General features: G+C 35.7%; 7 protein-coding genes, 1 long non-coding RNA gene and 3 pseudogenes across 12 annotated transcripts; 3 read left to right on the forward strand and 8 right to left on the reverse strand.

Moving 5' to 3' along the window:
* Window positions 1-10,399: 10,399 nt before the first annotated feature.
* Window positions 10,400-32,481, reverse strand: LOC115952607 (L-galactono-1,4-lactone dehydrogenase, mitochondrial). Of its 4 annotated transcripts, none has more exons than XM_031069786.1 (7): window positions 31,717-32,481; window positions 26,499-26,749; window positions 25,799-25,984; window positions 24,568-24,982; window positions 22,356-22,496; window positions 21,594-21,768; window positions 10,400-10,650 (listed from the first exon to the last, which is right to left on the reverse strand). In XM_031069786.1, exons 1-6 carry the CDS (start codon window positions 32,374-32,376, stop codon window positions 21,610-21,612), a joined length of 1,812 nt encoding a protein of 603 aa, XP_030925646.1. In that variant the 5' UTR covers window positions 32,377-32,481; the 3' UTR covers window positions 10,400-10,650; window positions 21,594-21,609. The 4 variants fall into 4 exon arrangements, with proteins under 4 accessions (XP_030925646.1, XP_030925645.1, XP_030925643.1 ...); XM_031069785.1 differs by having other exon boundaries at window positions 10,400-10,658; XM_031069783.1 differs by lacking the exon at window positions 10,400-10,650 and adding an exon at window positions 13,969-14,332.
* Window positions 15,038-16,648, forward strand: LOC115952608. The gene is made up of 3 exons (XR_004083482.1): window positions 15,038-15,418; window positions 15,532-15,619; window positions 16,200-16,648. It is a non-coding gene; the product is annotated as an uncharacterized LOC115952608 (long non-coding RNA).
* Window positions 32,482-34,444: 1,963 nt separating the features above from the next.
* Window positions 34,445-37,524, reverse strand: LOC115952375. Of its 2 annotated transcripts, none has more exons than XM_031069534.1 (2): window positions 37,293-37,524; window positions 34,445-34,816 (listed from the first exon to the last, which is right to left on the reverse strand). In XM_031069534.1, exons 1-2 carry the CDS (start codon window positions 37,483-37,485, stop codon window positions 34,575-34,577), a joined length of 435 nt encoding a protein of 144 aa, XP_030925394.1. In that variant the 5' UTR covers window positions 37,486-37,524; the 3' UTR covers window positions 34,445-34,574. The 2 variants fall into 2 exon arrangements, with proteins under 2 accessions (XP_030925394.1, XP_030925393.1); XM_031069533.1 differs by lacking the exon at window positions 34,445-34,816 and adding an exon at window positions 36,723-37,153.
* Window positions 37,525-38,600: 1,076 nt separating this feature from the next.
* On the reverse strand, window positions 38,601-42,466 carry LOC115954175 (ganglioside-induced differentiation-associated protein 2). Its single transcript, XM_031072080.1, has 3 exons — window positions 42,080-42,466; window positions 40,018-40,282; window positions 38,601-39,077 (listed from the first exon to the last, which is right to left on the reverse strand). Exons 1-3 carry the CDS (start codon window positions 42,333-42,335, stop codon window positions 38,843-38,845), a joined length of 756 nt encoding a protein of 251 aa, XP_030927940.1. The 5' UTR covers window positions 42,336-42,466; the 3' UTR covers window positions 38,601-38,842.
* A 5,331-nt stretch (window positions 42,467-47,797) lies between these two features.
* Window positions 47,798-50,132, forward strand: LOC115953311 (lycopene beta cyclase, chloroplastic/chromoplastic). The gene has a single exon (XM_031070914.1). The coding sequence runs from the start codon at window positions 48,344-48,346 to the stop codon at window positions 49,853-49,855; it is 1,512 nt and encodes a 503-aa protein (XP_030926774.1). The 5' UTR covers window positions 47,798-48,343; the 3' UTR covers window positions 49,856-50,132.
* Window positions 50,133-51,418: 1,286 nt separating this feature from the next.
* On the reverse strand, window positions 51,419-65,274 carry LOC115951471. The gene is made up of 3 exons (XM_031068672.1): window positions 65,040-65,274; window positions 52,100-52,455; window positions 51,419-52,021 (listed from the first exon to the last, which is right to left on the reverse strand). Exons 1-3 carry the CDS (start codon window positions 65,272-65,274, stop codon window positions 51,419-51,421), a joined length of 1,194 nt encoding a protein of 397 aa, XP_030924532.1.
* Window positions 65,275-79,218: 13,944 nt separating this feature from the next.
* On the reverse strand, window positions 79,219-80,085 carry LOC115951472. The gene has a single exon (XM_031068673.1). The coding sequence runs from the start codon at window positions 80,083-80,085 to the stop codon at window positions 79,219-79,221; it is 867 nt and encodes a 288-aa protein (XP_030924533.1).
* Window positions 80,086-82,534: 2,449 nt separating this feature from the next.
* LOC115951473 lies at window positions 82,535-84,131 on the reverse strand (annotated as a pseudogene).
* Window positions 84,132-115,027: 30,896 nt separating this feature from the next.
* On the reverse strand, window positions 115,028-116,761 carry LOC115951474 (UPF0481 protein At3g47200-like). Its single transcript, XM_031068674.1, has 2 exons — window positions 115,269-116,761; window positions 115,028-115,166 (listed from the first exon to the last, which is right to left on the reverse strand). Exon 1 carries the CDS (start codon window positions 116,759-116,761, stop codon window positions 115,313-115,315), a length of 1,449 nt encoding a protein of 482 aa, XP_030924534.1. The 3' UTR covers window positions 115,028-115,166; window positions 115,269-115,312.
* Window positions 116,762-121,146: 4,385 nt separating this feature from the next.
* On the forward strand, window positions 121,147-121,738 carry LOC115951475 (annotated as a pseudogene).
* Window positions 121,739-131,374: 9,636 nt separating this feature from the next.
* Window positions 131,375-132,961, reverse strand: LOC115951476 (annotated as a pseudogene).
* Between the last annotated feature and the right edge of the window lie 11,218 nt (window positions 132,962-144,179).

The following is a 144,179-nucleotide window of genomic DNA, read 5'->3' on the forward strand; positions in this document are numbered from 1 at the left end:
TGTGGATTTGGCACAAAGTGACAAGATGTAAACCCAAATGAAAACTACCCTCTTGCACTTTCGTCCATCTTCACCCACCATCTTTCTGGACTCATTCAGTATTATGAAAGAAAGTGAAAAGAATTAAGGGGAAAGGAAATGAAATGGAGGTTTAGTTCTTAAGATAATCATTATCTTAAGGGGCACAACAGCACAATGAAATCCTAAAATAAATATAGATTGTAAAGTCTATGTGTGAATGTTTATGAGCTTATTATAAGCATTTACAATGAATGCTTCTTGTGATTATTTTTTCACATATCGTGTGAATGTTATTGAGCTTATTATAAGCAATTACAATGAATGCTTCTTGTGATTATTTTTTTCACATGCCATGCAGATATGATGTATGCCCTAGGATATGATCATGTCTTGAAGCGAAAGAGATCAAATCATCAAATCCCTTCACTTAAATGAAACTGAACCTCAAATTTTTGTTTGAAAATTCAATTCCTTCACTCCAAATAAAAATATACTTCGAATTCTTGACAATTTTTGAAACTTGTTTGGAATTATTTTACACTCGCATAACCAAAAATTTTGCCTTTCACTTTTCTACTGATGTGCAACATTAACTAACAAAAACAAAGGATTAAAGAAAATATATAAACTTTCCAATTTCCATAGAATCAATATAGATTGTGTTACCGTAGTCTTAAGCAAATCAACTTGATCTTAGGAATATAGACTCATTGTCATATTTGACTTCAATTGGATCTTCCACAATATTCTCAAGAATATCCTTTTTATTATTTTCACACATTCTCCTAAATGAACTCAATCTTCTTCTCTTTGATCTCATCATCAATTTCTTGAAAAGTATAATTTTCAAGCTTTAATACATCAACTTGTTGAAAGAATTGATCTTTTCTAACCACTTCATGATTTTCGTTCAAATTGGACTCTATATTATGATCCCCAATGTTATAAATTCTCTTGATGCTTGAATATAGAATTCATCAAGATAATTTCTAGGGTATAAACTTTTTTACCAATAATTTTGATATGACAATATTACACCATATTGCATAATCCAAGGCAAAAAAATTCAATTACAAGCATTTTTGTTTTACATCCTTGACCATAAACAAATTTTGTCTTAACCTTATATACATAACTATGCAACTATTTTTGTCTCCACCAATCTATGGCATACCAACTGAGCTTATACAAAGTAAATTTAACCTTTCTCTCCTCAAAAATATCCATATAATTAAAAAAGAAATCCTTTTTATCTAGAAACTAATTAAGAAAAACTTCCTAATTATAAAAACAACAATTAAATTTTGCAATTCTTTTATAAAATATAATCCTCATGAATAACATGAAAGGAATCATTCTTATCAATAGGTTGATTGTGAACAAGATCTTTGCAACAGTTATCCCTCTAACTTGATAAGCATGTCCCGAATCTCGTAGAATTCACTAGTTATTTTCTCATCATTAGTTTGAATCACTGTTCTAAGGGCTAGCCTAGCTATGATCATCTTTAGCAAAGTGATTACTTTCATCATTGCCTTCTACCATATATATCAAGATGATAATGGGCTCTAATACCAATTAATGCAAAACAGGAAACAAGAAAAGGCTAGACACAAATCCTTAAATCCGTAATTAAATTCCTTAAAACCACAATGAAAGAACTCTGGTATCATATTGTAAGTGAATTGTTATTTTCATTTTATGAAGGTGCGCCTATTTAAAGGCGAAAAAAAAAAAAACCCTTTATTTCACAACTAAAACATTCCTGAATTTCTATCTTTTCTCTCAAATAAAAAAAAAAAAAAAAATCCTGAATAGATCTTAATTAATAAAGTATCATAATAGAATTCTAAATTAACTAAGAAAGTTTTTAAAATACCTAAAATTACTAAAATTATATCATATATAAAAATTAACCCTATATTTTATCCAATATCAATATGCTTGGTTCATCATTTAGGCATTATTTATTTCAGTAATAATTTCATACAATCAAAAATGTATGGGGCTTCAACCTCCGATTCTTAGGCACAAATTATTATTATTATTATTTTGGTTCTATTTTTCTTTGAAGCTTTAAAATGGAGAATAGTTTTATATATATATATATATATATATAAATAAAATAAAAAAACCAATACCCAGAAAAAGACATGCTGCAAGAATCTCTTATGGTCTGCCAGATGTACGTACACGAAAGAGAGGGGCAGAGATTTGGACGTTTCACATTCTTAAAAACTCATAATTTTGAATTTTAATTTTGTCTGCAACTCAGAACACATGGATTGTCACATTTTGCTTCTAAGCACACCTCTTTATCCACCTTCTCTATCTCTCTGTCCCTGAAACTGCAGACACTTCTTATTTAAGATTCATTTTTATTAAATTTTATATGAATAGAGTACGAGTTAAGGTTTAGCTTAACAATTAGCACAACTTTGAAAACTAAGTTCATTAAATTTTTTAACTAGTTCTAATTGTTGTCACTAGCTTAATTCATTGAGTCTTTCCCTTAATGTCAATGACAAATGATTAGACATTATAACTAGAACATCGGATTTCTACCAAAATTTGACTTTAGCCTTCCTTATTACTTTCTTAATTTTTATAGTTGATGCTTACAATAAGGTAAGGGAATTTAAATCCTAAAAATCTTCTTTAAAATTACTAGAAACTATCGGTTGAATTATAAAACTTTTTACTATAGTTTATTACTTATGGTTCATGTAATTTATTAACTAAGCATTCTTTTATAATTTATTTGTCATGCATAAACCCTATATAAATATATTTGTTTAAATTAAATCCTTTTTTTAGAAAGAAAATTAAATCCTGAATATATTCTTCTATTTAAACTCAATAGGTAATACATACTTATATTTGTATATACAAACATTTATGTACCTTTTTTTTAAGCTTGCCTATAGGTGTGGCAAAATCTAACACGACTTGTGAACCCAACACAACTAAGTCGTTTATAAATAGATTATGAGTTGAGGTTAAACAGGTTCAGGTTATATTCAAGTTGACATGGCTAACTCATTTAATAAACGGGTCGTGTTCATGTTCAACATGTGAACACGTCTGATTTGTTTAGCTTATAAATGTTTTAGCTTTTGCTATTATTATTTTTTATTATTGTTGCATGTTTATTACTATATTTATGGTTGTAATTGTATTTTAATTTTAAATATATGGGAATTGATAATAGATTATTTAGGTTAGGTATGACCTATTAATCAAACAAGTTATTAAACGGGTCATTTGTATTGACCTTTATATAACTTATTAATTAAACAGGTTAAACGAGTAGTGTCAGACTGACCTGTTTAATAAGCATGTTAGGTTAGGGTTGAGAATTCTTGATACGTTTACTAAATAAGTTAGGCTCAGGTCAATCCATATAGCCGAATACTCATGTATCGACACGACACAAACCCGACCCGCAAACACGAATTGCCAACCCTACTTGTCTGTGAAGAATTGATCAATTTACCGTTTCAAACTTGTTTTGTTCAAAAGTTAAGCTTCATAGTTTCAATTTATTAGAGAATTTGTATTAGTTCATACAAAAATTTTCTATATATTTTAACATAAGAACCTTTTTTTTTTTTAATTGCATAACCACTTAATGACAACACATCTATCAATGGTTTTCAATTAGCTTAACTAGTAAAATCTCTTATTATAAATCAACACAATCTCTAAAATAAAACAAAAAAAACACATATATTAGATATTTATTTTACACTATATTTCATTCAAATCTTTTTTTTTTAATCAATTTTTATTACACACACTGTGTGTGTGTGTGTGTGTGTGTGTGTGTGTGTGTGAGAGAGAGAGAGAGAGAGAGAGAGAGAGAGAGAGAGAGAGAGAGAGAGAGAGAGAGAGAGAGAGAGAGAGAGAGAGAGAGAGAGAGAGATTAAATAAGGAGAGAGAGATTAAATAAGTATTAAAACTAGATTTACATGATTACTGTAGCTCACATTTTATTTTACACAAATTTTCATATACTGATGTGGGTGAATTTTGGGATTAAATGTACAAAATTTAACTCTTATGCTATCATGAATTCAGCTCAACCTCAAAATGAAGAGGTTGCTTCAATCCTTCCATACAATGAATAATGTAAGTTGAAAAAAAAAATACAAAGAAAGAAACACCATATGAGTGGGCGCATGGTGAAGGGGGAAAATGCCACAATCAGTAACGATATTAACTAAAAATGAGTAGGCCTACTTTTTTTTTTTTTTTAGATAATATATAGACAGAAAACACAAGGAATGAGGAAAAAGGGAGTGAGTATGCCAGCTTTAATTTTACTAGATAACTGTAAATAAATCAAACAGTTCATAAATAACTTGAGAACAATTTGGAAAAAGATTGTTTATATTTGTTTATTTAGCAAATAAACCTATTTCAAGCTCAAACATAATAGTGTAATATTCACAAACAAGCTCTAAGTATGAGATTCTAATTGAGTATACATGTAAAAAAATTATATGTTTATATGATACAGTGATACGTGTACAAAATATATCTATAGACTTGAAATAAGATTGTGTTGAGTTTAAAGTTAAGTTCGTAGGATATCAAACTTATTAGTTATAATTTATTGGTAATATTTTTTTGAGAATAATTTTATTGACAATATAATTAGTCAATTTCGTAGTAAAACTTATATAATATTTAACAATACAAGATTAACCAATCTAATTTTTATAATTTAATAGACAGAAACAATATTACCTAAATAATTCAAATAATATAATATTAATTATAATTTTTTTCTCAAAAAAATATTATAATTTTTATTAATTATAAGTTAATATAATTATGTGAAAGAGCAAAACTTTAGTGGTACAGTAGTGTTTACTATATATGAAAAAAAAAATACACACATAAGTTAATAAATTAGCTCATAAGCAAGTTTGAATTTATTTAAAAACTTTTTTTTAGAAAAAAAATAATAAACTAAACTTTAACATATATAATATAGTTTAATGATTCATGTTCAAATAAAATTAAATATTGTTAAATATATTACCAACGTGATGTGTTATATTATGTTGTATATTCTAGAGTGGATACGAAAGGAGAAGAATAGAATAGGAATATCTAGAATATGAAGGTTACATAGTTTAGCCTTATCAGCCTATATCCACAGAGAAAACCCTTAGGAGCTACATCTTTATTATGTAAGAATGTAATACAATAAACTGTATTAAAATAAACCATAACATGTGTATATATAGGCGACTAAACCCTTGACTACTAATACATAGTAAGTATGGGCTTGGACCTATTACATAGGGCTAATATATTTAATATATCTCTAACAAATAAATAAAAATTTTGATAAATCTTTTAATACTCGACTCAAGTCTCTTGTAGCTAGATTACAACTCTGCTGCTCCCTAAAAAAATTTATTAAAAAAAAAAAAAAAAACAGTATAATTTTTAAATCTTAGATGGCGTTCATACATGAGTATTCGAGTTTATTTTCTTACTTACTCGGCCGTTGAGCTTAGTTGAATTGTTGACTTTAAAAATATTGTTTGGCAAATTGATATTATTAAAATTATATTTGGATAAAAAAAAATTATTTTTATGGATATGGATTAGATAGAATCTGATAATTAATACTTATAATCAAATAGCATTAAAAAATAAGAAGGATACTAAGGTGATAGTCCACCCGTTCACAACATGATTTTAGAATAGAGTTTCCCTTCCTCCCTCGTGACATGTGATACATTCTTATAAATTTTAATAAGAACCGTAAAACACACTATATGTAAGGATAAAAAATATTGGATTAAAATCCTCTAGAATTTGTAAAGAAATTTTAGGATGAAAATTTTTAAATCTTATCTATCTATTTTGAAAATACTAAATTAAATTTTACAACCTAATCAACAATTTATATAAGACTTACGGTATATTATAAAATTTGTAATATCCTTAATAGAATTCAATTAACAACTTTGAACGTTATCTCTAAATTATTTTTCCAAATACAGATTTGTTGGTCATATGACAATTTATTGACTTGAAACTTTTATAAGGTATCAAATTTGTGATCCATTTGTCAAGAGACTTAAAACTTAATTGGTTAGCATCTTTTAATTTTTACTATAAAGACATTCAATTTAAGGTTAAATCTCTCATCCCTCCATTATCAATTAAAAAAATGGTTCAATTAACAAGTGCACAGTGGCAGAGCTAGGAATTTATTTTTGGGGGGCCATATATAAATTTTTTTGTGTGTGTGTGTGAAATGTAACATATTAATATACAATACTTCATAACTCAAATTTTTTTCCCTTTTATTTGTTGAGATAATTGTTAAAATACTTATGTATTCCTTTTAAAGATGACGAATGTTTAATTATTGTAATTTGTTGACATATGTATTTATGGATTGTATTTTATTTAAATGAAAATTAAGTTTATTTTTAAACTTTCTTAAATATATATGTATATTATTAGGTATGAGGAGTCAAAATGATAAGGTTATTTAAAAATTTACAAAATTTTTAGGATATTTTCAAAAAAAAAAATTATTTTTTTCAAAAATTTTGGGGGGCCCAAGCCTCCGTTGGTCATCAAGTGGCTCCGCCACTGCAAGTGCACTTAGAATATTTGTTACTACCACTTTTTTTTTTCCAAGTTTTTAAAAATATTTTATAGACCAATGTCTCAATGATTAAAATGCTGTTCTTTTTTTATCCAGTAGCACACCTTAAGTGATAACAACAACAACAACAACAACAACAATAATAATAATAATAATTTTTTGCAGTCCTACCGTCGGTAGCATTTTCCTAGTCAGAATGAAGTATTTGCATGAATTAATTATGGAATCTTTGTGGAATTTATCGTAATTAAAAATAGCAAAGTTAAAAACATCATGATTGAGAATAAGATCTTTGGAAAATATACATAGATTCCTTGCCTTAATTAATCTTGTCCATAAAGTAATGTCATAATACCAGACTATGAAAGGTCAAACACTTTTACACAATGTACTTCTAATGGCTGTCAAAAACATTTACTCCTTGAATTTATTCCAATGTCACACCATAAGGTCCTTACAATAATGATATCAAAAACGAAAATTTCACTATGTTAATTGATCCGTGCCACTGCAATCTGTCACCATAAAACTAAGAAGCATCTATTGGGAGAGAAAGTGATTGTAAGAAGACAATTTTGAAGTCCACCATTAGTGTTAAAAGAACATAATTAATCATGTGTAAGTTAAAATTTAGATTGCGACACATTGAGACAATGAAAAGGCCACAATGCAAGTTATAATTATTTTGACTAATTAATGTTTCATACTTTTGATTGTGAAATATCCTACACAATATTCACATTTTATACATAACATGAAAGAATGTAGGAATTATTGGATATGAAACAATCAAAGACCAATTATTTTGTGTACCCCAGTCCCATTATATGGCGCGGGTGTCTCATAACACCAGTTGCATTCTACAGATGTACAAGATACCTCCTCCCGTACAAATCTAATCAAATTTAAGATAAAAACAAAAGGATTAGAAAAAATGGACTAAGTTGAGTCTTCCTTGACTCACAACCTTATCAATTTAAGCAAGACTTTTAGCTAGCTTCATGAAAATACTAATATTTAAGTTATTTACTCTTTTGTTGATATTTTCTCAATACGATACATTTATTATATGAATTTTAAATTAACTAAATGATAACATATTAGAATTGTCTTGACTTGATGGTTGATTAAAAAAACTCCATGAAACAAACGTAGTGGATTAAAATTCTTTGGTTTGGAGGTGATGACATGGTCAGATGTAGGCTACAGATTATGGTCACAAACGTTTTGAAAAGTCTAACACCAATTGGTTTCTCAGACAAGGCTTAAGTTTTCTCTTACTCGATGACAAAAAAAATTACCAATTAAGTAAATTAAAATTCACGGCATTCAGTGTAATTGATAATCCTAATCAACCTGAAATTTATTTACTTTTTTTTTTTTTTAAAGTCCCACAAAAAGGTTGTAAGATGTCTTACATTTCCGTGATACACGATTTTGCATCCCATTGATAGTCTCTCCCTAGTACCATCGCATCACGTTGATTGGATTATCAACCCTAACCATTGATGCTCAACTCTCCATCCAAGGTTCGTGTGGATTGCTCCAATGCCTACATCGCATTGCTAGATGCTACGCTACACTCTGTAGTCTTTTGCTCCTGAATTCAGTGTCATTTCATCGCCACACCCAAGATGAGAAACAACCTCGACCTCGAGATGAGCTTGTCTTGCCCAAACATCTTACAATTCAAGACTAGATTCCCTAGTCATTGCATTAACTGTCAGACCTTTCGGGTTTGGTAAAACCATCCTCTAGGTTAATCATAGCACGATAAATTTGGTAATTTTGGTTTGATTTCTCTTTGAAATTTGGAAATTTGGCTTTATTTTCTTTTTTAAAATTGGGTTTTTGGGGTTTATGTTGTGAATGAAAATTTTTTTTTATATAATTTGGAATCACATCAAAAATTTTGTGATAGTAGCCGAACAAGGCAACACAAGTCATTTTCCTTAAATAATTTTATGTTGAAATAAATGTAAACTCAGAAAAAAGTTTACTTAATTAAAATCACAATCCCATTTTTAATGAACTATCAATCAACTGCTTAAATCAGTTTACCATTGTTATAATTATTATAACCACGTAATAAAGATTTTCAAAGTAAAGTGAAAGCCAAGACTTCTTGAATACATTTTTTTTAAAATGCTATTGTTAAATTTAAAAAAAAAAAAAAAAAAATGAGGTCGCAACTAGTACATAAAATTTTTATGTAAAGTCTGTTATTGTCAAGTTATTAAAAAAAAAAAAATCATTTCAAAATTTTGTTGAATTTGGATTTTTTTTTTTTAATTTTTATTGGGGTGTTAATAGTAGATGATTATTTTTACCCAAGAAAGAGAAATTTTAAGATGTAGTTTATCTTAGCGGGGCCCAAGAGGACCAAGACAAGCCTGAATTTTCAAAGGCCCAAAATATGGGCCCACAAGGCATATCAAGAGGGGACCAGGCCTAGTGGTACGACCTATCTCAAACGGGTTGTAGCAATAATTTACTTACCAAAAAATTAAGCTTGGAAAAAGAAGAGGTTATTTAGAATGGAAGTTGGGAGGGAGGTAAGGATAGAAATATAAAATGGGATTCCGAGGGATATATGATAAAAAGATAAAATATGTTATATTAAGAGAGAGAGAGAGAGAGAGAGAGAGAGCAATTAAAAATATATGAAATAAAAGGATCATGCTAATGAATGTCCTAAAGATGAAAAATTTAATTCAATCAAGCTACATTTTATTGACAATCAGTCACTTTCAATTAAAAAACTCAAATTTTAATTAACTTTTGCTCATTTTGCTATTTCCCAATACATGTGAGTGAGACAAAATGGATGCTTAAAAGAGAAAATGTGTCAAATAATAAAAGAGAGGGGAAAAAAATACGTATATAAATTGGAAGGATGCTTCTCTCCTCAAATTTTACAAAGTAAAATAAAATGGATAAAAAAAAAGGAAAATAAAGGGTCTGATTAATTAACAAATGCCCTAAAAATAGGGACCCCAATTCAATCAAGATACATATTACAAATCATTCACCAATTAACAAAAATCATTCATATGAATCTGTTTATCAAATGCTCCAAGGATGGGAAAACCAATGCAATCAAGTTACTTTTTATAGACAATTGACAAAAGTTCAAATTTTAATTAACTTTTGCATCTTTCAATTAAAAAGCCCAAATTTTAACTAACTTTTGCTTCTTTTACTGCTTCTAATTCCTAATGTATATGAGACCCAATCGATGCTACCTTATCAAATGCTTAAAAGCACCTGTTAACAAAAAGAGATTGGGAAAGCTTCTTCTTTTTTTGGGTACTTAAGTTTTTTGGTTTTATTTTATTTTATTTTTTTGTTTTTGTTTTTGTTTTGTAAGTGGGTATGCAAGTTGAAACTGATAAAGTAGTACTGGAAGTGTCAGTTAGGCAAGTATGCCCATCTCATTGACCCCATTTGCCTTACTTTCTGAAGTAATTGGAGTTCCAAAGTCAAGTGATAAAATAGCTAGTGTATGCCAATGGAGAGACAGGCCGGCAAAGTTCTTTTACATTCTGCAAATAAACGGGCATAGCACAGAGCTATTAGGCATTAGTCTCATCATCTTCAGCTCTTGGAAGGCGTTAAAAAATTGTGAGTTGAGGGTCCTTTTTTCTGTTCTGTCCCTCTCGGATTTGTTGTAAAACTAGTACTTCACTTCTTAATTTACTCCCTACTCATACGGTCTGGACTCTGAGACCACGTATGATAAAAGTAACATTTCCCACACAGAGTCATTAAATTTGTGTTAGCAATTATATCATGAAAAGAAATAACACGCCCTTGTATATAAGCATGCAATTATTGAAGAATGATTTGCTTTAACAATGACACGAATCTTTTACAGGCAGCACCAGGCTCCAAAAGTTGTGCCACCCCATGAGTCCATGACTTGACCCCACGAAGTGCACTTCAGTGTATTGTACCAGACCTCAGATTCACTAGCTGTGCTGATTCTGCAAAACTATAGGAAACAAGTTAGGGTGCAATTCGAGAGGCTTTTGTGCATAAAGATATTATGCACAGAGCTCAGCAACTAGAATATAAAAAGGTCTTCAAGATGCCTAGTAAATTAGGATACAAGCTAGTTTAACACATTATTAAGAGACTTTTGTTCAAAGTTCCTTCATGTGTCAATGCACATAGCTAGATTTGTGTGCTCAAGACAGAACTAGATTTCAAATCTTTTCTTGAATTTGGAAAATAACTAGGAGTTCCCATTATTAAAGATAGAGGGACAAGATCCTATACTAGTTTCCAGCAATTAGGTATAGGCTTTTTAGGCTGGAAAACTAGAACGCTCTTATAGCAGGCAGAATCGTTCTCATAAATTTCGTCACAACAGCAATATCCATGCATTGCGTCCTCCCAAGTACAGCCCGAAAAAAAGATTGATAAACTCAAAAGGAACTTCCTTTCTTTAGGGAGACGCACCAGAGAGTAAAAAAAAAATAAAAACTACACTGAATTGGATGAGATAGTTACCAAACTAAAGGTTCAAAGGGGTCTATAGGAATCAAAGGTCCAATTGGCGTAACAAGGCCCTCCTTTCCCAAAGAGCTTGGGCCTTGTGGCAAGAATTGGAGGAGATCTGGGCCTCAACACTAGAAGAAATTTCACCATAAATAGGGGTGTGTATAGATAAGGTTGTAAGGTTTTTTCAACCAAACTCAAACTTGTCATGTTGATAAATTTCTAACTCAACCAAACTCATCGCATGTGTAAAAACCAACCCAACCCAAGTAGGTTGGGATGGGTTGGTAGGTTGTACTTGTATATTTCATGTCTTGTAAAAATTTGGATTTTCATTAACTATTTAATTTTTTTAATAAATTATTAAAATTCATATAATATTCCTAAATTATATTGCAAATTCCCAAATTCATCAAAAATAAATAAATTAAAAGGCCAAAATAAATCAAACTATACAAATTAAAATAAGGTAATAAAACAAATCTATATATATGATACATCGGGCTGGATCAGATTGGTTGAAAAAACTATCAATTCGAATCTAACTCGACCTAAGACTTAAAATAAACTTCCAACTCAAGTCAACCCACTAACTCACAAAAACCAACCCGAGGCATTGGGTTGGATCGGTTTTGTTAGGTTGGCAAATTGTATGCACTCATGCATAAGTAATGCAAAGAAAAAAATATTTGCACTAAGTGCTCTAAGAGCATCCACATTGATAGAGCCATAAATTTAGCAATATAGTTTCATAAAAAACTACTTTATCTATTTTACCTTCTCACTTTACAAGATACTTAACATTAGTGGTTTTATTTTAGCTTTCAACACAATAAAATAATATACTCACTATAATAAATAATCTAACCTACGTAGTTAATAAAAGTAGCTAGCAGTGTGAACACGCGAACACTAGCAAAAGAAAAAGAGAACACGTGAAAAAAAAGAAAAATATATATATATATATATATATTACCTATGAGCTAGCCAAAATAGTTGTACACTGTAATTGTGGAGCCAAATTATTTGGCTATGGCTCCACCAATGTAGCCATATTTGTATTTGATGGTACTAAAAATAGCAATATAACTTTTTAGCACTACCAATACTAATGCTCTTATCCTTAGGTGATAAAAAATGATATGTCCTTTAGCTTTTGGAATGGCAATTGGACTAGCATTGGACCCCTACAAGGGACCATTAAGGGCCTATTCAACAAGGAGGATAAACTCAGACTCATATATGTCTAGGATGCCTAAGGAAACCGAAGTCTTGAAAAAATTTCTCTTTGTTTAAATTTTCAACTCATAAAAATCATTAGCGTTGTTCAAAACCTCTAATCTCAAACCAATAGGAATGTTTAACTTGGGCCCCATCCAATGACAAAGCTAGAATTTTAAGTTAAGGGGGCAAAGTATAATAAAAAACAATTATGGGCTGATTATTGATTGTCATTTTTACCTTTTCTTTTAATAATCTTTGTAATAAGTTTTTGTTAAATTTTTGGGTTGATCTCAATTATTGTTGTTTGGCTAATTTGTGATATTATTTGGGTTTAATTGTGAAGTTGTTTGGGCTAATCTATGAAGGTAGGGCCAAGTTTTATTTTCATTGGACACAATTTGAATTAGGTCCTAAAAAAATATCCCGAGATAGCATCGACCTACCAAATCACCCTTCCTCGACCTAATCAAACTAATCATAAATTGCTAGTTTGTCATGAAAGTCTCTCAGACTAATGGCTTCTTAAAACAGAGAAGAGTATACATGTTTGCCCTCTGTGTAAGAATGCTCCTAAGATTTTGCTCCATATACTTCAAGACTCCCCTTCCTGTGCTAGAAAGGATTGGGTGCCTTGTGGGTGGGTCTATCGAACTTCTTCCTCCAATTCGTGGACAAAATGGAATAAACAACTCTCCAACTCTGATTCATCAACCTTCATCAATTATCAGGGGGTCCATAGTCTTGTGGCAAATCTAAACAACCTGATACAATAATTTTTTTTTTAAAGATAGATGTCCTTGAAAACCATGTTTTTGAGCCCATGACAGTTTCAAAAGAATCAAAGCACTAACCATAGATTTCTCTACTGCTCTCTAACTCCCAAAGGAAACAAACACAAAAGCCTTAGACTTGTCGACTGGGTACCATGGCTATATGTTAGGAAATCCAAGACTTATTAGGATAGCTTGGTTCAGTGACTTCTCTAGAAACATAGGTCACACAAACACACTAATGGCAAAATTTTGGGCTCTCACTAAAATTCAACTTGATCATTCTCAAAATCATTATAGAAGTCGATGCCAAATTTATAGTGGACATCCTAACTTCTTGTAGTAACATGCGTTTAATTGCCACTTGTACAATACCAGAATATCTTATTGCAGATTTCTACTTCAATATTTTTAAGGAGGGCTCGACTCCAACATGCTCACCATAAAAATGAACAATTATGTAGATTTGCAAGCTAAGGCAGGAATTAATAGTTGGGATGCTTTTGTGTTGTACTCTAATCCCTTAAATTTTGTTGTAAGTCAACTTTTGGCGAGTGCTTGGAACATTACATTCCTAGATTATTTTGTATTTAATTTTGCCTTAATCCCCGCCTACACTAAAAACTGATTGGTGTCTTAGTCTAATGATAAAGAACTATCATCAGGAGTGACGCCATAGGTTGAAACTCTCTCTCAAAAAAAAAAATTTTGCCTTAATCCGTACTTCATTTTTTGACTGAAAAGAAAATTTTGCTATAGGACCAAACTAGAGTATGGAATGTGAAACCTGGGAATCTTCTTGCTGCTCCTTTGACATTGCTGTAATAAGTAGAGCTTTGGATTGTAGAGTTTAGTAGTATAGTTTTTACAATATAAAACTTTTAACTGAAAAGATCTTTAGCATTTCAAGTATTTGACAAACTATAGTGGATAATGCTTTAAAATTATAGATTTATAAAGCATGAACAATGAATTGTAAAATTTTTCCTAAAACTTCAAAATTCAGTTTTAAGGAACCCTCTTAAAGCCATTTAGCGAAGTTGTCAAAACACTTTTATGGTAATGCGTTATTAACTGGGAATGAAGCAACGTAAAGCCACTCCAGTAGAGGGGCCAATTTAGCTAGATAATGCCATGCTCCTTTTGTGATCTAATGAATACTCTTTTCCACCTATCAAAAAAGAAAATGAAAAATGAATACTCTTTTTACAATATGTTATAGATAAGGATAATCTCAGATGAGTCAATCCATTTTTCCAAAACATTATAGTTTTGAAAATCAGAACCAAGAATATTTGCAAGCAAACACATCCTCAGAATAATTGCTTTTCGAATATGACATCCTCCACAAACAAAAAGTGAAGATTTTTATATTCTTAACAGATTGATACGCTTCCAAGGTGGCGTTCATATGCAGCATAATATGCAGAATTCTAATCCTGCTTTCTAACATTCATGTAATAGTTGACAAAAGTATCACCAATAGTGCGTTCATTAAGTGTGTTTGTTTGACAACGTTGGAATCAAAGCACACATTCTTTGGACAAAGAAGCAAACTTAATGGCAGAATATTCTCATTAACTTTCATGCTTTCAAAGCTACATATTCCCTCTTCACTAAGTAAAGAACCCAAATAAAAAAGCAGTGTCTACGTCTGCCGGATTTATACACTTTTTTTGATCCCAAACCTTTAAATTAGGCTTTCCTTTTACTTTATAATTTATGACGTGGAGAACTCATGCTTGCGTGCAATGCAATAAGCTTTATCATTCATAAATAGAATCCAGTTCTAAAAAATAAAAAAAGTACTAAGATTGAAAAAAGCTAAGGGGGTGCAAGTGTCAACATAAGCTATTTCAACTCAACAAGTTTAAAGCAAAAGGAATAAAGGCTAAATCGTGTTCACAATGAACAACAAACTGAACAGGCTTGTACTAGCTAAGTGAACCACGCTAATGCAATACATGTAACAAAACCTGAAAGGCCAACCGTGAAACCATTAGCTAACTCCCCTAGAAAAATCCAACTTATAAGACATTATTTAAGTGCCAACTGGCTAAAGTACAAATCTACCTTCATATTCAATTGCCCCTTCCAAAATTAGATACGAGCTAGTGTGTATATATACAATGACTCTGATTACCATTTAAGCACTACATAAAGGTTGATACCAGTGAATAAGACTCATCACTAGCTAGCAGCTGTTTCTCTTCCCAAATGCCAAAGTCAGAGACACAACAAGAGACTCCACCTGCAGGTTCCTCCTAATACATCTCTCTCTCTCTCTCTCTCTCTCTCTCTCTCTCACATTGATTCTTATTCATCAAGGGATACAATTAGAGAACTTACTTTTATCTTGGTTGTTGAAAGGATACCCAAATGGGAATCCCCCCAAAGGAAATAAATGCTGCACTCGGGGTAGCAAGAAGAAAGGAGACAGAGGCTTCATAGAGGGATGGTAAGTAACATCTTTTTTTTTTAAGTAATGAGATGGAAGCAGTCACATACACAACCCCCCAAAAAAATTAAAATCAGAGGACAAAGTTGGCTTTTCTAACTAGATAATTTTTATAGATGATCATTGGAACTAATGACCTCCACTTCATGAGGCGTAGTCAGCCAATTATGCTACCACCTTGGAGTAAGAGGAAGAGAGTATAGTGTCAAGAGTCTTGTAGCTTGACATTTCCTGGTGTTTCCAATGGAGATATCCAAAGTTCAAATCCTCCCTCCCTATTATAACTATTGAATTATGAGGAAAAAAAAAAAGGAGGGGGGGGGGGGGGGAGATTATAGTAAACAAAAATGTTTTTAACTTGTATCATTAACTACAATGAAAAGTCCTGGATATTCTTCCCATTAATAGTTTTGGCTTACACAGCAATTGAGTACCAGAAAGCATCAGGTTTGGAAGCCATTCTTCCAATGGTGACTTGAAAAGCTGCAGCCCTACCAATTTTTTTTTTTCTTTTAGTCCACTTTTTTTTCTCAATCTCCACGTAAACTAATCTTGTTTCATTTAATTCTTATTGGTGCAGCCTTTTCGCTCTCTGCTGCTGTTGGCTCTGTGAAGAATGCTTCTAATTGACGCTTCTTGTTGTAAAAGAGGATTTCAATCAAGCAAAGCTATTATGTCAGCTTACCAGTGTTGATCTGTCTTTTGTTTTTCGTTGGTTTTCTGACTATTTTTCTCTATGATTATATATTATAATAACTTTTTTTTTATAGGTAATTATATATTATAATAACATGTGAGTTGAGACCTACTTATGATCCTACATCAGCTACTTGATGTTGATTGCAGAAACATATTTCTCTACTCTCATCACTCCCTTTTCTTCCTTCATTCTTTCATATTAGTAAGTTTCCCGTGCATAATGTTGTAACGTTTTATGTAAGATGGGTGCATAATGTTGTAATGTTTTATGTAAGATGGTATAGTGTTGTAATGTTTTATGTAAGATGGTTTTGAAGAATGTTTTACATATATTATAGCATAATTGTTATACAACTTTGTTAGTAATGAGCTCTTCATAAGAAGCAACAATTATAAATTGCATATACATATCCATTATAATTATGTAGTTCAAATAATGAGCAATAAAAAAACAACTTTAGAGGAATATTGTAGAATAAAAATTAATATAACATGTAACTTTCTCTTTCTTCTTTCTTCTAAAACAAATACACTTATGGCTTTCCCACATCAAAATCCAAAACATCCACAATCAATCACAGCCTTTAAAAAACCCACTAGTCCACAATGTTCGACCTCAACATCAAACAAATTGTAATTGCCGCTGTCACTTAATATAAAATGCAAGCCTCCTTCCCTAGTTGTAACCAACTCTATATGGGTTAAATATTAGATGGGACAACAATGTTGGAGCTAGGTAGGTGATGTCGAGAGATTAAAGGTAAATGACATTGTTTTTTGTCTGTGTATTTGACAAGAAAAGATATGAAGGGTTATGGGTAGGTGTATATAAAAGAGTAGAAGTGCAAGAGGTGAAAATAATGAATTGAAATGCAAAGAGTTTTGTTTTTACATATGAGGAAGGAAAAGTCTTGAAACAATAAACCAAAGAAAACAATGAATATTTATTTTTTTAATTTGAAAAGTCTTAAAACATTGAATCAAATGAAACAAGAAATCAATATTTAATTTGCAAAGAATGCGTCACATGGCCGAACCTTATGCTCCCTCACATGAGGTCTCTCTTTTTATATATATTGATGACTGATTTTGCTAAATTTATTTATGATGTCAAATTATCCTAAACCAAGAAATTAAATAAGAAGGCATATTATTTCCATTGTAGAGCACAAAATCAATTCTATTTGGGCAGAATTCTAATCTGACTTAATGTAATAAGCATATGATTTCCATTGTAGAGTACAAAACCAATCCCACTTGGACAGATTCGTGTAAAATCTGACTTAACAGGGCACACTAGGTAAAACCAAGCAAAAATTTGAACCATCATGCGACAAGTAGAACTAGATTCTTTGTAGTAACCACAAGCTTGTGTTTTCGATATAACATCCTTTCCTTCCCCACTGGCTAGAGTTCTAGAAAGGCCATTGGCGAAGCTTGTGCCACCACTAAAAATAACTCGGGTGTTTGTTTTTTGCCAATTTCCATCCAGATGTCGAATTTAACACTGTTTGGTTGCACCTAGGGAAAGGGAAGAGAAAGAGAAACAAAAGGAAAGGAAAGGAAAAAGGAAAAATCTTCCTCTATGTGTGTTTGGATGTAGGAACAAAAGGAACGGAAACAAATTCTTTACCTTGTTTGGTTATCAAAAAAATGGAGAGTAAAATAAGTATTTTACTTTTATACCTTGAATATATAACTAGTAAGAAGAATACAAGGCATATTGTAATTTTATAATAAAAGTTAAAATAACCCCAAAATCCCTCTCCTTTCCCCTTTCTTTCCACCCAATTTGGGCTGATAGCAAAAGGGTTGCCCCCACAGAAATTATATCACTCCAAATCAACCCACTCTTTTCTCTTCTCCCATCTAATCAAACTAAGGAAACTAAATCCCTTCTCTTCTCTTCCCTCTATTTCTTCCAATCCAAACACAGTGTAAGTGTAAGAATTTAGACTACAACAAAAGGGAAGAACTTTCCTCTGTCCTTGATATTGCTCCCACTGATAATTTAAAGAAATACTTGATTACCCCTATTATTCACGGGAAGGCATACGTGCAAATTGGAAAACATAACTGCTCTTCCTTGCTGGGTGAATTACTCTAATGTCCTTGGTGATAAATTATGTAAGGTAATATGCAGCATTCCTGAAAATAAACTTGTGATGATCTATAGGATCTGGGTTCACTGAAAGCCTCTTAAGAGGGATGGGTTATATATAATAGCGATGAAAATCTTTGACTAATCCTGGCCCGTTGATATAGTGATCAGTTAGGTTCACAAGGGATCAGTAAGAAGGGCAGAAAGTTGGGCACTCAGATTAGGAGGCTCTCCAATTGAGATCCAACTTCCAAACGGAGATGTCTATAATGACAAAGGCAGCTATCCAATGGCAATGATGACATTTAAAACCGGTTCAATCGTGATACTCAAATGAACTGGCCCATTTGTCTCACATGCTAAAAAGATTGATATCCCACTTATATTCACTTAATCATTCCAAGTTGTGACCCTTTCATAAGGAATGAATTCCTGTTGCTTCAAAAATAGACTTTTAAAACTTTTCTTGACCCTGTTTTTCTACTCATCTCTTCAAGATCAAAATCCCACTTCAGCAAGATTTATTATGAGTGAGAAAAGACTGATAAATAGCATATTGATTCTTCTTGTCTTGCTTAGGAGAATAGTATGAAAAGGATTAGTTGGATATCCGAGAGATCAAGGTAAGAATGGTTTCATCTCAAAAACGTGTTCTTCTCCAACACAGAAATCTGATGTAGGAAAATTTAAGCCCAAAAAAGGCGGCCATAAATCCACTGTCTTTTATTTTATATGTCATGATTTAGTCATTATTATGTCTTGAGTAATTTAAAAGGTTATGTGACCAGCATGTGACTTTTAATGAAGTTGGACAATTAGGATCTAATTGTTAAATGTAAGTGAAGGGCTAGGATTCTAGGGTTAATAACAGATACTATGAATACTCTTTTGAGCCTTTCATAAAATTTCAGATTTAAATATTTCTTGAGCTCTTTAAGCCTAGAAACTAGAAATTGATATTTGATAGTTCCAACTTCAATCCTATTAAACCCTTCTTCTAGACTAGACCAAAGTTCTTGTCACCACCTCACATTCACTTGAAAAAGTACTGGTGTCATGTATTTAATGGGATTGTGTCACCTAACTTTTATACATTAATAAATAGGAATACTCAATAAAAACTGTTAAATAATTTTCTAAAGGGATAATTACACTTTGCCCACCTGTGGTTTGCCTCTAATTCTATGTGCCCACCCGTGGTTTAAATTTTGATACTTTGTCCACCTGTGATTCTCACCATTACCCAGCCGTAACCTACCTCTCCAATTTCCGTTACTCTAACACAGAAAAGGTAAAAACAAAACCCCACACGGATCAAAACTCACTCTCTCCCAAAACTCACTCAGTCCCATCCAACCCAACGAAGATCCACAACAAAATCCACATAGATCGGAGATGCAAGCACATGGGACGTAAGTACTGACAAATCAAGATCCTCATAAGCAAGGTACCCATTGAGATATACATTGAAGTACAGCAAGTTAAGTGCACGACTAACAATATCACAGAAATGCAATCGAACCAAGTATTGAGCACAACCTGAACCCACTGGAAAATTCCAAGTGATGTTAAACCCTAAATCCAAATTTGTGTTTTCCCTATTCATTTCTTGGGTAGTCATATACACAGCATCAAGCCCTATCTCTTGACTTGCACCTCCAGGTTTTTGTTTTGAAATTTAAATTTCAAACCCTCTAATTTTGATGAGAAAAATCACTTCAAATGCGTCAAAATTGTGTATGAAGGTTAATAATTTGAATTTAACCTTCTTCAAATTAAAACTGACACCGTACATTCTCATCTTCTTCTTCTTCTTCTCCTTCTCTGTTCTTCAAATCCTGGCCGTCAGTAATTTGTTGACTTTTGGTGGGGTTCTAATCAGATAGAAGGAGGTTGCAATTGAAGACCGGGAAAACCGGACCGATCTGACCGTCCAACACGACCACGTCGTCCTCGGCTTTACAAACAGACACGAACTTGAACTCCTCGTTTTCCTCGAACACTTCCTCATCATCTTCCACAAACGGACACTGACCGTCTATCCATATACATTACATTTCTTTCATTTATTTTATTTCTGGGTCAGTTTCTTACTTATTGGTTATTTTTGGCTTAAATTAAAAACCACTTCAAATGGTTTGTAAATTGTGCAGGAGGATTAATAACCTAAAGTTTCTTTTTTTTTTTTTTTTTTGTGGGTATTTGCTTAAATTAGAAAATCAATTTGAAATTCAGAAATTTGGATGTTTTTTCATTTCTGGGTCTGATTCTCACTTGCTGGTTATTGGGTTTTTTTTTTCCTTTCTTGGATTTAATTTGGTTTTGTTGCTTCAGATTTACAAAGTTGTTTGAAGAAGCACTTGACACGTACTAGCATTGCATTGCATTGTGTAGGATCTTCGTTGGGTTAGATGGGAGTGAGTGAGTTTTGGGAGAGTGTGAGTTTTGATCCATGTGGAGTTTTGTTTTTTACCTTTTCTGTGTTAGAGTAACGGAAATTGGAGAGGTGGGTTACGGCTGGGTAACGGTGAGAATCACAGGTGGGCAAAGTGCCAAAATTTAAACCATGGGTGGGCATATAGAATTAGAGGCAAACCACAGGTGGGCAAAGTGTAATTATCCATTTTCTAAAAATCTCACCCTTAATCAGCAACTAAATACTTGCTGAATTTTTTAACTTCACTTGATCGATGAATATGAATTTAATTCACCAATTTATGGTGACTTGGGTAGTGCCTTATCTAAAACAATATGCAAAATAAATATACATTTTGCATCTCTAGAGTAAAAATCTCTATATGGTGCCACATCAGAACTCAACCAAAGTTGCATTTAATTTTATTTATTTTTTATTTAGAAAAATTAACAGGTGGCAAATTATAGCAAAAAAACAAAAAACCAGCACAACTAGTACTAGTTGGTAACTGCATTTTTATACAGAATTTAGAAAGAATATATTGTCAATAAAGCAGGAAAGCAAAGACCAAATGCTTGCTTCTTTGTTATCATAGACAAACCTAACAGAAAACATCCTTATATCTCAAAATTCCCCTTAATTTAATGTACAATCAATACAGGATTGCTAAAGATCCTCGAAGCAATGAGCAGACACAAGGAAAAACAAAAATAAGATATATTTGAATAAATAACAAAAAATACAGATGAATAACTAACCATCATAGCATGCTTCTCAAACGGTGTCTGATGATGGAAACAGCTTCTCCAGCTTGTTATTAGAAAGGATCTTGTTGGGGTCCAATTCCCTTCGTGCTTTATTGTATGCATCCACTGGAAAACGCTTCCTTAGCCTTGCTTGGAGAGCTGCAAGCTCTTCTTTGTCCTTTGGAACCTGTATTGTGTGTGGATATTTGAATTAAGAAGCAAATCCTTGTAGGGAGAGGAATGCTAGGATTTTTGTAGGAACCAAAAGATCAATTCAAGATTTAAAGATGTATTTCTTCCAGACTTTGTTTGGGTGGACAAATGCATCGAGTGTTTCTATTTTACTTATTTGACTGATCTGCTTGATAGATGTAGTTTTTATACTTTTTAGTTATGTTTGTTCTCTCACTTACCTTAGTCCATGTCCTGTGTGCCTTGGCTTTTTGTATTGATTTTTTCTATCAATGAAGCTTATTTACTTATCAAAAAAGAAGAAAAATCCTTGTAATTTAACACCCTCTTGTTTCGACAGTTGGTTCACCAAGATTAAATCAGTGCAATCCTTTGAAGAATCAAACTTGATGAGCTACTCAAAGGCATCATGTTTTATACATTTTAAGTTGGTTCACACTACTAGACTTGGTGGAATATCAAAAAGTTTGAAATAAATTTAAGCCAGACAAAAAGCTCATTTCCTTCCTAGTTACCATGTGGGTGACTCTTCATTATTTTAAATAAGTCAAAAGTGCAGTTTTTCCATGATCTATTTAGTACCTCAATCTTAGCCCAATGTTCATAAGCAGAATACCGATCCCACAATCGTGACTGGGTCAGATGCCAGTAGTGGAAGAACTCTTCTGTTATTTCCTTTCTCTGGCGGGCATCCATTGTAGGCAGGTACATGATAATTCCAACCTGATGCACAATCAAAAGTACATTGACTATTTTTGTTTATAAAAAGTAAAGTTTCATGCCACTATATTAAACAGGATGAAACATCACTTAAACACCACTTTTTTTTTCGGTCAGTTTAACCCCACAAATTTAGCAACAATTAAGTATATTATAACAAAGAATGTTAAGACTTAAGATTTCTGTATGATTGGATGGCTGCTTTAGAAAATATTACTTACTGTTCTTTCTTTTTTTGAAAAGTTACTTGTTCTTCTTTCTTAGAATTACTATATAATTTGAATTTGACAGTGTAACCTTCTTTGTATCTTTGTGTGTGCTCTATCCAAGACTTTTTTCTTTAAGTCGAAATAAGGAGGCCTCGGTGGCTGAGTTGATGAAGTTCCCAAATGGTGTTCTTTTTTGGGATCTAACTTTTAGAAGATACAGCGAAGATTGGGATTTGGAATCTTTCTACAGTTTAATGTCTAGAATTTATGGAGCTTCTTTGAAAGGAGTTGGGGACGATAAGATGTGTTGGAAACCTGCTATGAGAAAAGGTTTTGCCATTCGTTCTTATTACCAGGTGCTGACAAAAATTTTCGACCAGTCTTTCCCTTGGAAGACTATTTGGAAGTCTAAGGTCCCCACTAGAGTTGCTTTTTTTGTGTGGACTGCAGCTTTGGGGAATATTTTGACTATTGATAATCTTAGGAAATGGAAGATTTTGATTTTGGATTGGTGTTGTATGTGTAAAAGAAATGGGGAATCAGTTGACCACCTCCTCATCCATTGCTCTATTGCTTTTGATGTATGGTCAATGGTGTTTACTATGTTTGGCATTCATTGGGTTATGCCGAAAACAGTGGTGGAACTGTTGGCTTGTTGGCAAGGAAAGTTTGGGAGGCATTGGAATTCTGCTATTTGGATGGTTGTGCCCCATTGTTTAATGTGGTGCATTTGGAGGGAGAGGAATAACCGGCGTTTTGAGGATTTAGAGTGATTAGTTTCTGATCTTAAACTCTTCTTCCTTAAGACTCTTCTGGATTAGGTTACAGTGTTTGGCTTTCGTTCTTTTTCTTTAGTCCATGGTTTCATGCACTTTTGTACTTTATGCACTTGATTTGTTTTTGCCCTTGATGTTTACTTCTTGTATACTCGGGTGACACCCCTCTTATTTTAATATATTTTTATTGCTTATCAAAAAAAAAAAAAAAAAAAACCTATTTCTTCGTTAAATTTGGAGACCTGAAAGTTCAATAATTTTTTAGGTTTATTTCATAAATACTAAATTTCAGAAAGAGAGAAGGAACTGGAAGTGTAATTTGTCCATTTGATTGATTCCAGAAATATTTACAATCTATTGTAATTTTGAACAAGGCCAGTTTACGGTTTACCACAAGTGAACTTCATGTCTAAGCAATGTCATAATATTTTGACAAATAATCCTCACCCAGATAAGATCAAGAAGACTCTTGGATTCAACTTACTGTTCAAACTCTTAAAATTTTCTATTGCAGAAGGGTCAAAATCTCAGCTTGTCAAGAAATTGGAGTCATTCTAGACAGAGCAGACTGTCAAAATATTTTAACAATGTAAAATTTAGCTTTCAGTTCCCAGTCACTCACCAGTAAGACATCTAAGAGGTATGAAAATATAGTAATATATGCAACAGACTACAACTACATGACATTACATCACCAATTTATGCATCATCATATAAATTGAAACGCTGCCCAAAACCTCAAAAAAATCTCAAATTGTGCTGTGGGTATGTTCAAGAAGAGTCAAAATTTCAAAATATTACAAAATCAAACTGGAACATTTAGGCACGGAAGAGAGCAACGGCCACCCCAAAGCCCTCCTTTTGTATGATTTTTCAGGAAAAAAATTCTACAATTCAAACATTAACCAGACCATACCAAGCACATACATTTACTTCACAAAATTTTAAATGAACCCCCCCACACCCCCCCCTCCCCCCCCCCCCCCCACAAAAAAAAAAAACAGTTCCATATTAACATAAAACCAACATTCAAAATTAAGAAAGATAGAAACAAATGGGGTTAAAGCAAAGATGCAATTGAAATTTTACCCATGTGAATATATCATCCTCTCCAGAGCTTGAAGCAGGACTCATGGAACTCTTGCTGCGAGCTGTCCAACGCTGCTCTATTGGTGCAGGTGCAGGTATATCTTGCTTCTCTATGAGCTGCTTCAGATCTTCTATGAATTCAAGGTCTTTCATGCTTGGCTTGGCTAGCGTTCCTGCAGGGAAACATGTTTCAGAAACCCACTGCTGGCCACCACAATCAAAGCCCAATATTTCATCACTCCATCCCACTCTGTATCCCTCTGACTTCCTCCAGAACTCAGCCTCGGCTTGATTGATCTTTATAACATAGTCCTTGTTGAGAGGATCCATGGCAAGTAGTTTATCTCTCAACTCTGTAAATGATAGCTCATTTATGTCTGGTTCATTGCTGTCTGGAGATTCAGTTGTAATTTTTCTGCAAGTAACTAACGTAAGCAATTAATTGACAGAATCCAAGTAGCACACAATAGCAATGCTAACATGTAAATAAAACTGACAAAAGATGACAATATAAACATATAGAACAGCTTAGCTCAAGCTTTTTTTAAACAGACAAACCAATAAAGCTGCAAACTGATCTATGCTCTTCTAGTTCAGATTGTGATTGGCTTGTCTAGCTGCTCGCTTCTATATTAATCAAGCTGAACTTGAACAGAAATCCTTTCTAATTATTTTTTCAAGCCAAGCTTTCAAATATTAGATAGCAATATATCTATATATCTCTGGAGTGTTTTCTTCAAATTGTCATGAATTCTTAGAGACTTAGTTGCCAACCTTACCAGGATAGTTAAATGAGAAGTTACTAAAAAAAATTGATAAGTGAAAAAAAAAAAAAAGAGAAGTTATAAAATTGATTGCTATTTAGTTTACCCTCTTAACCCAAATCATAGTAGGTAGTGATTCAAGGTTAGCAAACTTAACCAATGTGATCAAGAAAAATTTTAACGCAAACTCACAAAGGAAGAGGAAACAAGCAATCATCCATATAAGAAATTCTAAAAATTCCTATTTTCTCTGACTAAGCCAAATAACTTCAGCACTCTTCCCACATATATGATCAACTACTCTCTCTAAGCCATTCACTAAGGACTATATTAAATCTCAGCAAGTAGAAAAGATCACATCAATATAAAAGGAGAGAAGCAGTAAAATCATCACTTATGATTCAGACTCAACAAGCTAGAATAAGTTTTCTTTATTACACATTAACAAAAGCAGACACCAGCTTTACCTGTATTTCTGGAGGGATTCCTTATAGAGATCACAAACATGCTGTATGGCTTCATCACTACTATATTTGGGTGTGAACTTTGGGGGACCTCGCCACTTTGAAACAGGATTGCACGTCACAACCACAACAGTGTCAGTATATGGAATATGTAGGTACTTCACATGCTTATTGTCAGATAGCAATTTCCTGCAAAAGGAAAGAAGCGGGAATATTAGTTGGAGAGTAACAAATTTAATTAATTGATTATAAATTATGCTACACACACACACACACACACACACAAAAAGCAGAGAGAGAGAGAATATTCCATAAAGAAAGATGAAATAAGAGAGCATAATGCCTCTGAACCTTATCACAGAAATAGAGGTTGTTTAGCACCAGCCCACAGCCATCATAATAATTCAATTTTGTGATGCACAACTAAACCCTAGGTGCACTTCAAAATTCTCATTTCACAAGTCATCACAATAATATAATCTTGTACTAATTGAACAAAGCATTTCTCCAGCACTTGCTCCAGATTATTTCACCTTTCAATACATCATGGTAAAGTCATATGCTCAAAAGTACTAGATTAATTATTCAAAGTACTGCTAGGTCTCAATCATTTAGTTGCTAGTTGCAAGCTATATCCACAAACCATAATGTTCTTACAATGAATGAAAGAAAGAATTTGCACATTAAACAGGATGGTGATTACTTGTGGTTTTTCTTGATTTCTTTCACATTTGAGACAGTTGTGTGCTCCACAAGCTCCTGTCTCTCAACACATTGGATTGTGACTTCAGCTACCACACCAAGAGCGCCTAGACCACAACGAGCTAAATAAAACAGCTCCGGATCTTTCTCTTTTGAAACCTCTATTGTCCCCTTGGCAGGAGTTACCAGTTTCATGCTGATGACCTGCTCATCAATGGGAGGCAGTCTTGCACCAGTACCATGTGCCCCAACCTAATGACATGTAAATTTTTAAAAAGCTTAGAACCAAACTACTAAAAAAAAAAAAAAAAAAAGACATACCTTACTGCAATATGCTTTTATAGACTAACTACTTGTCAACTAAATTCTGTCTTCACCCCCTTTTTTATTTTTATATTTTTTTTCTTTTCTTCCTTGTTTTATCACCAGAAATTGCAAGTATGATGTTGACAATCTCAAACTCTATTCTGCATAGCAGTGCCACAAAATTATAACTGCTCATTAGTTTCAAACTCTGATGTTCAAAACACAAGTACATTCTTAATGATGAAAGACAACTACAAGATTCCTATGAAAAATAAAGTCACTATAGGCTCACGTTCTTGGATTTGCATTTTCAAGAAATAGACGGGATACGAAAGTTTCCTGAGAATAACATACACACACACACACACACACTACTGTAAGAAGATAAACCCAGTCTGTATCAGAACCAGGGCTAAAATATATGCACAGACAGATGTGAATCGCACTCTGGTGTGGTTAGGTAGCCACATGGGGTGGGGCTTTGGAAGCAGATCAGGATGGGATGGAGCCATTTTGTGTTTTTCATTCAGTTTGAGGTGGGAAATGGTTCCCAAATTCTACTTTGGAAACATCATTGGGATGGAAGTAAAACATTTCAAGGCAGATATCTGGAGTTATTCAGATTTTTTAGAGATAAGAGATGCTTGGATTTCAGATTATATGGAGTGGGTAAATGATAAAGTACATTGGAAACCTATGTTTACAAGAGAGTCACAAGACTGGGAGTTGGAGTCAATGGTTCAATTCTTGGATGATCTGTATGCTGCACAGGTTACTGCTAATGCTTATGATAAATTGGTTTCAATTTCTTCTTCCAAAGAAGGATTTCAGACAAAGAGCTATTATAGGGTGCTTCAAGCAGGTGCTGAGGTCACTTCCCCATTTCCTTCTAAGTGTGTATGGAAGTCTATATCCCCTCCTAGAGTTTCCTTTTTTGGTTTGGGAGGCGACCCTAAGAAAAATTTTGGTGACTAACCACTTCTGGAAGAGGGGTTTTGTTATTGCAGATTAGTGTTGTTTCTGTAAATCTGATGGGGAATCTGTTAGTCATCTATTGCTGCATTGTCCTTTTGTTTCTGATTTGAGGGTGATCATTTTTTATCTAGTTGGGATTGATTGGGTCATGCCAAATTCTGTTGCCGCCATGCTGAAATCTTAGGATGGAGTAAGGGGAGGTCAAAGATGTGTGAAAAATTGGAGGGAAGTTCCGGCATGTCATAGTGGTGTATTTGGAGGGAACGAAATAGTCACACGTTTGAGGGAAAGAAGCTATCTCTGTCAAATCTCAAGTTTCTCTTTTTGAAGACTCTATTCGAAGGGGCATCACAGTCTCTTACCCTCTCTATGTACTCTTTAATGGAGTTTCTTGGTCCTTTACACATTTGTGATTGATACAAAGGCTGTGATATTTCTTGCTATGTTCTTGTTTTCAATCTGCTTTTTTATTTTATTTTATTTTTTTTAACTTTTAGTATACTTTCTGTATACGTTTTTTATCAGTTTTCTAGGGCTACTTTGCAAACTAGATGTTGAGAACGCTTTTGATCATGTAAACTGGAAATTTCTTATGCAATTGCTAGAACAGGGTGGGTTCTCTACTAAGTGGAGGATGTGGATTTTCTTTTGACTATCTACAGTTCACTTCTCTATTCTAATTAATGGCTCTCCTTGCAGGTTTTTTGAGAGCTCCTAAGGGTTGAGACAAGGTGACCCATTGTCTTCTTTGCTATTTGTCTTGGTTATGGAAGCCCTTGGAAAAATGTTGGATAAAGTTGTCCATGAAGGTCGCATGTCAGGCTTTAGTGTGGGTAATTTTTTTTTTTTTTTTTTTTTGATAAGAAGCTTTAGTGTGGGTAATTTAGAGGGAAGATACTTGGCAGTGTCTCATCTCCTTTTTTAGGACGACACTCTAATTTTTTGTGATGCTGATCTAGATCAGATTTTGTTTCTCCGTATGATCCTTATTTGGTTTGAGGCGGTCTCTGGTCTAAAGATAAATTTGGGCAAGTCAGAGTTGGTTCCTGTTGGTGTGGTGCATAATTTTGACTTACTGTTGAATGTCCTTGGCTGCAAGCAAGGTACTCTTCCAATGAAATATTTAGGTTTTCCTTTGAGAGCTAAATTCAAGGATAAGACAATATGGAACCCAATTCTGGAGAAGATGGAAAGGAGATTAGCGGGATGGAAACGTTTGTACTTATCCAATGGAGGGAGAGTCACTTCAATTAAAAGCACTCTATCTAATTTACCCACTTATTTTCTATCTTCATTTCTTATTCTTGCTATTGTGGCTAACCGAATTGAGAAATTTCAGCAGAATTTCTTATGGGGTGGCATTGGTGATGAACCCAAATTTCATTTGGTTAAATAGGCTACTACTTGTTCTCCCATTTCTTCGGGTGGCTTGGGGATAAGGAAGGTAAGAACTTTTAATGAAACTTTTCTTGGGAAGTGGCTATGGAGATTTGGGATTGAGAAGGCTGCCCTTTGGAGGCAAGTGATAGAGGAGAAATATGGCAGCATATGGGGTGGCTGGTGTACTAGGTCTGTTAATGGTCCATGTGGTGTTGGTTTGTGGAAAAATATTAGTCGGGAATGGCCTTCTTTTACTTGTCACATTCTATATGATATTGGGGATGGTTCTAGGGTGAAGTTTTGGCAAGACCATTGGTGTGGTGAGACATCTCTTGCAGTCAGCTATCCAGAATTGTTTAGATTTTGCTGAGATAAAGAGGCGAGTGTGGCTAAGCTTATGAAGTCCATTAATGGAGTCCTCTTTTGGGATGTAAGTTTCTTTAGAGGTGTGCATGCTCGAGAGAGGCTATGTCAGGTTTCATGGATACCATATACGGTTCTTCAATAAGGGGGTTTGGTGAGAATAAGATATGTTGGAAACCTGATAGAGATAAGGGGTTCATGGTTAAGGATTATTATAGTATTTTAGTGGGATCTAATGACTACTATTTTCCTTGAAAAAGTATTTGAAAACAGAAGATTCCTTCTCGAGTGGTTTTCTTTGTTTGGACTGCTGCTTTGGGGAAATGCTTAACAATTGACAATTTACGAAAAAGGAAGGTTTGGATATGGGATTAGTGCTACATGTGCAAGTGTAATGGTGAATCAGCTGACCATCTCTTTCTTCATTGTCCGGTTGCTATGAATTTGTGGTCTATGGCATTTGGTTTATTTGGAGTAAGTTTGGTTATGCCGTAATCTGTTGCGGTGCTTCTAGCTTGTTGGCAAGGTAGGTTTGGTCATCATCGAAATGGGTATAAATGGTTGATTGTTCCCCATTGCTTATTGTGGTGTCTTTGGAGGGAGAGAAATAAAAGGTGTTTTGAAGATAATGAGAGATCCATACCAGACCTCAAGTTATTTTTCTTTAGAACTTTATTGAATTGGTGGGCTGCTATGCGAAACCAATCATTCTTTTCTTTTCTTGATTTCCTAGATTCTTGTAATTTTTGTTCTTGATTTGTTTGACCCCTTGTGCACTCCCTGTGTACTAGGGTGTTCCATTTGTTGATAACAATAAAACTTATTACTTATCAAAAATTTATTTTACTATAAATTCAAAGGCTTCTCTCCTTCTTCTTTTTTTGATAGGTACTATGAGTACTATTATTGATGAAATAATAAAAAAGTAACATACAATGTGTTCATGAGAATGAACAACAGCAAAGCACAAACATAAAACAAATAGAACAGCAAACAGGAAACTAAATTCAAAGGCTTCTCAATTCTTTCTTAGCTATCTTCCTCAGTCCCCTAGTTCTCACATGCTCTACAACACAGCTAATGCTCCTCACACGATCAATCATTCTTTTTTAAACATGAATAGTTCCATAAGTGAAAAGGGGCACTAACATCACATCAGTGTGTTTCCAGAGTTGATGACTAAAACACATTCCTACGCTGATAACCCAGCTTTTCTAATAGGAGATCCATTTCTTTCCCAAACCTTCCATTATATTAATAGAATGTGCCAATACATTTGCCAATACATTTCCTCATTCTCACCTTCAACATGCATTTGCTAATACCTCCATTTCACAAATGGACAATCCCTCCATTTCCTCATTCTCATCCTCAACATGCATTTGCTAATACACATGTGCCAATACTAAAAGTAAACAGCTGCTAACGAGAGATTGTACAAGTTGAGAATCTGGTCAACTTGAATACATTCTTCCTACCACAACAAGAAAAGATATACAACGAGCAATCTTTTTTTTTAAAAATAAATAAATAAATCCTTCAATTTCAAGCACCGTATAAGTCAATCCTGGGATGTAGCTTTTTCTGAAAGCTGATTTTAGGAAATGTTAATTAAAGTATAGTTATACTTAGAAGAAAGTGAGGCTTTAAAACTATAAGATAGAAAGCCAAAAAAAAAAAAAAAAGTAGCCAAACAGAGACACGATCTCCCACCAAACATGCAGGTGAATGAAACCAACACAAACCCAATAGGTGAAACATAAGAAAGTAGCAACCTTTAATTTTTTTTGAATTGCCTTCAATCTCAAGCAAGTACTATATAAATGAATTGAAACATTAAAAAAAACACTCATTTCCCACCAAACCCAACACGCAAATAAATCAAAACCAACACAAACACAAACCCAATACCATAAACAAGCCCACCTGCAAAATAATGAAACCTCAAAAACACTCATTTCTCACCAAAACCAACATGCAAAAACTAACACAAACCAAATAGGAAAAGCATAAGAAAACAGCAAACTTTTTTTTTTTTAAAGGCTACCTTCAATCAATCTCGAGAAAGCAATATATAAATGAATTGAAACCACAAAAACACTCATTTACCAGCAAACCCAACAAGCAAAAATATATGAAACAAACCCAAAAAACCTTGATCCCAGATAAACCCAAAAAACCAAAAACAATTCCACCTGAACAATGCCACCAATCTGCTGCTCTCTAATGGAAGCAAAATTTTGCAAAGTAAGCCCAGAATCCTTAATCCCATCAACCAATTGCTGAACCCTTATCCCAGCTTCAACTCTCACAGTCTTCTTCCCTTTATCCACTTCCAAAACCTTATCCATCAACGCCAAGTTCACCATCCCAGCCCTGGATAACCCGATCCCATTCGGGGAAAGCCCCGACCCGACCGGCCTAATCCGGGTCTTAGCTTTATGAGCTTCCTTAACCACATTCTCCAACTGCTGGAGATTCTCGGGTTGGTGAAAAACCCGGGTTTGGACCTCGTGGGTCCCGCTCCAGTTGGAGACAGTGTGGAGGTCGTCGGGCAATGGGGCGTAGCGGAAGAATTGGGCTTTTTTGTGCTTGGCGTTTTCGGGGAATGGGAAGGAATAGTAGGTGGCGACGCCGCAGAAGAGGACGAGAGCTGTGTAGCCGAGGTATCTGCGGAGCTCTGAGGTGGTGGAGGAAGCGATGGGTGTTGGGGTTGGGGTTGGGGTTGGGGTGGTGGTGCAGAAGGGGCGTCTGGATGTGGTGGCGGTGACGGTGGTGGAGGTGAGGGGTTTGAGGAGGTGGTGGTGGTGGAGAGAAGAAGGGTGGGAGCGTTTGAGAATGAGAGCTCTGAGCATTTTTGTGAGTGAGTGTGTGTGTGTGTGTGGGGTTTAGGAGTGGCTTCAGGAGAAGGGGAGATGGGTTTTTATCATTTTCTTTTGTTGAGAGATTCCTGTAAAAATTGTGCAGTGACCGTTTAGCATTGGTTTAAATTTGTGTAGTGTTTTATTTGGTATATTACACTAATAAATATTAAATAGTGTCTCTTAAAGCATTAAATTTGTATTTCTCCACAAAAAAAAATTTTGGATTTTTTTTTTTTTTGGAAAACTGAAAGAGTTGAGATTTTTTTTTTTTTTTTTTTTCAAGTAATACTAAAAAGAGCTTCCTTTCTAAAATTTATAAATAAATAACCAAATGCTTTATAGTTGAATTGGCACATTTTCATGTACTAAGTACTTAGAGTTCTAAGAGGAAAAATATTCGAATTGCGAGATTAGCAGTATATTGTAATCATCTCTAAAAAAAAAATAAAGAATTTGATCATGGACTTAAAAACCCTTTTTAGTCCTAATGAAGTTGAATCCTATGTTACTTAAGTGAGTGTCCCGAGTTTGATTCATATGGAGAGATGTCACTCTTTATCGTAACTACGTGTTTTTCCTTCCATGGCCAAGTAAGGAGAGAAGCAAAGTCATGAGGGCCTAATAACAGAGAAAATGCACCATGTATGAGGTCTATCTTCATATGAGGGGAAGAAACATACATCTGATGCATGATATACCTCTTCCTAACGAAACCAAAACAAATTTTAAAATATTAACATTTTATTACTAAGAATATTTATAAAATAAAATAAATTTTTATTGCTATAAATGTACTTTATTATTAAAGTTTCAAAATTTTTAAAAATTTTATTTTCATCAAAATTTTATTATTAAAGAAATTTATAAAATTAAAAAAAAAATTATTGCTATAAATATTTAAAAATTTTCCATTCAAAAATGCAATATCACTAGTTGGTAATTCATAAACTATAAATGTGTACTAAATCTTCCTAATATATTTGAAAAAAGGAAATTTCGGTGTTGCAATATATTTGTGTTTTTAATATGCTCTCTTCTTTCTCTCATCATTAACAGTATACCTAAATGGAAGAAATTTTCGGACTTTTTGCCAGGTTGCTGTTATTTTTTATACCAAGAAAAAGTTTGGTATATTTGAAAAAAGGAAATTTCGGTGTTGCAATATATTTGTGTTTTTAATATGCTCTCTTCTTTCTCTCATCATTAACAGTATACCTAAATGGAAGAAATTTTCGGACTTTTTGCCAGGTTGCTGTTATTTTTTATACCAAGAAAAAGTTTGCGATCATTTATTTACGATATAATTATTGGAAGTAAAAAGAAAAGCGTAAATGCATTTTTCTTCAATTCAGCAAAAAAAAAATGCATTTTTCTTCAACTTGGCAGCTTATATCTTTTCTCTCTCTCTCTCTCTTTTTTTAATAAATTTTTGTTGTTATAATTTATTTAGAGGAAGGAGACACTGAGGGAAGGTCACATTGTCAATTTATTGAATCTTAAAAGATTCTTAATAACAATTATTATAACCTACATAGCGTGCATTTTTGTATTTGTTAACAAGTCTCTTGATAATCACTTGTAGTTGTGGGTTTTTTCTTTAAAAAAATTATTATATAATAATTTGACAATGGGGTAGGGATTTGAATCTTAAATATCTCAATTAAAAAAACTATGAAACTTTGGATCCATTTGATTGGGTGTTTTGGAAGCTTTAAAAACGAGTTTTGAAAACTCAAAATTCTATTTTGTAACAACTCTTAATAACTTTTTTATAAACACTCATTTTAAACCAAAAATATAGTTTTGCAACAGTTTATAAAAACGTACCTTTTATCATAGAAGATGATAGTAACTTATGTCATATTTAGTACCGGAGCATTTATTCTCAAAATAAATCTTAAGGATATCCTTATCTATCACAAATCCAAGTCCACACACATCTTAGACAAAATAATCCAGTTCAAACAACATATATTTCCTAATATTTCTTTGGTCACATTTATTGGATTTTGTTAAGAATCCAATTCCATAATGTAACATAACAACATTGGAAATTTACATGATCCATGCCATATTGATCAACCCCATGAAAATGGTAAATTTCCTAGGTACAACTGTCATAAGAACTGTTAGAGATCACCACCTAGCAACAAGATAATTATGCTATAGGATCCTAGGAATTCTCTAATTCACAGAGTTGGATCTACATCCTCTGGTTCAGATTCTGGTTCCTCATCTGCTGAAAAGAAAAGTTCATCATCTGAATCAGACTTCTCCATTGCAATAGGCTTTTCTTTATCTGACATAGGCTCCTCTGCATCATGTTCCTTTGTTACACTCTCTTCCTTATCTACAAGAGGCATCTCTTTCTCAAAAGCACCATTCTTCTCGTCTTTACTTTTTTTTCTGATGACATTATTTTGGTGCAAAACTGAAGAAAATAGTAGAGGACGTCGTGTTATTACTATTAGGCAGCAGGAGCACTTGAAATTATTTGAAGATGTGCATGCAAAATAAGAGAAACAAATTTTTAGAGTGAAGAAAAAAAAAATTATAAATAGCCAAAGGCTTTATTTGGTTTATTACACTAATAAATATTAAATAGTGTCTCTTAAAGCTTTAAATTTTATTTCTCAAAAAAAAAAAATTTTTAATTTGGAATTTTTTTTTTTTTTTTTTTGAAGACTGAAAGAGTTGAGATTTTTTTTTTTTTTTTTTTTTTCAGTTAATACTAAAAAGAGCTTCCTTTCTAAAATTTAAAATAAATAAGTAAATAGCCAAAGGTTTTGTAATTGAATTGACACATTTCCATGTACTAAGTACTTAGAGTTCTAGGGGAAAAATATTCGAGTTATGAGATTAGTAATATATTGTAATTATCTCTCCAAAAAAATAGAGAATTTGATAATGAACTTAAAACCCTTTTTAGTCTTAATGAAGTTGAATCCTATGTTGCTTAAGTGAGTGTCCGTTTGGTTCATATGGAGAGATGTCACTCTTTATTGTAACTACGTGTTTATGGTCAAGTAAGGAGAGAAGCAAAGTCATGAGGGCCTAATGAAGGAGGAAATACACCATGTATGGGGTCTATCTCTATATGAGAGGGAAGAAACATACATCTGATGCATGATATACCTTCTCCTAACGAAGTCAAAACAAATTTTAAAAATATTATAATTTTATTACTAAGAATATTTATAAAATAAAATAAATTTTTATTGCTATAAATGTACTTTATTATTAAAGTTTCAAAATTTTTAAAAATATTATTTTCATCAAAATTTTATTATTAAAGAAATTTATAAAATTAAAAAAAAATTATTGCTATAAATATTAAAAAATTTTCCACTAAAAAATGCAATATCACTTGGAAAAATTCCTTAAACTCACTAGTTGGTAATTCATAAACTATAAATGTGTACTAAATCTTCCTAATATATTTGAAAAAAGGAAATTTCGGTGTTGCAATATATTTGTGTTTTTAATATGCTCTCCTCTTTCTCTCGTCATTAGTATACCTAACGTAGGGAGTAAAAAAGGAAGAAATTTTCGGACTTTTTGCCAGGTTGCTGTTATTTTTTATACTAAGAAAAAGTTTGCGATCATTTATTTACGATATAATTATTATTATTTTTTTTTTTTGACGGGTACGATATAATTATTAGAAGTAAAAAGAAAAGGCTAAGTGCTTTGTTTTCTTCAACTTGGCAGCTTATATCTTTTCTCTCTCTCCCTCTTTTTTTTTTTTAATTTTTGTTGTTATAATTTATTTAGAGGAAGGAGACACTGAGGGAACGTCACATTGTCGATTTATTGAATCTTAAAAGATTCTTAATAACAATTATTATAACCTTCATAGCGTGCATTTTGGTATTTGTTAACAAGTCTCTTGATAATCACTTGTAGTTGTGGGTTTTTTCTTTAAAAAAATTATTTTATAATAATTTGACAATGGAGTAGGGATTTGAATCTTAAATATCTCAATTAGAAAAACTAGGGAACTTTGGGTCCGTTTGATTGGGTGTTTTGGAAGCTTTAAAAACGAGTTTTGAAAACTCAAAATTCTATTTTGTAACAACAACTCTTAATAACTTTTTTACAAACACTCATCTTAAACCAAAAATATGGTTTTGCAACAATTTATATAAACGTATCCTTTATCATAGAAGAAGATGGGTAGTAACTTATGTCATATTTAGTACCGGAACATTTATTCTTAAGATTTAAATAAATCTTAAGGATATCCTTATCAATCACAAATCCAAGTCCACACACATCTTAGACAAAATAATCCAGTTCAAACAACATACATTTCCTAATATTTCTTTGGTCACATTTATTGGATATTGTTAAGAATCCAATTCCATAATGTAACATAACAACATTGGAAATTTACATGATCCATGCCATATTGATCAACCCCATGAAAATGGTAAATTTCCTAGGTACAACTGTCATAAGAACTGTTAGAGATCACCACCTAGCAACAAGATAATTATGCTATAGGATCCTAGGAATTCTCTAATTCACAGAGTTGGATCTACATCCTCTGGTTCAGATTCTGGTTCCTCATCTGCTGAAAAGAAAAGTTCATCATCTGAATCAGACTTCTCCATTGCAATAGGCTTTTCTTTATCTGACATAGGCTCCTCTGCATCATGTTCCTTTGTTACACTCTCTTCCTTATCTACAGGAGGCACCTCTTTCTCAAAAGCACCATTCTTCTCGTCCTTACTTTTTTTTCGGATGACATTATTTTGGTGCAAAACTGAAGAAAATAATAGAAGACATCGTGTTATTACTATTAGGCAGCAGGAGCGCTTGAAATTATTTGAAGATGTGCATGCAAAATAAGAGAGACAAATTTTAAGAGTGAAGAAAAATATATATTATAAATAGCCAATTACCTTGACCAGTGTTCTTTGATTTGCCGCAGCCCATAACTCTCTCTCTCAAAGAGATACACACACAAGTACACCCAAATAGTGATTGGAGCTTTAAATAGAGGTTGGTTCTTGATATGGTACTTTCCCTAGGGTAATGATATGATCCATGGCATTCACGAATCCAATTAAGCAAATTTATTGATTCATATTTCATGCACACCTGGACGTACAATGCACATGAAGAGAGATCGAACACTTGGATTATAATGGTTAATATTAACTGTACCTTTAGAAAATTAGCTATATGGAAATGTGCATAGGTATATTATACCTTAGTTTTAAATTTTTTGTTTTATTTGTTACTAAACTTTTAAATTTGAGGATAACATAGGGATATTTTTGTGATTTTATTTTGTTCTTAATATTGGTCATAATGATCTTATTGGGCCATTACATTTTGCGTTTAGTACTTTAGCCTGAAATTTAATTATGGCAGGATAATTTTGTCAAATTTTAATATTATTTCTCTTTTTATTATACTCATTAATTTGTAGATGCCAAAACCAAGGAAAAACCTCTGCCATCTATGACTTCCAGGCCCAGAGACCATTAAGACACCCCATTTCAACAAGGGTCTGGCTTCTGTCTAGTGGCCAATGGCCACTAGACCCATTAGGATACGAACATGTGTCCAGTCTTGGACACGTGTCCAGTGATCTGGACACAAGCTGCTCCCTTTCAACAAATCCTTTGTGTATGTTATTTGTTCTCACTTCCCAAGACCAGCACCTGTTACAACTTACAAGGGGCATGCAAAAACAGCTAGTCATCCATAGTAACAAGCCCAAAAAATCATCAAACACTACACTCCTTGTTCATCTTCACCATCCTGTCTCCTAAAATCTCAGCAACAGTTTCCTTCTCTCCTTCCAGGCACCTCCTCTCCTCCCCACATCCCAAACCCTCCAGTGTCCAGACTCCCCAAACACTCCCCACTGCCACCTCATCCTCCTCTCCCCAACCCCTCCCTCCACCACAACTTGCTCCATAGACTTCAAGAATCAGGAAGGTTTTTAGAACAAACTTTTGTATGATGACTATCTATTATTTGGACAGAATTCATTGTATTTTACCAAATTTTGCGGAAAACTAATTAGAGAATAAATGGCTACTGTTCAATGAAGCATCATCCTGTAAATCATCCAATCCACCATTTCAATTCTATGGTTGAGGTCAAAACCAGAGGTTCAAAAGAATTATAACAGGAAAATGTAAGTATCATGGTTTTATAATGGATGCACTATGATTACCTAGGTAGAATCCAGGATGGGTTGTTTAAACAAACACGTAATCATAGAAAATTTTAACAGTTTTAATCAAACATGAAGAGTTACTAAATATCTCTCAACATAAGTTTTGATCAGAAATAGAAAGCTACAGGCTTTCCAAGAGGAGGTACACAATACAAGGGAGTAGTCTGTACAGAGAGCTTGTATATACATAAGATTTGCAACAACTCAACGGCAATCCAATTTCATGGACCTCACTGTCTACTTCTTAGAATAGCTAAACTATGACATATACTCCCTTGATGTCCATCTCTCTTCATACCTCCCAAATGAGTAGGCCATGGAAGGAATTTCAGCCAAGTGTGAAGGGTCTGGTTCAATGCCATAGTCTGTTAGTGGTCTATGCTCAAGAATGCCATCATGGTTTTTCACAAATTCGGGAATCTCGACCTCTGCCTTCTTAATATCTTCCCAAAGGTACTGCAGGCGGCTCACATACTTGATTTTCCAATATAAGCTACAAACAAAAAGAGAGAATATGAAACAAAAATGCACCCAAAACCACTGATGGGCATAGCTCAGACACAGATCAAATTTGGAAACAACAGTGACATGTATTTAAGATATCAAGGCCAGGGAACCATGCATGTTTAATTTTATTTGATAATAATTTGGGACTAGAAATTCTAAGGCCATTTGCAACACCAGAGTTATTTCTGCATAATTCACATGTTAACTACCAAATCAGAAAGCAATTCACTTGTTGTCTACATGCTAAAGTTTTAGTTTAAGGCTTAATATGTATTTCAAATCAATTTCAAGTAAAATGGATACTGGTAGGCATTTGAATGATTTCTAATGGCCTGAGAGATATAAGTCCCCCAGAATTACTTCCTTTCCATATTCTATCATCATCAACTGCAGCTCACCCAACTTTCTAGGACTGTTGTTTTACAAATTACATTAGCATTGTTGTATGACTTGCAGTTATTGATTTATGTGCATTAAATAAATAAAGAAACACCAAAAGTATTTGCATTCAAATAATAAATTTAAAATTTCAGAGACCTTTGTAAGTATAAGAATCTGGGGTATTGTCTAGCTTGGAACATACTTTGTTCACAATCTCTAACATGAGACCTTTTTACTTTAACAAACTTGGCTAAAGAATTAGACCATGGCGATGCCCATGCAACTTGTAACTTTTAATTCAACTGTGGTCTGATATCAATAAGCATATTGCATGCTTAAGTCTGATGGCCATCAGAAGTCAACATTCCTAATTATTTAAAACATACCCTACTGAAAATTTAAGTATAATGCAGAATTTTTTGGATAAGTTGTTCAACTTTTTCTCTCAACTTATAAAACAGTTCCAAATCTGGATATTCTAATTTTAAGCTATCCCTGTTGCCAAATAATTTTACAACATTCATAAACAAAACAAAACCACTCACCCTCCACTTAGGAAGAATCTGCCAAGAGTGGCAAAAACTAGTCTTGAGCGAAGCCCAGGGTGAATAAAATAAACAGTTTGAAGCCTCTCCTTGATGTTCGAGGGAAGTTCTTCATAAATCCACCTCAAGATAGTCATTCCGGGGGAGTTGTCCTCCTTTTGCACAGTACTATGCATGTAAACAATGCAGAATGGCCCTTCTGGCACTTCACTGCATATTTTGTGGAAAATATACTTCTTCAGCCTCTCTCCACTCACAACCACAGCTGCTCCATAAAAGAAAGAGGCATCTCATAAGGGTATCAAATAATTAAAATATGTCATTTAGAAAAAGGTTATCTAACAACATTAGGAGATAATACTGCCCAAACAAGAAAATTTTAAGTTTTTAAACTTCTTATAGAAACAGGAGATACTCTCTTACATCACTCACAGCATACAATTGATTTTATGAACAAAAGCCTTATTTGGAATGGTCCAATGTGAACCACCACAAACATCTACAACACTGACCCCACGCAGTTTGTATTCATCAACAAAATCATTTTAGCTGATAAATTAGTTCTAAGGTATAAAAACAAAAGCTATGGAGATATAAATTAGTAGACATGGGGGGACAGTAAAATTTAATAACCAAAAGATATCCATAAGTATGGTTTCTATAACTTGAATGTAACATACACAAAGAAGAAGTTGAGGAGGTTGCAGCTAATATGATTAGAAACAAAAAATAAACAGGAAACTTGCATTCAAAGTATTGTAAGAAAATGGGAACAAATTATGAAAATATCAGATTAATACGACTATAAGCCCAAACATTCAAAGGATGTTGATTATTCAAGATGTAACATGCGTTTAAACGTAAATACCGGTAAAATGAGAATGATAAGAAAAATAAGCAGTGACACAAAAAATCAGTGAATAAGGTAAAAATCATTTGGAAACAAAATGGTAATAAATAAATAAAACATATATCATCAAGAACATAGACTGCAACAGCAAGGAAGTGCTATGGGTTCAATGTGAAGAAGTCACAACTCACAAGAAATTAGATGGAACCAAAGGGGTCAAAACAAAAAAGAGAGGAAAATGAAAGAGAAGAAAAACAAAGAATGAGGCTTAGAGAATAGATTCATATCTTACAGCTAATCTAGAAAACATTGATGAAAAAAACATACAGCTGCACCCAAGATAGTTTTTTTGACTGAAAAGAATCTGTACAGCAGCCCCCAATATAGAGTTTTTTTTTTTTTTTTTTTAATGAAAAGAATTCATACAGCCCCAAGTTGTTCAAAATTTATTACTTTATTTAACTAGTATTTTGAATATTATAGAAACATCAGATAATCCTTTCCATAAGTAAAAATATATTGAATTTAGGTAACAAATTCCTGTAAAGAAAAGTAATTTCCAGGTACCAGTTTCAGCCATTAAAGCAATTAACAGAACAAAACACGAAAAGTTTTCACAATTATCGAGAGAACGCTAGGTGCTCTCTCAAGTAATGTTGATCCATCTCCATATGCCATAACCATTTGTTTAGAAAACTTCAACATTGAACCAATCAAACACACTGTTTGTGTCTTGGGGATATGGAGAACTGAATAGAAATCACACAAAATGCGGCAAAAGAAAAGGCTTTCAAAATTAGTCAGTTCCCACAAAAGACCACATAGAACCCATTTCACTAACTAATAATTCATATAAAACCAAACAAACCCCTTACCAAATTAATCAGAACTTAAGCAAAAATAAACTATCTTCCCTATAAAACATGAAAACAAAACAAACCCAGATGCCAAAATAACCCAAAAGTTACTCACAACATCACTTAATTCGAATCAAATTACAACACTACAAAAAAGGAGGATTTTTTTTTTTTTTCAAAACCAACAAAAACCCAGATGCCAAACTAGCTCAAATTGCTTAAAAACAATAAGAATCAATATCAATCATCATATAAAAACAAAAAATGGATACACAAATTAAACAAAACCAGATAACAAAAACACAAAAACGAAGTGAAGCAACAAGCGAGAGAGGTCTTAGTCATGTTTGTTTACCAGGAAAGTATTTTCCCACAACACGGAAAATGCGGTTGCCGTGTTTGTCTGAGCCTTGGAGGCGAAAGAACTGGAGGAGATCGAGATCGGAGAAGTCTTCGTCGGGAAAGAGGTACTGGTCAGAGCAATCATGCCAGTTCTCTTGCTCTTCTTCTTCTTCTTTGTCTCCTTGACCGTGAGCCAAGAAGGGTCGAGCATCTACGCCAAGATCAGAAGCCAGGACCAGCACCGAGAAATCGTCCGATGAGGCAGCCATTTCTGGTTTCTTTCACTGTCTCGCTTTTTTTTCTCGCACTTTGTTTTGGGAAGGAATAGGATTATGGGCGAATCGTACGTGGAATTTGCACGTGTGGATGTAGGTTAGGCTGAGAATTCTGTGGAGGAATAGTCCAAATATTGAGACCGAAAGCCCACTGTGATAACTTTTGTTTCAAGCTATAAAGACTATTCTTAATAATAACTCTTTATCATCATTATCATTGGATAAAAACACCAATCAGTTTTTAGTATAGACGGAGTTTGAACTCTAGATCTCTTATTTAACTATTAGAAAATTTTATTTTTTTGTATATCCATCCATGGTTTACCAAATAAAAAAATAAAAACCCTATTAAAAAAAAAAAAACATAAAAGCACTCCTATCAACTATTAAAAAAAAAAAAAAAAAAAAAAAACACTCCTGTTAATGTGTGTATGATAGAAAATTTTGTTAAATTTATACATTTAAGTCTAAAAATTACCTCTGAACTGGAAGAAAAAAAAAGCCTAAAAACTACTTGTAGGGACACGATCTTTAACGACCCAAGGGTGACGTTGGACTCGTATGTAAAGGGTCCGAACAATATGATTTGTAGAGAGTGGGTTTGGAAAGGCCTGCCCTTGGGCGCTGGGCAGCGGTCTGGTCCAGGTTTCATGAGAGCTCATACAAAGGTAGGTTTGGACTGTATAGCTGAGCCTTACCTCGATGTAGTTTGGAGGGTTTGTCTCCTCGGAACTAGTCCGAGGAGCATTACATTCTCACCATTCTTCCTCTTTTCTCTCCTCCCCCTTTCCGGGCCCCTTCCCTCTTTGCTCTCTTTTCCATTTATACTAGTATTTACTTCCCGTACTTCATCTACGTGTCAGTTTTTCCTTGTTTGGGATAATTACTCGTCCTATCAATCCATACGTCAGAGTGGTTGGGAAAAACTGAATAGCATGGTATGGAGTATGGGCTTGTCAGGCGCTGGGCTCCACATTACGGTGTTGGCAGCTTTCTCGTTTGTTCTGCTCTTGTACTGAGTTTGTCCTTTCCTTCAGGCGTTTTGTGAGGTGTTGAGCGTGAGATCGTCCTCGGCCACATTCTTGGGCCTTTAAGGGGCTTTCATCATACGTCCTCGACAGTAGGGCTCCTCGGCCTGGGCTTTGGGCCCTTAATGTGAAGTGGGCTGGGATTTCAAATTTCAGGCCCCACACTACTCAAATTAGTTAATTTATAAATGTGTATATTTACATTGTTATTATAATAATTATATATATTTACATATTTACTATTTACATGCAAATTTATTTTTTTATACTTTTTTATTCATATACACAAAATAGGAAGAGATCATTTAAGATAATAATAATAAAAATAATAATGAAATAAAATTTAATTGAAATATCGTGTAAAATAGATTATCTAATATAAGTGTTTTTTAAAACCGGTTGTATAAAATAGAAAAAGTAAGTTTTTATACTAAAATATACATAATTTTTTTTTTATATGAGCATTAGAATAGCATATTTATAATCTTATTTGTGCTGGTTTGATGCACTAATCAAAGCTGAGCATAGCACTAAATCAACACAAATAACAATAGGTTTATAACCTTACAAACTTAAGCATAGCACCAAATCAATAAAAACATTTTTGTTTTTTTTTTTTAGAGTGTACAAACTATTTTATTAGTAAATCAACCATATACTAATTACACAATAAGACCATATCATATATATTAAATATAGGTGGGTTGGATCGAGTTAGGCGGATTTCTGAATTTGCTAACTTGCATCTGACCCAACTCATCAACTCCTAAAAACCAACCCAACTAGCGCGAGTTAGGTTGGGTTGAATTGGGTCACTTTTAACAAATTGGTGGGTTGGCTGTACACCCTTAATTGTAATTTGTATAGGAATCAAAATGTATTCAAAATTGTGTTGAACTTCTTGTTGAGAAATGAGTGAGAGAAGATTGTTCAAAGTTGGGGGAAATTGAGTTTTTGCATCTATGAAGGCCATGTACTCAACCTTCAAGGCTGCAGACACAACTTGTAGCCAACCCCCCTTTAAGAAAAACCCTAAAATGAAGTTCTAAAAAATAAATTTTGACATAAAGACATGTGACATATGGTTTAGGTATATTAGATCTTCGTGTAAAGGTTAAAGTTGGTTCCTAGACTTGTAACCATGTGACAACTCATTTCTCCACCCTAACCTCTAAGTTAGTGGTGTATTCTTAGGTCCATGTTTAGGATGAATTCACACAAGCAACATCTAAAAGAGTTATTTAATTGGCAATGTCAAGAAGATTTTAATGGAACTCACATGACTATCCACGATTATTTTATTTTTATCACGTTAAATTCTTTGGAAGATTGTTTGTTTGTTGACATTAGAATGAGCCTCCAATTTGTACAAGGAAAATTCGCCATGTTTGTTAATTAGTTTGGACTTCTTTGATTACCAAAAAAAGGGACTAAGGATGGAATGAGAAGAAACCTACAAAACAATTAATCCTGACTCTTGATTATTGTTACCGTTATTGTTGTTGTGTGATTGAAGCCCAATCCTACCTTGTGTGCTAATATATCTTGTGCGAGCCCAATTTTCCACAAAAGATTGGGCCTTGTGTTTGAGCTCACAATTTACTTGTTTAGTGAGTTTTGGGTATCCTACGATGGGTAATTCCTAGGTAGGCTCGTTGAAGTGTCTAATATAGAAACTAGCCTCTCTCTTTTTCTTTAAAAACTCTCTTTCGTATGCTCAACTATTCTCTCTATCTTATCTCATCAATGTCTAACCCTTTTTCCTCCCTTTCTTCCTCTATTTATAGCTTGAAGATAGTGGATTGAGTTATGATTGCCCTTTGATACCACTCATGTGAGTGAGATCCAATTTGATTATTCTTGACAAAAATATGCTTTATTGGGAATAGGAGCTATGACATTGGGACTAGTGCTGGCCGCCAAAATTTGCTCGGCAGCGGAGTCCCCCAAAGCACTTCTGGTCTGTCGAGGTATAACCGAGCATCATCGATGTACCTACTAATCACAAAAACCGTCATGTCGTCCACCGAACTCCTAAATGATGAGCTGATGCTTTTGGGCTGCGTAAGGGTTACCCATTAGAAATGGTGGGCCTTAAGGGCAGGTATTGTTCATGGGTCCACTTAAGTTTGGGCCTAGGGAAAATGGGCCCCCTGCCGTATGTCGTACATATTTTTAACATGAACGATGAGTGAAAGAAAAAAAGAGTAAACAAAAAGATTTACATGGTTTGGGCCATATATGATTTATATACTAGAAAACTGAAAATAATCATAGGCTAACTATAAACTAACCAAAGATTAATTTTGTTGTTCTACAAATACATGAGCCTACAACCGATTTGGGCCTCTCAGAATATAATATGTTATATATGTGGTTACCATAATATTGTAACTATATATTTATAAACATCCAAGTTTTGTATCTCATGTAACAAATAATATATAGCTACTTCAATTTAGCATGACTATTGCTTTAGTTGAGAGAGAGAGAGAGAGAGAGAGAGAGAGAGATGTGAAGGCATATTGTACTTTTTTTCCCCCTTTGCCATAAATTTTAGTTCCCACTAAATTTTTCCTATTCTCAAAATTGTAATGGGACAAATTCTTAGCCAATAGTCATCTAAAGAGAAGTCTTGTGAAGCGAGGGTGACACAATTGTCTCACACAACAATTGAGTGTCACCCAACCAAGTAATATTTGTTTTGGGTTAAACATTAGGTCTGCCACTCAACTTGGAGTAACCATATGTTTATACTATTATTAAGAGGGGTTTAGTTAACAACCATAAGTTATTTGTTAATGAAAAATTTTAAGAAAATTTTGATAACATTTTTATAAGAAATATAAAAGGTTTTCAAAAAATCTTTTTTTTTTTTATAAAAAATTTCTAAAATTATTTTCTAAACTAATTATCTTAAGATTTCTGTTAACTTTTCTCTATCAAGAGAATAGAAGTTATGTTATCCACTTTTTATACTTTCCAACCCCCCCCCCCCCCCCAAAAAAAAAAAAACCAAAGTAAAAGTTATTTATCAACAAGACAAAATAATTAATTAAAGATACAAAAGTAAAATTGAAAATTTTAAAACTATTCATTATCTATCAAATTTTACTCCCACAAAACATCCTCACATAAACATCCACGTAATGGCTTACGATTACAAACAATTTTAAGAAGTGATTTAAAAAGATTTTAACCATTAATTTTCAATTGTATAAGAAATAACTATTTATTTCTAATAAAAATCAGCCTCTTATGCTCTTATAGCACTCGTTTAATCTAGGTTGTAAAACTTTGAGACACTCGTGTCAATCAAATTTATAGTATTTTTTTAGATGACCACTTGAAGAATTTAATTTTATATACCACGTCATTTTTAAATTTCTTGGCAATGTCTCTAATATTTTATTTTACAACACTTTAAAAATAGGATGAATTCCTGATTTTGAGATCTTTAGGGTTCAAATTAATACAGTTGTCTTCAAAAAAAAGAAAAAAGAAAAAAGAAAAAAAAAAAAGCAATTTAGTTGTCAGCTAATCTTTGTTATGTATAGACCATAGAGCATGCTTGAATATCATTTTCACATATATTTTTTATTCCCTATTCATAATCACACGTATCAACATTTAGACTTTTTTTTTTTTTGGGTTATAAAACTTAGAGAAATGCTACATCCACAACTCATAATTAGTTATAAAAATGTTATGGACATATTATTTCTTTAAAAGTTATGTTCATAGAGTTTTATGTTGGGTTTGATTAACAGGTACTCTTAAGACAATTGTTAATAAATAATTTTAGAAAAATTTTAACATCAGGAGAAATATAAAAAATCATTAAAAAAAGTACTTTTTCTTTTTCTATAATTTTTTTTTTAAAATATATCTTAAACTAATACTCTTACACATCTATTAATTTTTGGATAAAATGTTATTTTAGTTTCTAAACTTTATCAAAAGTTTGGTTTTCATCTCTAAACTTTAAGAAATTCATTTTTCATTTCTAAATTATTAAAAAGTTCAGTTTTCATTCCCAAAATATTGAAATTATTTTATTTATGTCCTTAAATTTTATTAAAAATTTGTTTTTCATCCTTAAAATATTGAAAAAAATTATTTTTTCATCCTTATTTTTGTCTCTAATCTATTGAAAAAATTCTTTACACAGTATAGAGATAAATTTTTTTTTTTTTTAAAGTTTAAAGACCAAATTTTTTTTTTTTTTTGGACAAAATTGAAAGAGCAAAATAGTAATTTACGCTTAATTTTTTCCCAAATTGAACTCACAGAAGAGGAATGAGACCGCCTCATCAAAGCCGTCACAGTCAGAGTCACAAGTCACACCATTAATCCATTTTTATTAATTTATATTTTCTCTAGGTAGCAGATAAATTTTTATTTTTTTATTTTTTTGACAGTAGCAGATAATTATTTTATGCTTGGAGCTGTATTATTTGAGAATTCACGTAGACCCACTTTCGTTTGTCGTTGAGAACAGACCACATATGCTTTACCATCACCAGATCTCTTCTTAGATTCCCTTCTTATTAGCTTCTGTAAGTTTAGGCTTCGAAGTTCAAAAATGCTTCCTTTTCTATCTGACTTATCTCTCTCTCTCTCTTTAACTCAAAGGTAAGCCATCCGCTTTGTGTACTATGTTTCTTTTGATTAATAGATTCAATTGTTGCACTTCTTTGTAGAAGTTCTTGTGCTTTGTACAAAAGTCCAGAAACTCTGTATACCCTTTTCAGTTTCACCCCGTTTTGCTTTCCTTATTGCTTGGAGTCTTGCAACTATTTGGTAGTGAATTGAGTTCCACTGCAAACTAGTTAATGTTTGTGTAATTTCAAAACCCGGGCTTGATTTTACTTGGAATTGTGATATTCCTTGGACCCAGATTGTCTTTTTAGGATTTTTTTCCTGACCCAGTTAAGATTTTGAGGAGATATCTTGAACCCTTATTGGAATTTCATGGATACTTTACTTAAAACACCTAACAAGCTTGAATTTTTTAACCCACTTCATGGCTTTTCTGAAAAAGTTAGCAATTCAAGCTCTTCAAAGCTTCAAAACCTGGAGTTTAGATTTGGTCCCAAGAGGTCTCATATGAGATGGGGTAGGAGTGGTTGTGTTAAGGCTAGTGGTAGTGCTCTCTTAGAGCTTGTTCCGGAAACTAAAAAGGAGAATCTTGACTTTGAGCTTCCTTTGTATGACCCATCAAAGGGCCTTGTGGTGGACCTAGCAGTTGTGGGGGGTGGCCCTGCTGGGTTAGCTGTTGCACAGCAAGTTTCAGAGGCAGGGCTTTCAGTTTGCGCGATTGACCCGTCGCCCAAATTGATTTGGCCCAATAACTATGGTGTTTGGGTGGATGAATTTGAGGCCATGGACTTGCTTGATTGCCTTGACACTACCTGGTCTGGAGCTGTTGTGTTCATTGATGATCAATCAAAGAAGGACCTTGATAGACCTTATGGAAGGGTTAATAGGAAGCAGCTGAAGTCGAAAATGCTGCAAAAATGCATCTTAAATGGCGTCAAGTTTCACCAAGCTAAAGTTATTAAGGTTATCCATGAGGAGTCTAAATCTTTGTTGATTTGCAATGATGGTGTCACAGTTCAGGCTGCCGTAGTTCTTGATGCGACTGGCTTTTCTAGATGCCTTGTTCAGTGTGACAAGCCCTATAATCCTGGTTACCAAGTGGCTTATGGGATTTTGGCTGAGGTTGAAGAACACCCTTTTGATGTAGATAAAATGGTTTTCATGGACTGGAGAGATTCACATCTGAACAACAATGTGGAGTTAAAAGAGAGAAATAGTAGGATCCCCACTTTTTTATATGCAATGCCCTTTTCCTCTGACAGGATATTTCTTGAGGAAACTTCCCTAGTTGCTCGGCCTGGAGTGCCTATGGAAGATATCCAGGAAAGAATGGTGGCTAGATTAAGGCACCTGGGCATAAAAGTGAAAAGCATTGAAGAGGACGAGCGTTGTGTCATTCCAATGGGTGGGCCCCTTCCCGTGCTCCCCCAAAGAGTTGCTGGAATCGGTGGTACTGCTGGGATGGTGCACCCCTCAACTGGGTATATGGTAGCAAGGACTTTGGCAGCAGCTCCAATTGTAGCGAATTCCATAGTTCAATACCTTGGTTCTGATGGTCTTTCAGGAAATGACTTGTCTGCCGAAATTTGGAAAGATTTGTGGCCCATACAAAGGAGGAGACAAAGGGAGTTCTTCTGTTTTGGTATGGATATTCTCCTCAAGCTTGATTTACCAGGTACAAGGAGGTTTTTTAATGCATTTTTTGATCTAGAACCTCACTATTGGCATGGATTCTTGTCATCTCGACTGTTTCTTCCTGAGCTTTTAGTTTTTGGGCTTTCACTATTCTCTCATGCTTCTAATATGTCTAGAGTAGAGATTATGGCAAAGGGAACTGTTCCTTTGGTAAACATGATCAAGAACTTGGTAAAGGACAGTAGTTAAGATGACTGGGAATTGGATATATATGTGTTCTATGCTAATTGTATTGATGTAGCTGCTCCTTAAAGTTTACTTTCCATTGCTTATAATTCTCCATACCGTAAATATGATGACCTGCTGCTATGCCATTACGTATCTCATGTGCATTTCTTAGCTTGTGGTGGTTCCTTGTGTGAGATGAGCCAACGTCTGTTTTTTGTTTAGTGTATTCATACATGTGAGCAAACATTGTTTATGTTTGGTGCCTTCACATCAAATGAGGCTATTTTTATTTGTTGTTGTTTGGATATCCATTTTGTTGAGTAAAAGTTCTGTTATGCAATTTGAAGCCCATCACATTATTTTAGTAACAGCATTGGAAACAAGTCAATAAAATCAATTGCTTTTACCATTTATTCTTTCTCTTCATTTGTTTTACCTTTTTGCTGGAAAGCCTACGTGCCTCCTCTGTTTCTTGGCTTCTTAGTTATAATATTTTTAGCACATTATTGACACATAGTTCAACCAAACAAGATAAGAAAGACAACCAGAGTCTGTTTCTTTAATGCTTGATATACATTCAAGATCTTACAAACTCAAGGTTTCCTCTTAAGTTGAAGAGAGAAGAGAGAGAGGGGGGGGGGGGGGCAATTGATAGAGATATTGTAGCCCAAGAGGCCCATACTTATTGTTGGCCCATGTATAATACAATGAAACTAACCCTAGGTAAGCCTAGGGTTCTTTAGTACATAAACTTTACATTGGGCTCATTATAATACAACTTGAATAGAAAAATGTGTGGATTATAATTAGGTTAACTAGTGAAATTTTTATTATTGAATAAAAGATTTAGGGTTTGGACTCCGTCTACACCATACACCAGTTGATATTTTGGCTTGATGATAAAAAGCAATCATTATGAAGTAGAAGCCATAAGTTGAAATTCTATTATGTCTATCAAAAAGAAAAAAAGAAAAAGAAAAAAGAATAGCAAAGACTTAGTCGACTAGTTGTTAAGGGCTTTTTCCTGTGGATATAAGCTGTCAAGCCAAACCACGTCAAATATTTGCTTTCGCTTTTCTCTTTTCTCTCTTTCAATCACCCAAACAACTATAACAACTATGAAATAAGAAAGAAATACCACTCATGACACAATCCAACTCTTGTTTGTCTTAGACATGCTTACATAATTTAAGAAATTACGTACATTCTCTTGACTTATTTAGACTAATGAGATTAAAGCAAGAAAAAGTGCATGACATGGCTTTGGATGTACCTTAGGCATCCCATGCCTAAGTGTCATTAGAAAAGACCAAAGAAACTCTTCAGGTATCATTTATTTGGAAATCATGTATAAGAGGTATAAGAATCTGTGCATGCAACAACAGCACAACAAATTTTCAGTAATGTTTATCATTAAGATACTACGGATAAGTTACCTCAGTAGCTGTGTGAAGTTGGCTTGACTGTGAACCAAGCTTGGATGACACTTAAAACGAGCTCTAATAATATGCCAAAAAAGGCTGGAATCGACCAGGGGCTATCAAAATAGTCATGATAGAGTCGAAACAAACGACTCATCAATGTTCAATGGTGCTTGTGGATGTCTGCCCTTACATCTGAATATATGTTGAGGTTTGGAACCAAGTTGGTGCCAAGCTCATTGAAGAGTTTAGCCACTGCCTGATCGCTGCCAAGGAAGTTGTGGAGTATCCCCGCTTTCCTTAGCTCCATAACATGGTCAGCATGAATCATGAGTGAATTAAGGAAGCATATGTAAGAAGTGATCTCAAAATTGTTGTCAAAGTCCGGACACATTTCAAAGGTCATCAAGTTGAAGAACTTTTGTCCTGTTGAGTTGTCCACTGAAATCTTAGGAAGGTTAAGATATCCAATGAAACATGAAGGATTATAAGAAATGTCATTTAAGAAGGTAGTTTTAGGCTTCAACCAGATCCCTGCATTTTTAAGGTCCTTCACGATGCGATAGGATTGCCAATCTTGCTTCTTTGAATTGTTTGGGCTGCTGTTATTAACCTTTTTTAGATTATCCAAGAGAGTTGTCCTCAGAAGGTGGAGAAGATGGATGGGCTTCGACTCTCCATCCATTGATAATCTTTGTTCATGTGGGATCTCCATTGAATGAAGGCTCTCCCCTTTCTTGCTTTCTGCTTGATGTGCCTTTGATTGCTGATGGGACAAGCTTTCAATGAAAATCTTAATCGATTCCTGCAACTCTTTTTCCTTCACGCTCAACCCCATCAATCATTTCAGGAGACGATAAGGAAGTTGGTTCTCTAGCAAAAACAAATCCTGTTGTCCAAGGGCTGCACAGTCGTTTTTTATATTCAAATCTTTGAACTTGTTAGTAGTAGCGCAGTATATGTATTGTAGTATTGCACAGCCATCCACAAACAAAATCCAAGCGAGGGCCTTATCAGGATAGTCTTTAGTCGCCTCCTCCTCATAGCATTCCCTCAGTTCCTTGATGTTGTCCTCAATCTTCTTGTATAATTCGTCTATAACCTTGCTGCTATCTTTGATGAACTCAGAGGTCAATATAAGCTTGTACTTCTCTGCTAGCTGGTATTTTGGCTTGCAATAATGGATAGGACCAAGTGATACTGCTCTTGGCTCATAGTACTACTTGAAACCCTTGTTCTCTCGCAGCAGGAATGCGAACTTTTGTATAGTTTGTATCTTTGGTGTTGTGGTTGGAGATCTATTCTTTGCATTTTCTCCCGCTTCCATTACCATTTTAAACATTGCCTCCAAGGAGGGCAGTGATTTGTATTGAACTGCTCTGCGTCTGGGCATCGTCAGCGGCAATGACAGGTTGGTCTTGGCTGCTGCTTGTTTCACCAAGCTTCTCTTCTAACAACCTCCCTCCAAAGCAACTTAAGTTCTTGTTATAGTATTTAATACATGCTTGATGGTACTATGAAACTTTGGTTTGAGAAATTTAGGATGGTTGCTTTATTCTGAAGCAGCAATATTTTATAACTTGATAAGCATACAAGCTTGGAATTTAATTTACAAGATATGTAGAACAAAAGTATAAAAGAAAGTGTTACTTGAGTTTCAAAAAATAGAAAGTGTTACTTGCTTATAGCTTTCATTTACATTGCACAATTTTTTATGAATATACTATTGATAATGGCTAGCTTTATGTCTTAATTATCTATTGAGCGAGCAAGGCATTTAACATGCTTGATTTCATATAAGTCTTTGCTTTTGTACTAGCTCTGTGCTAATATAAAAAATCTAACTTATTTTCACCGTCAGTTTATTATAGTTTTTTTCCTATAAAAAAATAGAGTTCACTATAGCTTTTTAAAACCATATTTATTTCATGTGTTGTTGTAATTTTATTCAACTTAATTTTGAAGAAAATAAAAAATAAGCTGTCCCAAATGAATCCTACTGGGATAATTTTTTACCATAAAAGACCCCAAAAAGATTATATTTTTTAAAAATGATACAATAAAAAAAAGCTGGTTCCTTCATAGTATATTTACGCATAGCAAGTTTGGTATTGTACACAATTTTGCAATAAGAACTGAGGTGGGGGTTTTGATTGGATATGGGTGTATGGATGGGGCAATTATGCGTTGGTAAGGATTCATTTAGAAAAGAAGTTTTTGGTTTTCCCTAGTCAAATACTAGGTAACCCTAAAAAGAATTATATTTTTGACTTTTCCAATTAATTACTCATCTAAGAAGAAAAAAAAAATTTAATAATTGTGAATTCCTAAAAATCGTTTAGGTTGCTATAGCATGTGACGTGTATGCATGTTTATTTCTTTTCCTTGATTTGGACCTTTGAAAATTAAAATTTTTAATCCATTAAAATTATTCTTACCAAGGACCAGTTAAAATCAATTAACATTGACGCAACCCCGTGACTAACATTGACGCTACCACATGGTGAGCACAGAGTGAACTATTCTTTCGCCTTTTACTTGAAAAATCAACTATCATTGTAGGCTCAAGTCTATCTAAATGATCTTCTTCAACCAATTGAGATGTCAAAGTTCAAATTCTCCGCTAGTTATTGAATTATAAAAATAGACTTGGTATTTTTTGAACTAAACTTATAATTTTAGTGCAAGAAGTGGTTATTTTGCCCTTGAGAATCCAATTTAATGCGTATTATGTGTTTTTTTTTTTTTTTTTTGAGAAACATTTCAAAGTCTTATTAACCAAAAAATAGGTAAATTAGCTGTTACAAAACTACTAATGTCAGGAGAAATAGACTCCATCCAAACTGAAAACAAATAAGAAAACCTAACTCTCTTTGCTAAGGCATACGCAACAAAATTACCTTACCTAAGTATGAGAAAAACAAAAGTTATGTAAAGAGTTGACATAAGACATAGTGATCTTTACTAAATGACTAAAAGCATAATGAAACATGTCATTATTCCGAAGAGAACTGAAGAAAATTTCAAAGTCTCCTTTCATAATTGATTTCTTGAGACCTACTTCATGGACAAAAAGGACTGTTTGTCATGCTTTTAACATTTTAAGAACTACATCCATGGTTTTAAAAATCGGAACAGTCAAAGAATTGGAAAAGGATGTGGTTCCCGGTTTTTCCCGATTCTTGACCAGTTTTTACAGGTTATTTTGGTTTTACCAGATCGATTCTAGGTTCAATTCTTGATTCAATTGGTTAAATAGGTCCGGTTCGGTCCGGTTTTTAATGTTGCCAACTTGCCATAACTTCCTCTTTATAATTTGATGTGTTATTATGTGTTAAGTTAAATTTCAAGTGGTTTTATTTTATTTTATTTTATTTTATTTATTTATTTATTTATTTATTTTGTGTGTGTGTGTGTGTGTGTGGGGGGGGGATAAGGCTAGCTTTCAAGTTAAGTGATGGCATGAGAATGACATTTTGCCCTTGGGTTTGGAATTTTCAGCCAACAAATTGAATTTTTCATTAGTAGCAAAATAGAATGTCAACAAAGATAAGCGGTTGTTTGCTAGACCTAGGAGAATCCATATTATTTTTATTTTTTTGATACTATTTGGATTTCTAACTGAAATAATTCAACATTTCTTTTTAAGTAACAAGTTTTATCTAATCATTTCCTTCATTCACTTGTCTAAAAACGAAAAGAAAAAGTCATTGAACTTAATGGGCCACAGAAATGAAGATAATTCTCTCTCATTTCTCTAACTGCCACCACTTTTGTACAATGACAAGAAATGTGGCATTAAGTAGATGCAATTGGCAATGACCAATGCAACTGCCTTGCGTTGTACTAATACTGTTGTAGAAAAGAGGACAAAGACAGTTGTTTGTATCTATTGGCGTCAAAGCGTTGCGGTGGTTCATCAGTCTCAGTTCATCGAAGTGTTGGGACTTCAATCTCTCACTCTTTTATTTTAATTTTTATAATTCGTTAGTTATAATGGGAGAAAAGATTTGAAATCTGGATATATATATATATATATATATATTTATATATAAAATAGAAATTCTACTCTAACCTAATCTAAGTGTATATGTGTGTGAAATTCCTTCCTGGAGATTTAAACCCCGGCTCTTGTCCCCTAGGACGGAGCCAGGGGGGTCGAGAGGGGCAATTGACCCCCTTGACTCCTCTAAAAGTTCTGCACTTTACCTGTATCATGCCAAAAGTTTGCTTCTTTGCCCCACCTGAAATAGAAAAGAACAAAACACACTCCATGTCCACACTAACAACTACAAGCTATCACTGGAAAATAAAAAGCAACAAAACACTCATTGACACTATTGACAGGATATCTCTTTGATTTTTATTTTGACCCATTTACCTTTATACCCTTCTCACTAAGTAAAATTGTTTTATTTTGTTATTAATAATAATTAAAATTTTCAAATTAATTGCATTTTTAATACTGTCTTTTAATTTTGCCCCCCTTGAACTTAAAATCTGGCTCCGCCACTTATACCCCACAAACACTTATACTTGTTGAGTGACCATCGTACCAAGGTGACAACTAATTATTGAGTTATAAACCTCTTCGCTTCTTCTTCTTCTTCTTTGTTTAATTATTTATTTATAATTATAATTTATTTATTATTATATTTTAATTATTATTGGAATCAGCTCAATAAATTTATTTCCTTTTATCACTTCTTCCTATTCATTTGTATTGCCTTTTTGCTTAAAAAGCCTACCTGCGTCCTCTGTTTCTCGGCTTCTTAGTAATATTATTGTATAGCAAAGGGTGCTATTCCTTTGGTAGACATGATGAAAAGCATAGTTCATCTATACAAGATAAGAGAGATGACAGACTCCATTTCTTTTATGCTTTTTTTTTTATTAGAAAAAAATATTTATTTCATGGAGATGTTTTCTAACTTTCTAAGTTACCTATAACTATCAATATACACACTGAATCTATTTGAAAGGAGAACTGTGTTTTCTTTTACCTGCACTTAGTGGCTGTTTGATGTACTTACTGGTTGGTTTCCAAAGGAATTGTATAATATATCAAATGAAGTATTAATGTAGATTGTTAGGTTCTAAGAAATTAGGAACTAATGTATTAGAACTTCAATTTGTATTATGTTGGCAAACCATGATCAAAACATAGAGTCTAGGTTTAGGCTTGCTCAAAGTATGTTTATTTGTGAAATTGGAATCGAGTGATTGTAGAATTTATTGGACTAAATCTGCCAGGCTCGATTGATCGAAAATTAGACTCGATCGATCGAACCACGTGCAAATTTATTTTTCTGCAGAGTTCTAGTTCAGCCCAAACTCTACTTAAACGTATTAGGGTTCAAGTAAAACTCTCCTATATATAAGGGAAACCCTAGAACGTTTTTTAAAAAGTTGTTTTTAAAGAGATTAGAGTGCCTCTTTTTATTTTTAGGGTTTTGTACCCAAAGGCTCTCTAAAGGTTGCTCATATTGCGGTTTGTGTAAATCTCTTGTGAGATCTAGAGGAGTTTTCCTTTACACAAACTTAGGGTTTTCAAGGAGGAGATATTTTCTATACCTTGATGATCAAAACAGTTGCTGCCATTAAAGCTTAAAGAATACACAAGTAGGGGTGCTTGTAGCTGGTGGGAATCCAAGAAAGAAGGAGTCCGTGGATTCGGAGCTTACACGTGGTCGTGTCAGTAAGTTCTACTGGTTGGTAGCATTAGGAAGTCAAGCGGGGGTGCTTGTAAGTCCTTTTGTATGAACTTCGATTCTTTCAAGATAGTGGATTCAAGTTTACCTTGAGGATAGTTAGGTCAAATCCTCCCCAGGTTTTTACCGGTTTGGTTTCCTGGGTGATCATATCATTGTCTTATTTATTTTCCTCTGCTTTGCATGATTTGATCTTTATTATTGTGATAATCTAGACTTGTTTAATTGGACTAAGTAACAACTTGGCTAATTACCTAGGTTTAATAAATTGTTTAAGGGTCTAAAAACTGTCAAGTGGTATCAGAGCGGGTTGCTATTTTGTTTTAGATCTTTTGATCTAAGAGCTGATCCTTGACCCCTGTTGTCATGGATAATTTGAAGTGTCTTTCTGATCATGTTTCTGCTCATGCTTCTGCTGATTTTATTGATGCCTGTGAAACTCTTCGTAAGGAATTATTGAAATCTATGAAAATTGCTAAGAAATTCAAGGAAGAGTTAAAATTGGCTAATCTTGAAAAAGAGGAATTGGTTGTTAAATTAGATGAATCTAATAAAAAGAATGAATTTTTGAGAAATCAAATTTCCTCTCAAGATGAGAAGATGAAAAGTTTGGAACAAGAGTTAGTTGAATCTAAAACTAAAATTGAAAATTTGACTTGTACCAAGTCTGCTGTTGATAATAGAAGTATTTCTGTTTCTCTTAAGCCTAAAACTGAGAAAATTTATATCCCTCATTTCAAGAGGAATAATAAAGAAAAGACTTATTTTGCTAGGTTAGACAAAGGTAAAAGTTCTGATGTTGACGCTGATGTTTCTAAACCTATGTCTAAACCTACTGTTAGAGAGCATAATAAATTTGTTTTTGTGCCTACTTGTCACCTTTGTGGTGTTGTTGGTCATATTAGACCAAATTGTTCTTTGTTGAGGCAAAAACCAAAATCTGAGATTAGACTTGTTGTTAGGAATACTGATGTTTCTAAATTTGTTCCTATTTGTCACTTTTGTGGTGTCTCCGATCACATTCGTCCTAATTGTCATAAACTGAAATTTAAGCATTCTTTATTTCAATCTAGGATATGTGATGATATTTCTCCTGCCATAAGTCCATATAAATTGTTTCATATTATTTTGAAAAATTTAAGCTTGTTGGCTTGTGAAAGGAATTTGCAGGATTTCAATCTGTCTCAGAAAATTGGTGTAATCCCTCAAATACACTCTGCTTCACATAAATTTTCACCTACAAAGCTGAAGACTCGTGCTAGATGGGTGAGAAAAGATTCTCTAAAGTGAGTGTTGCTGACTTGTCCCTGATTTAATTCTTTCAATTGTTTATGGACATGTCTTGTTTTTGTTTTTTTGGTTGTTTTGTTTCTTTTAGAATATTTTTTTTATTTAATAAAAAAAATATCCAAAAACATTGAAAAATTTTCAAAAAGACAAAAATATTTTATTTTGTGTCTTGTTTTATTTGTTTTGAGAATTACATGAATTATGATATCTCTCTTGATTTAGAACATGCTTGACATTGTGGAGAAACTTGAAAGCTATTTTTGATTTTATGTGAGTATGTACTAGTTTGTACATATACTCAAGGGTTAATTAAGAAATTGATATTTCTTATTTGTGTACTCTCTATAGCTTAGTTAAGCACTGTCATGCATTGCATTTGCATTGATCATTTAGCGTAATGCGTGTTTTTTGTTTTTGGTCATAAATTTTTTTAAAACCAAAAAGATTTTTGTGTTTTGTATTTCACATCTTGGATTTATAATCAAGGATTGACTATATTATCTTTACATAACAAGTTTATGTACCTTGTTTAACTTTGATGAGCTTACTTATTGCATTTTACTAGTTGAAACTTTGTAGTGCATATTGTGTGGGAAAGATGTTTATGGTTTTGATCACTTTGTCTTGATCTTGAAATCACATGTCTTTGACTGTCGGACTTGAACCTTTTGAGAAAGGCATAAATAACCATCTCACCACTGTTTACTAGCCAATCATGAATACCTTAGTGCATATCGTAAGATATTGTGCTCGAGAAAGTGTAGCACATGCACAAAAATAACATAAAGTGTAACCTCGGTTTAATTGCTTAATGCTTAAAATTGGTGTGTACTATTAGGCTTGATGCCAAATCACATAATTAAAATTGGTGTGTATATTATGAGGCAAATCAAGAAACTTACATGATTGCAAGCTTGTTTTCTAGGAGATGTGGGAGTTATATGATGTAACTCTTTAGGTGATAGTCTCTTTTAAATTCTATGTGATGAATTTTGTAGACTTTGTGATTGATTGCTATTCACATATCACCTCACATGTATCTCAAGTTTTTGCTAGTTGCACACACTACACAAGTTACTCTTTGTTAAACTTGGTACATTATATTGTGTGTGATCTTATTGTGGCCATCCAAGATTAAAAGTTCCTTGATTTTAATGCAAAATGTGTTTAATGTTTGCGCTTTGAGGAGTTTCTGTGTTAAATTGCTCTTTTTTTTTTTTTCAAAAATTTGATTTTTCCATGCATCATTTATGTTTATGATTCACATGCATTACATTGTTTTTTTGTATCCATCTTGCAGTTTTGCGGTCATATCTCTCATTGTTTTCACACATAACATGCATACACTTTGCTATATTGGGTACTCAACTTGATTGATTAATTTTTGAGCTATGTACTTTCTAGTATATGCTATTTTTATGTGTGAACTGTAGAAAATATTTTTCTTAAGAGATATGATGGATAATCAATGTGCAAATATTTTCTCTACTTATGCAACTGTTTATGGGTCACATAGTGCCATGTTTGCATTTTATTGAAAGAGAGAATATTTTTTCTTCATGTGTATCCTCAAATTAGTTTTTTTAAAAACTTAGTTTGTGTCTTTTTATTTATCCCCAACCCCTTTATTTTTCCCTAAAACTGTTTTTCCCAAAACTTGTTTTGTTTTTCCTATTTTTATAGGGGGAGAAGCTTGTTTTTACCCTTTGTTGTTCATAGGGGGAGTTGTCTCTATTTCCTATTGAGTTGAATTGTTTTGTGTTCCCTTCTTTCTCTATTTTCTCTTACTCTGTTGCGTATGTTTTCTGTCAACTCTTTGTTTGAGTTGTCTTTATCAATGCGTGACAAAAAGGGGGAGAGATTTAGATGAAATGTGTGGAAAATACAAGAATGTTCTGTTTAGGGAGAGTTAACATTGAGTTAACATTGTTTTTGATGTATCTAACTTAGGGGGAGAGTTACATTGCATATTTGTTGATTTACTGTTTTTGTTTTTCTGTCACACATGCGTTTATGCGTTTGTTGAGTGTTTCAGGAAATATACAGGTTGATTTAGTCATGCTGCTGTCTACACTTGCAACTGATAGATAATAGTTAGGTTGAATTATTTTTGGGCTATATGTAACTTTGAGCATTTCATGTTTGTGATGTGTTTTGTCACGGATTGCCAAAGGGGGAGATTGTTAGGTTCTAAGAAATTAGGAACTAATGTATTAGAACTTCAATTTGTATTATGTTGGCAAACCATGATGAAAACATAGAGTCTAGGTTTAGGCTTGCTCAAAGTATGTTTATTTGTGAAATTGGAATCGAGTGATTGTAGAATTTATTGGACTAAATCTGCAAGGCTCGATCGATCGAAAATTAGATTCGATCGATCGAACCACGTGCAGATTTATTTTTCTGCAGAGTTTCAGTTCAGCCCAAACTCTACTTAAACGTATTAGGGTTCAAGTAAAACTCTCCTATATATAAGGGAAACCCTAGAACGTTTTTTAAAAAGTTGTTTTTAAAGAGATTAGAGTGCCTCTTGTGCCTCTTTTTATTTTTAGGGTTTTGAACCCAAAGGCTCTCTAAAGGTTGCTCATATTGCGGTTTGTGTAAATCTCTTGTGAGATCTAGATGAGCTTTCCTTTACACAAACTTAGGGTTTTCAAGGAGGAGATATTTTCTACACCTTGATGATCAAAACAGTTGCTGCCATTAAAGCTTAAAGAATACACAAGCAGGGGTGCTTGTAGCTGGTGGGAATCCAAGAAAGAAGGAGTCCGTGGATTCGGAGCTTGCACGTATTCGTGTCAGTAAGTTCTACTGGTTGGTAGCATTAGGAAGTCAAGCGGGGGTGCTTGTAAGTCCTTTTGTATGAACTTCGATTCTTTCAAGATAGTGGATTCAAGTTTACCTTGAGGATAGTTAGGTCAAATCCTCCCCAGGTTTTTACCGGTTTGGTTTCCTGGGTGATCATATCATTGTCTTATTTATTTTCCACTGCTTTGCATGATTTGATCTTTATTATTGTGATAACCTAGACTTGTTTAATTGGACTAAGTAACAACTTGGCTAATTACCTAGGTTTAATCAATTGTTTAAGGGGTCTAAAAACTGTCACAGGTAAAATTATAAGCCACAAAATTATTTGAGCAAACATCTTAGGATAAGGAAGTCCAGAAATCTGCATAATTGAGCTGGAGAGTATGGCGAACAGGGGTGGTGGAAATGTCACTAATTGTCATGGGGAACTACTGCCTTTTAATTTTTTCATAGATGTGCAAGTGCAACTAGCAGACTAGCACAAATGGCCCCTGGATACTATATATATAATATTTGCCTTTTATTATCAAACCAAAATATTAATTGGTTTTTAATGTACATCAAGTTTGAATTTTAAATTTCTTATTTGACAAGAAGATACTTTACCAATTAAAATTTAATTTATCATAGAAATGAAAATAAAATATAAAAAGACTGAAAACCTAATGGGTTTGAAGCCCGCCTACACTAAAAACCAATTAGTGTCTTGGTCGGATAATAAAGATTAAGCAATTATAATGAAGTCAATGCCATAGGTTGAAAATTTATTGCATCTATAAAAAAGAAAAGAGAATAGCAAAGATGAAGTTGTCAAGGGCTTTTCCTTGGATTTAAGCTGTTAGCTAAACTATAACAAATATTTTCTTTAACTTTTCTCTTTTTACTCTTTCAATCACTCAACAACTGTAGCAATTGTGTAGTAAGAAAGAAATACTACTCATGACACAATCCAACTCTTATTTGTCTTAGACAAGCTTAATTTAAGAAATTACATACATCTTGAAAGCTCAAATAGTGTTAAACAGTACTATAGCTTGTTTAGACTCCCCATTTTAAACTTACCGCTTGATTAATTTTATGTTTAACACACTTAATGTGGAATATACGTGATTAGAAAATTAATCAATCGAAGCATTTAACAATTGCATGGATGAACAAATAAGTGCAATGCTATAATGGAAAGGATAGTGGGTAAAAGAATAGCAAACCCAAGATAACATAGCGATATATTATCAAAGAGGAAGCCGAAAAACTTGGCGAAAAACCTCTCTGCGACCCTCCAAGTTAACATGATCCACTAGTGAATAAGTTGGAGTACAAGGATTAACCCTAAACTTTACTAGTTGTATATAAACCCTATTAGGGCCATTTTAATTTGCTCGCTTCATCATAGTAGAATAAAAATATAGCTAATAGGGGTTTTCACCAAATTAGGCCTATTGGGGCTTTACACAACAACCATAATAATATTATCTCTAACATGAACTATGACTCTTAATAAAGGAGAACAAGTTATTCCTCTAAGCTATAAAGCTTTTGACGATCACGATTAACCTTAATCTTATAGGCGTATAATTGCGTAATGCCTGCGGTATTTGAAAGATTTGGTTTTACAAAAGTAGGAGCCCATGCACAAACCCCACCCCCCAAACAAAAAAAATTAGTTCAATGACCCTTTTAATTAAAGAAGTGAGTGATTGGATAAGTTATTAAAGAGAAAAGTTAATTTTCTTTTCAATTTCATTTCTTATTGTAAAATTTTCTCTTACATTTGCTAAAGTTTATAGATCATTTGCTATTACATTTGCTAAAGTTTTTAGATCATTTGTGATTTTAAAGATTTCATTGGTTCCATTGGAGTTTTTATTATGTACTTTAGGAGACAATTTGATTATATATATTAACAATGAAGTTTTTTTAAGAAATTAATTCACTTTGGAGATGCATGATAATAGATGAATTTAATACTAAGTGATGATGCAAAAAATTGTCAGTTGAACTCCTCGTTGATACAGATGGACAAAGGTGTTCACTTCGTCTAGAGATGAACTTGTTGGTGCTGTTCTTCTCTGGCTTTATAGCTTTTAGTGCTGTTCTTCTCTTCTTGTCAATATAGACGGATGAAGTTGTTGGCTTCGTCTAGAGATGAACCTACAATAAGATATGAGATGGAGAAATATGGATACACCGGTATGGCGTTTGCCAAACACACTTCGATGATTAAGTTAGAATGAGATTCAATTGAAGTATATTGCAAAAGAATTCAACTTGAGAATAGTTTTTGGGATTAGAATTGTGTGTACCTTTGCCTTTGGTTTGTGTGGGTTTTTATAGCCATTATCTTCATTGTCTGAATGAATATCTGCATTCATGAGATATGGAATCGTTGGTATTAATGGCTGGCTTTTATTGTCTGCCAATGGCTATTCGTCTGTTGGTGCCCATACGTTACTCTTTAGCTGTCTTAGGCATTGAATGTCTTTTATGGCTTCATTCGTCATTGATGTCTGTACGTTATGCCTTGCATTGAATAGAGTTTGATTTACCATAGAGAGATGGACAATCTTAATAATTCATCAGTAATGAATGTAGAGGCGTAATAGACTTTAATGGTCTTCTGCCTGTTGGTTCGTCGGTTACGCTTTTTCCTATCTAGCGCTTTAACCGTTACTCATGTCATTTATGGAGAACTCATTTAATGTATGATGTAGTCGTTCTTCACATGTACAATGTTGGCTTGATGGATGAAGCTGGCTTTTTATTCTTTTGGACTAGGGTGATTTTTCTCCTCATCAGTTGCCCCCTTATTCCTACCATTGTCTATACAGGCACGGTTGGAATATGAAAGGTGATGAAGCTACTTTCGTCAGTCCATAGGTTCATCCAGGCAGAATCTGATGTGAGTGAGTTTGAGATTTGCAAGAGAATAACAATGGTGTTTGGACTGCCCATCCATAGGCGACTTTGTTTAGACCGTCCACCCGTAGGTGATTTTGGTTGTCTGTCTAACTGTAGGTGACTTTTGTTTAGACTGTCCACCTGTAGGCGAATTTGGTTGTTTGTCCACCTGTGGGTGACTTTAGTTATCTGTCCACCTGTAGCGACTTTATGTTTAGATTGTCCACCCATAGGCGCCTTTGGTTGTTCGGTTCCTTCTACGTAATGCATCACAAGTGGAGAAAATGTTTTTATTCAAATGGTAAGCTCATAGAAAAGTAAGTTAAGTCTCAAATAAGGAAATAGCATCAAATTATAAGTTGCGTCAAAACATGACACTTATAAGCAATGCATGCAAAGGAAATGCAAACAGAGTAAATGTAAACATGGTTGCAAGGAGTGAAGGAGTGAACTACTAGTATTAAAGTGTTTGGCGTTCCGAGGACAAGGTAGCTTCTACCTGTCAAGTGTCTCTTGTTGGGTGGTTGTCGTCCAAAGAGACTTTCTAGTTCCTCTTTTGGTTCTACCATCAATCTTTGGTCTTCAAGGGGTGCTTTAAGTCACTCTTCTGCTTTGCCATCAATCTTTCAGTGCCTTTTGTGATCATTCTTATCTCTCCAAGGGGTGCTCTAGACTGCTTTTCCACTCTGCCTAGTTGCTTTGATCCTTGTAGAGGTTTTATCCCAAGTCCACCTCTGATAAATTGCTACAACTTCTCTTTTCTAATAAGGGCTTTGGTTTGACTTTTCAGCTCGTAGCATTCAGAAGTATTGTGCACATGGTTATGATAGAAGTAGCAATATTTTTCCCTAGATAGCTTGTTTGGGTCCCTTTTCAGCTTTTCTAGCCAATTGAGTGCAAGATTGTCACTAATCTGCATCAATACTTGATCCAGTGGAGTATTCAATGGGGTGAAGTTGATGATTCGCCTGGATGGAAGCCTTGCCTTCCTGTTGTCTCTCTTCCTATCGTATTGAGAGGTCTTATCTCTAGTGTCAGGTTGGGTGTCTTTTGCGCTTTCTCTCTTCCTTTTACCTTTTTCGTCCTTACGAGCAATCAGTGCATCTTTTGCATTCATGTACTTGGTGGCTTTAAAAAGCATATCAGCCATGGTCTTCAGCACTGAGAAGAGGAATTCTCCTTCTTTGAGCCCACTAGAGAAAGCTGTTACAAGGACCATATCATCTGCTTCGTCTATTAGTAGGGTTTCTTTGTTGAATCGGGCCACGTACGATCTCAAACTCTTGTCTTTCCATTGCTTGATTTGCATTAGAGCATGTGTTGAGTATTTATGCCTTTACCCCCCCGATAAAGTGGGTGACGAAGCTATTGCTCAACTCCTTGAAGGTTGACTTAGAGTTTGGCTTGATCTTGCTGAACCAAACTTGCACTGGCTCTTTCATGGTGGTAGGAAAGGCTCAACACATTATCTCATTAGGGTTGCCTTGGAGGTGCATGAGAGTCTTGAAAGATTCAAGATGGTCAAGTGGATCTTTCGTCCCACAATAAGTCTCCAAGGACGGCATTCGAAACTTAGGTGGTAGAAGGCAAGATGTGACTTGTGCTATGAAGGGAGAGTCAGTGCGATGTACTAGGTCGTTAAGCGTTGCTGTTCATCCTTTCATGACATTCATCATAAGATCCATCCTATCCTTCGTTGCCTTTATCTCAATCTTCCATCGTGCATTGCTAGCTTCTGGTGTGCGAAGGTGGTGCATTTCCTCTTCCGGTCTGCTTGCTGGGTGTGTTGCTCTTAGCCTCTTCTTCTTCACGATGATCATTCCTTGACGAGTGATGCTTGTTGCACACTTGGATTCTGTTGCACTAGGGCTTCATTCTGTTGCACTAGGGCTTCTTTCTGTTGGGTAAGTTGTTCAAGGGTAGCCAAAAGCATCTGTAGCTGCTTCTCTATGATGGTGGGGGGATTTCCAATTTCTAGATTTACTGATGTCATTGATCGAGTTTGGACCATATGACCTTTTATCTTAGGAGTAAAGTGATGGCTAATTACTTAGTCCCTACTAGTGATGCAGAAAATCGTTAGTTGAATTCTTTGTTTGTGTAGATGGATGATTTCAACACAGTAGCCGTGAGACCTTGCAAATTTGTTGTGCTGTGGAATCCAACTAGTATCGAGAGGAATTTTTTTGTGAAGAAAAGGGAACATGTATGGCTTTGCAAACGTTCCCACAAACGGCGCTAAACTGATGATGCAAAAAATCGTCAGTTGAATTCCTTATTGATACAGATTGATGAAGGCGTTCGCTTTGTCCAGAGACGAACCTGTTGGTGCTGTTCTTCTTAGGCTTTATAGCTTTTAATGCTGTTCTTTTCTCCTTGTTAATACAGATGGATGAAACTATTGGCTTTGTCTAGAGACGAACTTGCAATAAGATATGAGATGGAGAAATATGGATACACCGGTGTGGCATTTGCCAAACACTCTCCTACGATTAAGTTAGAATGAGATTTAATTAAAGTATGTTGCAAAAGAATTCAACTTGAGAATAGTTTTTGGGATCAGAATTATGTGTACCTTTGCCTTTGGTTTGTGTGGGCCGGTTTTTTTTGTAGCCCTTGTCTTCATTGTCTGAATGAATATCTGCATTCATGAGATATGGAGCCATTGGTATTAATGGCTGGCTTTTATTATCTACCAACGATTATTAATTCGTTGGTGCCTGTACGTCACTCCTTAGCTGTCTTAAGCATTGAATGTCTTTTATGGCTTTGTTTGTCATTGATGTCTATATGCTACGCCTTGCATTGAATAGCATTTAATTCGTCCATCGAGAGATGGACAATCTTAATAATTTATCAGTAATGAATGCGGAGACGTAATAGACTTCAATGGTCTTCTGCCCGTTGGTTCGTTGGTTATGCCTTTTTTTGTCTGACGCGTTAATCGTTACTCATGTCATTTATGAGGAACTCATTTAATGTATGCTGTAGTTGTTCATCACATGGATGATGCTGGTTTGATGGATGATGCTGGCTTGATGGACGAAGTTGGCTTTCTCTTCTTTTGGATGAGGGTGATTTTTTCTCCTTATCACTAATTATGATCATTATCTAGAATAATTTTAATAATTCCTTGAGAATATTGTATGTGTAAAAAATAACCTGACAACGTTTACTAATACGTTAAAAAATAAAATAAAATTTATTAGAGGTTTTGAAGGAAAGTTGATAATTTTGCACTTCTTTGTAGAAATTCTTGTGCTTTGCAAGAAAATCCAGAAACTCTATATATACCCTTTGGAGTTTCAACTTTCAACCCGTTTCGCTTTCCTTTTTATTTGGAGTCTTGCAACCATTTGGTAAATTGGTAACGGGTTTGAGTTCCACTGCAGACTACTTCATGTTTATTTAATTTCAATACCCGGGTTTGAGTTTGGATTTGTGATATCCCTTTGACCCAAATTATCCTTCCAGAAATTTGTGCTGACCCACTTAAGATTTTGAGGAGGTATATTTAACCATTATCGGAATTTCATGGGTACTTTACTTAAAATACCTAACAAGCTTGAATGTTTGAATCCACTTCTTGGCTTTTCCGGAAAAAGTTGGCAATTCAAGCTCTTCAAAACGTTAAAGTTTAGATTTGGTCCCAAGGGCCAAGAGGTCTCATATGAGATGGGGTAGGAGCAGGGCGGAGCCAGGAAATTTTGTTTGAAGGGGCCAAGTTACAGCACTAATATATTTATCAAGACAACCTCCCATACACACATATATACTTACACTTTTTTTTTATTATACACACACACACACACATATATATTCACACACTTTTTTATTTGATAAGTTATATATATACACACATCCAACCAAAAAAAAAGGAGTTTAGTATTTTCAATCAAAATTATGTTTGATGGTGATTTTTTATAAAATTAATAAAATTCATTTTTACTATTTTCATAGTGAAATTCTTTAAAGGTTTCATTTTCTATACAAATTGTCAAATTTTATACTATTGTAAGTAAAAAATCATTCAATTGAGCTAATGAAATTTTCAAAAACATGAATGATCCAAAATTTGGAGAAAAAAATTAGGCTCCAAACATATTTGAAATTATCTTACTTTAACTCATTATGTGGCAACTAAAGAAATATTTCATGTATAGTTTTAGTGACAAGATTTTTTTAATGAGTCAATGTCTTATTAATCACCACATAATGGGTTGAAAAAGATAAATTCAAACATATTTGGTGCCAAACTTTTTCAAATATTTAATAGATATAAGAGCACATTTTACAATAAAAAATAGAATTGCGAAAAAAAAAAGTTGTCTCTATAACTATTAGACCTATTATTTTTTTTAAGAGCATTATTGGACTAATTCAAATAGTTGTGGGGGCCAACTCTTATTTTTGTAGACTAAATTTTGAAAACATTAAAATAATTATATATATATTTAAAAAATTTCAAAATTTTGGGGCCATGCCCCCCACCCTTCAACGTAGCTCCGCCCCTGTAGGAGTGGTTGTGCTAAGGCCTGTAGTAGCTAGTAGTGCTCTTTTGTGATACATGTGATGTAGTCTTCACTTACATGGCTACATGCATAGCAAGTTCTGTACAAACTTTTACAATAATACAGTTTATGTTTCTATCTCTTGCATCAAGCATGGTATCAATGAAGCATAAGTAAAACTGTTTATGTTTCTTATTCACAGTCATCTTTCTCAGGGGAAACATAAACAGAAAAAGAGGCAAAATATAAAGAAAAAAAAATTTCTGGCTTCATCACTGATTTGAAGGGGAGCACTAGCACTAGTCTTAGAGGCAAATTGTAGTGTAGAGACTACAACGGCCATATGATCCTATTGGTTTTTGTTTCTAGTCAGACTTATTTTTTTAGGTTAAGTGCAAATATATATGTTAGAGGAATTTTTTTTTTTGAAATTTATTTAGGAGTTATGACTACTAAGGAGTCTTAATTTATACAAAGAAATATTTTTGGATATTGCCGATTTGGAAATTTATTGAAGTTGGTATTTGGAGGGGCTGGGCCAAGACATGGGCTAGATGCTATTTTCTTCATGGTTCTCTGTATTTATTTTCTGGTTTTTTTAAATAAATTTATTCAGAGATTTGAGGGAAGCCCAAAGCAATTTTAAGAACTACATCAATACTATTTGTTTTTCCTCAAAATCCTAGGGGCACAATAAGTTTAAGAGTAATACTATAACTACAATATATTTTACAAACTATTGATGTGGCAAAATCTTACTAGTTCTAATATGAGTCAATTACTAACATCATATTTTTATTTACAAATAATTATTTAGAAAATGCTAAAGTCACATCAGCAGTTTGTAAAAATATTGAAAAATAGTTTATGTCTGTAACATTTCTAAATTTAATTACAAACAAGAATTTATAGAAAATTTGTGAAATTTTTGGCATCATAAATAGGAATTTCAAGAAGCTGGGGCCATGGCCCCCTGGCTCCACCTAGCTTCACCTCCCCCCCTTTCTCTCTGTGGGCGCGCGTGCCCAAGACCTTACAAAAATGAAAGATTTATGCATTGAATACAACTGTCTATTTTTCATTAAATAAATTAGAAACTACACCGTTAGAGTACAGTAATAGTTTTAAAACTTTTGAAACATATACAGATTTATTTAATTTAAATAATAAGTCACTTTATATAAAAGACAAATATAATATATAAAAATATCTAATTCCTAATCACTTATTATCTTCTAAAAGTAATATAGTGTCATCTCTAATTCTCCAAAAGCAAAAAAAGAAAAAAGAAAAAAAAAAGGATTTTGCTTATGAAAAAGTGATATTCTTAAGTTTCTTGAAAATGTAATTGTTTTGCTTAGAAAAAAAGAAAAAGTTAGGCTTAAAAAACTGTAATTTGAAAAAGTGTAGTTTTAAACAATTGTATTAAGTAGGCACATAATTATATATTTAGATCTAAATCGATGTTGTATCGAAGAAATTGAGTAGGAAACAATCAGAAAACATAATTTGACTTTAAGGCATGTCAGAGCCGGCTGAATGCTAGAGCAAAAAATGCAGTCGTTTAAGGCCCCAAGTAGAAAAAAGGCCTCCAAATTTTAACCAATAGGGTTATTTATAATCAATAAATAACATAATATTTTTTTATCAGATGAAAAACAAACAAAAAAGAGAGAAAAATGCAACGTTCACAATATTTTTCACAACACTTTTACAACTAATGTTAAGTAGTAGGTTGTTATTGATGGCAAAAAAATAATTATAGTGATATTTTCAAATAGAAAACAACAAAAAACTTAAAACCCAGGATTTGTTATAAAAAATATTGTGAATATTGCACTTCTAAAAAAATAATAATAATAAAAGTTGAGTTAGCAAACTTTTACTAGTTCTCATCTAAGTCTACCACTAACACCGTTTTTTTACTTACCACTATCAATCTGCCACATCAACAAGTATGAAAAATTTTATCAAACTTTTTCTGTCTATAAATTTTCTAAAAAAAGAAAAATTTTTACGTAGTTCATATTAATTAGTAGTAATTTTGCATCTAATACAAGATAATCAATTTTCGCCTTAGGCCTCCAAATACATGAAGCCACCCCTGAGGTGTGTTCAAATTACTTTCTTCAAGGTGATATATAATTAGCCCCTACTTTAAAGAGTTTGCTGCTGGTTTACAAGAAGTCACATATCTATGCAATAAAACCACAAACCACAAACTGCAAACAATAATCAATTTTGAATTTTTTTTTCCAAAGAAGTTCTTACACAAATTGTGTTAGGACAACTTGTAAGTTAAATGACTGTCAACAAGGATAATTGTTTTATGTTATTTGCTATCCCTATTGTAGGGTCGTCTTCTCGAGCCTAGGCCTAACAGATATGGGGTTCTAGCTCAAGGGACCCGAAACAATGAATTTATAGAGGGTGGGCTACAAAATTGGGTCTTAACAAAGTGTATACTAGCTAAACTTGGGCTATGCGACAATTGGGAGTAAGAAAATCCCCTTCATGTCCAGTAGATGTTCAATTCGAGGAGACATGGAGGACATATATCAGTCCCTACTCAAAGGCTATGGTTCTCACACTGCTCTTCTGCTCTAAATTCCTTTTTTCTCCATCCTCTTCTTTATGGGGACTTCCTTCCCTTATATAGCCCTCTTGAAGCCATCAGAGCCTTACAGTTGTTGATAATCTGGACCTTCACTTGAGTGCCTGTCCCATCAGACATCCCCGCTCCTTTCTGTGAGTTGTGGTAGCCAAGACAACACTGTTCACAAGTCCTCTCCACATTAATGTGGCCAGAAAAGTAGCTGCCATGCATTTAAAGTGGCAGCTGCAGCCTTTCCCTTGGCATACTACGCCTTCTTCCTTCTTACGGGCTTGTGGGACTCGTCCTTGCTACTAACGCTCGTAGGGGTGGATCCTTCCAGCAGGCAGAGTGCATGTTTGAGCCATATTTGGTACGTTCGAGGAGACATTTCTCCTCGGACCGCCTTTTAAACGTCTTCAGGCCTATAAGAATTGGGCCGGGAGCCCTTTTGGCACCCATGCCTTCTCCTCGGACGTGGTCAAATTTTCCTACGGGACCCAAGGCCCCCTGTGTGATCTTGGGCCTTTGCCCTTACAATAGCCCCTCAAAATTTCGGGTCTTTCCCTCTTATCCAAGGAGAAAAGGCGAGATTTTGACACTTATGGGATTACTTATTGTAAATCCTTGACTTACGCGTGTGGAGGTACAGCCTCACATGCCTCATTACTGCTACTGGTGTTTCGTAACCTATGAGGCGCTAATTATTGAGCTAGGCAGCTTTATGTCCCTCGAATCCAACGGTGGGACGCCTAATCAACGATTGATATTTCCTTAATCCTTTGGGCGGGAGTAAGCCCGTTCAGTTTCTCCCCGCTATATAAGGCTTCTGAGGGGAATTATTTCCATTTTTTTGAAAAAGCACTCAAACGTCCTAGAGCACTCCAGTACTTCCTTTTGCAAAGCATTCAAAACTCCACAGCCACTCCCTTGAAGATTTCTGGAGAGTTCTTCGCAAGGTCGAGAGGTTTAGGATCTTCGCTCCTGTAAGTGCTCATTTCCCGTATTACTTAGCCTTTCCTCTCTGCTGCCTTTCCCGGCTTCCTTTCTTAAGTAAACCTTCTTCGTATCACCTAGGGTTAGTAGGATGGGTAAGTTTGAGAAACTGGTAGACTCTCCGGCCGGTATGGAAGGTTTCAAGGCCAAATACCATATCTCGCCAGGAGTAGGTCTAGAATATTACTTCTCGGACCAAATCTTAACCAAGAGAAAGACGGGGCAGGTCGCCATTCCAATGATAACTTTCATAGAAGGAGGAATGACGATCCCCATGGGGAGGATAACTAGGGATTATTTGAGTGGTTATAGGCTGGCCCCCCACCAGTGTGCTGCGAACATGTTCCAAATTCTGGGGTGCGTAGATGCTCTGAACGAACAGATGAACCTCGGCCTCTCATGGCATGATGTAGTTCACTTGTACGAATGTCATTGCCTCAATGAGTTGTATTACCTGAAATCCAGGTCCGACGAGGTGAGGCTGATATCCTGCCTTCCCAAGTCCAACAAAGGCTTGAAGAATGACCTTTTGATCGTCTCCGGAGCATGGCATGACGGTCTTCACTGCCCAGTTAGGGCGGGAACACCAGGTGGGGCACTATAGGGTCAGATCCCTTGGAGGGGATCTTAGTTTTGAGTTTTTCTCTCCCTTATTTCGGTTTTAGTTTTGATTATTTGCCTCCTCGGACTAACATAACCCTCCCTTTGGGTTTTTGCAGACAAAGAACAAACAACTCCGCGGATAAGTTTGGTCAACGTCCAGACCCTTAACTTTCTCCTAAGGTCCAAAATCTTTGTGAGTGAGGACGGGCAACTGCGTATCACTCCTCTTATCTTGGACTACGAGCCCCTTTCTCACGCTTTTGTGGACGCCGGTCAAGCCATCAAGGCTGGAAGTCCCTTATTAGCTCGCATCGATGTTTCTAAATCAGGCTTTCTTGCTCCGAGAGACCTATCTCCAGTCCAATTGCCTGTTCAGCACGTTCTCCTAGAGGTAGCCGCCCTATGAGAAGGAGTTGACTTCTCGCATTCATCTCTTGAGGCTGAAATCGACCAGTTCCGCTTCACCGAGGAAGGAGAGGTGTCAACCAGGCTTGTAGAACTCTCAGATTCCGGCTCGGACATTGATCGTTTCTCAGCGACTCACACTCCTGGCCTGGTAATTACTCAGATTGACACTAGCCAAGAGGTTGAAGAGAAGGATATGGATCTGAAGCCGAGGTTCGGTCTGAGGGGCCTTTTATCCAACAGAAACAAGGGGCAGTCTTCCAAGGATGCCCCCAAGGAGCAAGCTCCAGCCAAGCTCCCCCTTTCTCTTCCTCCCTCCACTGACCCCGCGCTACAACCCCTTCCCAATCTGAGGCAGAAGAGGCCAGCGAAAGAATTGGAAGAGGGTGAGGTCGGCCTTGAAAAGGCGAAGCAACAGAAGAAGGGTAAAGAGCCCAAGGAAAAAAGAAAAAGGTCTGTTGATAGCCGAGATGAGGCGGTTGTGAAGAGGGAACAGCGCACCTGGTCCCCCCGCTTAAAGTTGGAAGGCGCCCTTATTTCATGGGACGCAACTCTCTGGGAGTCCCAACGAGGGCAGTCATCTTATCTCGCCGAGGCCCTACAGCAGCCCCTCCTCCTGCCTTGTGACATGAAGGGGCTTCGGGCTACTCGGCAACCGGATCTCTTCATGTCGTTGAAGAGAGACTTGGCCATGGTAAAACGGAGACTCCTCCTTGTTCAGTTTCTTTATTTTGCACTTGCCTATTCATTATTTTCTTTTAATGATTCTTCCGTTACTCCCGCGCAGGTCACTCAACAAATCTTCGTAGCTGAGGAGTGGGCCAAGAAATCTCGTAAAGATCTGAACACTGAGGTTCAGTCCCGCCTTGCCGCGGAGAAGGCTACGGGTGTCCTTAGGCTGGAAAAAGATCGCTTGGCTAAGGAGATAAAAGAGGCATTTAAGGCCCAAGACAGTGCTAAGGCGGGCCTTAAGACTACAACTAAGCAGGCCGAGGAGATGCGCCAACAGCTTCATATGTCCGAAATAAACCTTGCGACCGAGAAGCAAATGGTATCAAACCTCAAGGCAGAGCTAATAAAGACAAAAGAGGCTGCTCGCCTGGCTAGGGAGGTGGCTGAGGCTGCGGTGGCAACTTCCTACGAGCGCGGAGTGGTGGATACTAAGGCTAGGCTGACCGAGGAGGTGGCTACAGTCTGCAAGGACTACATCACCATGTCCTTGGGGGTAGCCTTGGACCGGGCAGTAGTTCCTGCAGACTTCGACCTTAGGAAGATTGAGAATATCTTCTTTCCTGAAGATATTCACGAGATTCCGGGCTCGGTTCCTCCTAAGGAGCCATTCTCTGCTTCGGTCACTGCTCTAGATTCCCTCATATTCGAAGCAAAAGGGAGGAATGAGGAGGTGTAGCCACCTACCAAGCAAAAGGGATGTTGTAGTGCAAGCTAGGGAGGCCATGTCCAAGCCCTCGGCAGGTGGTGATCATCCCGAGGCAGAGGTCCTTGCAAAGAGCTCAGCCCAAGATAAAGCCTAGGACATTAGTTTAGGACTTTTCTTGTAGTAGTTTCCTCTTCTCTTTCGTTTCCTTAATTTTGCCAATGTTTGTAAGAAGATACATTTCGAAGCCTAATGAATGATATGACTTCTATTTTGAATCTTGTTTTACTGCTTCCTTTTTACCTTTGTTATGAATGAATTTCGGGCTATATTACTAAACTTCTGAGGACCAACCGTTACTCGTAATCTAAGCAACACGGCTAAGTATGGATGAAAAAATAATAGTTAATTTCCCCCTAGCCTGTGGTCCGAGAAGTCATGCAGGACCTGGGTTCTGTTTAACACTTAGATAAAACTGCATCGAGGTTAATTTCCCCCAAGCCTGTGGTCTAAGGAGCCACATAGGACCTGGGTTCTGTTTAACACTTTGATAAAATTGTATTGAGGTTAATTTCCCCCCAGCCTGTGGTCTAAGGAGCCACGCAGGACCTGGGTTCTGTTTAACACTTAGATAAAATTGCACTGTGGCTAATTTCCCCTAAGCCTGTGGTCCGAGGAGCTACGCAGGACCTGAATTCTGTTTAACACTTAGATAAAATTGCGCTGTGGTTAATTTCCCCCAAGCCTGTGGTTCGAGGAGCCACGCAGGACCTGGGTTTTATTTAACACTTAGATAAAATTGCACTGTGGTTAATTTCCCCCAAGTGTGTGGTCTGAGGAGCCACATAGAACTTGGGTTCTGTTTAACACTTAGATAAAATTGCACTGTGGTTAATTTCCCCCAAGCCTGTGGTCTGAGGAGCCATGCAGGACCTGGGTTCTATTTAACACTTAGATAAAATTGCATTGTGGTTAATTTCCTCCAAGCCTGTGGTCCGAGGAGCCACGCAGGACCTGAATTCTGTTTAACACTTAGATAAAATTGCATTGTGGTTGGCACTAAGAATACAAACTTTCATTAATAATAGTACATTTTCAGGTTATTTACATTTCAAGGAAGTGGTACCACATGTTCATCCAAATCTTCCAAAAAGTAGGCCCCTATGTTGACCACTAAGGTGATACGATATAGGCCTTCCAAATTTGGTCCGAGCTTTCCCCACGCGGGATTTCTTGCAGTGCCCAGAACTTTCCTCAATACCAGGTCCCTAGGTGCTAGGGGTCTTAGCTTCACCTTGGCATCATAACCTTGCTTGAGCTTGTGCTGGTAGTAGGCAAGTTGGACCATTGCTCTCTCCCTTCTTTCCTCGATGAGGTCTAAGCTTTTTTTTTTTTTCAGCAGCCCATTGTTAGCATCAGGGCAAAATGTGTTGGTCTTCAGTGTTGGGAAATTTGTCTCTAGAGGAATGACGGCCTCAGCTCCATAGGTCATTGAAAAGGGGGTCTCCCCTGTGGACCTGCGTGGCGTGGTGCGGTACGTCCATAGGACATAGGGCAATTCTTCTCCCCACCTTCCTTTCGCGTCATCTAACCTCTTCTTCAACCTATTTACTATGACTTTGTTGACGGCTTCGGCCTGCCCATTGCCCTGGGGATAAGCCAAGGTGGAGTATTTATTCATAATTCCCCACTCGCTGCAATACCTCCAGAAAGATTTACTATCAAACTGGAGACCGTTTTTCGAGATTAGGGTGTGAGGGACTCCGAACCTCGTGACAATGTTCTTCCAAATAAATTTCTTAGCATCTACATCTCTAATATTTGCCAGCAGCTCTATTTCAACTCATTTTGTGAAATAATCCGTGCCGACGAGAAGGAACCTTTTGTTCCCCACTGCTTTAGGAAATGGTCCTAGGATATCTAGGCTCCACTGCGCAAATGGCCAAGGGCTGGACAGCGGGTTGAGGATCCCACCTGGTTGATGTATGTTTGGGGCAAACCTCTGACATTGGTCGCACTTCTTCATGTATTCGAGCGCCTCTTTTTGAATACTCGGCCACCAATAACCCTAGGTTATGGCCCTATGGGATAAGGATCTACCCCCTGTATGGCTCCCACAAATCCCCTCGTGTAACTCTTCTAGGATAAGCTCCGTGGCATTTGGGTGTACGCATAACAAGTATGGTCTGGAAAATGAGCGCTTATACAGTTTCAAATCTTCGGACAGCCAGAATCGAGTAGCCTTTCTCCTAATCTTGTCGGCCTCGCTCTTCTCTTCGGGTAAGACATCCTCCTTTAAAAACAGTACTATAGGGTCCATCCAGCTAGGCCCTGGCCTGACACTGTGAACACGCATCGACCCGGTTTTCATCATCGAGTGCCTGTGGAGATCTTCCACAAGTATAACTCAAGGTAGGCATTGGGCCGAGGAGGTGGCTAAAGTGGCGAGAGAGTCAACATGGGTGTTTCCGCTCCTGGATACATACATTAGGCTGAAAAAGTTAAAACATGCCCGTAAGCACTTGGCTTGGACAAGGTATTCTTGCATTCTTTCATCCCGTGCCTCTAATTCCCCATTTACTTGTCCTACAACAAGTCTTGAGTCTGAGAGCATGTTTATGGATTTCCCGCCCAGTTTCTCAACCATAGACATTCCATCCAATAGTGCCTCATATTCTGCCTTGTTATTCGTGGCCGAGAAGCCCAGTCTTAGTGATTTTTCGATGGTAATCCCCTCGGGAGAAATCAGGACGTGCCCTACCCCAGAGCCTCTTCGATTGGCCGCGCCGTCAATGTATGCTTTCCAACAAATGGGCTCTTGCTCAGAGACTATGCCGACCAGTTTTTCGTCTGTGCTCAGTGCCCCTCTCCCTTCTTCTGGTGAGGGCTCGGCAAACTCAGCTACTAGATCTGCGAGGACCTGGCCCTTTACAGCGGTGCGGGGCATGTATCTAATGTCAAAGGCGCCAAGAATGGTCCCCCACTTAGCTATTCTTCCTGTGTAATCGGCACTACGGAGTATTGATCTGAGCGGAAGTTGGGTTAATACAACAACGGTGTGTGCCTGGAAATAGTAGGGGAGCTTTCGCGTGGCTTGTACGTTTGCCAGGACGGCCTTTTCCAGGGGGAGGTATCGGATTTCTGCTTCATGTAAAGACTTGCTCATGTAGTAGATAGGCCGTTGTGTGCCATTGTCCTCCTAGATTAGCACTAAGCTCACTGCGTGAGAGGCCACAGTAATGTAGGCGAATAGAACCTCGTCGGCTTCGAGGCTGGACATGATTAGCGGCCGAGACAGATACTCCTTAAGCTGCTGGAAGGCTAAGGCACATTCTTTAGTCCACTCGAACCCTTTCCACTTGTTTAATAAGAGGAAGAAAGGTCTGCACCTGTCCGCCGAGCGAGAGATAAAACGGTTCAAGGCGGCGACCATGCCGGTGAGCTTTTGAACTTCTTTGGGGTTTTGAAGAGGCTGCAAGTTGTTAATAGCTCTAATCTGGTCAGGGCTGACTTCGATACCTCTATGGGTCAACATATAACCCAAAAATTTCCTTGATCCAACTCCGAACGAACATTTGGATGCATTCAGGCGCAACCTGTATTTTCTCAGAATTTCAAAGATATCACTGAGGTCTCTCACGTGATCAGACACCAACTTGCTCTTCACCACCATGTCATTTATATAGACTTTGATGCTCTTGCCCATTTGTAGTTCAAACATCCTAGTCATCATCCTTTGGTAGGTTGACCCGACGTTCTTCAATCCAAAGGGCATTATCTTATAGTGGTAGTTTTCGACGGGGGTGATGAAAGCCATTTTTTCCTGGTCGTTGGCAGCCAGGGGTATTTGGTGGTATCCTTGAAAGGCGTCCAAGAAGCTCATTCGAGAGTATCCCATGGTTGAATCCACTAATCGATCTATCTGAGACATTGGGAAAGGATCCTTCGGGCAGGCCTTATTCAGGTCTGTGAAGTCCACGCAGATTCGCCATTTTCCACTCTTCTTCTTCACCATAACTGTATTAGCCAGCCATTCGGGTAAAAAACTTCTTTGATAGCCCCTGCTTTCTTTAATTTTATCACCTCCTCCCTTACCGTGTCTGCATGTTCTTTCGACAGTCGTCGAGGAGGTTGTTTCGTAGGAATCACGGCCGGATTAACGTTAAGATGGTAGCAAATGAAATTCGGATCGACCCCTGGAGCCTCGTAGGGGTCCCATGCAAACACGTCCACATTTTCTCTGAGAAAACCAATCAGCTTTTCCTTCTCTTGGGGCTACAGTTTTGAGCCAACTTGAAAAAATATTTCCGGATCGGAGCTTACAAGAACTCTTTCCAAATCCTCGCAACTTGCCCTTTCGGTGAGTTCCCCACCACCCGGGGCTAGGGCTGGGGTCGTTAATTGCTATAACTCCTTCTCAGTAGAGGTGGAGGGCTCAACACCTAGTTGTCGCGAGATAGCGGACACCATGCATTGTCGGGCCATGGCTTGGTCCCCAATCACTTCTTTGACCTAACCCTCCGATGGGTACTTCACCTTTTAGTGTAAAGTTGATGATACTGCTCCTAGGGCATGAAGCCATGGTTTGGCTACAATGGTGGTATAAGACGAATATGCGTCTACCACTATGAAGTCCACCTCCACTAAGTCTGAGCTTGTTTGAATGGGCAGCCTAATCTGGCCACTCGGAGTAACAGTTTTTCCTTTGAAACTCACTAAAGGGGAGTTGTATGCTGTCAAGTCTTTTGGCCTCAACTTCAGCCCTTTGTACTAGTCGGGGTACATTACCTCCACGGCGCTGCCCTGATCAACTAGCATTCTCTTCACGTCATATCCCCCAATCCTGAGTGTGACGACTAGAGCATCGTCATGGGGCTGGATGGTTCCAACTTTATCCTCATATGAGAATTTGAGTATGGGCGATGCCATCCCTTTGGCCCTCTTAGACTCCCGGTCGTCAGTTCCAGCGGGGAGTCGAGCCACTGACATCACTCTGGTAGGATGGGAGCCGGTTCTTCCTAGAGCAGCAAGAATGACATTTATCGTGCCAATGGGCGGTCTTAGGGTGCCTTGCCTTGCCTTGACACTTGTCTGCTCTTGTTGTCCAATGGGATGATGCAAGAGGTGCCTAAGATTTCCCTCTCGGACCAACCGGTCCAAGTAGTTTTTCAGGTTTCTGCAGTCATTGGTGGGATGGCTCGGTTCTTGGTGGTATTCGCAATACAGGTTTTGGTTACGTTTTGTAGGGTCGCCTGCCATTTTACTTGGCCATTGAAAGAACGGTTCGTTCTTGATTTTCTCTAAGATCCTATGTAGTGGTTCTTGGAACACAGCATGGACTGCCTGTGCCCCGGTGGATACTGACTGCTCCGAGTATTCTCTTCTCGGTCGGCTACTGCTGTTAAATCGGTCAAACCTGAAGTCCCTCCTCTCTTGAGGGAAAACCTTCGCTTTGCCATTTCTCGTCTGTTGGTCCTCTTCGACTCTCTTGTACTTGTCAATTCGGTTTATGAGTTGGCGCACGCTGGTGACTAGTTTCCCAGTCAGGGACTTCCTCAAACCGTGCTCTGTCGGCAGACCTCTCTTGAATGTACTGATGGTGACGTCATCGTAATTTCCCTCTATCTCGTTGTACATCTCCCAATACCTATCCGAGTAGGCTTTCAGGGTCTCCCCTTCTCACATGGACAAGGACAGGAGGGAATCAAAGGGCCGAGAAACTCTGCTGCTCGTTATGAAGAGAGAACCGAAAGCCTATGTTAGCTGCTTAAAAGAATTTATGGAGTTTGGCTTGAGATTGTCAAACCATCTCATCGTCATAGGTCCCAAACTAGACGAAAACACTTTGCATATCAACGTCTCGTCTCTGGAATGGACGGCCATCCTCTGGTTAAACTAGCTTACATGCTCTATGGGGTCCGTCCGACCATTATAGATGGCGAAAGTGGGTTGGTGGAACCGCCAAGGAAGCTCAGCTCCCTTTATCTTGCGCGTGAAGGGTGACTGAGAGATGCGGTCAAGGGCCTTACTCATGGCGTCGTTTGATAGGCCCTTGTAAGAAGGACTTCTGTGGCTGCGTTTGGGAGGTTGCTCTTCCTCGTAGGAGAAGGTTTCACTTGGTGAGGTTCTCGATCTTCGCCTGTACTCATTGTCCTCTTCATCGTTAGTGTTCGGACTGGAGGAAGGACGCCTTCGTTGCGCTTGGCGTAACTTCTTCTTCAAGTCATCGATTTCTTGCTGTAGAGCCCTGTTATTGTTCCGCTTTTGGGATGCGTGGCCTTTCCTTTTCGAGCGACTTTTGCTCGTGTGAGAGGTATTTACGCTACCCTCTCGTCACTTGTCTCGATCTCTTTCCCGTTCGAGGTTCAAAAAGTTGTCCTGCCATTGGGAGTTTGCATGTCCCATTTGGCGCGAACCCGATCCTTCCATCTCTGACGGTCTCACTTGCTGAGGCACAAGTTCTCCCCACAGATGGCGCCAATTGTAGGGTCGTCTTCTCGAGCCCAGGCCCAACAGATATGGGGTTCTAGCCCAAGGGACCTGAAATAATGAATTTATAGAGAGTGGGCTACAGAACTGGGCCTTAACGAAGTGTATACTAGCTAAACTTGGGCTATGCGACAATTGGGAGTAAGAAAATCCCCTTCATGTCCAGTAGATGTTCAATCCGAGGAGACGTGGGGGGCGTATATCAGTCCCTGCTCAAAGGCTATGGTTCTCACACTGTTCTTCTGCTCTAAATTCCCTTTTTTCTCCATCCTCTTCTTCATGGGGACTTCCTTCCCTTATATAGCCCTCTTGAAGCCATCAAGGCCTTACAGTTGTTGATCATCTGGACTTTCACTTGAGTGCCTGTCCCATCAGACATCCCCCCCTCCTTTCTATGAGTTGTGGTAGCCAAGGCAACATTGTTCACAAGTTCTCTCCACATTAATGCGGCCAGTTCAGTAGCTGTCATGCATTTAATGTGGCAGCTGCAGCCTCTCCCTTGGCATACTACACTTTCTTCCTTCTTACGGGCTTGTGGGACTCGTCCTTGCTACTAATGCTCGTAGGGGTGGATCCTTCCAGCGGGCAGAGTGCATGTTTGAGCCATATTTGGTACGTTCGAGGAGACATTTCTCCTCAGTCCGCCTTTTAAACGTCTTCAGGCCCATAAGAATTGGGCTGAGAGCCCTTTTGGCACCCATGCCTTCTCCTCAGACGTGGTCAAATTTTCCTACGGGACCTAAGGCCCCCTGTGTGATCTTGGGCCTTTGCCCCTACACCTATCATGAGTGTCCACATGAAAATTTATTTATTTATTTATTTTCTATTTGGATTTTTAATTGAAATAATTCAACATTTCTTGCAAGTAATAGTTTATCTATTCATCTCTCTCATTCAGAAAGAATAATAATAATAAAAAACTCAACTGAGCTTAGCCACAGAAATGAAGATAATACCCTCTCATTACTCAAACAGCTGCCACGACTTTTGTGCAATGACGAGGATGTGGCATTAATTAAGTTGATGCATTTGACCATAGGCAATGCAACTGATGCCTTGCACTGTATTAATATTGCATGCTGCAAATTAAAAAGAGAGGACCGAGAGAACTGTGTCTACTGCGACCCTGCTTTGCAAAATTAGTAGATCATAACATATATAGGCCAGACACGTGTGAATTTGGATGAAGTATATATTAATCTTTAAACTTTATTACATATAACACTTAAACACTTATCACGCACAAACTCTGACACAATTATTTCCATTCATCAACACACAATTATTTTGTATTTGCAAGAAAACAACAATACCAAGTTAAACAGATTAAAAAGATGACTCCGAATGGGAAAACCCATGGAAATCATGACTCGTATAACAATAATGCTAGTACTACACATTTTTACACATATTTTGTCACAACTGTAGTATGTGATAAGTTATGAATGGTGGAGAAAAAATAGTGAATCCATGTAATACAGTAATGATGACAAACAACCATTCATATTATAACATATAAGAAAGTTGTGACAAATTGTAGGTGAAAGTGTGTGGTACTAATTATTTTTGCTCGTAGAATCCATAAGGCCTTATTATTTGGAAACAGTGGTCTGAAAGGCGTAGAAACCACGTAATTCTCGGCTAGCTAGACACATTTGGAAAGAGAACAGCAAATAAAATTTTAGCTTTTGCATATTTTGTCTGGTGTCAATTTCTTGCATAAGTTATCGCAGGAAGAGTCGACAGCATACCAAGTCTGAACGATAGTTAGAGCAAGTACTAACAATGCGCCAAAGAAGGCCGTGAGCGTCCAGGGACTACTGAAATGTTCGTGAAAGACTTGAGCTATCCAGGTCCTACCCTGCTTCTTGTAGAGGTTCTGAATTTTTCTTTTGACATCACTGTATATTTCGATGTTAGGCACCGAGTCGGTACCTATCTCATTGAAGACTTGAGCCACTTCATCATCGCTGCCAAGGTAGTTGTAGAGTATTCCTGCATTCCTTAGCATCTTAACATCGCTGGGTTCATCAATCAGTGAATCGAGGAAGGATATGTAAGAGGTGATCTCAAAGTCATTTTGGAAATCTAGACACATCTCGTAGGCTATCAAGTTCAAGAACTTTGGCCTTGTTGAGTCATCAACAGTTATTGGTGGAAGCCAAAGGTATCCCAAACAACCGTTTAGTAAAAAAAATGTCCCTCAAGCAACTATTTTCCTTTTTGGTTCGTTCCACAAGAATACCTGCTGCTCGAAGCTCCTGAACATTGCGATAGGACTGCCCTGCAGTTTTGCCTTTCTCATTTGGTTTCTCTCTGTTGTTTCTTCGTTGATGATTATACAAGAGACGTGTCCTCAGAAGATCGAGAAGATGGATGGGGTCCTCTTGTCGCTTTGCCTTTGAGTGAAGGCTTTCTTCTTTTTCTATTTCTGAGTATTGCGAGCAACGCCACGACAACGAACTTAGCCATTTCCAGCTGAAAATTGCTGATTGATCGTCTGGAGGTGGTGCCGTAACGAGATTTTCAATGTAAGTGTCAATTGATTTCCCCAACTTGTCTTCTTTCGCACTCCAGGTCATCAACCAATTGAGCAGACGATAGGGAAGCTGGTTCTCAAGCAAAAACAAATCCTGTTGGGTAAAGGCTAAGCTGTCGGGTTTTATCTTCAACACTTCGAAGCTGTTGTTAGCTGCGCAGTCTATGTATTGTAGTATTGCGCAGCCGTCCACCAACAACAACCAAATGAGGTCCTCATCCTTATAGCCTTCGATCACTTCCTTCTCGAAGCACTCCTTCAGTTCCTTGATCTTTTCCCCAATCTTCTTGTACAAATCGTTTATCATCTCTTTGCTACCTTTGACGAACTCACATGTCAACATAAGCTTGTACTTCTCTCCTAGCTTGTACTTCTCACTACCATAATGGATAGGACCGAGTGATACTGCTCTTGGCTCATAGAGCTTCTGGAAATCCTGGTGATCTCGCAGCAAGAATATAACCTTTTGTATCTTTGGTGGTGAGGATGGTGTCAAATTTTTTCTTGCCTCCATTACTGCATCAATCCTTGCCTCCAGGTCAGATTCAATAGAAATGCTGTACGTCTGGGCGTTCTCAGTGACACCGCTGCTTGTTTTGCCGCCTTCTTTTCTGAAAAAACCCTCCATAGAAACAACATGCTCCTTCCCGGCCATAGCAAGTTTGCACCAAAGAAAGAGAATTGAATTTAATTTGTAAGTTTACTGTCCTTCCTCGTATTTAGTTTACTACGTGGAAACTTTAGCGTGAGAAATTTGGGGCTCTTGCTCTTATTTGAATGTAGAAACATTCCTAAACTAACTAGTTTTTATGATGAATAAATATACCGGGATTGGAATTTAAAATACAATATACTAAAAAATACAAATAAAGGAAATGAGTAGGGGTGTGCATGGGTCGGGTTGGGTCAGGTTGAGGGGATTTTTTGATCCAACCCACCATGGTGGGTCAAAAAAAATTCAACCCAACCCAACTCAACCCATCACTTAAGTCCAACCCAACCCAACCCAACCCACATGGGTCGGGTTGGGTCGGGTTGAATCCATAGATTTGACAATTTATTATTATTATTATTATTATTATTATTAAATTAAAAAAACTCAAATATTAGTATCAATGTAATTTCTTAAAGGCAAACAACACTAATAACTAAACAACAATAGTAATTTACTAGGGTTTGTTTGAACTAATTGACTTTTATATAAGATAAGAAGAGCTGGTTATTTTAAAATATTTATTAATTGTATAGTATATTTTATTTTATATATATATATATATATATATATATTAAATTAGTATTAGTAGGAGGAACTGAGGAAGTGTTGCTCTACAGCTAGTTTTTTTTTTTTTAAATTATTATATATATATATATATATATATTACAAAAGTGCCCTAGAGCTGGTTTTAAAAAAATATTAAATATATAAAATATTTTAAATATATAAAATATTTTAAATATATATTAAATATGAGTGGGTCGGGTCGGGTTTGACGGGTTTGTAATTTTATGACCCAAACCCAACCCGACCTACTATAAAAAAATTTTTGTAACCCAACCCAACCCACCAAGCCCTAAAAACTGACCCAATTCGGCGGGTTGGGTTGGGTCGGGTCGGGTTTGACAGGTCGGTGGGTTTTCTGCACATCTTTAGAAATGAGACTCTGCTTATCACTTTCATTAACATGGTACACTTTTTTGAATAGGAAAAATTATTTGTATATATAAATAGTACAATCTACACTTCAGATGTTTTTTTTTTTGGAGAAGAATCTACACTTTACACTGTATAGTTCTTTATTCCTTAAAAAGAAGGTTTATGCTATTTACTAATATACCAAGTTGGGGATCAGTGTGTCCGTGTATATATATATATAAATATTGAAAGTTCAATTAGTGTATAAAACACTATGAACGTTTAGACCCCCCAATTAACAAATTACCAATTCAAACTTAATATCAAACAATTAATGTACGGAATATGAACATAAGCTTAATAAATAATTGATAAACAATCTAAACCAAATAAAATCACATCCACAGTAGAAATTAAATGGCAAAGATTAAGGGAAGAGAGATGCTAATACAAGGACAACACAACGATGTGTTATCGAAGAGGAAACCGAAGCCCTCGGCGTAAAACTTCTCCGCCACCCTCCAAGCGGTAAATAATCCACTAAAGAATGTAGTTGGGATACATGAACAGCAGAAGATCCTCTAAGTCTAATCTATCCAATGTACCTAAGCCCTCCAAACTCCTACTCCAACGAGGTTACGCCAAACCTATTTCTTCTTTAGCTTACCGGATTTCGCTACTTGATCATAGCATCAACTAATATGAAATTGGTCTCCTCTAAACTACTTCCTAGACACCAAATGACCTTCTCATAGATATGAGTATGGTGAGAAAAGGTTTTGGTAATGTACCTCTCAAGGATGTAACAATGGAGAGGAAGAGAGTAGAGGAATTTGAAAAGTCTCTATGTGAAGATTGTGGATGAGTCAATCTCATTTTTCTCTAGGGTTTCTCTCTCAAAATTTTCTCTGGAAGCTCTCTATATTTTGTGGGTATAAGGGTCTATATATAGTGGGGTGAGAAAGGAATTCGAAGAGTCAATTTTTCCCAAACAGAGCTGGCTGGCGGTTTGGTCTTACGACTTGATTGAGTCGCGAGTTCAAGTCGCGAGTTAACAGAACGGCCAGGCTGGACTTTTTGTCTTATAGTGCTCCAACTGGCGTGACTGTTCATCTTCTTTGCATGCTTCACTCGTGTGTTGCAGTTGGTGGCTTGCCAGTCGCGAGTCACCCGCAAGTCCCAGCCGCGAGTCTTTGCATCCTTGCACAATCTTGAGCATTTCTTCACACTCTCTCACACACTAACCTTACATGATTCCCACCTAAATACAGGGTTACTAATTGCTAAAATACAAGCAAATTTGGCATGGAATAAAGCCAACAAGATGGTTGATAAAATTTCAACCTTACAATCTTCCCCTTTGGCTATTCCGTAACAGAACCCTAAAACAAACTCTAGACTTAACATGTGAGTTGGGAACAGTTGAACAAAACTCATTCACACCTAACTCTAGAATCTGAGTAGCTCTTGAATCATATGAACAAGAATCTCTTGAAACACAACAACACAATATGATCATTGTATGTAGAAAAACTTGAAATGCATATGAGGCAAGCACAATGTGATCAAGCAAAATAGAATGAGAAATAAACCATGACTTGACCAAACAAGCAACCACTATAAAATAGTGACCATGATGCTCATTCACACTTGGAATGAACATCCGGACATACAAGTCAATAAGCTTAATGCAAATCACTTGCATGCCCAACACTCAACCAATGCACAATACATACGGTATATGCATCTAGGAACAAGATCCTACTAGGGCACAAGTGTCACGCCCCAAACCCAAAAGTGTCCACAGCATGAGAAATCATCTCAAAGGTACCTGTAGATTTCTCTTTTTTATTTTTGACAATTCAAATTGTAAGAGATCTCTCTTTAAGCTCCTTTCTTTTTCCATAGGATAAGAATATATAACCACACTAAAATCTCCACATTACAAGTCAGATCTCTATAACATATTTACAAACAATAATTAAAAATTTTGTGTCTCCACATGATACATAAATATATTACAAAAACTCCAAATGATTTAAACAGAAAGTCCCAATGTTCTCTAAAATATGCAATCCCAACAAAATTCTTGGGCTAACAAACCTCAAGTGTAATGCCCCAGCCAAAAAAAAAAAAAAGGGATCAGATTTTAAGGGGCCACACGTGTGACCCCACCTACCCATTTGCTCCCCACCAGTCATTTGTAAAATATCTCTTTTCTCTCTTTGGCCGGCCACACTCATTCTTTGCTCTTCTTTTCTTTTTCATTTTCTCTCAACACAACACACATTCCTCTCACTCACTCTCCCACCGGTACAGTCCACACCACCATATACTCCATCATTTTTCCGGTAAGATCACCGGAAAACTCAATAGGAAAATGGTAAGGTTCATTCACTTCTACTATTTTAAGTGAAAATTTCTAATCTTTTTGTGGGTTTATATGCTTTTGATTGAGGTTATGTTTATCTAAACTTTCATAATAATACCCATGTGATTTATGAGCATTAGAAGTGATATTTATGTGTTTTTATGTATGGGTTTTGGTCTTGGTAGATGTATTTGATGAATGGGTTTATGGTTTTTGCAATGGTGGTTATCGAAATGGTGAGGATTTTGTGGTTTTGGCTTTTTAATGTGAAATAGATTGTGAATATAATTTTATTGAGTTTATTTGGAGCTAGTAAAAGATTTAAATGGTTGTGTTGGAGGATATTATGATTTTGGTTTCATGGGTCTTTGATGATATTGAATGGTAAATTTTATAAATTGGAGCTTATGTCTTGTGAGTTAATTTGTTGAGAAACTTTGGAAGTGGAATATATTATTTGTGAGGTTAATTACTAGGCTTGCCTAATTAATTGCTTGGTTAGCAATCTCTAATTCATAGTGTAAGGACGCGTTTCGTGGCGGACCGTAACAGTGTCGGGTTCGCGCGTGAAAAGGCCCCTAACAATATCATTTGTAGAGCGTGGGTTTGGAAGGCTAGGCCTTGGTTGACAGGCGGTGGGCTTTTCGTGGTGTACATACAAGTTTCGGTTTTCCTTCACCCCTGGAGTCTTTCTCCTGGAGGTGGGTTGGGAGGCTCTGGTTTCTGGCCATTTTTCCCAACCACCTCTTTGGTGTGCCTTCCCTTTTATTATATATCCGTCTTGGTTGATCCTGACCCTCCACTTGTAGGTCAGGCAGGGGCTCACTTCGGTATCCATCCCATCAACTGTCCCATCTAACTTTCTATTAGTTGCATGGGTCGACGTTTGCACTGCCCAAACGTCTTTTCTCATTAACCAGCTCTGGGTATTGGCAGGTGCATTTACTGATGGGGGTGGGACGCGCTTTCCTTGGTTCGAGTTCACGCCTTGCTTCCCTATGGGCCCCTTTCCGTTCACATCCCCTCGAGGGGGCTGTTTGGGGATTGCCTATATCAGAATGTTGGTCTTCCTGTTGGAGCTATGGAATGCCGAGGACAGGGTAAGTCCTCAGCCGTCTCCCTTGCTACCTCGGCCACTGATCACTCGTCTTCAGCAAGGTACCTCCTCGGCACGGGCCTTGGGCCCAGACAGGGTTTGGGCCGGACGGCAGAGTTCTCGGACCCACAATAGCCCCTCAAAATCCTGCTATCCGTCTCCTCGGACGGATAGGAGGGTTTTGATGACATCATGGATCTGCCAACGTCCATCAATCCTTGTCATCTAGCGATTCCCGAGGTTTTTCACCTGCCCAAGGCACGTTCCTAGAGCCGTTAGAAGGCGAAACGTGGCCTCATTAAATACGGGCGGCTTGGTGCCTCCCACGTTCAACGGTGTGATGGAAATCCTACGGCGGTGATCTCCTGGCTTCTTTGGGTGGGAAAAAGGGCGTGCAGTTTACCCTAGAAAGTATAAAAGATTTTTTGGAGATGGATCCGTCTCTCCAGTTCTGTACTTAAGAGTTTTAGTGCGTGTATCCAGGACTCATCCGAACTTCCGCCCAAATTCAAGTCTATCTCGAGCACATATAGCCCATCCGAAGCGTAGTTCTCTTTTTATGTAAGTTCCCTACCTCTATTAACTTACGTTTTTTCTTTTCTGGATTTATTTCTCTTCGGCTCCCTTTCTTTTCCATCGCGGGTTAGGTTTGTTTTAGTGAATGGCGAAGGCGGCTAAATTGAGATTGAGGAAGTTGGTCGATACTGAAAAGGCGATGAATAAGTTCATCGTTGATTATAGGATTCCCCCCAACGTAAGTCTGGAACACTGTAAGATGGGGGAATGGCACACTAAGAGGGGAACGGGCGCGGTTGTAATTCCCGTCCTCGCCTTTGTAGAGGGAGGTATGAGAATCCCTATGGGACCAGTGACAAGGGGTTACCTCAGGCACTTCCGTTTAGCCCCTACCCAGTGCGCCGGCAACGTTCTTAGGATTTTGGGTTGTGTGGACGCTTTAAACGAGAAAATGGGTTTAAGACTGACCCACCATGATGTAAACTGGTGCTATAACCTCCAAAAATTGAAAGGAAAAACCTACTACATGAGATCGAGGGATGACAGGATTCCGTTGATCCAGTGCCTCCCTGATTCCAACAAGGGACTGAACAAGGATTTTCTTATCGTCTCTGGGGAGTGGCATGACGGCGATCCATGCCCCGTAGTAGAAGGAGAACCAGGTGGGGTATTAGGAATGGCTGGGGGATAACCCTTTAAATCGTTCTGACCTAACTTCCTTCGATAACTAATTATGCATATATGTTTGTTGCTTTTGTAGATGAACGCGCCTATAAACGACATTTTCATTTAGTCAATCGGGCAGACTTGGAAACCGTTTTACAAGCGGCAGTTTTTGTGAACGACAGTGATGGCCAGGTCCGTGCAGCTCACAAAATACTAGGGTACCCCCCGGTTCAGAAGTCGTTCGGGGACGCGAAGCACGTGATCAGTGCCCGCCGTCCCTGGCTTCCAAAAATTACAGTGGTAGAGAAGGGGTTTTTGATCTCGCGGGAGCCAGCTGTCCCCAAAAACATCCCCTTGGCGGGCCCCTCTTCGTCTCATCAAGCAGCAGAGGACGAGGGTGAGCCAGATCAGCCAGAGGAAGGGTTCGGGGTATTTGACTTAGTCTACCAATCCGAGGACCCTCCGGGTGACCTAGGTGACCCAGCCTTGTCCGAGGCGGAATTATCATTAATAGGTACCTCTTCTCAAGCCGAGATGGGAGTCAAAAGAGTACCTTTAACCCCCCTTCTCCAACTCCTCGAGGACCAACCAGGGACGGATACCCAGGAGGCACCACAACCCAACGCTCCTCCTCCACCAGCTCGGCCCCTCACAATCCAAACCAGGTCGTCCTCCACCAAGTCCCAACCACAATCCACCCGGTATGAATCTCCCACCTCCTCCCAACCAGCTCGGTCTCCTCGACCTGAAGGTGCTGATTCCAAGAGGAAGAGGAGCCCCAAGGGCAAGGACATCGTGGACGAGAGAAAATCCCACCCTCTTAAGGAGAAGGATGAGACTCCGCCCACAAAACAACTGAAGATCGGATCCCAAGGCAGAGGCAAAGGACCCGCAGTTCAAACCCCTCAAGGAAAAGGAAAAGGAATTGACTCCCAATCTCCACCGAGCGCCTGGCTCCCTGGCCCAATGCTTCACGGGGGTCCATTACTAGAAACTGCTTCTCTGAGGGACCTTGGAGACGGCGAAGGTGGATACGTGGCAGATGCATTAGGGAGAACCATGCTACTCCCTAATGACATGGAAGAGCTGAAGAGAATGAGGATGCAGGAGGTTTTTCTCAGTACTAAGAGGTACTTGGGCATGGTAAGATTTCTTGGAACCTAACACATTACTAATTCTCACTTCCAGTTTGTCATTTACTACACGCTCATCTTTCTTGACAGGCTCTCCAGGCAACCTACAGGATGGAGGACGAAGTGCATGACAAGAGTAAGGCGGCCGAGAACGAACGCAAGAGGCGCATAACGGCCTCAAAGACTCTCGAAGCTTCTGAGAAGGAACTTGCCAGAGTCAAGGATGACTTAACGATGACTACTCGCGAGAGGAATAACGTCTCGGCGGGCCTTGCTAGTGCCCAAAAACAGGCCATGGACCAAACCAAGCGCGCAGTGGAAGCCGAGGACCAGCTGCAAATAGCCAAAACCCTGATCGAGGATTTAAATAAGCAGCTGGCCACGGCCCTGCATGAGAAAGGAGTGGCAGAATATGCCCGTGATGAAGCCGTAAGGGCAAAGCAGGAGGCCGAGTTTGCCAGGAATGAGGCGGAGGCTGCCAAGAATACGGCCGAGGATGATGGCTACAACATGGGAGTAGCCGAAACCCAGGCCACCCTTAAGGCGCAGATCCCTGGTGTGTGTAGGTTTTATTGCTCCCAGGTTTGGGAGGAAGCATTGAAGCGAGCTGGGGTGGATGCGTCGTCTGATTTGTGGAAGGCGGAGAGCATATTTTACCCGGCGGCCATCCGTGAGGCCACCTCGACCAGCCCCATGGCTACGCGTGATCAACCCGAGGGAGAGATTCCCCCGTTGGAAGACTCGCAGGCCGACGGTTCTTCTAGCAAAGCACCCAAAGAAGGAGAACTTCAGGATGCGACGGTGATATCCCAACACACAGATTCTGAGGTACCTAAAGAGGTTGCTGAAGCCGTGGTTGGCATTCAGGTGCCTAATATAGAGGAACCCACCACACTTGCGGAGCCGCCACAGGCCACTTCCCTTGCTGTGGTTCTCTAGAGCACCAGTGCTGGTCCTGTTCAGCCTTCCCCAGAAGGGATCATCCTTCCAGGCACCGAAGCTGAGTCTGCTCCTATCTCCCAAAATGTTACCGACAAAAAAGCAGAAAAGTAGAAACCTTCGTTGGGCTTTTTGTATTCATTTCTGTTTGAACGATTAACTTGTTCCTTTTCCTTTCACAAACTTTCTAATTTACTGATGGTTTACAAGCATTTGAACATGTATATATGAAATTTTGTTTTTCCTTTTTCCCTCTGATTACATCGTTAACCGCCCTTGTTGATGCGCACTATTTGCTTACGAACTCTGTGCTGATTTATTTTAATATGTACAAATAGCTATGTATGTAATACATCTATCATCATGTTCCCCGAACCCTAATTTACTTGCGCCCACAGAGGCTTTAGATTTATTCCTAACCTTCGTCTCACGAAGATATAAGCACCATTTTTAACGTTACGTATAATAACTAAAACTTGCTTAGTGCCTGGTTTTCTCCATCCAAGTAGTTGGTTTCCCCTGAGGCTTGGGTCCGAGGACCATACAATGCCTTGGTTCTGTCCAAAACCTAGTTTTCCACATCCAGGTAGTTGGTTTCCCCTGAGGCTTGGGTCCGAGGACCATACAATGCCTTGGTTCTGTCCAAAACCTAGTTTTCATTACATCCAGATAGTTGGTTTCCCCTGAGGCTTGGGTCCGAGGACCATGCAATGCCTTGGTTCTGTCCAAAACCTAGTTTTCATTACATCCAGATAGTTGGTTTCCCCTGAGGCTTGGGTCCGAGGACCATGCAATGCCTTGGTTCTGTCCAAAGCCTAGTTTTCATTACATCCAGGTAGTTGGTTTCCCCTGAGGCTTGGGTCTGAGGACCATGCAATGCCTTGGTTCTGTCCAAAACCTAGTTTTCATTACATCCAGGCAGTTGGTTTCCCCTGAGGCTTGGGTCTGAGGACCATGCAATGCCTTGGTTCTGTCCAAAACCTAGTTTTCATTACATCCAGGTAGTTGGTTTCCCCTGAGGCTTGGGTCTGAGGACCATGCAATGCCTTGGTTCTGTCCAAAACCTAGTTTTCATTACATCCAGGTAGTTGGTTTCCCCTGAGGCTTGGGTCTGAGGACCATGCAATGCCTTAGTTCTGTCCAAAACCTAGTTTTCATTACATCCAGGTAGTTGGTTTCCCCTGAGGCTTGGGTCTGAGGACCATGCAATGCCTTGGTTCTGTCCAAAACCTAGTTTTCTCTTTGTGCGGGATCTTGGCCTTAGGGGAGTTAGCTCCTCAGCCAAGCCCCTAGAGTTTATCCATACAGTTAACGTTACAAAGTGCCTAGTTTGCTCTTTATGGGGGACCTTGGCCTTAAGGGAGTTAGCTTCTCAACCAAGCCCCTAATCAAGAAACGTAGTTCCTAACGGAACTTTATACTAGAAGTTTATAACTAACGGTTAGATATAACAAAGAAATTCTACCGACCCACTTCCTATACCAACACACAAGCCTTTCCCACAGACGGCGCCAATTGTAAGGACGCGTTTCGTGGCGGACCGTAACAGTGTCGGGTTCGCGCGTGAAAAGGCCCCTAACAATATCATTTGTAGAGCGTGGGTTTGGAAGGCTAGGCCTTGGTTGACAGGCGGTGGGCTTTTCGTGGTGTACATACAAGTTTCGGTTTTCCTTCACCCCTGGAGTCTTTCTCCTGGAGGTGGGTTGGGAGGCTCTGGTTTCTGGCCATTTTTCCCAACCACCTCTTTGGTGTGCCTTCCCTTTTATTATATATCCGTCTTGGTTGATCCTGACCCTCCACTTGTAGGTCAGGCAGGGGCTCACTTCGGTATCCATCCCATCAACTGTCCCATCTAACTTTCTATTAGTTGCATGGGTCGACGTTTGCACTGCCCAAACGTCTTTTCTCATTAACCAGCTCTGGGTATTGGCAGGTGCATTTACTGATGGGGGTGGGACGCGCTTTCCTTGGTTCGAGTTCACGCCTTGCTTCCCTATGGGCCCCTTTCCGTTCACATCCCCTTGAGGGGGCTGTTTGGGGGTTGCCTATATCAGAATGTTGGTCTTCCTGTTGGAGCTATGGAATGCCGAGGACAGGGTAAGTCCTCAGCCGTCTCCCTTGCTACCTCGGCCACTGATCACTCGTCTTCAGCAAGGTACCTCCTCGGCACGGGCCTTGGGCCCAGACAGGGTTTGGGCCGGACGGCAGAGTTCTCGGACCCACACATAGCTAAATGCAATGTCGAGCTTTATGCTTATTGTGGTAGGTTTGCTTGGTATTGTTTAGGTTCTAGCTAACCTCCTTTGGAGCTTGGAGAGTTAGGCTTTTTGCGGGTTGCAAGGTAAGTAGCTTTTAATGGGATTTTTGGAAAATAATCATGTTGCATAAACTTTGTTTAGGTCAAACACATATTGGAAAATTATTTGTGGAACTATGTTTTTCTTAAAAAGTATTGTGTTGTGACCCTATTATATATGATTATATATATGAAAAGCGCATCATGTTTAGTATTGCATATGGGGAAATGTATGATTTGTTAGTATGGAAGAGATAAACATCTTTGATATAATTCTTGGGAATGACTTTTATGGATTTGTTGCATTATTTGCAAATTCTAAAGATGTTTTATCTTGACTTGTGATATTTGGGAAATTGATAGAAAATGTATTGACAAGAAATGATTTTGGAAAATTTGAGAACCTTGTGAATATATTGGGTATTTCAAGGGTTTTTGTGAAACTACTTGAAATTGAACAGTGTTTTGATTTCATGTAAACTGTGAGCTCTTTATGCTTTTACCCTTGGGTTGTGACACATGACTACCTGGTGATTACCCGGCCAGATGTCGTAGTCTTTGTGACATTGGCATCTTAGCACCCCGTCTTGGTGGCGGATTGATGTCTTTGTGGCATAATAATATCTTCATGGCATAACTGATGTCTTCGTGGCATAATTGATGTCTTTGTAGCATAATTGATGTCTTCGTGGCATAACTTGATGTCTTTGTGGCATACCTAACGTCTTCATGGCGGCTTATCACGTGGCCTTGGGTTGGATTTCAGGTTTTAAAAGGGTGTTTTGATATCTCACAATAAATAGTACGTAGTTTCATATTGGTATGCTTTGAAAAAGCTTGGTGCTACATTCTTTTAATCATTCTTGTCATTTTATTAAGAAAAAATGGATTTGCTGGATTTTCATGGAAATTCCCAAATTATAACATGTTTTGTAAAATGTTCGTTATTATGAAACTTGCATTTCCCCCACCCCCATTAATCGTGTTACTTACTGGGCTCTGTCTCATTCCATTATTTTTTTTTACAAACTTTTTCAGAGTAGGCAACTATCTTTTTGAGACAACTTTTTTTTGGTGGCTAGCAGTAGTTAGACTAACTGTTGATGGAGGTTGACTTTTGTGATGAAGATAATTGATGATGTATAACTTAGAGTAGGCTTGACTCAATTCTTTTGTATCTAATAGTGGTTATGACTTTATTTCCACTAATATGACAAGTTGCTAATATGTAATTATTTATTCAAACCTCCATTATTTTGTGGCCAAGAGTCATTGTATTTATTACATAGAGTTCTGACTTACTTTGGGAGTATATTTAATGGAATTATTATGATAAATCTTGATGTTGGTACTTGAAATGATTTTTATTTGGATGGATTTGTCAAGAGGGACAAAATCTACAGATATCTTTGAAATGTTTTTCTCATGCTTTGGACCCTTTGGGGTTTGGGGCATGACATCAAGAGCCCAACTTCTAATAAATTAACTACTACTAGTTCCCTTAAAAACAACTAGATCGAATCACCAACCATTAGTAATGTATGTCTCCCAATTCAACATAAAATTCCAATCACCATCGACAAGGCAAGCTCCATTCCCATGATATAGCTAATTAATTTGTAAGATTGTAAAAGATTGGGATGAGCTAAAACCCAGTAAGTAGCATAATTAATGTGGGTGGGGAAATGCAAGTTTCATTCTCAAAAATAATAATATGATATGATAAGAATGATTGAATAATGAAACACAAAGTTTCTCAAAGTAAATACCTTGAAATTATATATTATGATCTGTGAGCACTAGCAATATAACTTCCAAAGCCATAAAATCTAACATACCATAATTTATTACAAATATACCACACTACCACATAAACCGGTCAGGGGATCCACCCATTCACAATTGGCATGATATTGTCCTTTCTGGTATGCAGACTCTTGGCCCCATGGATAGTAGCCTCACCCATACCCTCAAGGTTTTTCTCTCCCCCCATGGGCAACAGAGAGAGTGCGTCAAATAGGGCCTCTCTTGTATGTGGTCTCTTGGGCCCATGGACAGCAGCCTCACCCACACACAATCAAGGAACCTCTTCCCCCCTTGGGCAGCAGGGAAGAACGTGTCATCTAAAGTAAAAGGGAACTGACCTAGATTTGATTTCGTTGTCACAAAGACCACAGAGACCAAATCGGGTGATCACCGGGAAATTATACATGGCATGGTGTCAAAACCACATAAAGCTCACAGGTATACGTTTCCTTTCAAATACATAGTTTATAACTAGGTAGTTTCAGAAAACCCTTAAATAATCTAACTTCCACAAAGTTTGTAAGGTTTTCAACTTCATTCTTGTCAGAATATTGTCTAACAATTTCCCACATAACAAGACAAGATAAGCATATTTAAATTTTCTAATATGCCATAACATCCAAGATTTCCTTATCAAAGATTAAATAAAAGATGCTGATTTTTCCATATCAACAATTCATGCATTTCCCCAAATGCAATACCAAATATGATGCATTTTCATATATAATCATATATATATATATATATATATTTATATATATTAAGGTTATGACACGATAGTTTTTAGGAAAAATATAGTTTCCATAGGTAGTTTCCAAAAGCGTGTCTAACCCAAAAATAACATTTATGCAACATGGCTATTTTTCAAAAATTCCATTAAAAAACTACTTACCTTGCAACTTGCAAAAAGCCTAACTCTCCAAGCTCCAAGGGAGATTGGCTAGAACCTAAACAATATCAAGCAAACCTATCACAATGAGCACAAAGCTTGAAATTGTATCTAACTACAAATTAGGAATTGCCGAGTAAGAACTTAATTAGGCAAGTCTAGTATTCAACCTCACATGTAATGTATTCCACTTCCAAAATTTCTCAAAACAATTTAATTTGCAAGGCATAGACTCCCATTTATACTCATAAATCATTCAAGGTGTCATATCTAACATCAAAACCTCCACACTTTATAAGTACTTCCCACAAGATTTATATAACATCACCAAGTGACCCATGACACCAAAATCATAATTTTCTCCAAGAAAAACAATTTAAATCTTTATCTAGCTCTAAATAATCAATAAAAATTATATTCATCATCTATCACATGTTATAACTCAAAACCTCTAAATTTTCACCATAACAAGCCTTAGATAGCCATCATTGTAAAAATCATGAACTCACTCATCAAATACATCCACCAAGACCAAAACCCATACATATAAACACATGAATATCATTTCCAAAGCTCTTAAATCACATGAAAATCATTATTAAAGCTTGGGTAAAATAACCTCAAACAAGAACATAATACCCATCAAAAGAGATTAGAACTTTTACCTCAAAAACTTATGTGAAGGTGTGATGTTCTTGAGGATTTTCCAGTGATTTTGCCGGAAAAAATGGTAGAGGTGATGATGAGGAATGTACCAGGGGGAGGGTGAGGGAGAGGAGTGTGTGTATGTGTGTTGTGTTGACTGAAAAAGAAAAAGAAAAGGAGAACAAGAATGAGAATGACCGGCCAAAGAGAGAAAAGAGGGAATTGTGAGATATGTGGTGGGGGAGGATGGGTTAGGTGGGGTAGTTGGGAGGCACATGGGAACCAAAAAAAATCTGCCCCCCCTTTTTTTTGGGTTTGACTAGGATATTACATTCTTCCCCTCTTATAAAAATTTCATCCTCGAAATTTTTACGTACCTTGATCCTGAAAAAGGTTTGGGTATCTCGACAACATAGCATCCTCACGCTCCCAAGATGCCTGTTTCACTGAATGATTTTTCCAAAACACCTTTACCCAAGATATTGTTCTATTGCGTAGCCTTTGCTCCTTAAGATTCAAAATCTCTACCAAAATTTCTTCATATGACAAATTATCTCTAATCTGAATAGGCTCATAGCTTAATACATGTGAAGGGTCAGGAATGTATTTCCTTAACATAGACTCCTGGAAAACATTATGAATTCCTGATAGGGCTGGTGGTAGGGCAATTCTACACACAACTTCGTCTACTCTCTCCAAGACCTCAAAGGCCCTACAAACTTAGGGTTTAACTTACCCTTCTTACCAAATCTCATTACTCCTTTCATTTGTGCAACCCGTGGGAAACCTTTATCTCCAATTTCAAGTTCCAAAGCCTTCCTATTAATGTCAAAATAGCTCTTTTGTCTACTTTGGGCTGCTCGTAGTTGATTACGAATCATATTTACCTTTTCACAAGTCCTCTGAATAATCTCTGGCCCCAAGATTTTTCGTTCTCCCACCTCATCCCAACAAATTGGGGATCTATACTTTCTCCCATACAAAGCCTCATAAGGTGTTGCTTTAATACTTGAATGGCAACTAAACCCTTCTCCAATCTCTTGCTTCAAAAATCCTAGGGATAAATGTTGTTCCCAAGGTATCAAATTGTACTACATGTTTCATAATAGGAGTAGCATCTTTAAAAATGCTTGAGTAGGTCTGTGAATCAAAAGGAGTCCTGAATTTTTCATTGTTTGAGCCTTGAGACGACTGAGTTTAGCGACGAGTCTGCTTAGCAATAGGGGATGGAACATCAATTTTAATCTCTTTTCCTTTAGATGAACGGCGTGACATCTGCAAAAGACTAGATACACAGCAGAGAACCAAGTGCGACACCACAAGACACAAACATCAACTTGATTAGATTCATAAAAAAATGACATTCGGAGAGAGAACTCACTCAATCAATCATAGAACTTGAACCAAGTCAGCATCAAGGAATCTTAAGCAACACTTATGGATTGTATATTTAAGAAGTTAGCAGGTGTCCAAAAATGATGGTTGATCAATTACAATTTAGAACAAAGTAATCAATGAGCATCACACAGTCACAAATAACTGTCATTGTGACATTCTACCATGAACATGATATGAACATAGCAACACAGTCATGAGACACACTACAGAACACAAACATCATCAGAGAGGAAAAAAAAATTGAGAAAAATATCTCAAACAATATTACCAACACTCAATCAAACTTACTCAATAAAATAACCAAACCAATGTTCGAACACTATATTACTCAAAACACAAAAATAACTCACAAAACAAGAAAACAAAACCATAATCGTGAGATATGAAGTGAGAAAGAGAAAGCCCATACCTTTTCCTTGAAGATTCGAGGATGAAATGATGCATAAATGGAGGATTTTCAAGAGTAATACGGTGAGTTTGAGAGTGTTTTAGGTAAGGAAGATAATGAATAGTCAGAAATGTTTGAGGGAAAAAAGTCGCCAGGTCTAGCTACCAGAACACTTGAAAGAAAACTTTTGAAAAATTTTCTAAGTGTTTTTCACGACTGGAAGTTCCACTTGCGAAAGAGTCGTGATCTGAGCCGCGAAAATCTCTGTGTACTCCTTGTGATTGGACCTTCCACTCGCGAACAAGTCACCAACATGAGTCGCAAAAAGCATGAAAACCCAGTTTTTTGAAAAATATTCTAATTCTTTTTCGCAACTGAAACATGTATCCACCAGTGCGTCGCGAAAAATCTCTGTATGGGCTCGCGACTGGGGCATGCGACTGGTTCTACCTGCGACTGAGTTGCCAGAATAGGGTAACACTGCTTTTGAATTTTTAACAATTTTTTGTAAAATCAAAGTACTTTCCAAAAACAACTAAAACACTCAAAAATATTTTTGTGAATGATCAACAAAGATTGAGCATGTGAAAACACATTTAAACAAGTACAATCACACGAATGGATATGGCATACATTGAATATAGACATGTGTGTTGTGTGTGGATATAAAAAATGAGATAATCCTTAGTCTAATGTGAAACTTCAATGATCAATTCAATCAAAACATACACAATTAGCACTAGATAATGTGACCCATCTCAATTATAGAAATATGCATATATGACCTCCCACATAGATTTAAGTACAATATCTTTGAAGCTTTTCATTTGGCTCCATGTTTGACATATCATTTGATCTTTTTGAATCAACACATCTCATTGTGAGATTAATGCCTGAAATTTTGGATATTTTACTTTGATGAATTAGCCTTTGGCTTTTTGGGCATCATATAATTTTAATTTTTGGTCACTTTCCCTTTTTCCTAGTCAAATACTAGTATGTGTGACAGACTTTTGTAGCTCAATATCTCTTTTCATTTGGAGATTTACATTTGGTGAGCTCTTTTAGCAAAAACAATAAAATAAAGAGTGGGAAGATATATAGACACAAGTCTATGCATGTCTCAAGATCAACAAAACCATTCACTAATCATTCATGACAAGGTTGAAGATCTATTTACAACAGTCACATAGATTTCAAGATTTCTCCCACAATGATATGAGTGCATAGGGAACAAGCTATGCTCGTAGATGCACAAAGCCATTTGCACAAAGGCACAAGGTAAAACATATTTTGAGACAAAACTCAACAATGTCGATCAAACTTTTTGGATTTTCTACTTTTTATGTGGTTTTTGGATTTTTGACACACAAGAAAGAAAAGATTGATCAAAAGCAATAATGTAAAAACATTTTAAATGAATGAAAGCAAAAAACAAACAAACAATTTTCAATTCACATAATCAATAAACAAACCAACAATCACACAACATAGGAAATATTAATGCATGGACATGTTGTAATGCTTATGCATAAGTACCCTTCATCACCCATACATCACGTGCAATTGGGTTGATGTCCTTATAGGATTGGGTACGAGAGTTAGGACTTTCAAACCTTTTGGTGAAGCTTTCCAAGTAGTTGGTGAATGCACCAATCATCTTCATCACATCCATCATTCCGGGATCACCATTTCGATCTCTTGATGGCTGAACAGCCTAAGTTCTCTTGTCATTTCTTGGCCTTCTTGACCTTTGATCACTTGCATTCCTTAATGCTCTCAGCTTATGACAATTGGGTCGGGTGTGCCCTTGAAGTCCGCAGTGATGACACACATGACTCGTTCTAGGACCTCTTTGCGATCGTGGAAGAGATTTTGCTTTGACTTCAAACCTGACCACAGATTGATTATGGGGCTTGTTCAACACCCGCTGGTCAGTCACATTCTTCTTCTTCTCAACATTTTCCTTTTCAACAATAGGGGCAACTACAACCGGCTCTTTGGCCTTTACAAACTTCATTTCTTTGGAGATGTTCACTGCTGAGCTACTTTCTCCGGTGTATTCTAATCTGGTTTTGTCGGAGAACGTCTTTTGAGAGGAAAAGACATCATCAAGCTTCTTGTAAGGTTGAATTTTATCAACCATCTTGTTGGCTTTATTCCGTGCCAAATTTACTTGTATTTTAGCAATTAGTAACCCTATATTTAGGTGAGAATCATGTAAGGGTAGTGTGTGAGAGAGTGTGAAGAAATGTTCAAGATTGTGCAAAGAAGCAGCGACTCGCGACTGGATCTCGCGGGTGGCTCGTGGCTTGCAAGCTCCTAGAAAGTTGCACACGTGCCAAGCATGCTAGAAGCTGAAGAGTCATGCCAGCTGTTGCACTACAGGACAAAAATCCCAGGCTGGCCAAGCCGTTAGCTTGCGGCTTGAACTCGCGACTTAACCCAGTTGCGAGGTCAAGTCACCAGAACACCCTGTTTGGGAAAAACTGACTTTTCACATTTCTTCTCATCCTACTATATATATACCCTTATACCCACGATATTGTGAGAGCTTCCAGAGAGAATTTTGAGAGAGAAACCCTAGAGAAAAACAAGATTGATTCATCCACAATCTTTACATAGAGACTCTTCAAATTCCTCTACTCTCTTCCTCTCCATTGTCATATCCTTGAGAGGTACATTACCAAAACCTTTTCTCACCATACCCATATCTGTGAGGAGGCCATTTGGTGTTTGGGAAGTAGTTAAGAAGGGACCAATTTCATATTGGTAGATGCTATGGTCAAGTAGCGAAATTCGGCAAGCTAAAGAAGAAATAAGTTCGGCGTAACCTCGTTGGAATAGGAGCTTGGAGGGCTGAGGTACATTGGGTAGATTAGGTTTGGAGGGTATTTTACTGTTCATGTATCCCAACTACATTCTTTAGTGGATAGTTTACCGCTTGGAGGACGGCGGAGAGGTTTTATGCCGAGGGCTTCGGTTTCCTCTTCGATAACACATCGAGTGTTGTCCTTGTGTTTGCATCTCTCTTCTCTTAATATTTTCCATTTAATTTCTACTATGGATGTGATTTTATTTGGTTTAGATTGTTTATCAATTCTGTATTAAGTTTATGTTCATTTTCCGCACATTAATTGTTTGATATTAAGTTTGAATTGGTAATTTATAAATTGGGGGTCTAAACGTTCAAGGTATTTTATACACTTATTGAACTTTCACTTCTTTGTGGAGACTCGCTCTACCTTGGCATTTGCTTGAATCACCTCAAGCTCAAGGAATTTCACCTTGGTGTAAGCTTTGGTTAGCTCGCCATTTAGCGTCTCTATCTCACACTTGGCCTTCTTATATCTCACTAGAAGACTTCTATAGTCCTCCTCAGCTTTCTTCATCTTTTTCATAGCTACCTTGGCCACCCTTACATATTCTCCTGACTTTTCAAGTAATGAATTGTAGTTCTCTTGAAGACCAGCTGTATCTTCATCTTCTTCAGCATCTGATTCATCTAAAATTCCCATGGATTCTTCATCACTATGCTCCCTAAGATCTTCCACAATAAAATTCGAGTCCTCCGAAGACTCAACATGAGCAACAGTTATGAATGCTGAGAAATTCCCTTCTTCATCACAGCTTTCCTCCTAATCAGAGGTGGAGGAATTTGAGTCACTGAGAGTGGTGGCATACGCGTTGTCCTTCGATCTCAGGTAATTAGAACATTCCTTTTTGAAATGACCCTGTCCATTACACTTAAAACAAGTGACTCCTTGAGTAGATTGGGACTCCTTCCCTTCTCTCTTTTTGAAGTCCTTTTTCTCCTTTCCGGAACTCATGAATTTCCCTTTATCACCAAATTTCTCACTGTTCTTGAACTTTAGAAATTTGCGGAAATTCTTTGCAAGGTAGGCAACATCCTTTTTGACTACATCCTCATCCGATGAACCATGAGCTTTTACCCTTTCATTTATCGTCTTAAGAGCCAGTGATTTGTTATTTCTTTGATTCGGTAATGAAAGCTCATACGTTTGGAGAGAACCAATCAGCTCTTGGACTTTGATTTCATCAAGGTCCTTGCTCTCCTCAATTGCAGTCACCTTTGCACGGAAGCTCTTCGGCAATGAATGAAGAATTTTTTGCACAACTTTCGAGTCCTCCATTTTCTCTCCCAAGTTAAACTTGCCGATGACCACTTCATTTAGCTTACTATAGAAAGAGTCAAAGGACTCATCCTCGCTCAGCTTGAGCTCCTCAAACTGGGTAGTCAGCATTTGTAGATTTGTGTCCTTAACTTTCTTTGTACCCTCATAAGTGGTCTCCAAAATCTGCCATGCTTCCTTGGCAATGGTGATATGAGAAATCCGATGAAACTCATCTAGGGACACACTGCAAAAAATTGCATTAAGTGCTTTGCTATTAGCATTTGATGTCGCGAGAGCTGCCTTATCCCATGTGGATTTGGCTACCTCTGGCTTTGTCCAACCTATTTCAACAGCATCCTAAATAGCCTCATCTATAGAACACAAAAATGCTCTCATCCTCACCTTCCAAAAGGCATAGTTGCTACCATTAAAATATGGTGGAGCATTTAAAGATTGAGACTGGTCCATCTCAATTTGGGGTCAAGGATCACACTAAGGTAATGAAACCAATATAAGTGAACCCGTTCTGATACCAATTGAAAGTTCAATTAGTGTATCAAACACTATGAACGTTTAGACCCCCAATTAACAAATTACCAATTCAAGCTTAATATCAAACAATTAATGTGTGGAATATTAACATAAACTTAATACAGAATTGATAAACAATCTAAACCAAATAAAATCACATCCACAGCATAAATTAAATTGCAAAGATTAAGGGAAGAGAGATACAAACACAAGGACAACACAACGATGTGTTATCGAAGAGGAAACCAAAGCCCTTGGTGTAAAACTTCTCCGCTGCCCTCCAAGCGGTAAATAATTCACTAAAGAATGTAGTTGGGATACATGAACAACAGAAGATCTTTCAAGTCTAATCTACCCAATGTACCTAAGCCCTCCAAGCTTCTACTCCAACGAGGTTACGCCGAACCTATTTCTTCTTTAGTTTACTGGATTCTGCTACTTGACCATAGCATCAACCAATATGAAATTGGTTCCTTCTTAACTGCTTCCCAGACACCAAATGACCTTCTCACAGATATGGGTATGGTGAGAAAATGTTTTGGTAATATACCTCTCAAGGATGTAACAATGGAGAGGAAGAGAGTAAATGAATTTGAAGAGTCTCTATGTGAAGATCGTGGATGAATCAATCTCGTTTTTCTCTAGGGTTTCTCTCTGGAAGCTCTCTATATTTCGTGGGTATAAGGGTCTATATATAGTGGGGTGAGAAAGGAATGCGAAGAGTCAGTTTTTCCCAAACAGAGTTGGCTGGCGGCTTGGCCTTGCTACTTGATTGAGTCGCGAGTTAACAGAACGGCCAGGCTGGACTTTTTGTCCTGTAGTGCTCCAGTTGGCGTGACTGTTTATCTTCTCTGCACGCTTCACTCGTGTGCTACAGTTGGCGGCTTGCCAGTTGCGAGTCACCTGCAAGTCCTAGCTGCGAGTCTCTGCATCCTTGTACAATCTTGAGCATTTTTTCACACTTTCTCACACACTACTCTTATATGATTCCCATCTAAATATAGAGTTATTAATTGCTAAAATATAAGCAAATTTGGCATGGAATAAAGCCAACAAGATGGTTGATAAAATTTCAACGTTACATATATATATATATATATATATATATCACTATTTTAAAAATTGGATTAGACCAGCTGGTTCAACTAGGAACTAGGCACCAATTCTATCTAGTAAAATCCCAAAAAACTGAAAACTGAAGCCAAAATCGGTTCTTTGACCGTACATGCAAGTTTTTAAAACCATTTTATATATATATATATATATATATATATATATTTATAGACACACACACTGATTCCTTCCTACTTTATTTATCTAACTAGTTTGGTATGATATATTATATTTTGCGTAGAGCCAAAGTTATACATTGTTTTTCCAAGGGTTGTGTTTGTTTTATTTTTTATTTTGTATAATTCCATAGTTACAACTAAGGCTATAAATTACCTATCCAAGTCGAGTCGAGCCAATTATTAAGTTCAGACTTTTTTATTTCGAACATGAGTCAAACTCGAGCTCATCATATATAAAATTACATGTTTAAGTTTGTTCATGAGCTTCTTTTTTCATATATAGAAAAATCATGACTAAAATATTTTAAGTTTTCATAAATTATGATTAATTTTTACTAAGAATTGACTAATTATATTATCAATAAGTTACAAATAATAATTTTTTTTCAAGTATATATAGATATACTTTTAGATAATTATACATATTAAACTATGATATTTTTTATGGTCAAATTGAGCATCATGTTTATGATCACATTGTTATGTTTGAGCTTGATTCCTTTAATAATTGAGCCTAAACTTGGGTTCAAACTTAGTTTTTTTAACGAATGAGCTCGAATTATTTATAAATAATTTGGTTCATTTACAATCTTAGTTATAACAATAAGGAGAGAGAATTCGAACACTAACTCTCCTAATAGTGGAGAAATAGGCTATGCAACTGAGTTATAAAGCTTACTGTTAATCTTAATCATTTATATATATGGGCTTAAAAAAAATTATGTTATGCCTAGGGGCAATTGAAGTGATTGGCTTACAAAAATATATATAGGAGCCCCTACCCAAGGAAAAAAAAAAGTAGTTCAATGGTCCTTTTAATGAAAGAAGTGAGTATTGGTTAATGATTATAGATACGTTATTTTTTTATATCACTTCTTGTTTTAAATTTTGTCCTTCCATCCGCTAAAATTTTGGATCACTTGTGATTATAAGGATTTCATTCTTAGTGAAGTATGAATGATGTGAATGTGAAATTTTTTTGTTGTTGTTGTTGAGAATTTGTGAATGTGAAATGTTAAGGTATATATAGAATTATATTTAGATTGTTTTAAGATTTTAAATAGGAATTGGTTGAACCGGCCAGGAGATTTCGATCAGATTAATTATGCAATGTATCCGCTTCAAACAATAAAAAGTAAAAATCTGATACACGTGAAGCAGCCTTTACCTACATAGCAAGTTTCGGATAAACTTTTGCCACAAACTGTTTTTGTTTCTATCTTTTGCATCGAGCATGGTATCAAGCACAAGTAAAACTGTTTATACTTCTTATTCGCGGTTAACTTTTTCAGGGAACAAAGGTAGAACGATATATGTTATGCCATTCGTGCTTCAGACAATGCGAGTTAATTGTGATACACAAAAGATTGATTGTGACGGACTGAAACTCTAGCTTGAAGAATTTAGAATCTTAATTTTAGCTTATTGATAGACCACTAGAACTAATTAAGTGTACACAATTTTGTGAAGTTTTAACTTAGTTTATTACTCAAGTGATAAACTTTTGCCACAAAACTGTTTTTGTTTCTATCTTTTGCATCAAGCATGGTATCAAGCACAAGTAAAACTGTTTATACTTCTTATTCGCGGTTAACTTTTTCAGGGAACAAAAAGTAGAACGATATATATTATGCCATTCGTGCTTCAGACAATGCGAGTTAATTGTGATACACAAAAGATTGATTGTGACGGATTGAAACTCTAGCTTGAAGAATTTAGAATCTTAATTTGAGCTTATTGATAGACCACTTGAACTAATTAAGTGTACACAATTTTGTGAAGTTTTAACTTATATTTTATTACTCAAGTTGAACGAATAATGTGTCGGAGTAAGAAATTTCTTTAGGAGACGAAGGTAAATATATCAAAATTTAGATATAAAAATAACCTCTAATTAATAATGTTATGTATAATATAAATATAAAGAATACTTTTAAAATGATTTAATATATGTTTTTTTTTTTTGGATTGCTGTTGAGAATTCAGTAATTTCATATAACAAATGACAATAAGTCTACACATCTATATAATATACTATATAATAAAAGTTGAGCTTAGACGGCGTGGTCGTGCCAAATGACTTCACCAAATTGCAGAATTTTTTAAAGATTTAAAAAATATATATATATATATATATATATAAAATTTATCTTCTCCTATAATTTCTAAGTTGACAAAATATTAATTTGATTACAATACAAACTCTTCATATAATCCTACGTAAAAAATGTCCATGTAATCCATATATTTTTTTAAAATTATATTACTACACATAAAAATTGCAATTTGTTTTAGATCTATAAAAAAATAGATATAATTTTTTTTTTCTTATCTTCTTCTTCTCCTATAATTTCTAATATTAATTTGATTACAATACAAACTCTTCATATAATCCTACATAAAAAATGTCCATGTAATCCATATATTCTTTTTAAAATTATATTACTACACATAAAAATTGCAATTTTTTTTAGATCTATAAAAAAATAGATATAATTTTTTTTTCTTATCTTCTTCTCCTATAATTTCTAAGTTAATTTTTTTTTTAATTTTATTACCACCCAAATTAATTTAATCTAATCCTTATCTTAAAAGTATAGTTTAGGTCCATCTAATCCTTATTTTTTAATTACTACACGTAAAAAGAAACAACGTATAGCTAATAAAGTTTATTTTAAAGCAAATTGTCTTTAATATAATATAAGAGTGTAATTTTGAATAAATTTTCTTTCTTTTAATGTACAACCATTCTTTTTTATATTAAAAATCCTACGTAAAAAATGTCCATGTAATCCATATATATTTTTAAAATTATATCACTACACGTAAAAATTGCAATATTTTTTTAGATTTATAAAAAAATAGATATAATTTTTTTTTCTTATCTTCTTCTTCTCCTATAAATTCTAATATTAATTTGATTACAATACAAACCTTTCATATAAATTCCTATGTAAAAAAATGTCCATGTAATCCATATATTTTTTTAAAATTATATTACTGCACATAAAAATTGCAATTTTTTTTAGATCTATAAAAAAATAGATATAATTTTTTTTGTTCTTATCTTCTTCTTCTCCTATAATTTCTAAGTTAATAAAAATTTTAATTTGATTACCATCCAAATTAATTTCATCTAATCCTTATCTTAAAAGTATATGTTTAAGTCTCTCGATCTAATCCTTATTTTTTAATTACTACACGTAAAAAAAAAAAAAAAAACAACGTATAGCTAATAAAGTTTATTTTCAAGCAAATTATCTTTAATATAATATAAGAGTGTAATTTTGAATAAAGTTTCTTTATTTTAATGTACTACCATTCTTTTTTATACATATTTTTTTAAAAAATTGTTCTCTTGGGTCTTTCCAAAAAAAAAAAAAAAAAAACTCTTAGGAAGTGAGAACTGAGTACATGTCCAGATGTCCTGCCATAAAAAAAGTAAAATCAATTCTAATTAAACTCTTTGTCTCAAACTCAAACTCTTAATAATTAAACTTTCCCACCATGTCACAATTATTCAGAAAGTGAAGGAAAAAAATGTTAATATCAACATTAAGCTTTTGTGTCTATCCAAAAATGAATAGAGGAAAGTTGACAAGAAAAATTAAATTTTTGTATTTATCCAAAGATTAGAAGAGGAAAAGTTGATAAGAACAATTTTTGTGTCTATCTAAAAAAATTGCTGCAATTTTGCTTACCTTCAAGTATATCTAAAACTTGCGATTAGATCATAGGGAATAAAATCAATCTGAAAAAAAAAAAAAAAATTATAAATATTTTTGCTCCACGTCCCTCAAACTTCTCATTCGGACTATGCTCTCTCTGTAAATCTATGATGAAGGTTATATTTTTTGTATTCTAAGTTTTTTTGTGTATATTTTTAGTTGGATGGTTTTGTTCTATAATGGGTTTATTGATTTTTTAAGTTTCTAGGTGTATCAACATCCTAATCCAATAGGAAATGGGTTAGCAATGGAAGCTATAATTGAAGAACTAAAGTGTACTGTACTAGGCCAGATTGTGTGGATACTTGATGCCTACAATGAAAGCTCGAAGTTCTATTTTCCTCTTCAAGGTTATTTAACTCTATCTTTTTTTCATTTTTTTTTCCTTTTTTGTTTCATTATGTTCATAAATACATCATATTTTTTATACTACAAGTAACTATATTGGAACTCTTTGAAGCTATAGAGTTTGAAGGAAACTTTGAAAAGCTTAGTTACTATATAAGCTTGAATTGTTGGAACTTAATCAATTAGATCTTCATCACTATAATTTATTGGGATATGATCGCAACAAAGGATTCTCAAGAGGAATAAAAATGTAGTTGGCTTAGAAAGTTTGGGTCAATTGAAATATACACCGGAATAAAATAAGAAAATAATTGCTAAAATGAGATTTATTGAAGGTGTACGGTTAAAAAAGAATATTGGTCAAAATATGGCATGATCCATTGAAGTTTTAAACACCTTAAAGTTATAACCTATATTCCAAATGCATCATTTACTCATAATATAGATTGTTGTTCACAAAAACAGCCTAGAAGGGATATGCAGGACCTCGCAAAAAGTATTACTTTTTAATTTTCATCACATCTCAACGCTAATGAAGCTATTTTCAATTATTGATGCAAACTTATTTGCAGGGTCTTAACTCTTAATTTTTCTCGAAAAAAATTTCTTGAAGTTTATATTTACACATTTTGTTTTGATAGGTTGAAATTCGGTACCTCCTCCCTCGCTTTCAAATACAAAAATTCAGTTCTTATGTAAATTCTTAATGTTTAGTAATTTGGGTTGTTTATAATTCTTAACTATTAAATTGAGATTACTACTTAAATATATTTTATTATTTAATTTCAATTAAATTAAAAAATATTTTCTTATTTTTTTTAGTTTACACATGATTCTTGATGAAGCAGTGCATCGCATGAGCATAATACTAGTATATCTAAAAGTTGAATCATAGAGTTTAATGTTGACGTGCTCCTGTTGAGCCACATCAGTGCCACACCAACACCACATCATCAATCTATTTTCAATATTTTCTCTCTCTTATTTTTAATTTTTTTTCTCCTTATTAATTTGCCACTTTACAATTACACATTTTCCAACATTTACTTATTTTAACCTTTTTATCTCCCCACTACTCTACACCTTGACCTTACACTTTCTCCATCCCTTCATCTTTTTTTTATTTTGACTCTTCTTCTCCCCATTTTTTGACTATAAAAATTGGTTATTTCTCTTACATTCAATCCATATTTTGCTCATACAAAAAGGTGAATACTCTCTCTCTCTCTCTCTCTCTCTATATATATATATATTCTTTATTTTGGTGGACGTTTGATTCTTTAGATTAATAATTTTTTATGTTTAACTCTACTTTAGATTGATATGATTTGGTTATATTTTAAATTTTTATCTTCTTAATATTATTTTATTTATTTGTTACATGTTATCCTATGAAATTATAGAATGATTTACTATTATTCTATTACATAGCATGACTTGGATAATTTGGTGTTTAGAACTATACATTTTTCTTTTAAATATTTTTCTACTCATCTTAATTTATATAATTTTATTATTTGTCTCACATTCTCTTCCAGAAAAGGTGATTGCTCTCTCTCTCTCTCTCTCAATTATTAATTCTTTCTTGCAATTGTAAATTTAGATTAATGAATTTTTTTTGTGTCTCTACTTTTGGATGATACACTTTGGTGGTGTGTTTTTTGAGTTATTTATCACATGCACTCTCTATCTTATAGTTTTGGTTTGAGTTAATTTTTAGATATTTAAGAAGTGAGATGATTATGTATTTGAATGTCTCTATAAATTATTTGAGTAATATCAATTGCAAATTTGTAATGAGGTTTGATTATCATGATAATCTTCTTAAGAGAATGAGAAATTCAAATAATTAATATTGGAACTTAAAAATTTTAGTTGTAGAAAAAGAACCATAACACACTATACACAAGTTTGAATAAAATAGATAACTTGAAAAAAAAATAGTATTTCTATCTTTCATCTCAAAAAATATAATAGACTAATATCAATCGAATGCACCTAAGTTTTTAAATAATAAAAAAACTCAAAAATAATAGAATGATATATTTGTAGAGATGGAGAAATGAAAAATAATTTTAGAAATAATATCTCCAGTACATTTTATAGAATAAATCATATATTATAAAATGTTACAAAATAGTTGTATATTCCCACGCATTGTGTGGGTCTGCGACTAGTTTAGATAAAAACAGAGTCAACTCCTCTGGCTACAACTTGCAAACAAGAGAACAACAAAATTCCATCTAGCACTCCTATTTGATGTAGAACAGATAGCACAATCCTTCCTGGAGTAGCAAGGGTGCTGGAAGTCATGGAGTAAGATCAAGTGGGGTGCCAGTAGAGGCTATCGGGGCGACGATATTGGAATTGCATGAAATTTGACAGGTTGAAGGGAAACAACATTTTGATCTAGACTCAAAATCTCGAGCGTCTCTTAAATTTAGATAAATTTCTTCGTTAAGGCCTAGAAAATAGTATTTTTGCTATTTATAGTAATATATTTTTTCCTTAATAACTTTTATTTTAAAAAGTCAAAATACGGTCCCATTTGTTTTGAGATGTTTCTTAGAGACAGTATTTTCAATTTTTGCAATTATTTCAATTTTGCTATTTTTGGCAAAAACTACTATTTTGCCACCTAATTACATGATTAGTGCAAATTGGGGTTTTTGAGCATTTTCCTAGCCACCTAGGGTTTCTTTTTACTATTTAAACACATTGTAGCCTTTAGGGTAGTTTAGTTTTCAAATTTATAAAAATACAAATTTTGTCTATTTCTCTTTGATGATTCTAGAACCCTTTCACCTCGTGAATTTAATGGACCCCTTGTGAATTCAAGGTTTTCATTAAGAAGCTAAAATGTTTTGTTTCTCTTTTCATTCAGAAGCTAACATTTTTAGTTTCTTTTCCATTCAAAAAGCAACGTGTTTGTTTTCTTGTAACTTCCTTGACATTACTATTACACACTGACTAAAGCAACAACTTAATCTATAAAAAAACACTAGTAAACATAATTGGCCTTGGCCATAAGTGCCATTATCATATCAAAGAAGTATGTCCCATCTAGAGCTTAAAACTGTGTGAAGAATGATATTTCCAGCCATTACAACATGCTCTATTTTGGCTCTGATATCCCATTTAATTCTCTATATAATTTGTTACTCTATCAAAACAACTCCTCCATGACATATGCTATTCCTTCGCAACCATATATGGTAAATTGTAGCCCACTAGACCAGTTTGCAAAAGGTAGCTCTAAAACTTTTGCCCTTTAAAATAGTCACCCCCGTTGGACTATTTCATCTCAATTAATAGGAATATCAGTCACTAGGCAAAGCCCCATAATATGCTTCCAAATTCTCTTGGCGAAGGAGCACTCAAAATACAAATGTTCCCTACTCTCTATTTTATTTCTATAGAATGCACAATAACTATCTCGGAGAAACCCTATTGCATCAATATGTTTTTTGTAGTCAACCTATTTTTCAAAGTAAGCCACCCCATAGAAGCATGTTTTTGTATTGCTTGAGGAAACCATAAAAGCATGTTTTTCCACCATACCACTTCCATCTCTTTACGCCTTAACTGATTTAATATATATTATTTTAAATCTAACAAAAAATTATATCATGTTAGTCTTTAAAATAAACTAGAAAGATCACATAAACGAAGCTATAGAATTAATATTTCCAAAAGAAAATTTTAGGTGGCCTGCTGATAACTTTTTTAGACCTTGCAAAAGTCAAAGATTTATGCCTTGAATAAGACCTTCTATTTTTTTTTCTTACACCATTAGAGTATGATAATAGATTTAAAACTTTAAAAACATATATAGATAATAGATTTATTAACTTAAAATAGAGGCTAAATTGCAAAAAAACACATTTTAAGTCATCTATTTTTTCTCCCAAAAAAAAGAAAAAAAAAGTCCTCTATTAATTTCCCCATTAGTAACTCCCAAAACTATGTTATTTTGATTTTCTAATTTTCTTTAATTATAAAAAAATTCCAGAAAACTATAAAAAAAAAAAAAAACATTTTCCCAACTATATTTTTTAGAATCATTTTCATTTTTGAACCATAATTAAAAAAAAGAAAAAAGAATAAGACATATAAAGACGAAAAAAGAACTCAAAAATATTCTCCACAGAAGCATCAAACTCATAATAACTAATCTACACACAATTTCTGCACATTCAAACATAAATCCATTCGCAAAAGTCCAAAGCACTTGAAGAAAGTTTTTTTCTCTACACCAAAAGCATGACTTGAACGGTTTACGCTGAGAGAGTGGGAGACGAAGCCATTGAACTTGACAAATGGGTCGACAAGTATGGGTTCGGATCTACAAAACATACAGGAGATTTGTGTGTTCCTGTACCCGACTCCTCTAGGATTTGCAGCCAAGTGAGGTTGATCCAGGCATTTCAGGGTTCGGCGTCGTCGGATTTGGTGTGGGAAGCAATTTTTTTATTAAAAAAAAATTTAATTTTTCTAGATCTGGGTTTCCTTGGTTGATTTTAGTATTGTGCTTGTTATTAGATGGTGTTTCTTTCACTGGCGATGTAAATTTTTGTTTCTAAATTTTTTCATGGTGTGATTGGATTGTTCTATAGTTTGTTTGGTTGCGTGGAAAGTTTTCTGGATTGCTAGGGAAAATTTGCTGGATGTTTTTGGTAAAATATATCAATATCTTTTTAATTTATTTTTTCTGAAAAAGAAAAATTTTCATTAGCTTTTTGGATTTATTTTAATTGTAAAACCTAAAACGATGTAGTTTTGAGGTCACTAATGGCACAATTCTAACAGAAACTAATGGGAGTACTGATTTGAATCATGTTGAAATTTAGAGGATTGAATTGAATAAGATTAAAAAGTAAAATTAGAATGCTGAAATTAATTTTGGTCATATTTAGACTTATGTTTTACATTTTTGCCTAAAATAATTGTCACTTTACATATCTAAACATATACAAGTTAATATAAGGACAATATAGTTTCATCTCTAATTCTCCAAATGCAAAATAAAAAATGGGATTTTATTTTTGATTTAAAAAAAAAAATTTCAAAAAGTGAATATTTATAAGTTTATTGAAAATGCATTGTTTGAAATTGTTGTGCTTAAGAAAAAAAAGAAGCGAGGTTTCAAAAACTGTAATTTGAAAAAGTGTAGCTTTAAACCACTGTATCAAGTAGGAATATAGTTATACATTTAGTAAATAAATGTTTTATCAAAGAAATTGAGTAGAAAACAATGATAAAAAAAAAAACATAATTCAACTTTAAGGCGTGTTGAAAATGCTTTCTTCAAGGTGACAATGTGCCCCTGCTTAAAAGAGTTTTCTGTTGTTATAAGAAATTCACCTCCATGCAACAAAATCACCAATTGCAAACAACAATATATTCTGAAGTTTTTTTTTTTTTTTTTTTCCAAAGAATTCTTACAAGAATTGTATTTGGCCAACAATATATTCTGAAGATAATGCTCCCTCATTACTCAAACAGCCACGCTTACTGCAATGACGATAATGTGGCATAAAGTTGATGCAACTGACAGTCCTTTGCAACTGCCTTACAATGTACTAATATTGTTGCAGAAAAAGGACAGAGACGATTGTGTTTACTGCCACCTTGGTTTGCAAAATTAGACATATTTGAATTTGAATCAAGTATATTCATCTTGAAACTTTATTACATATGAAACTTTAACACACATCACGCACAAACTCAGACACAATTATTTCAAATCCACACATATTACATTAAATTAGAGAGTACAATCACCCTGACTTATTTCAAGAAAACTTCAACGCCAAGCTGTAAACAAATTAACAAGATGATAAGGCTTTGGAATGACCTTATTATTTGGAAATGGCCATCTGGAAGGCATAGAAATTAAACCATGTAAGCATAGAAATTAAACCATGTAATTCTCAGAAAGCTAGACACACTTAGAAAGAGAGCAGCAAATAAAATTTTACCTTTTGCATATTTCCTTTGGCCTTAAGTTTTTGCAGAATTAATCTCAGGGTCCTGGGGGAGAGTTGACAGCATACCAAGTCTGAGTGATAGTTAGAGCAAGTGCTAACAATGCGCCAATGAAAGCAATGAACGTCCAGGGACTACTGAAATGGTCGTGAAAGACTTGAGCTATCCAGGTCATCCACTTGCTCTCATAGTGCTTCTGAATTTTTGATCTGACATCCTGGTATATTTCGATGTTAGGCACCAAGTCGTTGCCTATCTCATTGAAGAGTTTAGCCACTTCTTCATCGCTGCCAAGGACATTGCGGAGTATCCGTGCTTTCCTTAGCATCTTAACATCATTGGCTTCATCGATTAGTGAATCGAGGAAGGATATATAAGAGGTGACCCCAAAATCATTTTTAAAATCCAGGCACATTTCATATGCTATCAAGTTCAGGAACTTAGGTCTGGTTGAGTCATCCACAACAATTGGAGGAAGGTGAAGTTGTCCACGAAAAGGAAATTTTTTAGTGAATGATATGTTCCACAAGTAACTATTGTTACCACGTTTCAAATGGATACCTGCCGTTTTAAGCTCCTGGACATTGCGATAGGATTGCCACTCTTGGAAATTTTGTATATTTCGGTTGATTTTACCAACCTTTCCATCATACCCTTGTTCACGAAGCATTCGTGTCCTCAGATGGTCTAGTAGATGGACGGGCTCTGTAGCCACTGATATGGTATGATCTTGTGGCTTCTCCTTGTCGTGGCTTTCTTCTTTTGCACTTTGTGCTTGTTGTGGCTTCAATCTTGGGCAGAGTATCCACGATAACCAATTCGGTTTCTTATCCTCTGGTACCTTAACATGCCAGTCAATGTAAGTTTCAATTGATTTGCTCAATTCTTCTTTCTTCTCACTCGAGCTCATCAACCATGTGAGTAGACGATAGGGAAGTTGATTCTCCAGCAAGAACAAATCCTGTTGCCCAAATGCTACACTGTCCGTTTTTATATTCAACTCTTTGAACTTGTCGTTACTTGCACAATATACGTACTGTAATATTGCACAGCCATCCACGAACAAAATCGAAGTGAGGGCCTCATCATCATAGTCCTTGGTCACCTCCTTCTCGTAGCATGTCCTCAGTTCATTGATTTTCTCCTTAATCTTCTGGTATAAATCTTGCATGCTCTTACCGCTACCTTTGATGAATTCATTTGTCAATAGTAGCTTGTACTTCTCTCCTAGCTGGTAATTTGGCTTACCATGATGAATTGGACCGAGTGATACCACTTTTGGCTCATAATTCTTGTTGAAATCGTTGTTATCTCGCAGCAAGAATATAACCTTCTGTATCTTTGGTGTTTGAGATTGATTCTTTGCATTTTCTTCTGCCTCCCTTAGCCTTGCCTCGAGGGTATTATTTTGACTAGTTTCAATTGAAATGCTGTGCGGCTGGGGCTCGTCAGTGATGCCGCAGCTCCTTGAATGGTACTTCTCCATGGAAACAGAATGCTCCTTTTCGGCCAATGAAAGTTCGAACCAAAGAAGGCAATTGAATTTTGCAAGTTTGCTGTCCTAACTCGTATTTACTGTAATTTATTCTTCACGTAGTGCGTGAAAACTTTAGTAGCTTGGGAAATTAGGACTGTCGTTCTTATTTGAATATGGAAATTTTCCTAAAGCAACTATATTTTATGATGGATTAACATATCAAGCTTGGAATATAATCTACAAGATATATCTAAAAAATGCAAAATAAATTGAAACTTGCTTTATGTCTTTATCCATTATGAAAGATTGATGTTGATCGAACATGCGTAATTTCAACATCTTTTCAACTAATACACCAAGTCGGGGACAGGGATCATCTTTTCTATTAAATTAAAGACAATACACAAATGTTGAATGATACAGTGAATAGGCTTGTGTTTCTTCTTACTTTATTTACCTCTTTAGTTTGGCATGGCATGATGTATTTTGAAGCAAAGGTAGAGCTAGAAAATGTTTGTAGGAGGCAAAATTTTGTGAAGCCAATTACAATATGCCATATCAAAATTTAGTGACAAATTCCAAATTTATGTGTCATTAAATTAATTAAACAAATGATGACATGTGTCATCCAAATTGACATCACATTGGCATATTGAGATTTGTCATGTGTCATTTGACACACAAGATATAAATTTCCTATTAAAAATTTATGGATAATTATCTTTATTAAAATAAATAAATAAATAAAATAAAGATAAATTTTCTATTGAAAATTTATGGATAATTATCTTTAGGGTAAATTACAAATTACACCCCTGAAGTTTAGGGGTGATTGGATTTTACATCTTGAAGTTTCATAATTTGGATTTTACCCCCTGAAGTTTGGGGTGTTTGGATTTTACATCCTGACGTTTCAAAACTCAGATTTTACCCCCTAAAGTTTAGGGTTGTTTGGAATTTACACCCTCAAATTTTGAAACTTTAGGTTGTGAAATCCAAACACCCCAAAACTTTAGGGAGTAAAATCCAAACACGCCTAAAATATAGGGGTAAAATCCATGTTTTGAAACGTCAGGGTATAAAATCCAAGCACCCCAAAATTCAGGGGGTAAAATTCAAATTCTGAAATTTCAGGGTGTAAAATCCAATCACCCCCAAACTTTAAGAGTGTAGTTTACAATTTACCTTTATCTTTTTTAAAATAAATAAATAAGATAGAGATAATTATTTATCTTTGTTGATTATTATCTTTATCAAAATAAATAAATATAGATAATTATCTCTAAGCAAAATTTGGGCCAATCAGAGTTTACTACATATCTTTAAGCATATCAATTCAAAGTGGAGCTTATCCGCTGAAACCACTATAAATAGATGACACCCTTTCATTTTCAACCCCAAGTTTTCAAGAAGACCAAACTCTGGAGAAATTCAGTCTTAAGAATTTGATTCTTCTCAAGAGGATTTCTTGTTCAAAGAAAGTTTTCAAGAAGACCAAGCTCTGGAGAAATTTTGTCTTAAGAATTCGATTCATCTTCCAACCAAAGTCAAGAAATGTCAAGAGGATTTTTTGTTCAAAGAAAGTTTTCAAGAAGACCAAGCTTTGGAGAAATTCTGTCTTAAGAATTCGATTCATCTTCCAACCAAAGTCAAGAGGATTTCTTGTTCTGGTCAATTTCAAAGAAGATAGAATCAGATGAGTATTCTTTTGTAAAAGAATCGAAATAGAGATTGTACTCACTGCTTGATTAATACAAAAATATATTTGTGACACCTTTTTCAATTTGTTTGATTTGCAAACTTTGTGATTTTTTTTTTTTTTTTTTAAAGTTTAAAAAGGTACTGGTTTACCCAACCAGATTAATTGTGCAATATTGTATCGAGCTTCAAACAATAAAAAGTAAAAATGTGATACACATGAAATAGTATTTTACCATCAAAATACAAAAAACATCCCATTATCCAGTTTTGTATCTTTAAAAAATTTACAATTGTGCTACAATACCGTCACAAATTTGTGATGGTACTGTAACACAATTGTAAAATGAAATAATTTTTTTTATTCATTCACTTAACATATCTGACTCTTTCTCTTCATTTTTACTGTTTCTCATCTCCTCTCTCTTTCTCCACAACGTTTTGGCCTCTCTCTCTCATGGTGGGTATATTCTGGTATGGGTCGTGGGTCCAGCATGGGTCTAGCGTTGGCGTGGATCTAGTGGCACCGTGGGTTTGGTGGTTTCGGTGGTGTGGTCCTTTGATGGAGGAGTTCAACCTTACCTCCGATGATGGGTTGCTTAAGCTCGCAGATGATGGGCTGTGATTTTTCTAGCGTGGGTTCGGTGGTGGGTTGTGGTGTGTGGGTGGTTTAAGAGTCTATGGGTTGTTGGGTTTTGGGTGTTGTGGTGCAATGGTGGCGGCATTGATCTAGCGGCGGGGGTGGCTGGATGTGGTAGTGAGGCATGGATAAATTGCTGAATTTTTTCGGCAGTCTATTTCGTCTCTAGAATATGCTTGGTGTGTTTCTGTGTGTGTATTTTGCTGTGAGGCATGGATTGATTTTTGTCTTTTGGGTTCAGATGGGTTTGATTTTGGATTCTAATGGGGTTTGGGTTGGAGTTGGATTGGTTGGTTTGAGTTAGTGTGGTGGGCAGTGGTGGTGGCGTGGTGGTGATTGGGTTGTTTTTGCTATGGGTTTGCTGGTTTTATTTATTTATTTATTAAAAATTTGGGTTTTTGGTTCTGGTGGGATTTTGGTGGGCAGTGGGCAATAGTGGTGTAGTGGGCATGGTGGTGGTGTGGTGATAATTGGGTTGTTTGGTTGTTGAGAGAGGGATAGAGAGGCAGGGACAAAAATGAGAGAGAGAGAGAGAGATGAGAGATAGATAATTTGTTTATTATTTTATTGTATAATTTATATTATTTTAATGTGTTATGTTGTAAAATAAAAGTTGAGATATTGAGAGTAATGTAAAATGATCTGGTATAATAAATAAAATAGCTTTTGAGATGGTAAAATAGAATCGTTTGAAGATATGGGATGTGAATGCTCTAGTACCTAGCTACATATAGCAAGTTTCGAATAAACTTTTGCAATAAAACTGTTTATGTTTCTATATTTTGCATCAGGGATCAAGCATAATTATAATTGTTTATGTTTCTTATTCACCGTTATCTTTTTTAGGAAAAAAGGTAGAACGGTTTATTCCATTCTTGCTTCAGACAAAATGAGTTGAATAAATGTGACACACGAAAGATTGATTGTGATGAAAATTTTGAAACTCTAGCTTGAAGTATTTAGAATCTTAATTCTATCTTATTCATGATAAACCACTAGAAGTAAGCTAGTTTGAAGAAGCTGGGCATGAGCACGAACCAACCAATTTCATTTTATTTATTTTTCCACCGTAGTAAGCAAGTTTGGTATTTGATATAAAAAAATACGTTGGAGTCAGAAATTTTCATAGGAGGCGAAGGTAAATATATCAACATTTAAATGTAAAAAATAACCTATAATAATAAATATATTATTTGTGTATAAATTATTTTTTAATATGATTTAATATATGTTATTTTATATTTGACAAAAAAATTACATCAAGTTAGTCTTTAAATAAATTAAAAATGTTGTGGATTTGAGTCTACCTAGCTAAAGAATTAATCTTTCCAAAAGAAAATTTTGGGTTGTTTACTAATCACCTCTTGCAGAACTTGCAAAAGTAGGAGAATTGTGCATTGAAAATAACCTTTTATTTTTTTATTAAATAAATTAGAAATTACATGATTAGAGTATAATAATAGTTTTAAAACTTTGAAGCATATAAAGAATTATTTAATTTAAAATAATTTAAATAATAAATGTCAATTTACATCTCTAACACATGCAAGTCAATATAAGAAAAATATAAATATAATAAAAATTGGAGTGGAATCGTATTAATGAAATAAAAATGCAATAAAGTTCCTAAACCCCTAATCATAAAAATGCAATAGTTCTTTTCTTCAAAAATAATATAGAATCATCTTAATTCTAAAGGTATCATCTCTAATTCTACAAAAGGCTAATTACAACTTATCCATCTGTGATTTGACCAAAATTTAAGTTGCTTACATGTGATTTGAAATTTGGTACTTTACCCACTTGGAATTAGCTTAGTTAGGGTTTCGTTATCCACTTCTGTTAAAAATGAGACTAAATATGTATTTTTGTTCTTTTTTATGTATCTTTCCTCTAAAAACATAAAAAAACATAAAAGAATAAGAGAATACGGGATCAAAGGTAAGGGTTTTGTAAAAATTAAGAAACCAGAGTTATTGGTCTAATGATTAAAAAACCAGAAGCTCAATTGAAGGAAATTTTTTTTGTTGAATTTTATTAAAGGGAAAGAATTATTATGTGGTTTGCGGAACAGAGTTTAACCCCTTGTGCAAGCGTTGCTGAGAGAAACCTGTTAGCAGACACGGCGAAAATCGTAGACAAGAACAACAAAATTAACAAAAAGTAAAGAGGATCTGAGAAAAATAGTGACGGATGGACTGTCATCTCTTGCCTATAATTCCTCTATTTGCAAATCCAAATGGGATAAATCTCCCTCTTACCCAGCAGGTATTCTCTGACTTTCTGTGTTTTGATTATTCATAAAGAAAAGAAGAAGAATTATTTAAGATTGTTTGTATGGTGACGTTGTTATTCAGGGGAATATGAATATATAGATGTGATAGTGGAAGGGGAAAGATTGTTGATGGATAGGATATAGATTTCTGAACAGAGTTTCAGATAGCGAGATCGACTGGGACGGACAAGGTGATATTGCAATCTCTAACACACATATATGTGGGGAAAGCTGATTGGTTGGGGCAAATAGCGTCGATACTCCGATAGTATTGGAGGTAGCGAAGCAGAGTTTGAAGAAGAGGATGCACTCTCCGCCTTGGAGGAAAGCTGACTACGAGCGAGCGAAATGACTATCTCATTATTTCAATTGAGCTTCTGGTTTCTTAATCATTAGACCATAACTCTGGTTTCTTAATTTTTACAAAACTCTTACCTTTGTCTTTTATTCTTTTGTTCTTCTATATTTTTTATGTTTTGAAAGGAGAGAGACATAAAAGAGAACATAAATACATATTTAACCTCATTTTTAACAGAAATAGGTAATAGAACCCTAACTTAGCTAAAATTAGGTAGGTAAAATGCCAAATTTCAAATCATGAATAGACAACTTAAATTTTAACAAAACCACAAGTATATAAGTTGTACTTTTCCCTTCTACAAACGTGAAATAATAGGATTTTTTGTGTGAAAAAAAATATTGTAATTTGAAAAGGTGCATATTTTGAAGTACCTTGAAAATGCAATGTTTGAAAAGTTGTACTAAGAAAAGAAAAAGTAAGGCTTAAAAATCTAAAATTTAGATAGCACGTAGTTTTTGAAGCACTGCATCAAGTAAGTACATGATTATATATTGAAATCTAAAATCGTTTTTGTGTTAAAGAATTTTTTTTTTGAGAAGATTGTTTTAAAAAAATTGAGTAGTGAACAATGATTGAAAAACATAATTCGATTTTAGGGCGTGTTGAAAATAGTTTTTTCAAGGTGATAATCTGGGACAAAATTGGCTTCTGTCATTTTCGGGCAAAGTAAGTAGCATTCTACCCTCTTTCCTAAACTAATTAGGGAAATGCCCCTCTTTTAAAACTCGACTTTCTCAAAATCGAGTTAAGCCCTATAGTGACGTTTTTAAAGACCTATAGTGACATTTTTAAGGACCTATAGTGGCGTTTTGTAATTCGAGCTTTATGAACTTGAGTTATAGGTAAAAAACTTGTATAGAACTCGAGTTCATGGAGCTCAAGTTACAAAACGTCACTATAGGTTCCTTAGAACGCCACTACAGGGCTCCAATTTTTTTTTTTTTTTTTTTTAACTCAATTTTGAGAAAGTCGAGTTTCAAAAGAGGGACATTTCTCTAATTAGTTTGGAAAAGAAGGTAGAATGCTACTTATTTTCCCGAAAAGGGCAGAGGCCAATTTTGTCCTGATAATCTGTCTATATACTTAAAAAAGTTTGTTAGTTACAAGAAATTCACTTATATGTAACAATTTCTTTCAAAAAAATTCTTACAAAAACTGTGCATTGATTCAGTCCTTAATAAACAGTAATGGCTCTTCATTTGAATTGACACATTTTGGTTGGATGCACGTGACACCCTTTAGATTCCATCACACACATTTGTCAAAGCTCATTCATGAGCTTGTTCCAAAAGTCTTCAAAGCTAGCTTTCTCATTTATTGAGAAATGACCAAAACTTGGGAGAGGTCCGACTTCTCTTAATGAGAAGTGATGCAAGGTGTGTGAGACACGTTGAAGGAAAAGAAAAGAAGAAGAAAAAAAGAAACTAAGGCCATTCAGTCTTGTGGAGAGTTGAAGCAAGAGAACCATTTTTTTTTTTCAGCCATTTGTGTGAGTTCTAGAGAGAGCAAGACACAGAGAAAGAGAGAGCTTTAGCTTGAGAGGTGTAATTTGAAGAGATAGAGAGAAACACAGTAAGAGTGTGAGAGAGTGAAAAAGAAAAAAAGAGACATTTTTCTTTACTCAAGTTACACACAAGGAAGATAAATTGGTGGAGTTCTCATGAAATTTTTTAGTACTACAACCATGGAGAGTTGCAAAGGAAGATTTTGCTACTGGTTTTGTGGTGAAATTATATATACTCATTGAGATTTATTTGTTGTATATCCAATTTGTTGTGGACTCAAGCTTAGCACAAACTTGAGAGTTGTAATCTCTATTTCATAGTGGATATTTTTCAAAGTTGCCCCGTGGTTTTTCCCTCTACATTAGAGGGTTTTCCACATAAGATTTGGTATTCTTATGTGGTTGTGTTTTTGTGGTGTTTGCTGAATTTTTTTTTTTTGGTTTCCATAATATTGCTATTGCTTGGTAGTTATATATTTTAATTCACACATAGATATTGAGGGGATTAGAAATTTTCCCTAACAAGTGGTATCAGAGCTATTGGTTGCTTGGGTTTGACTGTCTTGTGTTGGATTAAATGGAGAATATGGGTGTGAATACTATGATTAAACTCTCAGCATTGAATTATTCGATATAGAAGCCGATGATAAAGGATGTCATTTATTGCAAGGATTTGCATGACCCTATTAAGGGTGATAGTGCCAAGCCTAGTGATATGTCTGATAGAGACTGGGAGAAATTAAATAGAAAAACTATTGGGTGTATTAGACAATGCATCGATGTTAGTTTTTTTCATCATGTGTCTCAAGAAACAAATGCAGAGGCTCTTTGGGAAAAATTAAGGAGTCTTTATGAAAGAAAGATAGCTCAAAATAAAGCTTTTATTGTTAGAAAGCTTGTGAATTTGAAGCTTAAGGAAGGTAAGTCCATTGCCGAGCACCTTAGTGAGTTCCAAGACTTGGTAAATTAGATGGTTACAATGAAGTTAGTAATAGATGATGAGTTGCAAGCTTTGTTACTTCTGAGTTCCTTACCTGACAGTTGGGAGACTTTGGTAGTTTCACTTAGTAATTCTGCTCTGAATGGTGTGTTACAACTTGCCATGGTTAAAGATAGTTTGCTTAATGAAGAAACTAGAAGAAAGGCTATGGGCAAGGATATTGCACATGCTCTTGTCACAGAGAACAAGGGGAGAAGTAAGAGTAGAAATTCTAAAGGGCGAGGTAAATCCAAAAGTCGGTCAAAGTCAAAAGGAAAATTCAAGTGCTTTTACCGTGATAAAGAAGGTTGCATAAAAAGAAACTGTAAGGGTTGGAAGAACAAATAGAAAGAGGATAATTTTTTTTTTTTTTTTAAAAAGGCGGATGATGAGAACACTGCTGTTGTTATAGTTTTGGAAGATGAGGTCCTAGCCATAGGACAAGATGATTTTTGTATAGTTTCAGATCCTTATGTTGAATGGGTGATTGATTCAGCTGTTTCATGCCATGTCACTCCAAGAAAGGAGTTATTCACTTCATACAAAGCAGGAAACTTTGGGAGAGTGAAGATGGGCAATGATAGTTATGCCGACATTGTAGGAATTGATGATATTTGTGTTAGGGCTAACATTGGATACACCCTAATTTTGAAGGATGGGAGACATGTTCCGGATATTCGCCTGAATTTGATTTCCACTCATGTTCTTGATAAAGAAGGTTATAGCAATTATTTCCGTGATGGAAAATGGAAGCTTACCAAAGGATCATTGGTGTTTGCTAGAGGGAAGATTTATTGTACACTTTACAAGACACAAGTAAAGTTGTGCAAGGATGTTGTTAGTGTGGCTTAGGAGGATTCTTCGCCTAACTTGTGGCATAGGCGATTGGCGCACATAAGTGAAAAAGGGTTGCAGATTTTGGCAAAGAAGTCTCTCATTCCCTTTGCCAAAGGTATGTCACTAAATCCCTGTGATTTTTGTTTATTTGGTAAACAACATAGAGTTTCATTTAATATACTCTCTATTAGAAAACCCAATGTATTAGATCTTGCTTATTCTGATGTATGTAGTCCCATTGATGTTGAGACTTTAGGTTGCAATAAATATTTTGTTACATTTATTGATGATGCTTCACGAAAGGCATGGGTTTATGTTTTGAAAACAAAAGACCAGGTATTTGAGCACTTCAAGAAATTTCATGCCATGGTGGAAAGAGAGAAAGGGAAACCTTTGAAATGTCTCTATAGTGATAACGGAGATGAATATACGTCTAATGAATTTAAAAATTACTGCTTCGAGAAAGGTATTAGACATGAGAAAACAATTCTTGGTACCACACAACAAAATGGTGTGGTAGAGAGGATGAATTGCACTATGGTTGAGAAGATCAGATGTATGTTAAGAATGGCTAATCTGCCTAAGTCATTCTAGGGTGAAGCTGTTGTGACTGCATGCTACCTAATTAATAAATCTCCATCAGTTCCTTTGGATTTTGATATCCCAGAAAGAGTATGGATAGGGAAAGATGTTTCTTACTCTCACTTGAAGGTATTCAGGTGTAAGACATTTGTTCACGTGCCTAAGTAATAAAGATTGAAACTTGATAGCAAATCCACTCCTTGTATATTTGTTGGATATGGAGGTGTAGAATTTGGTTACAAGTTATGGGATCCAAAAGAAAAGAAGATGGTCAGAAGTCGAGATGTGGGTTTTCATGAGAATGAAAACTTGGCAGACTTTGAGAAAGTTGGGAAGCCTAAAACTACAGTTGAAGGTGTTCCTGATTTTACACCTACCTCTTCTTCCTCAGATAATGCCACAAATAGGAAAGAGGTACAAGATGAGAATTATGGTGATGAACAAACTAAATTTGATGCTGATGAGCTAGCAGGAATTGATGTTGACTATGTGACAGATACAAATGGTGTTGAGTAGGGGGAGCAGCCTCCTCCACTAGAGATTGTAGAACCTTAGGTGAAAAGGTGTACTAGAGAGCGTCGTCCATTGACTAGATATCCCACTTTTGGGTATACTATGATTACTGAAGAGGGAGATCCAGAAAGTTTTCAGGAAGTGCAATCTCATAAGGATAAGCGGAGCTGGCTGAAGGCTATGCATGAAGAGATGAATTCTGTAAACTATAATAAGACTTATGACTTGGTGGAACTTCCTAAAGGCAAGAAGGTATTGAAAAACAAATGGGTGTTCAAGCTAAAGAAAGATGGTGACAAGTTAGTGAAGTATAAAGCTCAATTGGTGGTCAAGGGTTTCAATCAGAAACAAGGGATTGACTTTGATGAGATATTCTCTCCAGTAGTCAAGATGAGTTCCATTCGAGTAGTTCTAGGATTAGTAGATAGCTTGGATCTTGAGCTTGAGCAACTTGATGTGAAGACAGCTTTTCTTCATGGTGATTTGAAAGAAGAAATCTACATGAATTAGCTAGAGAGATTCAAAGTGAAAGGGAAAGAACACATGGTTTGCAAGTTAAAGAAGAGTTTGTGTGGCTTGAAACAAGCTCGAAGACAGTGGTACAAGAAGTTCGACTCATTCATGGTGGGCACGAGTACACAAGGACAAATGCAGATCATTGTGTGTATGTTAGAAAATTTCCCAATGGTAAATTTTTTATTCTTTTGCTATATGTAGATGATATGTTGTTAGTAGGACAAGATGCAGGTGTGATTGGAAATTTGAAGAAGGACTTGTTTAAGTCATTTGATATGAAAGACTTGGGTCCAGCAAGACAAATTTTGGGTATGTAGATTCTATGTGATAGGAAAGCTAAGAAGCTATGGTTATCACAAGAGAAATATATTGAGCGGGTTCTTGAAAGGTTCAATATGAAGCATGCCAAGCCAGTCAGCACAACTCTTAGTTCTCATTTCAAGTTAAGAAAGAGATCTTGTTCTTCATCAAAGAAAGAGAAGGGAGACATAGCATCAACTATTTATTCCTCAGCAGGTTCACGGTAAATCCTGGCAAAGATCACTGGGAAGCAGTGAAGTGGATCTTCAGGTATTTGAGAGGTAGCTCTAAATTGTGCTTGACTTTTGGTGATTCTAAACCAGTTTTGGAGGGTTATGTAGATGCAGATTGGGCAGGTAACCTTGATGGTAGGAAATCTACATTAGGGTATTTATTTACTTTTGTAGAGGGAGCTATATCATGGCAGTCAAGATTGCAAAAGTGTGTTGCCTTATCTACAACTGAAGCTGAGTATATTCCAGCTAATGAAGCAGGTAAAGAGATGCTTTGGTTGTAACGGTTTCTCCAAGAATTGAGTTTGAAGCAAGATGGGTATGTAGTTATTTGTGATAGTCAGAGTGCTAGTAATTGAGGTGAGATAAGAATTCTATGTACCATGCATGCTCGAAGCACATTGAGGCGAGATACCATTGGTTGAGACTAGTTGTTGAGCAACAGTCATTTGAATTAGAGAAGATTCACACAGATTAAAATCCAGCTAACAAGTTGACCAAGGTTGTGTCTAAAGAGAAGCTAAAGATTTGTGTCGGGTTAGCCGACATGAATTCTAACTGAAGACTTGGGTTGAAGATCTCCTCTGTAGTGTGTTGGAGGGGGAGATTGTTGGGTGTATGTGACACCCTTTAGATTCCATCACACACATTGGTCAAAGCTCATTTATGAGCTTGTTCCAAAAGTCTTCAAAGCTAGCTTTCTCATTTATTGAGAAATGACCAAAGCTTGGGAGGTATCTGACTTCTCTTAATAAGAAGTGATGCAAGGCATGTGAGACACGCTAAGGAAAAGAAAAGAAGAAGAAAAAAAGAAACTAAGGCCATTCAGTCTTTTGGAGAGCTGAAGCAAGAGAGCCATTTTTTTTGGCCATTTGTGTGAGTTCTAGAGAGAGCAAGACACAGAGAAAGAGAGAGCTTCACCTTGAGAGGTGCAGTCCGAAGAGATAAAGAGAAACACAGTGAGAGTGTGAGAGAGTGAAAAAGAAAAAGGTCACATTTTTCTTTACTCAAGTTACACACAAGAAAGATAAATTGGTGGAGTTCTTATGGTGTTTTTGAGTGCTACAACCATGGAGAGTTGGAAGATTCAAAGGAAGATTTTGCTATTGGTTTTGTGGTGAGATTGTATTTACTCATTGAGATTTATTTGTTGTATATCCAATTTGTTGTGGACTTAGGCTTAGCATAAACTTGAGAGTTGTAATCTCTATTTCATAGTGGATATTTTTCGGAGTTGCCCCGTGGTTTTTCCCTCTACATTGGAGGGTTTTCCACGTAAGATTTGGTGTTCTTATGTGGTTGTGTTTTTGTGGTGTTTGCTGGAATTTTTTTTGTTTTCATAATATTGCTATTACTTGGTAGTTATATATTTTAATTTACACATAGACATTGAGTGAATTAGGATTTTCCCCCAACAATTTTAACATCATGAATTTCCAATTAATTCATAAATCCTTTAAAAAAAATTCTTTTAAAAGTTAATTGTTTCTAATTTAGAAAATATAGTCCATGGGTTATGCTTTAGTATATTTGATTTTATTTCAACAAAATATAATATCTTGATCACGCACGTGTACCACCTTGGCCATATGTGTGAAGCGTGTATGTTCTAGTGTCGAATTTGTATAGATCACTTTATTATATTATATATTTGTTAGTGTTTGTCTTATTTCACATATGTACCCACCAAAAACTTTCTAACCTTTCTATTTGGGTCGGTAAAGTCCTTTGCCCTCAAATAAGGGACCAGGGTTCGAACTCTGCTTATACCAAAAACCAATGAATGTTCTATTTGGGTCAAGCTTATTGAAAATAATGTACAATATCACAAGCCTTCCTAGAGCATGAAATCATAGTGCAAAATCAAGGAGTATTAGCCAGGATGGAGATACTCTTTGATCTAGGGGGGCAATGCCTTTGTTTTTTTTTATATATATATATATAAATTAGTATATACATAGGTACTAATTTAAAAAAAAATTTATTTATAAAATCATGTTTCCCCCTTAACAATATAATTGATTATTTTAAGAGTAATGTTATATTTTTCTAGCTATAATTTTTTTACAAACTATTGAGGTAGCAAAAATTCTTATTGGTTTGTATATGGGCTCACAATTTATACCACTTTTTTACTTACTAATAACTACTCCCCACATTACTAATTTGTAAAATTTTTTGTAGCATTAGAATTTTCCTCCTTTTAAAGAGCATGAAAAATTTTATAGATCAAAAATCTAAAACAAAATATACAAGAGCCAAAAAATTAGCTCAACAACAAAAATTACCAGTAGTAAAGCTACAAAAAAAATGCCCAATCAACCAATTTTAAACAAAATAATTTTGTCTTACCTAGTGTTGATGTCAATTTTTGACAAAAAGCTCAATGGCAGAAGAAGCCCAACAATAGGGAAAGGTGAGAGAAAAAGAGAAATGGAAGAGGTAAAAGCAAAACAAATGGTTCGTGGAAGCCCAAGAAAAATGGTAGTAAACTCAATGGGCCAACATGACAAGAATGGTAACCCGTAGGCTCATGGGCACAATAAGAGGTAAAAGTAAAGTAAATGGGCCATGGAAGCCCAAGAAAAGAGGTAATAAATCCAATGGACTAACATTACAAGAATGGCAGTCAACAGACCCATGGTCACAACAAGAGGTAAAAGCAAGGCAAATGGGCCATGGAAACCCAAGAAAAGAGGTAATAAACCTAATGGGTCAACATGGCAAAAATGACAGCCAATAGACCCATGAGCACAGCAAGAGGTAAAAGTAAATTAAATGGGCCGTGGAAACCCAAGAAGAGAGGTAATAAATCCAATGGGCTAGCATGGTAGGAATAATCACCAGTAGATCCATGGGCCCAACAAGAGGTAAAAGTAAGTAAATGGGCTGTAGTAGTCCAAAAGAATAGGTAATAAACCCAATGGGCCAACATGGCAAGCCCATAGGCATGGCAAGAAAAGGAACAACTAAAATGGAATCCCAATGGGTTGAATGGGTAGGGGATTTTGCCAAGAGAGTGTCCAGGCCCACGAAGTGAATAAAGGGAGGCGATGCAAGCCCAAGAGCCCATGCTCTTCACACCGTGGAGAAAAATATGAACATGCAGCAGAATGAGACAAGTCTAGAATGACAAAAATGAAATGGGAGTAAAAGAATACAAACACAGAGGATAGTGAAACTAGTGAGCATGGCGATTAGGAGTAATTAATATTCTATTTTTTAAATATAATTTGATAATTATAATAACAGGAAAAGGGATATTTGAATCATGATTTATAAGATCCTGGGCATAATACTTGTACATTTAAAAGTAGGGAGATATTTATTTTTTTGATGAAATGAGAATTTTTGAAAATTTTAAGGGATAATTGCATGATTTTAAATATAATTATGTCCTCATTTGATTAATGAGACCCTAAAAGTAATTAGATTTTTGAATTTTCAAATTATTTACTCATTTAAGAAAAAAAATTACATTCAATAATTGTAAATTCTTTCCATTCCTTTTATGAACTCTCAAAAAAAAAAAAAAAAGTAACTGTCACACGTATGCATGTTTATTTCTATTCCTTGATTTCGACTAGTGAAAATGAAAATTTTTAATTGAATAAATTATTCTTATCAAGGACTAATTTAAATCAATCAACATTTATCATGTATGGGCAAGTCTATTTTAGGTATACATCAATGACTTAAAAAATGTGTAACTCTTATATTATGTATAATTTGAACCTATATATGTGTAATTCTCATTATATTTAATTGTATCATGCATATACACGGGTTATATACAATTAACACTTAAAACATACATCACATACAAACTCTTACTATTATATCTAATCCAAACACATTGCATCAAATTAGAAAGCACAACCACACTCACTTATTGCAAGAAAACTTCAATATCAAGCTAAACAAATTAATAAGATGATGTGGCTTTGGGATGACCCTTGACCTTATTATTTGGTGAAAGTCGCGTAAAAAGGGTAATATTTAAGTAGTCTTGTAGCAGTGTTTTGAACTCTCAAATAGGGATTGATCCCATGGTAGGACTGACTTGTGGGAACCATCCCTATATGAGAGTGTAGAGCACCACTAGAAACCACGTAATTATCAGCTAGCTAGACACACTTGAAAAGAAAACAGCAAATAAAGTATTACCTTGTCGATAATTAGTTTCAGGTGAATTTCTTGTAGACGTCATCGCAGGGTCCTGGGGGAGAGTTGACGGCATATTTAGTCTGAATGAAAGTTAGCACAAGTGCCGACAATGCACCAACAAAAGCCATGAACGTCCAGGGGCTGCTGAAATGATCGTGATAGAATTGAGCCAACATGGTCATAAACTTGTTCTTGTAGTGCTTCTGAATTTGAAATCTGATATTGCCATATATTTCGTTGTTAGGCACCGAGTTGGTGCCTATCTCATTGAAGACTTGAGCCACTTCTTCATCGCTGCCAAGGCAGTTGTAGAGTATTCCTGCTTTCCTTAGCATCTTAACATCGTTGGCTTCATCGATCAGTGAATCAAGAAAAAATATGTAAGAGGTGATCCCGAAATCATTTTTGAAATCTAGACACATCTCATAGGCTATCAAGTTCAAGGACTTTGGTCTCGTTGAGTCATCCACAGTTAATTGAGGAAGCCAAAGGTATCCCAAACAACAGAGTTCAGTAAAAGATATGTCCCTCAAGCAACTATCTTCCTTTTTACTACGTTCCACATGAATACCTGCTGCTCGAAGCTCCTGAACATTGCGATAGGATTGCCTAGTTTGTTGCTTTGGCATGATTTGTTGATGCTTACCCAAGAGTCGAGTCCTCAGAAGATCGAGAAGTTGGATGGGATCTTTATTTCCATCGATCCATTGGTATTGACAAGTGACCACTTTCTGGAAGCTTAGTTTCTTCTTGTCGCCGCTTTCGTCTTTGCGAGAGACACCATGATAACAAACTTAGGCATGCGCAGCCAATATTTGATGACTGGCGGCCTTCTTTTTCTCAGACGGTTGCGACCAATTCCATGATAACGAACTCAGCCATGCGCAGCTGAGAATTAGTGACAGATCTTCTGGTTGTGGTACCCTAACGTGTCCTTCAATATAATTTTCAATCGATTTCTTCAACCCGAATGCATTCCCACTCCATCTCATCAATCATTTGAGCAGACAGTAGGGAAGCTGGTTCTCAAGCAAAAACAAATCCTGTTGTATAAAGACAGTAAAGGCTACACTGTCGGGTTTTATATTCAGATCTTCGAACTTTTTCTTATCTGCTCTGGCTGGGTCGGCTGGGTTGGCTGGGCTGGCTGTGTTGACTGCGCAGTATATGTATTGTAGTATTGCGCAGCCGTCCACTAATAACAACCATGCGAGGGCCTATCATCTTTAAAGTCATTGTTCACCTCCTCTTCGTAGCAGTCCCTCAGTTCCGTGATCTTCTCCCCAACCTTTTTGTACAAACCGCTTATCTTCTCTGCGCTGCCATTGACGAACTCATTTGTCATCACAAGCTTGTACTTCTCTCCTAGCCTGTACTTCTCACCACCATGATGGATAGGACCGAATGATACCACTCTTGGCTCATAGTACTTTTGGTAATTCTCGCGATCTCGGAGCACGAATATAACCTTTTGTATCTTTGGTCTTGGGCCGGGGTGGCTTCACATTTTCTTTTGCGTGCACTACTGATTTAATCCTTGCCTGATCCAGCTCCAGGTCCTCAGAGATACCGCTGCTTGTTTCACCGGCTTCTCTTCTGGCCATAGTGGTTTTGCACGAAACAAGGCAATTGAATATTGTAATTTTGCTTTCCTACCTCGTATTTACTACCCGGAAACTTTATATAGCTTGACAAATTTATGTTGCTCTTGTTTGAATATATATAGGAAATTTCCTAAAGCAAATATACCTTATGACGGATAAACATATCAATTAAGCTAGGAATAAAACTACAAAATATGTCTAGAACATTTAAAAATAAATTGAAACTTTCTTATTGCTATTGTAGTTTCATTAACATCGTACATTTTGCTAAATAAATCGATAATGTGTGTGTTAAGTTACCTATTAATAATAATATTTTATTTAGTATTTATTATGAAATTGTAATGAAAATTATAAATATAGCATTACTCATATAAGATATAACGTTGGCTAGGGTAAGACATGTGTTGGTCTTGCACTGTGGCACAAGAGGAAGTGTGCGTTATGTGGGATATAATCCCATTCTATGCATTTGCACCATATGTCAGCTAGGTAAGACTCGTGGGTGGCTTGTTTCATTCATCAATATAATAGATAAATTTTTTAATTACTATTTTTTTACTAAAAATTACTTTTTTATGATATGCTTTTGGAGAATAATTTCTCCTGGCATTGATTTCTATTACCTAAAGTTCTTTTAATTTTGAAAATTTATAATAAATGATTTTGACCGAGAATAATTTTGACTTTCATTTTATAATAAATGATTAATATTATACAATCTTAATAATCCACTAACAAAATGGACAGCACTCAAAAAATGGACAAATTTATTTTCTTTTATTATAGGAACACATACAAGATTTTTCACTACGTAATCCCACCATTGACTACTTCATTTATGAATTTCATAGTAATAGAAGATCATGTCCTACTAATATAGAATTTGTAACTTTCTATCCTCTTGTTGAGTAGGTAAAGAGGTTGTAGCTCCATAAAAAATTCTAGGATGGCATAAAAAATCAAAATTTTTGTCACAACTTTTCATGTGACAAACTGTGAGTAATGAAGAAAAGATAGTGAGTTTATATAAAAGTGATAAACAGTCAATCATATTCTATCACGTAAGATAATTATTGCTTTTTATATAGTACTAGAATTACCCACAACACCCCCAAAAACCTCTTCAACTCTATGAGGAAATCCAGCCTTTTACACCAATCATTCAATTTTTAGATCTTTTTATTTACAATATAACTCGAGCACCTGATCCCCCAACTAATTTCAGCCCAACCTGAACGAATCACAAAAGACAAAAACCAAAGAAGCACAGGCATATCATAATTCTCCCTCAAACGCACCCTACCAATCATACTTTATAATAAAATGACAAAAAAAAAAAAAAAATGGTTAAAACGAAATCTTTTTTTTTTTTTTTTGATAAGGTTAAAACCAAATCTTAATTCGACAACTGTTTTTTGGTTAAAACCAAATCATATAAAATAAACATTGATAAATGGAAATATGTCATGACATTTATCAAGCTCAATTAATGAAACCACCCTTGAGATAAAACAATAAGGCATCGCTGATAAGGAAACCCAAATCTCCCCATGGAATTGGAGGGATTTAGTTACCTGTTGATTTTTTTTTTTTTTTTTACCAAATTAGTTTACATATATATATATATATATATATTTTTTTTTTTTTTTTGAGTAAAAAAATCTCAGAATTTTATTATTATTATTATTATTATTTTCATTCCAAATTAGTTTGCATACTTCACTATTGTACGGGAAATAAATTTTCCTTCCATGGGCAGCAATGCCAGCAAATAATCTCTCGTGTATCACATTGACAACAGATCTATAGCAACAGTGTATACCATACTTGCTGGGTAGGTAAAGAGTCTTTTAAGTGTATCACATATGTTCTTAATTATTTTGTTTGAAGCACGATTTATCATAGATATGTTGATGCGAACTATGTACTAGCTAGGTTCGAATCATCAGGAAACTCTGACAAAAGTGGGCCACATTAGATAGCAATCTTGCTGCATAAACATGAAGGAATAACCCACAATTTATAGGAAAAGTGTGTAAATTTTGAAATTTGGGCATCACAATGATCACATACCACTCTTGCTTTAGTAAAAGGTTAAAAAAAATAGTTTGGTTCGTGCTCGTGCTGCCATGTTCGGCTTCAACGAACACTCAAACCTGAATAATAAAACTAGTTTGGACTTCAAAGAAGTACGTAAATTTGATACCTTATATATGAGTAAAGTTCAAATGCACAAAGGCAATTGTTTAAGGGAAAAATTTGTTACACACTCAAAAAAATAATTGAAATTATGTCTTAAAGTCATAATGCCGATTGACAATTGGCTAGCATGGGTCCAAAAAAATTGACACTTCTCAAACCATGAAAAAGTGAAAGATTCATGCGATGAATATGACTTTTTTTTTTTTAATATTAAATAAATTAGAAATTACACAATTAGAATATAATAATTTTAAAACTTTTAAAGCATATATCGATTTATTTAATTTAAAATAATTTAAGTAATATATGTCTTATGAAAATGTTCCTCCGATGCAGCTCATCCATGTCCTAGAATTGAATTTATACTTGATAAACTTTGCTTGAGGAATTTAGGAGTACTGTTGCAATTTTTCTTTCCATGAATAAGCAAGATTTTTTGAAACACATGCAAATATGTTACAAAGAACAAGAAGTTGAAATTAAAAGAGCAGCCACAAATACTTCTTACTGTCTAGAATCTAGATCACAAACCAATTACAGCATGCTACACTTCAATAAAATACCAACTTTTTTATTTATTTATTTATTTTTAAATTGTTTCTCTTTCTTCACATATAACAACCACCATTTACTCTCTTCCTTTATTCTCAAGACACATAAAAAATTATTAAAAAACTAAATACAAAAATGAATAGTGCCAGTATATATTTATAATACAATTACTATAACAACCATGCATTTTTACATAAATTTGCATGGCCTAATGAGAGTGAATTTTGAGTTTTGTTGGCTAAAATGTGATATTTTTTCTATTATACAAGTATTGATGTCAGTGCTCTAAGGGCCATCAGTTTATACAAAAATTTATATTTATTTTAATTAGTATAAGAACCTACGTATAAATATATATATATATATATATATGTATGTATATGATTATATACACATTTTTCAAAACACCACACATTAGATTATTTATTTTACATTACATTACATTTCATTAAAATATCAATTTTTTTTATTTATAATTTTTTATTTTTCTTCACACACAATAACCATCACCCACTCCCTTTCTTCTTCTTTGAGATACGTAAAAAAAGAATAAAAAACTAGATGTAAAATAAATAATATCAATGTAAATTTACGATTATTATAACAAACTTATAAATTTACACAATTATACACTGATTAATTAATATGGATCAATTTTAGACAAAATTGTGTAAATTTTACATATTTTCTATTATACATCCACAGAGCTTTTATGCCAACATCTTCTATTGGATTCTTTAAAATTTGTGAATACATATACACACTTTTGACTTTTCATAATCAACTATATTTTATGACTTGATAAAAATGGCAAGCTTGAAATTCAATCTACCTTATGACACACTTTTGCAATGACGTCTTTATTATTTATCTTTGCATGCAATAAAAAAATACATACTTTTTCATATTCTGTGCTATGGTACTTATCTAAGAATACATCTATTTGGGGTTAAGGTATTGAATTATAGTTAGATTATTTAAAGATTTTAACTAGGAATAATAGTTAAACCAGGAGATTGAATCAGATTAATTACCCACTGCATGTATCATGCTTGAACCAATAAAAACTATGTAAGGTTGAATTTATTCAATCTTGTGTTGACTTTATTCCATGCCAAATTTTCTTGTAATATAGCAATTAGATACCCTGTATTTAGGTGAGAATTATATAAGGGTTGTGTGTAAGAGACTATGAAGAAATTCAAGAATGTGTGCATTTGAAGGTTTCTCCCGACTGAATCTCGCAAGTGACTCGTGACTGGCAACTCGCCAAAATGCCACACGTGTGAAGTATGTAGGAGGCTGAAGGGTCACAACAACTGAAGCACTATAGGAGAAAAAGTACAGTCTGGCTTGACAGTTATCTCGCTACTCAAACTCGCTACTCATCCCACTTGGGAAACTAAGTCGCCAAAATGCCCTGTTATGCAGAAAAATGACCTTTCACATTCCTCACGTACACTACTATAAATACTCTTATACCCACGAAATGTAGAAAGCTTCCAAGGAGAATTTTAAGAGAGAAACCCTAGAGAAAACCAAGATTGACTCATCCACAATCTTAGACATTTGATTCTCCAAATTCCTCTACTCTCACCCTCTCCATTGACATATCCTTGAGAGGTACATTTGCCAAATTCTTATCTCACCACCCTTATATTAGTGATGAGGTATTTTGGTGCTTAGGAAGTAGTTCGAAGATGACCAATTCACTTGGTTGATGCAATGGGCTTATTGCAAGATTCGAGAAGCTAAAGAAGACACGGTTAGGCTTAACCTTGTTGGACAAGAAGCTTAGAGGGCTTAGGTGCATTCGATAGATTAGGCTTGGAGGGTCTATTACTATTCATGTATCCCAACTTTATTCTTTAGTGGATCATTTTACTCCTTGGAGGACGGTGGAGAGGTTTTTCGCTGAGTTTTTTGGTTTCCTCTTTGATAACACATGCCAATGTTATTTTTGTGTTTGCATCTCTCTAACCCTTACTCTTGCCTTTTAATTGCTGCTATTTTGTGATTAATTATGGTGTAGAGTTGTTTATCTGTTTAGGTTTTTTCTTGTGCCTATTATTCCGTACATCTATTGTTTGAGTATAAGCTTGTATTTGTTATGTTTGAAATTGCGGGTCTAAAGATTCATTAGTGTTTGTCACACTAATTGAACTTTTAATTGGTATCAAAGCGGGCACACTTTGTCGAATTTCTACATCCTAAGTGTGATCCTTGACCCTACAATGGATAGGTCTCAATGCCTCAATGCACCTCCCTACTTTGATGGGAGCAATTACGCCTTTTGGAAAGTGCGTATGCATGCATTTTTATGTTCTATTGATGATAATGTATGGGATGTTGTTGATATTGGATGGACTAGGCCAGACGTCGCCAAATCCACTTGGGATAAGGCAACCCTTGCAGCGGCCATTGCTAATAGAAAGGCTTTAAATGCTATTTTTTATGGTGTCTCACCCGATGAATTTCACAGGATCTCACATGTTACAATTGCCAAGAAGGCGTGGCAAATCTTGGAGACCACATATGAAGGTACCAAAAAGGTGAAGGACACAAGTTACAAATGCTCACCACTCGCTTCGAGGAACTAAAGATGAGCGAAGATGAGTCGTTCGACTCTTTGTATGGGAAGCTAAATGAAGTGGTGATTGACAAATTTAACTTGGGAGAAAAGACAGAGGACTCCAAGATTGTGAGGAAGATCTTGCGATCATTGCCGGAGAGTTTTTGTGCGAATGTTACCACCATCGAAGAGAGCAAAGACCTTGATGAGATTAAAATTCAAGAACTTATCGGTTCTCTTCAAACCTATGAACTATCTCTACCATCACAAAGGAAGAGCAAATCTCTTGCTCTAAAGACAATCAATGAGAGAGTGGAAGCTTAAGACTCATCGGATGAGGATGAGGTTGAAAAGGAAGTGGCGTACCTTGCTAAGAATTTTCGTAAGTTCTTAAAATTCAAGAAGGATGGAAGTATTTTGAGAAGGGAAAATTCTCAAATTTTAAGAAGGATAAAAAGGACTTCAAGAAGAAGGATTCTAAAGATTCTTCTCCATCTCAAGCGGTCATGTGCTATGAGTGCAAAGGGCATGGGCATGTGAAGAGGGAATGCCCTACTTATTTAAAGGCAAAGGGTAAAGTCTTTGCCACTACCCTTAGTGATTCAGACAACTCCACTTCAGATTCAGAAGAAAGTTGTGACGAAGAAGGAAACTGCTCTGCATTTATGACCATTGCATTTGTGGACTCTTCAGAAGATTTGAATGCACACCAAAGTGGAGTCAATGGGAGTTGGGGAGGAATCCAATGATGAAGATGAAGAATGCGTCTATGAAGGAACAATGGGATTGCAAAAAACCTATAATTCTCTTCTTGAGAAGACTGGTGAGTATGCAAGAGTGGCTAAGGCAGCCATAAGAAAAATGTAGAAAGTTGAACAGGATTATAAAAGTCCTCTAGTGCAGTACAAAGAAACGAAATGTGAAGTTGAAAAGCGAAATGAAGAACTAACCGATGCCTATTCTAAGATCAAGTTTCTTTAGCTTGAAATGATTCAAGTAAATGCCAAAGTGGAGTGTGTTGCCTCCAAGAAACTTGACAAAGTGCTTGCACAACAAAAGCCCTTTTTTGACAAAAGTGGCTTAGGATACACCGGAGAAAGTAGCTCAAGTGCCAATATGTCCAAGGAGATGAAGTTTGTTAAAGCAAAGGAACCAATGGTAGCAACTCCAATTGTTGAGAAAGTGAAGTTTGAGAAGAAGTCAAATGTGATTGCTCAAAGGGTTTTGACAAAGGCTCGAAACCCATTGGTGGCTAAACCCAAGGCTAAAGGAAAATCTCTTCTGAAGTCACAAAGAGGACCACAAACTCAACACTTTTGCCACCATTGTCGAATCTGAGGACACACTAGACCTAATTGCCACAAGCTTCAAGCATTGAAGAATGCCAGGCCAAGAGGACAAAGAAATGGTAAGGGGAACCTTAAGTAATAAAAAGGGCGAGAAGTTGATTATGATATTAGTGATGTGATGAAGATGATAGACACCATCGCTTCATGTTTGGCAAGCTTCACCCTAAGGTTTGAGAATCGCAACTCAAGTACCCATTCCTCTAAGGATATCACCCCAAACGCACATGACGTGTGAGTGAAGAAAGGTACACATGCATAAGTATTAGAACATGTCCATGCATTAATTCTTTCTATATATTGTGACTTTGTTGATTGTTTGCTTATTTTTCATTCTAACACATTTTTATTGCTTTTTTTTTTTTTAAATAGCTTTGAATGTTTTCTTTTTGATCAATCTTTACTTGTTTTTGTGTCAAAAATCCAAAAACACATAAAAAGTAGAAAATCCAAAAAGTTTGATTGCTATTATTGTGTTTTGTCACATGCATGTTTTGCCTTGTACCTCCGTACAAATGGCTTTGTGCATTTTTAAGCGTAGCTTGTTCTCTATGAACTCATATCATTGTGAGAAAAATCTTGACTACTATGTGATTGTTGTAAATAGATTTTCAAACTTGTCATGAATGATTAGCCAATGGTTTTGTTGATCTTGAGACTTGCATAGACTTGTGCCTATTTATCTTCCCACTCTTTTATGTTTTTTGCTTAAATCTCGAAAAGAGATAATGAGTTGCAAATGTCTTCGCACATACTAATATTTGACTAGGAAAAAAAGAAAGCGACTTGTAATGAAATTGTATGGTGCCTAAAAGCCAAAGGCTTATTCATCAAAATGAAATATCAAAAATTTCAGGCATCGATTTCAAAATGAGATGTTTTTGTTCGTTAATGATTAAATGTTATAAAATGTAAGAAGCCAAATGAAAAGCTTCAAAGTTATGTAATCAAGTTTTGTGGGAGGTCATATATACATACTTCTATAATTGAGTTTGGTCACTTTTTTTAGTGCTAATTGTGTATGTCTTGGTTGAATTGATCATTGAAATTTCACATTAAACTAAGGACTATCTCACTTTTGGTACCAACATACATCACACATGTCTATGTTCAATGAATGCCTTATTCATTTGTGTGATTGTACTTGATTAAATGTGTTGTACATACTCAATCATATGTTGATCAAACACAAAAAGATTTTTGAGTATTTTTAGTTGTTTTTGGAAAGTGTTTTTTTTTTTTTGAAAAATATCAGGAAATCCAAAATTTGTACAACTTTGTTTTGGAGACTCACTCTTGTGGGTCAAGCCAGTTGCGAGCTTACTCAGAAGTTCTCGTGACTTCCTAGCGAGTCAATCCCCCAGTCGCAAAAAATACTTAGAAAAATTTCAAAATTTCAGGGTTTTTAGCATTTTCGCGACTTAACTTGGCGACTTGTTTGCGAGTGGAAGCTCCAGTCGTGAGCTTGCACAGAATGATTCACAAAAAAAACACTTAAACAAATTTTTAAAAAATTTTGTCAAGGGATTTTGGCGACTTGCTCATGACTCATTCCAGTCGTGAAAATCACATGTTTTGCACAAATAGGGTTAAATCCGAGACAGTTTTCAAAACGTTTTAGCTTTTCCCTCGCATCACGTGCACACACTTTGTCTTTTCCGCCTCTCCCTCTTCCCAAACCTTCATTTTCTTCATCAATCCTTCATCAATCTTCAAGAAAAGGTATGAGTTTTCTCTTATTCTCAAAGTATTTCAAGTTTCTAGCCCTAGTTTTCTTGGATTTTGTGTTTATGATGAGATATGAAAATATGATGATTGAATATGGTTTTGTTGATGTTTTATTGAGTTTGATTTATGCATTGTATTATGTTTTGTGTTGTTTTGTGTTATGCATATCATGTTCATGATATATGATGTTTTTGTGTGTCGCTTTGGATTCTATGGAATACAAAGTTTGTAGAGATAATCATGTTTCTTTGATTTTGAAACATTATATGGTTATGTGTTTTTACACTTCACCCTAGTTTGCACACTTTTGCTTTTGATGCACACACACACACACACATTGACATGCTTAAGTGTTTAATGCCATGATCCTATCATGTTTTTAATGCTATATGTCATCACATGTCAATTTGTTTTTTGAATTATGCTTTAAATTCATTTTTAGGGTCTTAATTCAAAGTCTATTGTCTTGGTACTAACTTGTTACTAATTAATTGTTACCATATTTTGTGCTCTATTTTATGGTCCTTGCTACTTTGTTTTACAGATCATGGCTCCAAGGAAAACCTCTGCTCAGCGTGCTGACAAGAGGAAACACATGGATGTAACTCTATTTCGCTCCACCCAACACTTTGAGCAATACAACCAGCACTTTGTGAAAGCTCCAATCATTCAAAAGCGGTTTGTGGATCTTGTTGATCTCAAGGACTACTTCATCCCAAGCTGTTTTGCGAAAAGAAGTTGGGAAAAGCTACTTAGTGATCTCCCAGGGGTTTATGAACCACTAATTCAGGAATTCTATGCCAATGCCATCCTACGAGCGGATGTCATAGACTGTTGGGTTAGAGGCCATGAATTCACCATTGAAGTGGAGGAAATTGATGAGGTTCCTGGATTTGGAGATGTAGAACATGACTTCACTCACTTTCAAGGACAGAATGCTCTCTAGAGAGACGCTTCAATCCTATATTGGTGGAGTTAGAGAAGGAAGATGTCTCAACATAACTACTTTTCCACCAGATTTGCGATGCCTTACGTACATCATGGTCTTCAACCTATATCCGGTAAGGATAATGACCACCATCAACAATGCAAGAGCCATCTTCCTCATGGAGCTTCGGGAGAATATTTGCATTGACATCAGTGCTCATGCATTCTCCATCATTGCTGATGAAACAAGGGCAACCTCAAGGCCTAAGCTTAATCTCCCTAGTCTAATCATGAGGATCCTTCATGAAAAAGGTGTGGAGACTCCCCAAGACATCAACCTTATGCCTACACATCCTGCTATCAATGCTCTAACAATCACAAGGAGCAAAGTTCGTCTTCCAGGTGATGAGGAGGAGGTTGTTCTTGCACTAGAATAGCCTATGGATGTTGAGACTAAAGCAGAAGGACAACCATCATCTCCATGAAGAAGTGGTGCTAGAAGAAGGAGTAGAGCCTCATCATCTTTAGCAATGCCTCTACATGCGTTTTGGATCATTCTTGAGAGGATTGACAACTTGAGAGAAGTCCAAAATGAGCACTCCAACAAGCTGACCACCATTCAAGAACAAATCAACTTGCTTGCAACCAAGTTTGATCGCTTCATCGACCAGCCTTAGCTTTTTGGCCAGTCCAGTCAAAAAGGGGGAGTAGATGGAGTAGCGCTTGAGGGGGAGCCTTACCTTGAGGGGGAGAACTTTTATAAGTTTTTATAGTTTTTATGGTGTAAGTTTGGATTTAGTTTCTATTATGGTTTTTCATAGAACTTATCTTAGTACTTTGGTTTGATTTTTAAGAACTCTATATCTTTAGTACTTGGTTTTTAAAATATTTGGACAAGATGTGTTATGAATTCTTGAATGTTTTACTATTTAAACTATGCTTTAATACGTACCTTTGCTTTGTAGCTTATTAGTACTTTTAGATTATGTATGCATTATCTTTAGTACTTTATTCTTGTGCCCTTGTTGGATCATATATCCTTGATAAAAATACCTTAGTTTTTTTGTATCGGTTGAGTGTTAGACATATAAATGATACTTTTCATTGAGCTTATTAGCTTGCATGTCGGGATGTTCATTCCTTGTGTGAATGATCATTGTGATCACTATTTATAGTGATTGTTCATGTTTGGTCAAGCCATGCTTTATTGTTATATTCTTTATTGCTTGATTGCATTGTGCTTGCTCTATATGTTTTTCAAGATTTTTGCTTACAATGATCGTCTTGTGTTATTGCTTTTAGGAAAACTCATCTATATGGTTCGAGAGTTTCACAAAATCTAGAGTTAAGTGTGAGTGAGTTTTGGCAACTATTCCCAACTCACATTTAAGTCCAGAGTCTGTTTTAGGGTTTTGTCACGGAATAGCCAAAGGGGGAGATTGTAAGGTTGAATTTATTCAATTATGTGTTGGTTTTATTCCGTGCCAAATTTGCTCGTAATTTTGCAATTAGATACCTTGTATTTAGGTGGGAATTATGTAAGGATTGTGTGTGAGAAAGTGTGAAGAAATTCAAGAAGGTGTGCATTTGGAGGTTTCTCGCGACTGGATCTCACTAGTGACTTATGACTGGCAACTCGCCAAAATGCCACACATGTGAAGCATGCAAGAAGCTGAAGGGTCACGACAGTTGGAGCATTACAGGACAAAAAGTACAATTTGGCCTGGCAGTTATCTCACGACTCAAACTCGCGACTCATTCCACTCGCACTGAGTTGTCAGAATTCCCTGTTATGCAGAAAAATGACCTTTCACATTTCTCACGTACACTACTATAAATACCCTTATACCTATTGTAAGCGACTAAATTTCTAGTTTGAAATAAATCA

Source organism: Quercus lobata, chromosome 7 (genome assembly GCF_001633185.2).
Source record: "Quercus lobata isolate SW786 chromosome 7, ValleyOak3.0 Primary Assembly, whole genome shotgun sequence".
Taxonomy (NCBI): domain Eukaryota; kingdom Viridiplantae; phylum Streptophyta; class Magnoliopsida; order Fagales; family Fagaceae; genus Quercus; species Quercus lobata.

What these genes read in the sequence shown, in the direction of transcription:
- LOC115952607 (XM_031069786.1), bottom strand. Translation starts at nt 32,376, where the DNA reads ATGCTCAGAGCTCTCATTCTCAAACGCTCCCACCCTTCTTCTCTCCAC. An exon ending in GAAATCAAGAAAAACCACAA is followed by an intron (nt 25,985 to 26,498) that starts GTAATCACCATC and finishes TTCCTTTTGCAG; the next exon opens with GAAATTGCTATCTGACAATA. An exon ending in GAATCCCTCCAGAAATACAG is followed by an intron (nt 24,983 to 25,798) that starts GTAAAGCTGGTG and finishes AGTTACTTGCAG; the next exon opens with AAAAATTACAACTGAATCTC.
- LOC115952375 (XM_031069534.1), bottom strand. Translation starts at nt 37,485, where the DNA reads ATGAAATATGAATCAATAAATTTGCTTAATTGGATTCGTGAATGCCAT. An exon ending in ATCAAAGAACACTGGTCAAG is followed by an intron (nt 34,817 to 37,292) that starts GTAATTGGCTAT and finishes TATTTTCTTCAG; the next exon opens with TTTTGCACCAAAATAATGTC.
- LOC115954175 (XM_031072080.1), bottom strand. Translation starts at nt 42,335, where the DNA reads ATGGCTGCCTCATCGGACGATTTCTCGGTGCTGGTCCTGGCTTCTGAT. An exon ending in TGTGGGAAAATACTTTCCTG is followed by an intron (nt 40,283 to 42,079) that starts GTAAACAAACAT and finishes TTTATGGAGCAG; the next exon opens with CTGTGGTTGTGAGTGGAGAG. An exon ending in AGATTCTTCCTAAGTGGAGG is followed by an intron (nt 39,078 to 40,017) that starts GTGAGTGGTTTT and finishes TTTTGTTTGTAG; the next exon opens with CTTATATTGGAAAATCAAGT.
- LOC115953311 (XM_031070914.1), top strand. Translation starts at nt 48,344, where the DNA reads ATGGATACTTTACTTAAAACACCTAACAAGCTTGAATTTTTTAACCCA.
- LOC115951471 (XM_031068672.1), bottom strand. Translation starts at nt 65,274, where the DNA reads ATGCAAATCAAGCAATGGAAAGACAAGAGTTTGAGATCGTACGTGGCC. An exon ending in TGCTCGTAAGGACGAAAAAG is followed by an intron (nt 52,456 to 65,039) that starts GTAAAAGGAAGA and finishes AGCCAAGAGCAG; the next exon opens with TATCACTTGGTCCTATCCAT. An exon ending in TTCCTTATCGTCTCCTGAAA is followed by an intron (nt 52,022 to 52,099) that starts TGATTGATGGGG and finishes TTGTCCCATCAG; the next exon opens with CAATCAAAGGCACATCAAGC.
- LOC115951472 (XM_031068673.1), bottom strand. Translation starts at nt 80,085, where the DNA reads ATGTACAACGAGATAGAGGGAAATTACGATGACGTCACCATCAGTACA.
- LOC115951474 (XM_031068674.1), bottom strand. Translation starts at nt 116,761, where the DNA reads ATGGAGAAGTACCATTCAAGGAGCTGCGGCATCACTGACGAGCCCCAG.